The 144,179-nt window shown below is 41.9% G+C and overlaps 2 protein-coding genes and 1 long non-coding RNA gene across 10 annotated transcripts; 1 reads left to right on the forward strand and 2 right to left on the reverse strand.

The window, feature by feature from the left end:
* Positions 1-2,468: 2,468 nt before the first annotated feature.
* VPS13C (vacuolar protein sorting 13 homolog C) lies at positions 2,469-90,502 on the reverse strand. Of its 6 annotated transcripts, none has more exons than XM_064668342.1 (86): positions 90,381-90,502; positions 88,916-88,959; positions 87,906-87,948; positions 87,078-87,173; positions 86,204-86,305; positions 83,786-83,848; positions 82,199-82,264; positions 80,623-80,732; positions 79,758-79,817; positions 79,099-79,158; positions 78,189-78,269; positions 76,437-76,494; positions 76,074-76,201; positions 75,183-75,289; positions 74,387-74,558; positions 73,874-73,936; positions 72,616-72,751; positions 71,948-72,042; positions 71,188-71,330; positions 69,623-69,815; positions 69,370-69,484; positions 68,920-69,056; positions 68,107-68,233; positions 67,386-67,503; positions 66,917-67,046; positions 66,548-66,626; positions 65,697-65,836; positions 64,963-65,116; positions 64,467-64,543; positions 64,224-64,283; positions 62,588-62,738; positions 61,158-61,274; positions 60,100-60,203; positions 59,632-59,799; positions 58,537-58,841; positions 58,107-58,254; positions 57,265-57,373; positions 56,696-56,829; positions 56,230-56,386; positions 55,431-55,510; positions 55,158-55,217; positions 54,181-54,346; positions 53,096-53,212; positions 52,468-52,571; positions 51,875-52,042; positions 51,169-51,473; positions 50,649-50,793; positions 49,498-49,642; positions 48,496-48,626; positions 47,378-47,547; positions 46,612-46,850; positions 45,179-45,408; positions 44,769-44,861; positions 43,494-43,859; positions 41,633-41,722; positions 41,093-41,248; positions 39,792-40,056; positions 38,819-38,976; positions 38,188-38,309; positions 37,253-37,547; positions 35,478-35,867; positions 34,716-34,820; positions 33,799-33,963; positions 33,319-33,447; positions 31,889-32,022; positions 31,385-31,511; positions 29,473-29,708; positions 29,013-29,163; positions 27,862-28,002; positions 26,681-26,762; positions 26,487-26,556; positions 25,561-25,672; positions 24,524-24,637; positions 22,976-23,112; positions 22,648-22,729; positions 22,060-22,173; positions 21,734-21,809; positions 21,013-21,176; positions 19,757-19,802; positions 18,663-18,786; positions 17,902-18,016; positions 11,373-11,464; positions 10,318-10,441; positions 9,973-10,059; positions 7,011-7,114; positions 2,469-2,679 (listed from the first exon to the last, which is right to left on the reverse strand). In XM_064668342.1, exons 1-85 carry the CDS (start codon positions 90,478-90,480, stop codon positions 7,016-7,018), a joined length of 11,271 nt encoding a protein of 3,756 aa, XP_064524412.1. In that variant the 5' UTR covers positions 90,481-90,502; the 3' UTR covers positions 2,469-2,679; positions 7,011-7,015. The 6 variants fall into 6 exon arrangements, with proteins under 6 accessions (XP_064524412.1, XP_064524411.1, XP_064524410.1 ...); XM_064668341.1 differs by lacking the exon at positions 2,469-2,679 and adding an exon at positions 5,435-6,600; XM_064668340.1 differs by lacking the exon at positions 2,469-2,679 and having other exon boundaries at positions 5,435-7,114.
* Positions 90,423-113,776, forward strand: LOC135420668 (uncharacterized). 3 transcript variants are annotated; one of them, XR_010433665.1, is made up of 5 exons: positions 90,423-90,509; positions 92,519-92,602; positions 99,228-99,368; positions 109,382-109,610; positions 111,296-113,776. It is a non-coding gene; the product is annotated as an uncharacterized LOC135420668 (long non-coding RNA). The 3 variants fall into 3 exon arrangements; XR_010433663.1 differs by lacking the exon at positions 111,296-113,776 and having other exon boundaries at positions 109,382-110,993; XR_010433664.1 differs by lacking the exons at positions 90,423-90,509; positions 111,296-113,776 and adding an exon at positions 90,968-91,333 and having other exon boundaries at positions 109,382-110,993.
* A 7,109-nt stretch (positions 113,777-120,885) lies between these two features.
* LOC135420666 (C2 calcium-dependent domain-containing protein 4C-like) lies at positions 120,886-123,020 on the reverse strand. Its single transcript, XM_064668350.1, has 2 exons — positions 122,596-123,020; positions 120,886-122,309 (listed from the first exon to the last, which is right to left on the reverse strand). The coding sequence occupies exons 1-2, from the start codon at positions 123,003-123,005 to the stop codon at positions 120,956-120,958; spliced, it is 1,764 nt and encodes a 587-aa protein (XP_064524420.1). The 5' UTR covers positions 123,006-123,020; the 3' UTR covers positions 120,886-120,955.
* Positions 123,021-144,179: the final 21,159 nt, after the last annotated feature.

A 144,179-nucleotide genomic window follows, 5' to 3' on the forward strand; every position in this document is an offset into this window, starting at 1 on the left:
ACAGAAATTACTGGAAGGAAATGAGAGGCCATCCAGAATTTGTTACTCAGGTTATCTAAAGTGTGTCAGTGCTACCACAGCCAGCTCAGTTTGCTCTTCATGCCAGTGGAAGCCTTAAATGTTTTAAAACATTTAATTCCTCTACAATGAAAATTGTCTTTTCACCCATATCACCTCCCAGGAAGATTTTGTCTCATTGAATGCTTTTGACAGTAAAAATATGTGGTCAAATTATTAAACATTTAGGTAGTCTTGCTTCCTGTTTTAGGTATTTCTTTCCATAAATTGGGAAGGGAATCTTTAGAAAGCAGAAGCAATAGCAGTATGAACACCTGAGGAAAAGTCACACACACAGGAAAGATTTTACTCTAAAACATCACTCACTAAAGAAATCTGAACACACAGAAATCCACACCAAGTCCTCCAACACTCTGTACAAGTAAGAACTAACATGTGAATGATCATCACAGGGTGTTACAAGTAAGAACTAACATGTGAATGATCATCACAGGGTGTTTTTCCAACACTTCTGAATCGTCAGGCTTGGATCTCCAGTTTGCCAAGCCTCTGATTTCCAGCTCTATGCTCAGCACTGACCATATGAAGGAGATGATTTTAAACGGAGTATCCAGGCAGGAGGAGGGTGGGCAGGGAAGACAACAGCAGTAAAATACAAAGATTCATTCCCCCACCTTGTGGGTAACCACTGAAACAACAATTTACAGGAGCATCTCTTCATTTGCAACCTACACACATTCATCTATCAAATGTCACACACATTTCTGCTGCACTACAGTGAGTCAAACTTAAAAAAACCTTTGCAATTAACTCAGAGATGATTCAAGTAATATGCTCTGGTTTATTTTTTTAATTCCACAACAATTTAGAGAATATCTGCTCTTTTGGTGTTTGTCATAATCAGTTACTCAAGGCTGGTGTGCTCTGGTGAAGTGTGAAGAAGGTCTTAACAGTGTAATAAAATAAAAAAGTTAGCTGTTAAACTGTTAAAAGTTTCTCATCATACTAAACTTGCATTTTCTCTTGGTTTTTGATTATATACCTTTGTGCTGCTTTTACTGGTAATTAATTAACCTGCAACAATTCTATGGCATCAGCTGCAGAAATGTTTCTGGATTCCTTACAGTCAAATGTCAGAGGTCTGGAAAAGTCAAGGATACATTTCTTTCCAGCAGGGAAAAGGAAAGCCCAGTCAGAGGTGAGGATGACAAACGGCAGAGGAAGCTTTACAAGCACAACACAGTCCTCATGCATCAACTAAGCCAAGGGCAGATCCAGGGCCACATTTATCAGGACCTGCAGAGCTCAGTGATTTACCTATAGAGCCTTGATTACATGGGAGAGGAAAGCAAGTCTTACCTGCTGGGGCCATGTCTGAAATCCCTGGAAGCTCACTGCATTACAGGATATGAGCAGATTCCACATTTGTCAAGTCTTTGCTTTGGACAAGTGTTTTGCAGACTGACCATCCCTGCTGTGCTCACCCCTGACAGCAGCAGTGCAGGAGCAGTGTGGGCACACACAGATCAGCACAGGAACTGCAGGGGTGGTATTTTACCAACACAGAGCATTCCCAGTGTTCCAGCTGCTGACTCCAGGAAAGGGTCTGGGAAAGGCTCTGCCTCGCTGACTGAAATCCAAACAAAAATTTCTCTCCCTTGTTAAAATCCAGCACAGTTACTGTGTTCAAGTCCTGCAAGTTACCTTCAGAACCAGATGAGACATTTTCCCAGTTACTGATGTAAAGGGAATTTGTAGCAGGATACCAACTTAGCTTTTTACTGAGTTTTTTTTTACCTCTTTTTTTGACCATTTTATAGATTTGTCACCATCTTGCTTTCACCTTCCCTCGCTCCCAACCTACCACAGAAATATTAGGGGGTTCCTCCCCTCTCCCTTGCCTCCCCTGGCCCCAGTGCAATTTGAAGATTATATCAGAATAGATGATGAAAAATCTCACTCCATAATAAATAACAAAGAATATAAAATATTTTTAACTATTTTTTACTTGTTGACCTACAGGAGGGGTTAGGATAGAACGAACTGAATCAAGTTTTAAATTCCCACTTTCAATAGGTCAACTTTTTCCTTTCTAGAATTATTTCTCCTTTCATACTTCAGCTCTTCTCTCTCACACAGCTGAGGTGACTGGACTAAGCTTCCAGCACAGCTGCTGACAAACATCTTAAAAAATTCCAAACAGGAGCAAATGGCAGCACAGAGATAATAAATGCTGAAGTCTGGAGATCTGTGTATTTGCATCACTGTTACTTAGTGATTATTCAAATGAGATCCAGAATCCAAGGGAGGGAATTGCATTAGGATCATTAGTTTACTAAAGAATATTCATTTACCTGGATCTTATTTTAAAATTTTATTTTACAACTAGATGTCTAATCAACCTCCCTCCCCTTCAATGTGGCACCACGTGTTTAAGTGGGAACTGCCCTCTCCCTCCAAAGCCTACCTTTGTCCAGGAAACTTTATAATAAAGAGATTAAAGCTTTGATTTTTCCAGTGGAACTTGAAGTTGTGTATGTTGATTCTCAAATCCCTCCACTTGTTTCTTATACTAAAACTCCTCTTGAAGTGGTCAGTCCACTGGCATCTATTCCACATTAAGTCTCCACACTCAGGTTTCACTACATGTGACTTCATAAGCTGTTGAAAGAATTATTTTGTCAAACAGATGCTGGTTTCAAAAGGTTTCACAAGTCAGTTTACACTTTTAAAATTCCATCCTTTTTATTTTATTTTTAAATACTCTGAGTGACCCAAGATACCCTTACATAAACAATCCTTATTGTCAACCCAAACCCAAAATTAGGATATATACCTACTGTAATCACTGTGTTACTACACTACAACAAAGCTTATTTACTGCCAGCAATGAAATAAAAACACTGGTACCTTGATTGTGAAGCTGAATTACCTAATTGATCTCCTCTTTCAACTTCACAATTAATACCCTCTAAAACTATTTATTCTCTTACTCCCTATTCTGTGCCCACAATAAACCAAACAATCTTCCACACTCTGCAAATTGTGAGAAAATGGTTCAGTGTGATGGTGAAAGGTGTGAAGCTGTTTTGATGCACAGACTTTTAAGCTGTCACAGGAAACACAGAACCTCATCTTTTGGGTGTTCCCCTTTGGTTTTGGGGGGAGAGGGAGGCATTTCAGATTCTTCATTGTGACAGAAGCCCCTGAAGCTGGGCTTGGAGGAGCTCTCCTGGCAGTGCACAGGTCCCCTTTGACTCAGGCTGCCAGCATCTCCAAGGATGGATATTCCACAATCTGAGGGGTCTCAGGGGGTTGGGGGGTGGGGGTGGCTGGTCGTGGTACTTGTCTCCTTAAAATTTCACTTCAGTAGTTTTAAGTGGGTGGCTTTTTGTAATTCTGTAGAAAATGACTGGTGGTTGTCAACAAACACAGGGCCATTTTAAGAGGAAAAAATCTAAATAAAATCCAATGATAATTCCCATTGAAAGAGATCCTAAAAATCCCCTTAAACAGTTCACAGTGAAATGGACCAAGCTCATGTAAGGAATTAGTAAAGAAGTCGACTGCATTTTCAAAATACAACATTTCAGCATGTGAAGATTTATTTTTCTCCAGATTGGGCAGAACTCCAATGAAAATTATCAAAATAAAAAGCTCCTTAAAAAAAGCCCACAATGAAGTGGAATTGATAGCACCATCCTGTGAAGAACCATATCCATTAACTATTTCAGAAGGTCTCATGTCATTGTCTTTATTTCAAAGCATTAAATGGTTCTAAAAACATAAACAAAATCATACTAACATGTTTTTCAATGAACAGTTTGATTTTATTACAATTTTTCTGCTAGTGTCCTTTTAAATGGTTACAGGGGACAGATCTACATTGAGGAAGGATAGAATGCTCTTCACCTACAGAGTGAAAGTTTCAGACTGGGAATGTTTCAGAAAGGAGGCTAAAGTTTTCAGCTCAAGCTGAAAAAAGAGCCTGAGAAAAAAGTCCCAAGGACTAAACATTCATCCATGCCTTGTAAAAAGAAATGTTTCTGAAGAGCTGGAGAAATCTGTGATGATCCAGAAAGCAAGGGAGCAGCTGAAGCAAAGCAAGGACCAGGTCTGACCTATATGCTTGGAGTTCTAATCAACACTAATTTTACTGTGTTGATGTTCAGTAAAACATGGTTTTTGAGACAGCAAAAAACTTCTGGGAGCTCATGGTAAGGCAGGAAGATCTCAACAGTTTGGCCAACTTGGTGTGCTCAGTAATACTGAAAAACTCCAGAGCTTCATGGAAGCCCAAAATCTGAAAGGTGTGGAAAAACACTTTGTTGCCAGACAGAAAAAAAAAAAAAAAAGAAAGAAAGAAAGAAGAAGAAAAAAAGGTAAAATCTTTGAAAAAGCTCTTCACTTTGCATCATAGCACCTGGCTGAAATTCATCACTCAAGACTGACTGCAAATGTACTCTTACCCTCTTACCCCTACAGATCATCTCCACAGGATTTGATTCTGCAGTTGTTCTTATGCTGGACATCCAGCTAAGGAGTAGACAAGAGACTCTCCCTGTCCTTTAACTCCCTCAGCCAGCACTTCAAGAAAATATACCAGCTTAAGGAAAAGAATGGACAAGGAACAGGGGGGAAAGTTGCCCAAGTCAGAGAGCAAAGCCTCGGTAGAGCCAAGAGTGCTTGCAGCTGGAGAGGAGGCAGCTGGGCCAAAAGCTGCTTCAAAACCAGAAGCAAAGGCAGAAAGACACGTGGTAACATGGAATGGGACACGTGAGGAAAGCACTGGAAACCTACTGGTCCCAAACATCCACCTTCATTCAAGCAAGAAATGGGATTGCCCTCTCATGTCCTCGTGAGTGCTCGATCCACGTGGTAAAGGAGGTCACTCCTCACTTCAGCTGGGGGTCACTCACCAGCTCAAGCTCAGGTGGCAACCCACACTGCAAAGAATGCTTTTCAAAACAAAACTACTGCTTCTTCAGACTGCTTTACATAGGAAGTGACTTCTCTGTACCTAATCACAGAAAGTCAGAAAAGAAAAATATCTACTGGTTGCAATTCAAGCCAGAAAGTTGACCAAAAAAACTGAATGGAGCAGAAGACTGGAGTCAGAAATGTGTCTTCAGAACTGTTTTAAGCTCCAATTCTCCACCTAAAAATAGGCACGTGGTACTGTCTAGACATGCACAGAGTAAAGTGGAATCTATTTTCAAGTGTGAGTTAAGAGGCAGCACACATCCAAGTGTCCCTGAGATGCCAGAAAACAAGATGCAGGAAATGCTGAGCTGTACAAAGCTCTCCTGCAGTACACTGGGACTCCAGCTATTTTTTCATGGTGTCAGTGACATGTGGCAAATCAACAGCATTTAACACACTTGAGAAGCAACAACACTTCAAACCAGAGCACAAATACTTGCATATAAAAATTTATTGTCTTTCTTTTATACATGGGCTTAAAATACATACAACCCAGACAGGTAATTTATTTAATGTTCGAGCAGAGCTTTGTAGAAAACAGGTGATAGCACAGAATTAAAGGCTGTACCACATTTTCTCCCATGTAGCAAACTGGATTAATAGCCATGTGCATACAACAGCAATAAAATCATGTCTGCAGTGCTCCCTAAAAGTTCTGTGTTCGGCAGCTGAAAAATGCCTTCAGCTTTCTAATTTTGGTGAGCTCACAGGCACAGGTGAAAAGTGCATTTATAGAATCCACCAGCCCTTAAATATAAAGACAGTTTGAAAATCCAGGCCTGGTTCTTCTGTTTAGTCCACTTACTGAACAGATCTATGCAAAAATATTGTCATTTTTATTCATCAAGTTCATATATATATATAGCTATTATCTAGCACAAATGAAATTAAAAAACACCAGAAATTATTCTTCCCAAGTGAAGAAAGGGTAAATTTTCATGAGTAACTATTCACAAAGACACTGATAATCTTATTCAAGAGACTGGCAGCAGGAGTTCTTAGTTCACTGATCACTGAACTCAAAACCTGCCTGACTCTGTTACTTCAGTTTGTGCCTCGTGTTAAGAGTGGAACTTGTCTCAGTGAAGCTCCTGGGATTATTCACACCATTAAGAACCAGGCATGGACTTGGTGTTTAAATATTGTGCTGAACTGAATGCTAACAGTCCTCAGGAAGAGAAACTGCAACAAAAATGTTGTGTCAGAAGTGGGTTTTAACTTAATGAGATCCTTTCTTCCAGTGGGGCGACCACACATTGGAATAAGGAAGTTAATTACTTTGATTTGAGCTTTGACATCCAATGGTAAACTCAGTGTGCTGCTCCTCCTGGAGAAGTCTGTAAGCTACAGTGATACAACCCAAACCATGTACATGCACATGACAGGTGAAGAATATTTCCATTTTTAAAGTGCATCTTTTCATTTACAGTGTGACAACATTCCCAAGTAAGCATTTCCAGACCACAAGAGCCTATTTCTTTCATATATACTCATTCTTATGTTGTCCCAATGCAGCATTTTCTAATACTAAACAGACAGGGATGAAATTATAGTAGGGAAATTGTGCACACTTCTTTCTTAATTTAAGGAGAATGCTGCCTAAAATAGAAGGATTTTTTAATTAGTTTCAGTCATTAACAGAAGTACTTCATTTTGCAAAACACTAGAACCACAAGCACTACAACCTGTCTGTAAACCATAAACTTATAGTGCAAATAAGATAACCACTTTATTGCAGAATCCATTTCCCTGACATAAAAGAAGGGCAGAAAATGAAACTTCAGAGTGGAAAAACATTTTATCAAACATCGTACATTTTGCACTTAAATGCACATTTTAGAATAAGGAAATCCACTGTTTCCCACAGAAACTGAAGTATTAATGGTTGTTAACTCTGAAAGAAGACCTCAGGCATTTTATCTTTATTTTTTGCCCAGTGCTTCCATGTTGCTTCTAATCAATTTTAGGGAGACAATTGCACCCCAAAGGTCAGACCCCACAAATCCTACCATTATCAAGACATTTGTGGTTTCTTCAACTGCAACGAGGCTCTTTTCACCAGCTTCTGCTGATTTCTTGTTGCCTGAGCTTCCTGAATGGCACCACAAATCCACTGTAAAACAACGAGAAACAGAAAATTAAAGCACAACCTGAGGTTTCCTTCCAGAAGATGCTACTAAAACAGCTAATTCAAGAAGTATTAAAATCTACAAACACACAGGCTAGTTAAAGTTACTTAAAGAGAAATAAATTAAGAAAAAGCTTCAGTGATATTGTCAATCCACTCTGGATTTTCTAGTAACATTAATGATGTTATTCACAATTAGGTAAACCCTGCTCAGGCAGCACCCCAAGACAAGTGATCTCCTTTCAAACAGGTACACAACTGACATTTCCAATAATTATCTGCTCTGGAGGCTTTCCAAGGCAGGCCATTCAAACAGCAGGCAGGAGCCCCTGTCCAGTGAGCCCACTGGGAACTCCAGCCTGTCCCAGTAACAGCCCCAGTGTGAACCAGCAGTCAACCTTTCAACAGCCATTCCACCTCAGGAATATCCTCTAACACACATCTAAAGGATGCATTCCTTCTGCCTTGGCTGAATTTTCAGTATTATGGGATCAAAGGCCTTAAATAAATATACTGACCAATGACTGCAACCTCCTGGCCCCATTAATTGGCACAGGTCAGCTTTTGACATGCTCTGTTCCTCTTGCTGCACATTATTTTTAGCAAAAGTTTGAATGCCATAAGAATAAGGCCTTTTGAGGAAAACATTGTATCAGATCAAATGGATCAATGTTTTTTGGTTCTAAAATGGATAGAAAACTACTGAGAGCCTCCAACTCCTGCATTTAGTCTGAGGCAAAGAGCTCCAGAAGAGGACTCTGTTCAGGCCAAACAAGGATGAGGTTTGCATTGTCTGTAAACCTCAGAGAATAATTCACAACAATTAAAAGAGGTTATAAACGACAGGAGGCACTTTTGATATTTCCAATGAAAACCACTTTCAAACTGGATAGTTAGTTGAAATCCAGAAAGGGATGAATTAAAATAGAACCTAACAATAGTTCTATAATTAGAAACAACTTAAAGCAGTGCAACTAAACCAGTCATTTTTATTGAATTCCTGAATAAAAATAATTAGTTAAAAACCCCACATCTCAACTGCCTAACATTAAACACATTGTGTATTATGCATAAAATGTGTATACACAATATTAACATATCTCTAGTCTGAGAAAATGAATGTCAGTGTAACCTGTAAATGCCAAGGGGGGGAACCCAAACCAAACCATGCCCTGGGGTAGCTCAGATGGTCACTCTGATTTCACCTGAGTAATTCCAGAATTTACCAAAAGCTGAAGTGTTTGAAAGGCTCGTGAGGGCTTTTTTTTATCCATAATTTCAACAAAAGTAAAACTCATTTATACAACAATGAATATTCAAGATTAAGTTAAGCTGGATGGACAAACAACACACATAATTTCAAACAGTTATGAGTTCCTGAAAACTCCTGGAGGCTGGGAAAAGATTCAGAGCACTGAAGAAGGACAAACATCCACCCCTTGTCTGTTCTTTGGGGGAGACAGAACAAGAAGCTGCAGAGATGTTTAACATGCTGTTGAAGACATTTATTTCATGTGCATATCAAGGACAGCACTCTCCAGAGAAGGGACAGTTATTTCTGAAGCAAACTCTTCCTATCAATGGCATCAGTGTTAAAAAAGGAGATGCAAGATCAAGGGTAATACTGATAAACTCAAGAAACAGAAATTCACAGAGGGAAAATGGGTAGTGCTGCACCTGGGAACACAAAACTCCATTTTCAATGCACAGATACCAGCATAAACACAGGAAAAGGAATGTGCAGTTAGGAAATAACACCAAAAAAGGGAATCAAAGACAAGGAAGTGTCCTTCTAGTGTGGCTCATGTGTTTTGTACAGTGCTCCAGCTCTGGCCAGGTCACTGAGACACAGACAAGCTAAAAGGATTTAAATTAGTTGGCTCCAAGTGTGATTTGGAAAACACGCCGTAAGAAAAAGCTGAAGGAACTTTTTCAGACAAGACACAGTAAAGAAATAATATATAGAGTCTTCCAGTAGATAAAGTACCTCAAAATTACAGCCATTTTTTTCCTTCCCAGTCTAACCCATCCTTTTAGAAGGCTTGATCAATTCAACAGCAGTGATCTGGCCCTGATTCTGATTCCAGCTGCTGACTTGCCACTTACTGGAGCTACAATTTCAGTTGTACTTCCAAGATACTGTGGATCCAACTGATCTCACTTCTGGTATCAAGGAGAATTCCTCTTACATCACCTGATACAATACCACAGTAGGACACAGGGTTTCCAAGGTAAATTCTTCTCTTGTTGAAGTACCCTGGAGTTTATATAAACTGATAGATCAGCTTGAATGAGTTACCTACGAGATCCAACAGCCCCAGAACAAGAGCTCATGAACAGATCAGCCTCCCCAGCACCAACAGGAACAAACAGTTAGAGATAAAGGGTAGAAAAATCAGGTGTGGGGAGGGAGGAATCTAATTAAGCCTTTTCACACAAGGTCCATTTACTGGCTTAGTCCAGTGATCTTGGAATAATGAGGACACAGCAGAACTCAGAGGAAGGTTGAATCCTAGAGACTACAGGGAATCTAATACAACCTAGTACTTCAGATACTGGAAATTCCTTCAGATATTAAATTCCTTTAATGAGCTTTAACATACAAACCCTAAGACTATGCAACTTCCCCCTTAAATTATTATTGCATAAACCCTCCTGAACGCTTTGGCCTATCTTGCTTCATCATTCTCCTGGTTCAACTCCTTTTTCAACACGAAACTATGAGAAATGGTTCTATAAGGGGTCTCTGAACATTGCCATCTTTTTACATGCTGAGTTTAACAGCTGTTAACAACATCATAAGGAAAGAAGAAGAATGGGGGCAAAAAAAAAAAAGAATATACCCTTGCTGTCGCTTCGTCCTGAAGCTGAACTGCCTTTACACATTCATGACCTGTACTGTCCTTTCTGTGGAACATCCTTTGATCCTGCTGCAGAGGGGAACAAAAAAGTGCTTCAGATGACTCACAAAACAAGAATGCAGAATCTGATACTTAAATGGCCTGAATGTCAACTTCAGGTTAGATTTAAACACGGTCTCTGTCCAACCCAATTTGTACTTTCAAGAAATTTTACATAAATCCCGTCATACAGTCCCTTAGTTAGAAGTTAGAACCATAAATAAGTTAAGAGCATGTTTGGATGTTTAACTACTGTTAAATAGAAGGCATTTTAAGTGCTTTTCTTACCAAAACAGTTAATTTTACAATATTTCCTGCATAGGAAGGGCAGCGTGTAAATTCTTCAAATAAGTGATCCCACTCTATTGTTAAATGGCCCAAGATTTCCACTTCTTTCACATAAATCACTCTCCTGTTCAGAAAAACAAAAAAGGTAATGCTCAATTTCTCCCTGGGACTAGAACTTAGCTGGAAAAGCAAAATAAAACATTTGCTTAAGAAGGCATTGTCTATGATGATTTAAAGTATCCACTCCCAGTGGACCTGTATTTCCTTAATACATTCTCAGACAAGCACTTTGTCTTTAAAACTTGATGATTCTTGTGGGGCCCTTCCAGCTCAGCATATTCTGTGATTCTGTGATATATCTGGAGGTGCAAACAACTAAATCACCCAACTCTCCTTCACTGACACTGCTGCAGCAGGAATTTTGAGGTGTCCTTGTAAAACACATATGGGGATATCTCCATGGGCTTACTGTGGATGAGCCTATCTCATACATCCAGGGAAGGTGGAAACTGGTGACATATGGGATGTGGAGATCATAATCCTTTTCCATCATCCAAATGTATTTAAGTAGTTTTGAGTACCCCAACTGTGTAGCCAAAACTGGTAACAGTCTGAATTTTAAAAATTGTCTGATGAGTTAAATATTGATTTTCATGCTGCTACAAAAGCTTAAAAGTTCATTTAGAATATCCTGTAATTAACAAGATTGTAAACATGTGCATTATCAAACTGTTGGTTTGACTGTTAACACTTACCACAAGGTAATTTGAAAAATTAAAAGCAAAGAGAAAAAAAAGAGTATTTCCATCCCAGTATGATGAAAGGATCACTGATCTCAGAGTAAACTGTTTTCCCAAATTAGTATCCAGCATTGGCACCATAACTAAATTACATTTTCCATAAAGGAAACAGAATAAAATATTTTAAAAATCAAGAAAGAAGTAGATAAGGAAAGTACATATGCAGAGAACAGCAATCAGTTTAGACTCAGCCAGATGTCTAATCCCCGAGTTGAAATCATGCCAAGCCCTTAGAAAGCCTTCAAAACTTAATACCTGTTGGTAACAATCAGATTTGCTCTTCTGCCCCTTGGAAGTGCACAGTGGTATCGATACATCTCTTTTTCCAGCTTTTTGATGTGCAGTTTCTGAAACAGAAACAATTTTGAGGTCGTACAAAGAAAACTCAAAGTGGTGCCTTCAATTCCAAAGCCTTTCAAAAAGTTACCTCACTGAAGCAGGTGTTTAAAGGCAGGCTCAGTGTGAGTCACTGAGAGGTCTGATTGTTCCACTCCCAGGTGGAACTCTGACACTGCAAGAACAGACTACTTCTTCAGCTTTAATTTCCCTTCTGTGTTAATAACTGTTTTGCAATGTTCATTCTGCTGCACCTCGTGCTGCAGACTTGATTCCAGAGGGAAAATCCTGCAATGGTGCCTTTAAAAGGAGGCAGCACATGACCCAGATTCTTAGAAAGAAACTATCAAGATGCAAACTCTCAGTGCACCTCAAGCTCAGGTTCTGAAGCACTGGACAGATGTGCCTATTCCACAGCCAAAATAGGAGGGTAGGCAGAAATGCAGATTAAATTACTCATCATGTTTTGGTTAGGCAACTACAACTCAAGTGACAAACTGACTACAGAAAAAGGTTTGAAATAAAGTACTGAAGTACCCCTAGGATATTTTTTGTCTATTATTTTTTGCTTATTAACATTTTTTTTCATATTTCTTTTTCTGTTCATGCAGTTTAACTGAAGTATGTTTCTGAGCACATGTCAGCAGGTCTACAATCCATCAACATAGACCAGCACAGAACAGTCTCACAGTCATCCCTCCATCAGACTCACAATAATACTGGATTAAAGGCAACAAGATTCACACAGAGACACATGAATGTATTTGTGGGAAAGGAATATACACCAAAACATCACGTAGAGAAAGACAAAAGTCTGAAATCAATAATAATAAAAGCCAAAGTGAGTATGAGAAGAAATCTGTGCCAACTACTGGTTCTCCTCACGTGCAAAAAATCCTTACAAAACACACATTCCACTTGTAAATAATGTTTAATTAGTAAAAATTGGCAAGGTAGTTACATAGGCATACTATCAAAGCATGTTAGCTTTGTACCCTCCCAGTCAGTACAACCCCCTTTTTTATCATACAATATGTTTTCATGAGAAATGTGCAGCTCCTGTGTAGGAAGGTGAGGGCACACAAGGAAGAAAGCCTGGATGCAGAAGGCTTGCACTTCAGATCAACACCTGGCAAGTGCCTGCAACTGGATGCCCCAAAATGGGTTTGATATTCTTCAGAGCAAGGTAAGATGACTTTCAGTTCATTTTACAGCTGTTCCTGTGGAATTCAGCCTCTGTATAACAGTAATATCCTCAGGTCGTTTCTGACAAATTAGGAAGGACAAATCAAAGAGGGAGGACTAAAAACTGAGTATGTTTTTAGTTATTTCTTGTAAACATAAATTCCTTCTGTATTTCCACAGTTGGACCCATAAAACTGGTAAGATGACAACAGGAGTTCCACTTGACTCCACATTTCTCTGTGGTCAACCATACAGGCTAAGAACTCTATGTAGTTTAAGTAACCAAAATTGAAAGATCAGCCTACATAAGATTCAATTAAAAGAGGGTTCAACATTTATTTATATCTGCATTTTATTTTCATATATTTACAAGTTCAACAAATGTCTTAAAGTATCATCATATATCACAAACAGCCCAAAAATCCTTTAAGCCTAAAAGAGGATGAATATTCAAGACTGAAATCAACAGCATAGTGTTTGCCTGGACTTGCTCTCTAGTGATGTGAAATTTTGAAATACATTTTAATTCAGCATTTTTCAGCAATCAAAACCACAGAGTTGACACCTTCTATAAAAAAATATCCCTTTCTGACCATCTTAAAAATTTCTGAAACTGTACAATGCACATGAAAGGGAAAAAAAAATGCCAGCAAGACTCCTTATCTCAAAGTGTCTTCAAGACATTAGAACAAAGATGGCAAGACATTACTAAAATGAAAATATGAACTCCCATTTTACACCTGACCCACAGTTGTTTCAAAAACAAGTGAAAAATTTAAGAAATAGAAAACCCACCAGCATGTGAAGACTGGAACTCAAAGGCTGCAATCTATATTCTGAACCCTTCTGTTGAAGATGAAGAAATTAGATATGCCACATATTTAAACAGATTTATTCATAAGCATGTTTCTCTATTCAGGCTCAAAGCTTTGGAGAGCAAGCCTGTTTCTCATCACTTCAGAAACAATCCCGGTAGTATTTTTAGATTTTCCATGCAATATGTTACTAAAGGAAGAGTTCCCTCTGGGGGCTGTGCCTGCAAGATGCAGTATTTCCCAGAGCTATTCCCAATCCACCTGATAGATGCCAGCACAATGGTGGGGCCATTCTGGAAAAAGGGGGCTGCACTTGATGGAAATCACTCCAGGATCTGCACACTCTTAAAATTCAGACATCTTTCTCAAAAGCTGTTCTTTTTATGAGCACACCAGAGCACTTTGAAGAAGTTAAGTCATTCTTATTTTACATGGCAGTGAAAGAACCGGTGCACATTTCCCCAGCAGAACAGGGAGGCAACCAGAAATAGAATCTGCAGCTCCCTGCATAGGCTGTGCTGCTCTCTGCCACACAACAGCCTCACCACCCTGCCTCAATTATTCATGAGGTGTTCTGCATTCTTTATAAAGCTTTAACTGGGAAATGAAACAAAGTCCTGCCACAGGCAGTGAATAATGGATGAGTGCATCGTGTCAGCCCTGCAGAGCTGGGGAGAGGAGCCTCCTCCCACAGCAAGGCCAAAGCCCACCAGGACAAAGGCCTCACTGCAGCACCTCCCCTCAGCTGCAAACACTCCTCACACAGGGATTAAAGCTCAGGAGAACTGGAGAACAGTTCTCCTAGAAGTGCCCTGTTTGTCCTCTGAGTTCTGCACCTCTGCTGTGCATCCGTGTTTAACCAACCACAGGGTCCTTTAACCAACCACAGGGTCCTTTAACCAACCACAGTGTCCTTTAACCAACCAGAGTCCTTTAACCAACCACAGGGCCCTTTAACCAACCACAGCCTCCTTTAACCAACCACAGCCTCCTTTAACCAACCACAGCCTCCTTTAACCAACCACAGAGTCCTTTAACCAACCACAGAGTCCTTTAACCAACCACAGGGTCCTTTAACCAACCACAGGGTCCTTTAACCAACCACAGGGTCCTTTAACCAACCACAGGGTTCTTTAACCAACCACAGGGTCCTTTAACCAACCACAGGGTCCTTTAACCAACCACAGGGTCCTTTAACCAACCACAGTGCCCTTTACCCAACCACAGAGTCCTTTAACCAACCACAGTGTCCTTTAACCAACCACAGGGTCCTTTAACCAACCACAGGGTCCTTTAACCAACCACAGGGTCCTTTAACCAACCACAGTGTCCTTTAACCAACCACAGGGTCCTTTAACCAACCACAGAGTCCTTTAACCAACCACAGGGTCCTTTAACCAACCACAGGGTCCTTTAACCAACCACAGCCTCCTTTAACCAACCACAGCCTCCTTTAACCAACCACAGGGTCCTTTACCCAACCACAGCCTCCTTTAACCAACCACAGGGTCCTTTACCCAACCACAGGGTCCTTTAACCAACCACAGGGTCCTTTAACCAACCACAGGGTCCTTTACCCAACCACAGTGCCCTTTACCCAACCAGAGGGTCCTTTACCCAACCACAGTGCCCTTTACCCAACCACAGCCTCGTGCTCGGTCCCTCTCACGCGCCCGCCGGGTGCCCAGTGTGACCTGCCAGGCCCTGCACGGGCTGAGCACATCCCTCCCCAGCCCAGATCCATCACATCCAGCACTCCTGGGAAAAGGAGCTGGGGACACAACTTTACCCATCTACTCCACCTGGCTCCTGTCCTCGTTCTGTGCCTTAAAACCCACTTACCAGTGGAAAAAAGTAACTTGTCTTTTAAGAAGCTCCTCCCAAGACAAGCTCTAATGCCTACCAGTGCCTGTATTTCACACACAACTATTGAAATTAAACATTTTTTCATCCAAGCACTGGACTGAGGCATCCACTGCTTCAGGTAACCTTGCAAGGTTTCAGCCTTGGGAGCACATGTTGATTTTAAAGGGACATATGCATTAGATGTAGTTAAAACAGATGAGAGGGTGGGGATTCTGGTTAAACTACTTGTAACATAAGATCAAAACTGCATCCAAAAATAAACAGCACTTGTACCTATTGTGATTAAACTCATAAATGCACATAAAACTGACTTTCTGACCCATCTTTCTGTTAAATACCCTATTTCCTGTGAAGACACTGTCCCCTCTTGCTTCTAATTTACATTAGAAAACAAAACCTTCCCAACACTCACCTCTAGCATAATAATCAATTAAAGTAATTAAATAATTTAAATAATTAATTAAAAAAAACCCCTCTGTATTCAACAAAGTGACTTCTTGAAAGAAACAAACTATATTTAGGGAACTATACAGTTAGTATCCTGGTTAGTATACAATTCCAATCTGCACCATTTAGATCTAAGAAATATATAAATACTAGATGTGCAGGAAGTGCATAATATCCAGTTTTCAGTGTTAATTGTGCCACCTTTTCCTTTTTTCTAGATGTAAAAAATACACTGAAAAAAATAAAAAAAAAAACCTCAAGAAGACAAAATGTGACCTGCTCAGTATATCACAACTTAATTACACTTAATCAGTTAAAAAAAAAAATCACTAAATGTTTTTTTTTTAAACAATTTTGAATTGACCACTAAATACTAAAAGGGCATTGGCAGCAGAGATGTTTCTGTTCAACATTGTTTCCCATCTGACAGGCAAAAAATTTGCTCTGACAACAACTTGTTAAGCTCAGCTTGCTCATTTCTAAGATGCTGTATTAGTAATGAAATCTATGGCACCACTTAATTTAGCAATAGATATATAGATATATATTGATTTTTTAAAATATATCTCTGTGTATGTGTGCGTGTAAGCTCATGTTAACAGCTGAAAGTTTACACTTATTTCATTATGGTGAACAGCAAATCCCCCAAAGAGTCCGTGAATGAAACCCAGAGTGCACTGAGCTGCTGCATGTTTTAATTGAGAAATGTTCATAAAGAAGTAGCAATAGTACCTTGAAGGCCTAGTGGCTGATAGGATGGAAAGCTGACAGGCCCACAGCACAGCACAGAAACCACAGGTACAAGTTTTCTCAGCATTTATATGCAAACAGTATTTCTAGATCATGGAATCAGAAGCACTTTCACAGCAGTGAATTCCATTCGATGTCACTATTTTACATTTTGCACAAAATGTTGCCTTCTGCCTCATTCCACAGCCCTGGCTCTACCAGAATGCTAATAAATAAATAAATGAACTCAGGATCTAACCTCCCACAGGTTTTTTTTCCAAGTGCCTTCTGTTGTTGCTGTTCATAAGGAGCTAAGCATCCTTAGAAAAACAAATATACAGGAAACAAACCCTCCCCGTCTCTCCCATCTTACTCACTCATCTACTCTTACTGAAGATGGTAATTCAAGTTTGTTTTCTTAGTCTGGACAACATGAAACACTGCTTTATTCAACTGCTACACAGAAAAGATATGAATGAAGGGGAGAGGACATATTAAATGCAATCATGCCCTTAATTCAAATATTTAAGGCAGATAAAAGACCATGACAGAAATAGAGAAGAAATATGGAAAATGTTTACTCCATTAGTCCAGTTCTTGCTGCGTGTGCCAGGAGAGAAGGAGAAAGAAAAGAAACATTAGAAATACAGCAGGAAATTAAGATTAAAAGACCACCTAAAAGCAAGTAGCAAATATGCAAGTTTTGGTCTTAATATGTGAATGTAGACAGTTATTTTACTCTTTTAGCAACAAAATAAGCATTTTAAGGTAAGTTTTAAGAGCATGAAGCCTGAAATACAAATGAACCAGATTCTGACTATCCAGGACTGGAAAACTAATGTTATTGCTGCTCCATATGTCAGCCCCATCCATCTGAGGGAGCAGGCTGAGTGTCCACACAACGCCTGGAGCTATGACAGATTGCTATTGTGAACAGCATGAGGAAAGACCAAAAAGTGGTATTTTGAGAATTCATGCAGTTTTTTCAACTGCTGATACGACCAAACCATTCAGGCTCTATTAATCTTTTTTAAAAGTTGCTTAGTTTGTAAACCAACCTCAGCTTTGTGATTATGCCAAAAATTAGAACTGAGTATCAGAACGTTTTTGTTTCCAGATATTCAAATCTTAATCCGAATAATTCTTCATCCCACTACCCCCTTCCAGAGCATGAGATAAGTGATTACAGACCATAAAACAGCAAAGCTGCAGTTTCCTTTCTGCATTCAGCTTACTCCAAGCACTGGGCTTTCTCTGCTGTCCAGGTCTGCCTTATGGAACAGGCTGGGGCCAATTTTTCCTACAGTTAATGACTGCCACACATCCCTGGCAGCTTGGTTACAACTTCTCTTTAGGGAACCTTGAGGGTTAGAGAGTTTTAGCTGGATTTACAACACAAGCCATACCTCAAACAAATCATAGCCCTCAGCTTCCACCCTGTCGTAGGGCCGGATGATGCCGTCCTCCCGGATGAGCCGTGGGGGACGCAGGTTGGACACTTCTTCAGTGGATTCTGCCACCCTGCCATGGACAGTGCAACAGTATTCTGGTCAACTGAACACATTTCTGAGTTTCCCCAATATATCCCCTGCCACATAGCCCACTGACAGCCCCTGGGTACCCTCTGGATGCAAAGACACGCTGCTAATAATAAATCAAAAGTAGCATCAGCCAATTGAACAGCTACAGAACAGTTTGGAGAAGGTTACTCCCAACTACAGATAATTTACTGAGGGTTCTCAAGTATATTAAACACACTACCCAAAAGTCCCCTTAAAACACAAGAAGCTCCTGCTGACCAAATTTCTAACTGGGAATTTTTACTCCGAAAATTTCAATGGTCTGATATTTTACAGTAAGTTTAAATGCCATTTAGGTATTTGCACTCAATAATACACAAAAGTGAAATTTACACAAGATCTTTAAATTACTTTCCCATCAGGGGAGGGAGTAAAAGGAGAAAAGTGATTAGTTATTGTCTACCTGAACTACAGCACTGAAGCAGCAATTTCAGGATCATTATACAGGCTACAAGACATTTCTCAACCTCACAAATCTTCCTGCACATTGTACTTAACACCAGTAATTGTTTGGCACTACTGGACCAGTTTACCCCCTGGTACCCAACATCAGGGGAGTACTTCAACCCTGCCCCTTGGCCCTGTACCTCTGGATGCCCTGGAAGGTGCTGCTGGCCATGTCCACGATGCCTCCGGTCGGCCGGGCCACCACTCCCACCAGCCCCTTCCCAATCCCTTTGAAGAATCCAGCTGCCCCTTCTTTTTTAGCCCCTTTAAAAGAAAGGGAACAAAGAAAAGAAATAGTTTTAGTGACCTTGAAGACATTAAGCACACAATTAAGCCATTGCTGCTCCAGGCTGCACGAGGAGTGGTTTGTACTGGAACAGCCCACAGCCACTGATTCCATACGATCCACCTGGACAAAAAGCTGTCCATGGAAAGTCACACGTTGCTTCCTGGTCTGTTCAGACACATCACTGTTCACTAAATACCTCCCCAGGCTCCAAAGGCAGCAGAACTGAGATGCTCACAAGATTCTCCCTCTCACCCTTTCAGTCTGGACTGTAGGCCAAGAGATCAGTTCTTACAGGTTGACAGTAACAAATACTCTGAGGACAGTCAGATGCACAAATATAATGGAAGATAACTGCTCCTATATGAAAATTCCATGTCTCTGGTGATACATAACTATGGAAGAGCCAAAAGAGGGTTTAGAAAGCATGTGTGTTCATCCACCAATGAGACAAGGACTACACACCCAAGTATCACCCAAAAGCTGTAAAATACAACACTGACTCCCAACACTGAAATCTCTGCGACTTGGAGATTAGTAAGAGGCATTTTATCCTGGATAATTTTCATTATCTACCATACTGATGAAGTAACAGGAATAAATACTGATTTAAGTCATAAAACCAAATTTGCTTTTTAAGATTTTTCCAACTTTTGGAGTCCCAAAAAATTTTAATTTATTTTATTATTTTTAGTATCTTTATTCTGGCTTTAAACAATAAATTGGGTACTACAGCAGCCCTAACAAAATACATCATGATCACAAACCATTCCTTGACTCATACAAAGGTTGAAAAGGTGGTAAGTCAATAATAAAGATATTTGAGGAAATCATAATTAGAAATATAAATCTTGCTATGCCTTAGCATCACTACACTTAGATTGACATTTCTTAAAATTACAAAATAAATTGTAAAGGACTGCAGTGCAGTGCAGCCCTAGTGCTTACCTTCCACTGGTTTAGTGATTATGCCTGTCACACCTCCAACAACACCCTAAAACAAAGAAGAGAATAAAGTTCCCACTTAGGAACTGGAATGCTGTAAGTCCAACTGGCCAACCAGTTGTCTCACATACTTCATTTTAAAACTTTATAAAGTTCAGGATCAGAAACACTGTCTGTTTGGGGTTTTGGCTTTGTTTCTTTCTTTGACTTTATATTTTTAAGAAAATTATAACTGAGGGAAAGCAGAGAGGGGGAAAACCTGAACCAGTTGAAGAAACATTTATGCTGGCAGGACTAATAAATCTGTTGTATGGTAATCAGCAGCCTTGCAACAATTAAGTAATTATTTCCCTTTCACTACTAAGAGGAAGTTGCCAGAATTCCCAGTCATGAGTAAGTGACACCAATTAGGGCAAGGTAAATTAACAGCAAATAACTCTCCACAAGACTGGAAAGGTCAAGTCGTTGAAAGACACCAAGGCAGATGAATGAAAATGCCCTGAGGTGACTTCCAATATCTTAGAAACAGTATCAGAATCAACTCCACAATGTTTACTATTTAATAATTACTTAGAGATAAGTTGACTGTTTTTATTTGGAATTGAGTGTGATGGAAATTATTACAAGACTTAATTTGCAGTCATAAAATACAGACCTCTCAGTCATTGTTTATGTGAGGTTTTTCTCACAGAGAGAAATAGAAGTGATCTTTCAGCAACCAGAAAAGGTTCCCAATTTCAGATAACCAAAAAATACAGTGGTTGCACAGCTTCTCTTTCAGAAAAAAAATATCTCCAACCTAATGTAGTACTTACTTTTATACATATTCTACTTGCTTCATGCTCCCATTCCTTAAAGTCAAGAAAATGCAGCAGTTTTGTACGACCTCAGCATAGAGAAAGTCATTTCTGCTACAATTCACAGCCAGCTGACTGGAATGACAGAATTGACTGCAAGGTCAGGTAAGGGCCCAGGTACCTTAATTACCTCACACATTGGTTGCACACAACTAACTTTATTTATATAATTCACAGGAGCACTCGGTGTCACTTCCTACACTTTGCCTTTCCCAGACCCCAACCTCAGTTCCCCTGACCAGAAACATGAGCTCAAACACTGCCCTGAGGCTGCTCTAAAGCACTGCCTGTTTGCCTCCTGTTCAGCTCCTGAGCTGACAGAGAAGGCAGCAGACCTCCTTGCATGTATTTTCCAGCTTGGATTACAGGTTGGCCCATCACCCCCCCTCTCCAAGCTCATACCCGTAACAAGCCTTTTCCTCCCTTGGCCAGGCTCTCCCCAAAGTCCTTTGGCTGCCGACCCATCTCCTCTCTCCTTTTCTGCTGGAATTCCTCATCCAGAGTAATGGCAGCCAGGCCTTTGCCAACAGTGCCAGTGATCCTGGACACCACCCCTGCTGCACCACCTGAGGGAACAGGGCACACAGAAAGAGCTCCTGCACAGCTTAACAGCAGACAGCACACAACAAGTTCACAGCAAATCCCCTTCATAGTTTAGATATGATGAATTTACACAGAGCAAATCCCACAGGTTGTCCATGAGAAGACTCCAGGATATGCTCTGAAGTCCATATACCCAGAAAAAGGGAACTCTTACATCAGTTCACTGCATGTTATATAACATATTGAATGAAATAATATTTTCTCTAATTACTGTAAGACACAGCTGAATAAAAACCTAAGGTAACTGTAACAGTAGCTGGTCTTAAAAACACTTCTCAGGCTCCTCCAGACATTTTAGGTCCATTAGAATTCTGTTTCTTATTCATCCACAGCATGTTACTAATTCAGTTACATATTCAATGTTTCTCAGTTTGGTTGCTCAGCCTACAAAGCAGACATTTACATGGTCTCAGGTAAATTAGGTGTGAATGATCCACATCACAAATACTGACCACAGTGTGACAAACTTAAATACTCATCAGGGAATACCATGGAGGTATTTTTCAAAGCAGTAACATACCCACTGTGTGGCCAAGGAGACTCCTAACACCAATCACAAAGCCTTCAGCAAATTCTTCAGGTCCTTGAACAGCACCCTAAAAATGAAGTTTATTAGAAACAGCAAAAACTATGCCTTGATTCATCTGTTTCAAGAATAACTAGCCACTCCTTTACACTGATGCAAGTAAGGCCACATGATTATGTTATTTCTTTAAAATTAACATTAAAAAAATTACTTTCTTACCTGTTCAGGGTGTGGAGTACAGTGACAACAAAACTACAACCCTACCAGTATATTCTATTAGCCTGCTATAAATACTCAGTTAAAGAATCAGGGAGTCATACCTGGAATGGCTCATAAAAGAAAGCTTCCACTCCCTCAGACAAGCCTCTGATTAAGCCAAATGGATTTCCAAGAACATCTAATCCAAGCACAAGGACATACATCTGTTTCAGGAACTAAATAGTGGGGGGAGGAAAAAAAGGCAAACCCCAATTTATGAGCTGTTGTTACGCACAGTTCACAGCAGAACCCAAAGCTGGTACATTTTTTGATTTACCACCCAAGGAAGGTGTTAGAATACTCAAGTGTTCCTACTGGAATGAAGATAGGCTTAGGCAAATGATGTATTATATGTACAGACAACTAATATTACTGAACTATTACATTTACTTTTACTATTACTATTACAACTATTACTGAAGAAAGGCAAACATAAAAAGAACAGAAGGAATAATTTAAAAAATTTTAAAACACATATAAGGACACTTCTGTGTTCACATTTTCATAATTGTGTCACCAGATCCCTACTCCAGCACCATGAAATAAAAAATTAGCAGCTTTCAGAGGTATTCACCTTTTCTTTCCTATTTTCTACATTCTCTAAAGCACATACTCAAAATTTTACAAAAGGCTTGACTAAATCAACTTACTTGTTCACTGTAATGTCTAACAACTCTCTTCATCAGTTGATCTCTCTTGTAGAACTGGTATTTAATTTCAAAGAAAGCAAGTCTGAAAGACAAGTAATCACACATTAGTTACAGATACCCTTCCTCCTTCAATTCCTTCAGATAATCCTGAAGCCCAGTTCTCTTAAAAAGGATCCCAAACCCATTATCCCTCCATTCCTCCCTTTCCCTTAAGGCTGTATAAACTTACACCTGAGTCAGTCAGCAAAGTTGACCATGCATCCAATCATTAAGTGTAGAGTAGCTTTAGTCAAATATTTTAAAAAATCCAGCAATTTTATTATCTTACTTGAAAATAACATCATCCACGTCTGTCAGAGTGGCTCCAATGCTTTTCAACAGCAAATTCAGGGAATGGATGGCTATCATGTCTTCCCCCTTATCTGATGCTTCCCCACCAGAAGCCAGAGACAAACTCAAATGCAACTGGCAAGATAAAATTAGTAAAACAAGACAAATCAAGACCAAAACAAAAACCCCAAACCACAGCAGACAGATTGTGTGGTGCATATGCAAAAAAATCAGTGGTGAAAGAGTGGTAAGTGTATTCTGACTCTCTGACGAAATGTGCAATTTCAACAAACATGCTTGTGCTCACATTGGTATTAATTTGATAATATAGGTACCTATTTATATTTAACATAGGTATGTAGTCACATTCCCATGCAGAGGAGTGTCCAATTGCCCGAGAACTTTAATTTTACACAGTAAACCTCTGTGTAAACCATGAGTTAAAAATTAAATTGATTTACTTAAGTAAAATTTAAATTGATTTACTTTACTAGTTTGTGTGTATTTTTGCAACTAGTCACTCTTTGGAGGAAACATGAGCTTTGAACTGTCTTTGACACTGTAAAATACAACATTTTTTTAGTTTGGTAAGACAAAAATACTCACACACTTTTCTTAAGAGTGGAAAGGGCAACAGAAAACTATTTTCCTCTTCCCTTGTTCATCACCATAACCAATATTGTCCCTTCTAGTCACTCACCAGAGGGCACAGCAGTTAACCTGTATGATTTAACTGCTCCAAGATTCCCAATTTTCACAGCCTTCCCACTATCCAGTGGTTTCAAATACCAAGATAAGTCTACTGAAGATAGGTGAAAAAAACTAGGAGAGAAAAAGAAGCCCCTTCCTGTACTTAACAAGCAGCTTGTCTGACATTTCAAATAAAGATGCAAAAGAAACTTAGAAGTTCTTACTGTTTCTTCAACAGCTTTAGCCAGACTGGGCAGAGGATAATGTTTAAATACCACAAATGTCTTGTTGCTCCCAATGTTTTCCCTGGCTCCACCATTCTCTTCTAAGTTTGTAAGTACAGTCATATGAGAAAAAAAATCCAAGAATCTAACAGCATCCTAACAGACACCTAATGAAATAACTAAAAACCTGAAATTAGGGTTTATGTCAGAAAAGGAAAGGAAGTAAATTTTTCCCTCTAAATTCTTACTCAATCTGATAGGCTGAGAGGAGAATTCTGCTAATTCAGGATAATGTCTAATTACTGATGATCTTTCTTCTCTTCCTTCAAAAAATCTCACTGCTTCAAGAAAGACATGAAGACAAGCCCATGGAAGTGTATTTTGTAACAGTTTCTGATACATTACTTGGATACCTTCAGGCCAATATCTTATCTGGCTTTCACTATCACATTGACTCTCCCACTTCATGATGGTTAAGAGTCTCTTTGTACTCATGGGTGACAAAGCAAATTTTCCAACAAAGTATTAAATTCTAGAGGACAAAACCCCCACCAGGGATGTATTTACTATAAGGAATTAAGAGATGATTAATATCAGGTGTTGTGTTAACCAAAAATCTCTCTATAGCATACCTTAATTGGAGAAATATGGAAATGTTCAAAGAAGCTGAGCATTGACAGGTCTGTCAGGGAAGACTCCATCAGCTCAGTGTTAAGTGCATCCACATCCTGCTGAATTAATTTAGACTGGGTTTGTCATTTAAAAATGAAAAGGAAAAAAAAAAGGGAAGTTAATCTCATCAGCATATACATAATGTAATTAATCATATATCTAAATATATGTCATATATAGAGAGAGTAGAAATAACAATCATAGTCAAATACAGTTAACTACTTAAATATAACTGTATTAATGTATTTCTTGTATCCAGGGTAAACAAAAAAACCCCCAAACCAACGACAAAAAACCCACACCACAACCCCACAAAAACAAAAAAAACCCCTCCCCACATACACAACAATTCAACAATTTCTGGGTCATTTTTTCATTTTCTATTATCCTGATATTCACTTAAATTCCTCAGTCATTCAAGGTATCAATTCCATAGGTTCTTCATGGTATTTTTTATTTCCTCACAAAATTACAATTTTTATACAGAACATCTGAAAATATAATTCCTAAGAAAAAGAAACTTGTAAGAAAGACTCTTCTATGTCCAGCAGAACAAAATGGGACCTGAGGGTCCACCTATATAAGATTTTATTTAGAGCTGTGAAAAATCTATTCCTTCTACTCTCTAAAGACAAGACACTGTAGACCAACAGACAAATACAAGCCCACTCTGTAAAATCTGCCCTTATTTCTCATACACCCTTAACACTCTGTAGTCACAATTAAAACCTTTGTGTCATCCATTAATGAAACATTAAAAGAGCAGAAAACAGCTACACATACTCAAACTCAGTTACTCAAACTTGTCATTCAGTCATGGGCACAGCCAGTGTTTAACAGAAATACCAATACTAATTGAAAACCATCTTATTATGTCCCTTAATTCACATTTGTGAAATGCAATATTCCCTTATTTAAATGGAAATTTTCAGGAAATTGCAACCCTAAAACCAGGAAGGCCCTGTTCCAGCAAAAATCAATTTTTCTCATACATTACCCTTTGTCTTTCAGCTTCGGGGTCTGTAGATGGAGTGAAAAGTTCACTAAGTGCTCCTAAAAATCCCTGATCAATTTTCAGAGCCATTTCCTGGATAAGAACCATGAAGTACCTAAAATAAGAACACCAAACATGTGTATACTTGGAGAATTTTAACTGAAATATCACCTGCTTGCTCTACAGAACCGAAGCTTTGCAAGATTCACAATCTACAGTATCAACTGTCAGTGTGCACTCAGAAATGCTTATTGACCACACAAACCTGTACTGCTGTAGGTTATTCAACCCTAATACTATCAAAATTTACCTCAAAACCACCACCTAATAATTCCTACATTCCCACATTACAGTTCCAGGTCCTTCATGGATAACATAACCTGAACAACACTTTTCTTCCTCTTATCCAAGTGCCTCTCTTCAAGTCATATTATTGAACATCTATTTTATTAAAATTCACCGTCCTCAAATATTACACCCACACTGGCTGGGTAGAGATATTTGCATTAGAAACCATCAGTATAATGTTTTTGTCTCATTTTTAGTGCAAAAACTCCAGACACAGACATATTCACTGAAGAACATTTTACACTGTTCTGAGACACATTAAGTCATTTGTTGTTAGAGCACCAAACACCCAGCACTGTACAAACAGGCAGACACACAACCCTGGTACTGTAGTACCAGATGGACATCATTCTGATTACTAAAGAATTTGCATAACAGCCCCATCATGTGGTCAGCCCCTATTTTCTAAAAACAAGTTCCTTTCAGAACAATGTTCTTTCACAGGACATTTAAAAATCCAGCCAAAAGTCAAGAGTTGTTTGCATAGGAGAACATAAACTGTAGAGCAAAGTTCCCTTCTAAAATAGATTTAAAATATATTAAATCCCTACAATTGTGTTACACCACGCTGTTAAACTCACTTGAATTGCAGCACTTTGCTGTATTCGTTGAATCTAGTGATGACACTGATGTCAATGAAGGGTTTTGGTTCTAAACAGAACAAAAAAAAGTTAAGGATATGCCAAAACCAAATTGCCAAGTTGCTACTTGGCTGAATAAATCTGATATTGCCATCTATCAAATTCATAATAAATCTGACAAGGCTTTCCCTTACCTGAATCCAAAGCAATCGACTTGGGAGGGAGTACAGGGTGGAACACAACAGGAAACATGGATCCTGGTAACTGATTATCAACCTAAAACATTATGGCACCATTACAGGAATATTTTAGTGACACCATAAACACAATTCCCATTTTAGAAGGCTTGAGAAACTTGAGACTGTATTCAAGAAGAATGCCATCCTTATTTGGGGGGAAGGAGGGCAGAGTGAAAGGACTGCTCTGATTTTATTGTGGAATGGTATCCATTAGTTATAAAAGGTCAGATGGTGGGAAGTGTTGTACAAGGGATGCTTCCAGAGGGTCACACCCATGGAGACTCCCAGGGCTGCACTGAGGGCACACACTGACTGGAACAGTGAAAACTGCCTTCAGCCAAAAGCAAAACCAAGCTGCTGCTCTGAGCACCACATGCACCAGCTGTGGAGATACTGCTGCACAGACATGGATAAAACCAAAGCCCTCATGTGCCTGCTGTCAGAGACTGAAATGGTTAATGATTTATGCATTCCAGGATTGCCAAGGGACTTTTGCAGGCTTCTGCAGGACTTTGGCATTACACCTCTGATGGCCCATCAAAGCCCATCCCTCCCCCTCTGCCAATCTTGAAAGGCAGGAAAAACCCTTTGGTCAGGCCCCTCACGGGAACTCAGCACAGCCCCAGGAGATGTTGGGGGCTCCTGGCATGGCCTGGGACACTAACCATGGATATAATAACTCATCACTTCTTGGAGTGTGGGGGCTTCCCTCCTTCACCCCCAATGGACCAAGGCCACCACTTCAACTCACAGACATGGAAGCTGCAACTCCCAAGTGCCATCGCTGGACCCCGTGGGCGGTGACTATAGACAGCCTTCCACTCTCAGCTTTGCTCTCCCTTACTCTCCTTACCCTTATCCTGGCTTTCCTTTCTCTCCCTTATGCATTTTCCCCCCAGGGGTTACCCCTATGATAGATGATATAGATGACAACACCCAAAATGCTGACATACCTGTTCAAACAAAAGTGTTAAAATGAACCCTGCCTAGATATGTTTTCACACACTGATTATTCAGTGTCGTTTCACTCTAATCCACCCCAAGGGAACTATTGATAAGAACCTGGGTTACCCCCCCTTTTTTCTGGGGTGGGTTGTAACAGCTGCCCAGTGCACAGGCAGGAGGGAGGGTGGTACCTGCAGCCAGTAGAGCTGGGCCCGTAGGCTCCTCTGGTGAGGGGACTGTTTGAATTCCACCTGAATTCCCGACAGGAAGTTCCGGCGGATGCTGCACCTGACTGGGAGACGCATTTCCATGGGAAACTTACTGAAGTTCACCTGGAAAGGTAAGAAAGCAGAGCTAATGCAGACAGAGATAATCAAATGTTCTGTTCCTGTAAACAGAGCAGCAAATAAAACCTGTGGGTTTCCTTATTTCCTGATCTGATCACATGGCTACTGAATTACTCCACACATTCTCTGCATGGAAAGGAACAAAAACCCAAAAGTCAGTCTGATAAAGACATTAAATTGTAGCTTTAGTTGCCCCAAACAGAAACCTCTGTGCCACCTTAGTAACTATTTCTTCCTGAGTTCTATATTACACTGGATAATTACAGATATTCACACACAGCTCATTACTTTCCCAGCTGATGCTTTTAACCTGATCCTGAAATACGAAGAAAGAAAAAGCTCTCCTTTATTTGGAGACAAATATAATGACAGATACAAGGTTTGATACCATGTACTATAAATGCACCACTGCCATGTGCAAAACCTCAGTGTTCACAGCTGAGGGGACATGCATGTTTTGCAAATGAAAGGATGATACAGAAAACAAGGCTGATTCTGGTACCATAAAATGCCTGTGTTGAACTCCACCTTTCAAATACATTAAGTTTATGCATGGAACACAGGTATGGACAACTAATGCCTGAGAGAGCTCAGGTAAGTGAATTAATTTCCAGATTCTGAACACCACAGGCTCCTTTACCATCTCAAGCAATGGAAACTGCAGCTTACTAAGAAGATAAAACTAAGGTTTCTACAAAGAATTTAAGGTAACTCAATGTGAATATTAGATTTACAACTAACATGCACAATACCACACAAAACCAAAATTCTTGGAGATTTTTACTTCATACTACAAGTCTGGATAATGCCTCAATATTGCCTCAGTATCACCACAGTACAGAAACATTGTACTGTGTAAAATGTGTAACTATTCAATTAAAAAGATTGCTTTCTGGTTCTATTTCTCCTAAAACAGCATCTATCCTTACTTAGCAAAGCAGAAATCTGTTTTAGCTGTTGCACATGTTCTGCAAACACTTCAACTCCAAACATACCTCAGTGTTGCTGTCCAGTTTATGCCAACCAGGACCTTGGAAAGCTGTTTTTGAGAGATATTTCTGATAGGCTTGTTCCAACAGGTTTATTTGCTTTTGATTAAATGGTTTCCACTTGTGCCTTGGTTTCCTTTCCCAAACAACACCAGAACTGCAAGACAAATAACAAGGTTAACAATTTGAGGCCTTATACCTCCCTTGTGCATGCAAACAATGTAAAATATTCTAATTTTTCAGGATCAAAAAAATTATTTCTCTAATATAAGCTAAAAAAGGAGGCAGTTAAATCCTATTGGCTCTAATTTCACAACAGGGGTAAAGGCAAAAACCTTATCTTTAATTAAAAAGGTTCCACCTAATTAAATTTGAAATATGTCCCTTTCAACTCTAGTATAAAAATTATAATAAGCTGTCAAATTTTGATTTTTCAAAGGAGTATTTAGACTTCCCCGTGCAGTACCTAGTAATTCCTATGTAAGAGATTTCTTTTTTATTTTCATTGTTAACTAGAGAAAGTCCAAGGCCATGGATGGAGAGGTTTATTTCTTGGTCAGGTTGCTCCAGCTCCTCTGCTTGTCGTGCTTTAGAGACCAAAGCAACGTCATCTGTGAAGAGCAGCACCCGCTGCCGCCCGTCCAGGAAGGACACCCAGTGGATCTGAGTGTTGGCATTGTAAGGGAACTGCCCACAGTCATCCTGCATTGGGGCAAAAAAGGATATTAATGAGTAAATCCATGCTGCTGCTGTATGTTCCAAGCAAGTTGACAGACACACACAAACCAGAACTCAGCGTTCCCCTTGTTTGTTTGCTTTACTGCCTCGTGAGGATTCGGCTGCACCTCGAATCCAAACACTGACAACAAGCTGGAGGTTGGGATATTCCAGTTTGGAATTTAAGTGTTACTTTTCACAACAAAAATGGCTAAAATTAATTGCAAAAATCTTCTGGCTTTCCACCCTAAAAATTCAGGGCACTTTGGCTTTAAGTATTTGCTATTCTTTATTTCCTTGTGAGTTATCACAAACATCAGTGACATGAAGTTAATAAAGATGAATCACTAATTATACAAAGAATTACTAGAGCTAACAACAAAAGCTATCAACTAAAACATAAGGCCATAGCACTAGTATGTAATAAAGGAAAGGAGGGTTTTTTTCCCCTTTTGTAAACTAAACATTCCAGCAATATTTGTGGTTTAGAATAATACTGGAAATCATTAGGAAACAAAGGCCTTCACAGCAACACAAAAGGTAATGGGAAAGAAAGCAATAAATTACAAACCACAAAACAGCAAAACCAGACAACTATTAGGATCTCTGCACTTCAAATGCAGATATTCCTTATTTTTTAATTTGTGAGGCAAAATTAAGATAATTGAAGCCCTTTTCTCAAAAGCCCCAAATAATCATAAATGTAAACATAATTATACAGTAAGGAAATCAGTTTCAAAGTCAAAACATTTTAAATGTAAAAAATTTGACCCAAAAAAGTGTTTATACAGTAAAGCTGACTGGATTTGGTTAACTGAGTTCAGTTGAGTGAAATTAAACCCATTCCCAGCAAAAATGAAACAAGAACTCACTTTCCTGTCCCTCCTTTTAGCTACTAATCCTTTTTAATTTTCTTAACTGTGCCCAGTCAACAGAAAAACCACCTCTGAAGAATTCAGATTTTAGTGTAAGGTGCAAGCAGGCAGCTATTTAGAGACACGCCCATAGGACTTCATTTAGCCCACATTCCAGTGAAGTGAGAAAAACCTTCCTCCATGAATGTTTGCTTCCCATTCTCCAACAAAACACTTGCTCTGTCTTATCCCAGAATTACCTCTGCTTACAGTTCCACTCTCCCTGTTTCTCTCAGTCATTTTCCATCTTGGTCATTATTATTATTTTGCCCCCACTTCACACGTTTTCCTGTTTTAGTTCTGCCTGAGTTACAAACATGGAAATAGTTCTCAGTGAGCAATTCAGAATTCTCTGCTCCATACAAGCATTTCCCACAGGAAGTGAGAGTCACAACAGTGGGGGTTTTCTCCATCTTTAGGGAAATACTTAAGGCAAATGCAGCACTGCTGGAAAACTGGTGAATTATTCATCCTTTCTACTCTTTAGATACTTCCACAGCTCCTACACTTGATGCTCCTTCTTCCATATTCACAAAAACCAGAGCAAATGCAAGCTGCAGTTTGTGTCTGATCCTCTGAATATATTAATCTAAACATCCAAAATCTTGCTGCTTGACAGGAGGCTCAAAGGTCTCTTACAGGACAAGACAGATGTGAAGTTACTGAGGAAGCTTTCTGCCAGGTAGTTTTAACCTTGTAACAGTCCTAGCTTGGTTCAGCATTTACTTCTCCCCTTCTGAAGTTTACCTTCAGTAGGTCATGTTCACCAAAATTTTGGCAGTAGCCCCAAGTCAATTTTCTTGGTTTGGTTGGATCTGTCCAGGCAAACAGGCACACTTGCCTTGGTTTCAACTCCATTTCCTCTTGTAATCCACTGCAGGGTAAAAGCAAAGCAGCAAAATAACAGCATTCACTGGTTAGGAGCAGTGGTGGAAGGGGAGCAAGCAAATCACAGGGCTAAATCCTCCCCCCCTCCACCTCCTGGGGTGAGGTGGCAAGGAGCCAGGCCATCCACTCCAAACAAGGCCAGCTGGAGGTTCACCAGCTCTTGGGGAACCAGGATTTATACTCCCACTGTATTCTCTCCACTTTCTCAAACTGTGAGGAAGACAAAATACTTCATAAAAAGAATATGAGAAAGAAAAGGGGTTTTCATCTCTTTTTCAAGGTCCCATAATGGTAAAAGAGAACTCCTTTCCTCCCCAAGGGTGCCCCCTGGTTAAACAATCAGTGGTGAGCAGTGTCCTGTACCTCTGTCTGTATCTGAGGGAGTCCCACGGGGTGTGGTTCACAATCAGGGCTGGGGCAGCTCCCTCGTGGTAATCAGAGAAGCTTATGAGAGTAGAGTGCTCCGAAACATTCACGTCCACCAGCAAGCCCCCATTCTGCAGAAGGAGTTAGACAAAGTCCAGTATTTGTTCCATACATAAATTCAATTTAGAACAGACTAAACTGCTGGTTTTAGATCAGTCTTTCACTGGCCTCTTACAAATGAAATAAGGAAATGTCCCCTGCATTACCTAGTAACAGTAAGCTCAAACACATTGGTTGCTGACTTTAGGCAGGTATCAGTAGCATCCACAAACTCCTTGTTGATTTAATTGAAAAAATATATTAAAATTAAAGATTTTTATTCAAATAACTTCATTTGGCCAAGTTCAGTAAAAAGTAAAGGTGATAATTCCCTTCACTTTCTGTTACAAAACTTAGTCACATTTAAAACTGCAGGTTCCTGCATACTCCTCAAAAATGTGAAGGTCTAGACAAACTTCAGTGTAAGTTTGTAAAGTACAACAAATATACCAAAGGAACATTAACAAAAAGAGCAGAAAAGTTCTGTTCATTAAACCTCTAAACATTTCATCCTGAGTCTTTCTCCTAATGGCTTCCCAGTATATATAGAAGATATTTCTGAAGCATGTACAGCACCACTTTTCTCGTGTGCTTATACAAAGGAGGTACTTCATGCTTTCCCTTTGGGATTGTCTCTTCAGACACCTTTCTCAAAATGCTCCTCTAGCAAGATAAATTGATTTTTCTGCTACATTATAAGATCTGGAGAAGAGGTGGGAAGGGACACATCCACCTTTGAAAAAGATGTTTCAGGAAACTGGAGAGCTGGATTATCCTCACAATCACTTGCATTTCAGTTAGTTATGATGAGCAATACATCCAAAGCCTTGTCTGAACATGCTACATTTATATACACATTCTGTAATGCTAGGCTAGGGGGAGTTCTGAAATCAGGAAGATTCAGCTGTTTGACTCATAAATTAGTTTGCCCACAAACTGTGTGTGTGTCCAACATGCAGTGGATTACCAAGAAAACAAAAAATACAATCCATTTTAGGATAACTATTTAAACAAACTGAAGGCACCCAAGACATTCCCTCTGCAAAACCCCAGATGTCAGAGGTGTAATCTAAGCATTTTACCATTCTACCATTTGAACTTAATAGCAACAGAGTTGTTCATCTTCTTATAGGGTTAACACAAGTAAATCACCCTGACTACACAGCTACAAAAACATCAACAACTCTGCAAACTTGATTCACCACCTTTTTTATGCCTCAGAACTGAAGGGCAGTGTATACACAGTTTAATCTGGATGATTTTGGTGAGTCATGTTACCAGCTGGCTAAAATGGAGTTTAAGAAGGGAGCACACAAAGGCAGCCTCACCAATTCTTCCAGTCTCAGCAGACTCCCGTTATCCTGGGCGTTAAACAGGAATGGTCTGGATGGGCTCTCATAGCCAACTACTCTGACACAAAGTTCACCAGAGGAGTTTTCAGGCCAGAATGGAAGACACTGTGAAACAAGAAATACATGTGACTTTAACAGTTCCTGTATGTTCAGTACAGTGAGCCAGCAGGAAAACAAACAGGCTGGTGACTATTTCACATGCCTTAGTCCTTACCCAAGTATCTCCTGATGAACACCTCAGCTACATTTACTAAGTTCCCCAAACTGAAGGACTTCATTAATGTACCAACACATGCAACCTGTGCTGCTCAAGTCCCCCTGAGATGTGAGGTACCCATGTCATCCATCACAAGTGACAGCTCCCAGGAGAGAACTGCTCCTTCCTCAAGTGACACCTAGAGACCAGTTGTTTGTCTACAACAACATCCAAAGGGAAAACCACGAAACATTCATTACCTCTGAAGCTGAGATATAATTCCATTTATTAGTTGGAAGAGAGCCATTAGGACCAATTTCTCCAACTTCAAGTTCCAAAGAAGATTTGTTTGCTATTGTGTAGAATGGAGTGAAGGTAACTATCCTGGTCAGGTTAAAACTGCTCATTTTGATGCTGACTCCAACCTGTCAAACAAGGACAATTTGAGCAAACAACCAACAGCAAGCTCAGAAGAAAAGTCAGGATGGAAAAAAAGGAAAAGCCAACACTCTAATTACAAAACCTGGCACACAACACTCCTGGCTCTGAACACCTGAAATAAAAGAACCAATGACATGGAGTAAAGTCAGCAAATTATGCAACACAATTAACAAAATAGTCACGTAACATTTTGTAGCTGTAGCACTTTGTAGCTGTAGCATTTTGTAGCTGTAGCATTTTGTAGTTGTAGCATTTGTGAAGAAAACCCAACAGGAATCCTCTAGAGTAAATAAAGACAACCTAAAATGACCATTACCATCAGAAAACAAAGCTAAAGAATATATGTAAACACAACTCCCCACATATCTTCATTCTGCTTAGTTGTGGAAATGTAGTCTTGGATAAAGACTGAAGATCTAAACACTTGCAGTTATGAATTATGCTGTGAACTCTTCTCTCCATTATGCACATTCACCATTGTGTTTTCAAACAGCCCAGAACTGCACATTTGTTATATAAACCACAATTAGGAATTCAACTGCAACTTCTGTTGGTGAAACTACTTGTTGACAGGTGCAGACCTGAACAGCTGGGGCATAAATGTTATTACCCTAAATGTTAAATGTTTCCATGCCTTAAAAGCAGTGGAAGAAGTGAAACGAAGGCCTTAATGAGGGAAAGAGTCAAGGCAAAAGAACCCCAAGAGAGCTTCCTAAAACACAGAAGGATATCTTACCAGGTAGTCCATGCTATTGGCTGAACACCTCACACATCCATAGCTTCCTACAGTATCAAGGGAAAAGCTGCTGGACCAAGTGCTGGTTGAAATACAGAGCTGGATCTACAGATAAAAAACAACAACATGCAAAGTAATTCAATAAATTCACTGTAATCCTACAGTTTGTGCATTATGGAGTGCAATCATATCACATGGAGCAGTATAAAGACAACACATCAGTGCTTTCAAAACCTTCTGTAAGTTAAGATAACCTTAGAAAGTAGTATCATTATTCATATTCTGATTAGTCCGTGCCTGAGTTCTGGAGAAGATGTTACAGTACAAGGTAGAAAAATAGAGGAGCACTCATTGTCTGCTCATGGCAGCACACACATACATGGCAAAAAGCCTACATTTTGGGGTGCTTCACAAACTTGAAGAGGTGGGAGGAATAAACAGTGTTTCTTCAACCAGTTTTTCAACTACTGTTGGGTAAGAAGAGTTATTTAAAAGGAATGAAGGGCCACTTCTGAAAAAATCTTCTACTGCAGTACTCTTTACTTGACCATGCAACATCACACCAAAACAAAAAAAATCAAAACTAAAGAAATGTGTTTAACACAAAACAGAGTATTTACAGTGTGCATTTTAAATGTCAAAGTACCAAAGAAAGCAACTGCCAAATGAGAGTCTTTAGACTTAAAAACGACATAAAAATATTCTTTATATGAAATATCTGTGTGTTTCCCCCCTCAGAGCAAGACTTTAAAATCAGCATACCTTATTTTTACTAAAAATGTTTTTCTTTTTAAACGAGAACAAAACAATGTCTCTGTAGTCTGCTGGATGCTTCACGTGAGTGTCTTCAGCTCGGTACTGGAGAACACGGGAGGTCTTGTTGATGATCCAGTAGGGGCTGAAGACGGACAGGACGAGGCGGCTGCCGACCCTCCTGGTGTGGATGTGCACGTCCACCGTCAGGGACGCGGCACAGTGGGACGTGAAGCACACGGGGAAAAACTCAGGCATCCCATCATGGATTTTAAGATGCCCATTCCAGTCTTTGCCTTGATACTTTAACAGCACAAGCTCCATTATTTCTCCACTGATTCTGGAATGGAAGACGTCTGCGGCGCTCCCTTCAGTTAATTCCCGGGCTTCTGCTGTTCCCTGGAGCAAAAGCAGAAGAGGCAAATTAAGATTTTAATATATAAAATTAAGGCATTCAAAACCCAGCATTTTATTCTCTTGCAGGATGCAAATTTCAGATATCTCAGTACAATGTGTCCTAATCTCCCATCACTTTTATTTGGGACTGATCCTCTGAATAATGTGAGATCCATTGCACTTTTCTTGCAGGACAGCAATAAATTCTTAATTAATTCTTAGTTCTGGGTTTCAGGAAGGCAAACTAGTTCCAGTTTATTCCCTGTCTCCACTCACTCCCTTCTCTCACCCTCCCTCCTCCATGATTTCCAAAGGATTTTGGCAATGAGTTCTTACCCAATGCTTACTCTCCTGGGTGTAACACTGAGCAGGACAGTGCTGCAGATGTACAGCCAGGGCTTTTCCCACTGAAGATCACCCAAGGCAGAAAGCCAGCAGCTCTGCCACACTATTTAGCAGCACCACTTTGCTCAGGCAGTAGCATCCCATAACAACAGCTTTCCTAATTTTTCCTAATAAACAGTGTATTTTACTGTCTGAAATAGTGGCCAGGCTTCATTAGTCTAGGGATGTGAAGACAACAAGCACAGACCCATCTAGAGGTACAGTGACTTGAATTACTACTACAGAGATTTGAATTATTACTTTCTGGCTCCTCAGCCAAGGTAATTGCACTCTGTCCTACGTGCTGTGACTCCAAGTACTGAAGGACACTGAAGGTAAGGAAAAGTGGGAATAGTGCCATTAGGATGTTGCACAGAAGTGGAAACAAGATCTAAATGAATGCCACAGCCAGTCCTGCAAACAGGACAGACCAGAACAAACAAGGGTGGTGGTTCCAAATCCTCACATCTGTTGTATTTGCTAATATCACTCAGATTTCATGAAGAAATATTAGATACTGAAAATACTGCATGGAGAGGGAAATGGTCTGTGTAGCATCCTGCAAAAATTCTTCCAGTTTGTGCAAGGATGACCCCACAATAATCATCAGTAAAGAATCAGTGTCAGAATGGAGAGAAGCTGCATTTTCTATATGAAGAAAAGCTCTAGCAATTGTAGATCCTCTGTCTTATGCCTCTTCTTGAGAAGCAAAAGACATCTTGCAAAACACAAACAGTATCTCAGAAGAACGTAAAAGAAAAAGACCAATCCAGTACAGGATTCATATTTAAGGAGCAAGGCAGAGTTGGCCAGGTACATCCAAATTCCAAAAAATGAATCCCCAGAAGTCCCAGAATCAATCCATGATGTGCCTCATTCATTTACAATATAAAATACAAAACCTGACTTTCATTATCTTACACGCTACATTCATCTGCACTTCTAAGTAAATACAGTCGTAAAATTGAGTAAAGGATTTACAAATAAACCCTAAAATAACTTACCTCCAGTAAATATCTCAAGGAGTATGGCAGAAGATTCCTCACAGTGAGTGTGGGGTACAGGTGGATAATGTAGGCTGGATCCCACTCCTCCTCATACGGTGAAATAAAACTGAGTTCATCAGGTACAGCTGTTGAGCTGATGATCAGAGGCAGGAAATTGGTCTCCATGGCTGGGCACTGTAACAAGCACTTCACTTCAGTGCTCCTGTGCAGCTCCTCCCTCCAGGCAATGTAAGTGGTGGACTCTCTGAACTGCCCCTCGAACACCCCCGTGGGCTGCACATACAGCTGACACCTGCAGGAAGGGGGCAGGAAGTGGGACACAACAGATTTGTATTGACAGACAACTTCACCCACTTTGAAGTCATTGCTAACACTCTACAGCACACTCACTACCCAATCACACAGTCACAGAATCAATCAGGTTGGAAAAGACCTCTGAGATCATGGAGTCCAACCTTTGACCCAACCCCACCTTGTCACCCAGATCATGGCACTCAGTGCCACATCCAGGCTCTTCTCAAACACCTCCAGGGACGGTGACTCCACCACCTCCCTGGGCAGCCCATTCCAATGTTTAATAACTCTCTCTGAAGAACTTGTTCCTGATGTCCAAGTTAAACCAGCCCTGGTGCAGTTAAGACCGTGCCCTCTTGTCCCACTGCTGGTTCCTGGGAGCAGAGCCCGACCCCACCCGGCTCCCCCCTCCTGGCAGGGAGTTGTAGGGAGAAGGTCTCCCCTGAGCCTCCTCCTCTCCAGGCTCAACAACCCCAGCTCCCTCAGCTGCTCCTCACACCACTTGGGAAAAGGTTTTGGATTTTGGGGTTTTATCCTGGTCAGGAAGACTTCCAAGTGCAAATTCAAGCTCCCCCAGCAATGCTGTATTTGTGCATCAGACTCCCAGAGAGCAGCCCTTCAGAGCAAGGAAAGTTTACCTGTAGGAATGCAAAGGAACATGGAATTCTTCCTCTGGCCTGGATATGCCAATTGCCTCCAGCACCTTGGAGCCTTTAGCCAGTTTATAGATCATAAATGGGATGGAGAAATGGTTCTTGATCTGGAATCAAAATGCAGAATTTTCATTGCATTTCTGTGGTACAGATTTCTAAAGGAAAAAGGATGAATAACAGGAGGGAAAAACAGCAATAGCAGATTTAACCAAACTCTCTAGAAAACAGACTTTATGTGTCTTAAAACAAAATAATTATGAAGGAGACAATACACAAGCATATGAAAAAAACTCTTCATTTTAAGTCCCACAAAATGAAAAACATGTTTAAAATGCCAAATTGTATAAAAAGTATCCTCAGTGTTGAGGATATTAGAAAGCCAAAAGGAAAAGGAAAAAAACGGATTTTCCATTTATCAGGAACACACACACACATACAGAACACAGATCAAAATTCATTTAACAAATAATTGGCCTTTAAGGAACTTCTTGGAAAAGTTACTAAAAAAAAAATCTCAAAAAAAAAGTTACTCAAAAAGATCTCAAAAAAGGCATTAAGGAAGAAAGGCCAAGTCACTCATTGAAGAGCAGTGCCTGGGTTTTGGGCTGGTTTGTACCTGCAGAGGGGACCGTACAGTGATGACCTTGTTCCCTTCTGTGGCATCAATCTGGACAATGATGGAGTCTGAGTGGCCAGCAAGGCTCCTGACGTTGTACAGCCGTCGGCCTGGCTTGGCTATGGGAACACTCAGTGCTTCTTTATATCCCTGCAGCTCTGATCCACACAAACAGACCAAAATCTCAGTCAGGCAAAACAAATCACACTACCATTTCCTATCTGAGCAGTTCCCAACAGTTCAACAGAACCCAACAGTTCCCAACAGCAACAGCCAGGATCAAAGTTCTCTCTGGCAAAAGCATCTGAAATGGTACTTGAGTACCACTGAAGGAAAGCTTTAAGGTCCAAATACTCCTCAAGACTGTAACTTCAGATCATGATTTATACATAGCCCAGGAAATACCCCAAGCAGTAAACACAGGTACTTGTTGGGTGAGTTAATGAAATGCAACACAGAACATGGTCTTTGTATCAAGGCCAAGTACCTTCAGATGGGATGGGATGGAAAGGAAAAAACTCAGGAGATTATGTATTAGTAGCTGTTGTATCCCATTCTCTTTAGAGTGTTTTCTGGCAAAGCTAAAAACCAGAAACATAACTGCTCTTGAGTAGCTGGGTAACTACAGGAAGCCAAGTAGTAGTAAGGGTAGGGGAAATGAAGCTCCTGTTGAACAGGAGCTGGAATGCACAGGTCTGTGTCACAGTGTCTAACATGGTCTACCCATGACTCCACTAGAATGTTGTCCATTTCTCCAAAAGGGGAAGAAAAATTATTGTGCTTTTTACTCTCTGAAAAACTGAAGAAAAGGAATTTTACAAGTTTTTAACAAGTCCAGTAGCTGTTTTGTGGGGTTTTTTAACTGGCATCAGTACTGCAAAGTGGTTCCAACCCCATGTACTCGACATGCATTTCCACCTCCTGATTGAACCCTGTGACCCCGTGGTCCCACACCCAGCTCCCCAGCACAGACCGAAATTCAAGGAGAAGACGGAGCTCTCCTGGCGGAACAGCGCTGACAACCTCCCTCGCTGGGGAGCTTCCAAGGCAGAGTATTCCAGCTCCATGCTCTGCCCAACTTCTATATCATTCAGCTTTTCTTTGCCAGTGGAACCAACTATCCGGAAACTGGAGCTGGGAAGCACTTTGAGAGAAACACCCAGGGCATTTTTCACTATGAAAGGGGCTGTCTCTTTAAAGGAATAGTCAAACGTGGATGCAGTTGCCTCTGAAAATGCCTGGAATTAACAACAAATAAAAAAATGTCACACATAAATAAATATAAGATATCCAGAAAGGCAGTTCCCAGCAACTATCATTTTACAGAGGGGCAAAATTATATATAGCAAGACCTATGTTTTGTAGAGCAGTATTTCAGGGAAATGAAGGTTACTTCCAGAGAATTTAATTTTATTCTGTGGTTTGCAGCACATGTTGATGCTACAATAAGCATTCCTGCTCCTCACTGGGCATTTTTCCAGTTCTTGGGTTGTAAGAGAAACATAAGATCTGGGACAGAGAAGTCACAAGGACATGGAACATGTACATACTTCATATTCAATCACAACTTATGCTTACAAACGTTTGTTTGGTTCCACAGAAGCCACGGGAACTGACTGCCAAGAGAGACTTACAGTATTAGCAAGTACTTACAGAACTGCTACAAAACTGGTTTTAATTTAGAATTAAAAAATAAATAGGCATAAGTCACATTTTGTAAAAACAGTTTAATTTAGTAACCAAAATTCCTTCACCCCCTAAAAAAAAAGGAGGGAAAAGCAGTCTAGATCATTCATAAGCACACCTACTATCACAAGAAAAATAGGGGGAAGAAGTATTTTTAACACACTGGACAATCTACTCCTATAGTTTCAAGGCCAATCCTAAAATGCACACTTTTCTTAGTATTCAATAAAGGAGAAAAACTGGAAAGGAAGGTAAATTTCTCCTTTAATATTTCAGAAAGAGCATTGTAGCAAATAGTTGTGTTTATTGGAGCATTTCATTTTCATTTGGCCTGCATGTATGACCCTTCCTTAAGTCCTGCATAAGCACATTTGTTGCTCTAACACAGAAGTTGCTTCTTTGAAAAGCTTAGCACCACCTTTTTGCCAACCCTAAAGGACTAATCCCAGTAAAACTCCTCAGCCCTTCTAGGTAACATCTGGCAGAGCTGCAGAACAGCCACTGACTTGTGACTGGCAGCCAATAAACTTCTCTAAAAAAGAAAAAATCAGAACTTCCTACAGAACCAGATAATTCAGTTAGAACTACCTTGGCCAGGTTACTGAAAACAGCCAGACAACACTTGGATATTGTGATGTTCATTGTATCCTTGGAGGAGATGTTAATGAGAGTTTGTGGCTCAGGAAGGACAATGAAATCATCCCCAGGCATCAGACTTCTCTCTTGGACAGGGTTAGTCTTCATCTGAAAGAGAAGTTTCCTTAGGCCTTTATGAACACACAAGTTACTTTCTCCTGTGTTAAAACAGGAAAAAACTTGACCTACACTTGACAATTTCACCAAAAAAGTACAACTTGTAAAGCTCAGATGCCTTAAACAAATATGGATATTTTATACCAACACTGAAGGCAAGTTATTTTCTTTTTGTCCATGCATTGGACAATTAACATTATTCAGAAAAACCTTAAGATGTCTAAAGATTGATTTTTTTTCCCCAAGTGAAACTGCACATCCCCCTCAAATCAACAACATTCAAAAGGTCAATGTTCTGCCACATAAAACTTTAAAGAAATTAAAAAATAGCTGCCTATTCAAACCATTTCACATAGTTTCAAGTAGTTTACATACCTCCAGTTTTAAATTCCATTGCTTCTTTCCTCCTTCAATTCGTTCAATAAGTGGTTCCCACACTGCATAAGTTTCATTGTAATAATGAATCTAAAGATATAACCAAAATTAAACAAAAACAAAGGACCAGGTTCCTTCCAATAGAAATTATTATGTAAAACATTAATAAGAAAATAATTAAATTTGGAGGTTCTAGCATTAACTTTTAATGGCTTAAAAATTAATACACAGAAATGCAACATATCATAAATTTTTCCCCAGTAAGATCATTTTCGAAGAGTTCGTTTTCTGGTTGCTTTGAGAGCAACCACACATCCTGGTAACACTGTATCTTTTTTACACCTTCAATTAACATTATCAAGTCTCCATCCTCTCCTACCCTGTTTGAGAGAACGACTTGGAGGCCAGAAACTTCAGAGCCACGAGTACTTCACTGCACTGTGAAATAACAGTTAGTCTGAGCAAAATAGTCTCAGTCTGGCCCACTGGAACCATTCCTCTAACTCAGAGCAAACATCTGGATTTCAATGCCCTTCAATCACCTCAAATCTGAATAGAAGTTGTGGACTCAACAGTTCTGGATGTTCCCAAGTGCTGGGTCCTGCCCTTGGGCCATGACAACCCCCTGCAGTGCTACAGGCTGGGCCAGAGTGGTTGGAGAGCAGCCAGGCTGGGAATTCGGATGGACAGGAAGCTGAACATGAGCCAGAGTGTGCCCAGGGGGACAAGAGGGCCAATGGATCCTGCCCTGGATCAGGAACAGGGTGGCCAACAGGGCCAGGGAAGTGATTCTTTCCCTGGACTCAGCACTGGTGAGGCCACCCCTGGAGTGCTGTGTCCAGCTCTGGGCCCTCAGCTCAGGAAGGACATGGAGGGGCTGGAGCAGGGCCAGGGAAGAGCAACAAGGCTGGGGAAGGGACTGGAGCACAAGTGCTGTGAGGAGAGGCTGAGGGAGCTGGGGCTGTTCAGCCTGGAGAAGAGGAGGCTCAGGGGAGACCTCCTCACTCTCTGCAACAACCTGAAAGGAGGTCGTAGTCAGGTGGAGGTGGGCTCTGCTCCCAGGCAACTATCAGTAAGACAAGAGGGCACGGTCTTAAGCTGTGCCAGGGGAAGTTTAGGTTGGATATTAGAAAGAATTTCTTTCCAGAGAGGGTAATCAGCATTGGAATGGGCTGCCCAGGGAAGTGGGGGATTCTCCATCCCTGGAGGTTTTTAAGATAAGACTGGATGTGGCATCAGTGCCATGGGCTGGGAACCACGGCGGGGTTGGATCAAGGGTTGGACTTGATGATCTCGGAGGTCCCTTCCAACCCAGCTGATTGTATGATTCTGTTCTTGGATATATATTTGGTAGACTGACCAAATATAATTCAGGTGGAGCTGAACTATTGCACAGAACAGCTCCACACGTGGCTGTATGGAATTTTACCATGCTGCCTCCATAAATGGAGATTGTACCGTCTTGGAATGGGATCTCCCTTTGAGAACAGAGAGTAATTTCTATTGTAACATTGAACACAGTGCTACAGAAACAAAAAAAGGTGGGCAGTAATATGAATATTCAAGTAAGCCAAGCTCAATGTTCATATAGCAAAACTTGAACATGAAAAAATAGTAGAGAAACAGAGAGGGTCAGATGATTCCACGTAGCCACTGCCATTAAAATCTACTATTAATTGCAAACTTCCTGTAAAAACCATGTTATGCTTGGTCACACCTGCCTGACTGCTAAAGAATTCCTAAGAGCATTACAATTTAAACCTATTACTAATTTAGCACAGACAAAGTGTACTAAAAAGTTACTTGAACATCAGGAGACACGCAGAAGTGTTTTAAACTGCTAACAACTGATCCCACGCACCTCCAGCGACGTGTCAGCAGTGACCTCCATCAGCGAGGACCAGTTTTTAAGGACACCTGAAAATGCAGATTCCACCAACAACAAAGGGACAGTGCGATGGCCCAGGCCACACTCCAGGGTCATCTGAACTGATTTCACCACAATGTCGAACTTCTCCTGTTTCACAATTTGTTCCCGGTCCTTATAAGTTTCTGTTGCTTCTGTGGCTACATCGACCCCGAGGAACCAAGCGTTGCACTCGTCTATGGGCTTCACTTGCCACAGGTTCTCAGAAACTTCAGCTGCTCCTCTAGAATCCTCCTCTGCTGCCTTGGGTTTTATGGCAGCCATAATGGTAATGACAGTATTCAAAATTATGGGCGAGATCTTGAACAAAGAAAAAAAAATCTTTTATTAAAGTACAAAATCTACTATAAATGGAAATAGCAAATGTTACAGGCCCTCGTAAGAGATGCAACTTAAATTCCAAGGAACAGAATCCATTCATGGACCTCCTCTTGTTTTCCTCTCCTGCAAAATGTCCCAATTCCTCCCTCACAATCCCACAGGACCAAGAACAAAATTCTCAGATTGGAATTTCCCTTTTGCCAATATGTGGTACTCCCATAGCAGCAGCCAATATCCACCTTTTCCCACCATGCTGAAAAGCTTTCCTTTGTTTTTCAGATCCCTGAGGTGTTCACAAAAGCCTGTGGGCAGAGTTCTGTACCCCACCACTCCAACTGGCAGCACAGTACAACTGTCAAAGGATTTCTGCCTCAGGAACAAGGGACTTACAGTTAAAGGTTCTTCATATCACAAATGCCTATTTGGGAACTTTTTACAGGAGAATCAGCAACTCACATCCAGAAATACCTTCACCAGAGACACAATTATTAGCTTACCTGTTAAGAACAAGGTATTTCACATTGTGTACCATTCTGGAAATCATGTTAACAGCCTTATATCATCCATGTACCTGGGGGTGTGTGCATTCTTGTAAGACTAACTGAAGACAAAAATAGTGGTGGTGGCAGCAGGGGGAAAGGTTATTTCATAACTTGGGAAGAAAGTGGTAGGAGGAATCCCAGAATCTGAAGTATTTAAATGAGTCCTTTTTGGTGAAGGGACTGTCAGCACAAGGAACACATAATGGCTTTTTCCAACATGGAGCAGCTCTAAAAATGTTTATTTCTAGAATTAAACTAACGGGGAAAATGCAAGTTTTAACCACCAAAAACCAAGCTACAGTTTGAGAAGCAGCTGTTCTTCCAAAGACAGTTTTAATAATCTTACCTTAATAGTAAGTTCTTCTATTGTTACTGCCACAGTCTGTAATCCTGAGACATGCACCATATTTTCCATGACCAAAGAACATGGTCGTAACACCTGAGTGAAAAAACATCACTTGATTATTAAGGTGACTCCTGGAATCCAAACATTTCAAAAGGTCTTGTACTTTTTTCATTCCATAGGCCCAGGGCATGCTGACCCCATAAAGTAATGACACATTTCAGAGCAACAGCATTTTTTCATGCACTGCCACACATTCCAGCATCCCAGTTTGCACAACAGCAATTTTGTACTGAAGACTAAAAGTCACTGAAATAAAAACTTTTGACCTAATGCTTAAAAAATGCTTAAAAAACAGACAAAACCCAACACACAGACTGATAGTGCAGTCAAAAAAACAGTGGTTTTCTTACAGTAGTAACATTCTTGTCTTGTTTTTCTTTGAGAAAGGCACAGGCCAACACTTTGAAGCCATTTACTTGAGCAGTCATCCTCTGTGCATCCCTTCCAGATGTCAGAGAAAAGTCACATTGGAAGGAAACTTTTAAGGCAGGAGCATCAGCATTGGTCAAATTAGCAACAAATACAACTTCTGGGTCCAGAATCACAGCTTTTACTGTCATATTTGGCCGTACAGGTATTTCTGTGAAAATAAATTTTAAAAAAACACCCTTGAATATAAAAGGTTTGAAAGCATTACCATGTACATAATACTGAAACCATGCCTGGAAATTGCTACCCAGTTATAGAGGTACAAATTTAACAAATAATGTCTCAGTTTTTACAGGAATACACTGCTGAAACTCAATATCACAGTGATCAGAAATGAGCAGCAAACTGGTCAGAACTTCAGCTCTGAAAAATTGCTCAGTGCTGTAGAAGGACAGGATTAACTCTGCACACTGTAGTCAGTCTAAGCCCTGCCTCTACAAAGGCAAGCTGGAAATAGTTATTTTCTGGCTCAGCACTTAAAGTGACTCACTTCTTTGAGTGAACACTTACAAATCAAAACCAAATTATCAATACAGAATTTCTTGTCTGAATATGTTTGGTCTCCAAACAGAGGGAGAGAATCATATATTCTCTCAGCTAAAAGCAGGACGCTTTACCCTAGTGATGGATCAATCCCTTTGGTTCTCAGTGAGAGGTGGGAGCCTCCTGCACACCAAACTAATCACAGGGGTTACTCCTGCCTAACACTTGCTGGAAATATCAGAATATCAGAGCTCTGCCATGGAACAGGAGCAGAGCTCTGTTTGAGGCTCAGGGCACTACAGGAAAAGCAAAGGAAGCTGGACATGGTGGGTTGCAGCCACCAACACGTTTGGGTAGTCCTGAACATTCCTTGCAAGTGCCATTTTCCTGGAGTATCATCCCTCCTCCACCACAGGACTTGGGCACATCTCCAACAGGGGAAGAGGAGAGCAAGTGAACTGCTTGCTCTCCTCTCACCAGGGCAGTTCATCAAACCTCAGGGTCACTCCTGGTGCTCTGCCAAGGTCCCCAAAAGAAAGGGAGGGCTGTTGGGAACCAGCCAGACAACACACTCCACAGGTGAGGTCTCACCACAGCTCAGACAAGCCCAGCAATCACTTCAAACCAACAAAATACTCTCAGAAATGGTCTTTCTTGCCCTTGTTTCATCATGCTTTACCTCCAGTCTTCAACCAGAAAGAGGAAATCAATATACACTGTCAGTGGCCAATTCCCACATTTTGAAGAATAAATTCATTTCTCAAGTCTGATACCAAGACAGCATCTTGAAAACTTTTGGAGGAATTGTTTTCAGTGTGAAGTCTTGCAAAGGAGGGGAACGGGGGTGGAGGTGGAAATTGGTTTTACAGACCTGTTTCTGGCTTGGATTTCCCAGAAGCAACTTGCTTTAATTGGAACTGTGCAGATCTTTCAGTTGAGGATGCTGGCATCGAGTTAATGAAAAAATCTGCTACTGTCAACAAAAACTCCATACTGGCACATATGTACAGCTTGTCAAGGACTGCAACAACTCCAGTTCCATTTTTATCCTGCTTATACCTTATATCTATCATAGAACTGTCATGTGTGTCATCTTTCTTGTCTATCATTCTGGAAAACAAGTTTAATAAGAAACATTTCAAACATGGATCTAGAAAAACAAGGATACATAAGCAGTGCCATTTTTTCTCCCCATAGTGTTTATAAATAAGAATTACTCTACAAGCAATCAGTGTTTCTTCCAGAAATAAGAGGGTATAGACTTTTTTAACAGAGGAGTAATTTCAATTTCAAATTAGTGCACTACACTTTTGGAAGTGGCACATAAGAATCACAGAGGAGTTTCAGTGCACAGAACTCTGGCTGAGGCTGGGTACTCTCTACTCAGCTCTTCTACACCATTTACTGGAATCTGCAAGACTCCAATATTTTTTTTTGTTTGGATAACATGGGAAATCAACATATAAAAGCAGAAACTTGCTTACCATGACTAAAATTACATCATTCATTGCCCAAGCACACAGCATGACAGGCCCCAACTGCCAGCACTGCTGGGTTTCGTCAATCCCACGAGAAGTGAGGGACAGGAGAAGGGACCAGTCCTCCTCAGGAGCTGGAGGCTTTCCATTCAAACTTACCTCGCAGTCACGTTCTGAATTCCCTCTCGGAGATCATCCAAGGTACAGGCCTTGAGTTTAACTTGAATGTCCATGGAGCCATCTGAGAACATGTCCCCAGCGGATGCCATGAGGTGCAGGCGCAGTTCCCCGAGGCGCAGCCTGTCGCTGTGCACGGGGAGCAGAGAGCTCTGCCCAGGGAAAGGGGAGGGCAGTTAGCACAGAGCAGAGCAATGAGCACGTTCCCCTTGCTGCATTTTGAGCCCTGAATGAAGGATCTGATCAGCCTGGTGCTGTCATCAGCCCTCCAACCATACAAATCAGTCCCAGAAACTCACTGAGGAAACAGAAAAAGCACACTGGGCTGCAGTGAAGTTGTTTCTTCACCACAGTGCTGGCAGTTGTTGAGAATGTCTGACTGCAGGATAACCCATCTGAACTCTAGATTCCCTCCCAGAGGACCCCTCCACTCTCATCACACTAACTCATTTACAACACCTCAGCAATAAGTGGAAACCATACGAAGGCAAAATTAGAATAAAATCCCATTCCAGTGTCTTTCTTCCCTGTGATGCTCATTGCACAAGAGCTGCTTTAAAATTATACACAACTAACAGTCACTATATACAAAGACATACAAAGTAAGCACCTTCACAGAGTGTATTAAGTCATAAAAACAAGGCCCCATTTCACATCTTTCTCTTCTGTTTTGAGCACAGAAAAGATGCCCAGGATTGTTCACACCTGGGGATATGCAAGAGGAAAGTATGGGGCATATACACCTTGGATCTGCTTGCTAACTGTACAGGCACCATGCACAGCACTAGCACCATCTGAGCTAGCAATTCCTGCTCTTCAGACTGTCATGTTTACTTTGGATAACTGGAATCAAAGCTTGAATGACCAAATCAAATGCTGGGTGGGTTTGGTTGGTTGGTTTAGTAATACTTTTCAGTGTGATTTTTGGAAATGCACATACATTCTTCAACTTAAGGACATTCTCTGCCCAAGAAACCTCAAAGCTCCACAAGGAAAGCATTACAAAGCCAACACAGCTGATGCAGCTTTGGTTTGCTGTCCTGAGTTTTGTCCATGGGAGATGCCCACCCCACCTGTATGGTAAAGGTTTGGTCACAAACCTGATTCTTATCACTGTTGTAGAGAATTACGGAAAGGGACTCAAAATTGAAGTCAAATTTAAGTGCTGTATAACATTCCACAGAAGACTGAGCTGTAGAAACACTCTTTTGTTCAGAAGCAAGAAGAGGACCTGGTAGTGAAAAGAAGACATTTTTACATTTCTTTAGAACACTGGGTTTGGGGTATTTTTGCTGTTGGTTTGGGGGTTCTTTTGTTGGTTGTTTTGGTGTTTGGTTTTTTTTAAGTAAGATCACAAAGTCACAAGAAGAGGAAACACTCTAAACCCAAAGACTACTCAAAACAATTTACACTTTTAATTCCTCAACATCATTTTGTTCTAGTCCTACTCTGTCTTACCTAGCACAGAGTGGTTTAAGAACCTTTAAGAAGCTGCCATTAGTTTTCTGCAGTTCTGCATTCACTTTAATGAAGAACTACACAAAGCACCAAGTCTGCTCAAGAGGTTTGCACTACTCTTCCTTCCTGTTTCTTTCCATAGTATAGCAACTCAACTATTAGTTAGACAGCAATTTCTGTTAAGTTTGTTAAGTTCTTAACATAAGAATGTTAAGTTTGGGGCAAAAATAGGTTTTGGCAAAGTGTTAGCAATATTTCATCCAGAGATATGCAGTTTACATTAACACACTGTCTGAACACTCCTGTTATCCTCAGTTGTTATAACTGTGCATTAACATTGTGGGGTAGATGATTTGGCATTTTTCTTTTTTAACCACCTGCACCTGAGAAGAGCCATTGATATGGACTGAAGAACACCACCCTACAGAAGAAGAATCACAAAAACACGCTAAAAGCTTCTGACCATCAAGAGCTCACACTCCATGTATGTGCACACATCCCTATTCATAAGTGTTCATGTACACAGTACAAATGCAAGTGAAAAGAATTCATATGCACACATTTAAGTGCTTCAGATAAATGTGAGGTTTGGATTTACAAGTAGTCCTCTGCCTGAACATCCTCAGCCTTTGAACTGAACATACCAGATTCATGGGGAACTTTCCCTTTTTTAGGTATCTGCATGAACTCAACGTTCTCTTGCACAGCAGTTGGTTGGGAAGAAGCTCCCCCAAGGTTTTCAAGCAAAATTTTCATGATAACAGTCAGATCATCTTCACTGAGTGCAATCTGTAAAGTGATAAACCAAAAACTTCAGTTTGGGTGACAGAAATAATTGGCCCATTTTTCCTATAGAATGTTACTTGTTATGAACAGGAGTTACAAGAAACAACACTCCATATGATAACCCCTTTCCAGTCTTGTAAAGGATCTTTGCCTGCTAAAAATGTGAGTCATTGATGAACATATGCACTTCTAACAATTCAGTAATCCCAAAACAGCACCAGATAACATTAAAGCCAAGGCTTGCATTGTCTACACTAAAGCAACTGTCCTTCAGTAGGCCTTCAAGGAGTTAATGAATGTGAATCCAATAATAAAATTACAGAATTGTGCAAAAACCAAGTACTAATAAGTGACAAAATGCAGTCACTTAGGCCATAATACAGTGTTAGAAGTATTTTTGCCACATTTGGTTATTTTTGGTTATCTCTGTGCTTCACCAGTGCTATATTTGGCCATAGCACAGACACAGGAATGACACAGGGCTCTGGAACCTGTGTCACTTTGCTGTCATTTTGTGTCAATCAGTTTGCTCTTACCCATTTAAATCCATATGGGTAATGTAGGAAAAGAAAAAGCGAAGCCCTCCCTCTGCAAAGATTTCAACCATACTTTTAAATTGTTGTGAATTAGATACCCCTCCCATTTCTATAAATCTAAGAAACACTCAAATAATCTGAATGTTGCAGGTGAAATTTGAAGCATTAAATCTAGTTTTTAAAAGCTAACTCAACAGGCAAGCTCAATGATTTTACTGACTACTGACTCAAGGGATAGCTCCAATAGCAAAATAAAACTAGGTTTTATTCCATTTGCACACAGCTACACCAAAACTATTCATTATACAATACCAAAGCTCCAACAGATCTATAAACTGGACAATAAAGCTGGAAGTCTTTTAACATTCCTAGAGGACACACACTGAAATGAGTTTACAAGCTCCTTAACTAAGCTGGGTACTATTCTGAGAAGATGTAACTTTTGATGTGGCTCTGATGTGGCATGGTATTACCTGCATTGGCTTCAGGTCTCCTTTGATACCAATTGTTGGGCATTTATGATACCATGCTGCTGCTAAATTTCTCTGGACCAGTAAAGTCAAACTCACAGGACACAAAATTTCAGAGTCTGGTTGAGAATCTGTGGAAATGATGCACCTAACAAAAGACAGGGAAATCAGCAGAGGAAAAATATTCAGCAGTTGCAGAATCCCAAATAATATCATAGCAATCTAGCAGAATATGGGCATAATTATTAATTTAAAAATAAGTATGTGTGCTCACATGTGCTTACACCCAGGGATGTACTTTAGATGAACTCAGTTACTGTCCTATCATTCCTTTCTCTGCAAGAATTTCAGAGATTGTGTTCCTCTAAAAACACTCCTAAACTTGGCTTGGGGAGGTTTTTGGTTGGTGTTAGTATGTTTTCATTGCCTATCATCTTTAAGTAATAGAAAAATGCTGCAGATGGAACACAAACACGTTTCCTTTACGAACACTTTTCAACTGAGAGGAGAACTCCACGTGTACCTCGATAATTTCAAATGGGTCAGCTGCACATCCATGCTGTCAATGACTGGAGGAAGAGGAGACTCATCTGAAGACACCAGCTTGAATTCATTCTGAACTCTGATTAAGCCAAGATCAGCCACCAAAGCGTTATATGAGGCTGGAGATTCAGGAATAACTATAACTGGAGCTTTCAGGTTGACATCCATGGAGAGGCGGAAGCTCTTCCTGGCAAAGTCCTTCATGCTGGAAGCTGCCATTTCTGCTGCCTGGGCAGTCACTGCAGTCAGGGCTTCCTGGGCTGTCTGGAAGTTGTTCAGGAAGTTCTGTGGAGAAGAAGTGGAAAAAAGTAAGAGTTCCATGAAAACAAGCCTCTCAAAAAAAGGTAAAATGTAAAATTAAGAAAAATAGTCCAGCTGTGGTATAAATATGAAACTCCTCATTTAACCACACAGGTTTCAAAAGACAAAAAGGTTCAAATCATGCACAAGCTAAGACATTGCTTGATTATTTTTTAAGATACTATTAAAGCTCTCAACCCCATTCATTATTTTTTTTGTCATCCTTCTCCTTATTTGTCACTCTTCTAAAAAACACTTCTTCAGCAAAATACTTCTAGGTGCCTGTACACCAGCTCAGCACAAGGGAGAGGTCAAAAAGACCTGGTTACAGTTCATTTCATTAAAAACTTCTAAAGTCAAGAAGAGAACTTGAACTAATGCCTTACCAAGAGAGACATGAAGAACTTGTGGAGGTAAATGATCTGGATGCAGCCCACTTTCAGAGACATTTTGCCATCCACCCTTGACATGTCAGTGTAGGCTTCCCCTGCAGTGGCATCTGGGTAAAGGGACACGTGAAACCTGAACACTTCATCTCCCATGATGGACACAGCCTGCAAGATCAAGTCCACACAGTTAATATTTCCAGGCAGTCATCTGAAACAAGAAATATTTCCCCAAAAGAAGAGCAACTGCAACTTCTCAGCAGTACTTGGACACAGCCAGTGCCAGGCAAAAAGGAAACAATCACCGATTTTACTGAATGTCTCTTCTCACTTGCTTATCCATAGCCCATTTTATATTTAACTCAGAATTAAATATATCAGTGCAAATGTGATTAAAAAGAGCTAAATATTAAATGGAAGAATATTTTGCTTCCCTGAGATAAAGGAAATTAAGCAATAAAATTTTGCTTAATATTTGGTACATTACATCACACTTAGGATTCCATAACACAGCAAATAAAATACAGTGCTGTCATTAAATCACTGAAAGAACTGGGTCTTTTTGTTTGTTTACAATTTGCACAACACATCACCTTTTTATGGACTGTTTTTGGATCAACATTTGTAATTACAATGTCCTCAAGCCTGGAGAACACTTTAATCTTTTTAGGCTTCATAGCTACAGATGCATCCATTCCTGATTTGAGACAAAAGAAAGAAACAATAAATGCACTTCACCAAATTTCCACATAAACACTTCTGCTAAAAAAAAAAATCCCATTAATTATTACTGAATATAAAGAATAACAATAGCTCAGAATCCAGCCTTCTACTGTGTAACCAATGCTAAGCCTGAGGCAGCAGTGAGGACATGAGTACATATGACAAATCTGTCAACACAAATTGACCCTAAGACTGAAGTAAAAATTCCCAACACTGTTGAGGATTTTGTTATTAAAAAATGCAAGTTTGTGTTATTTATTACATAGTGCCTCCATTTCTTTTAATTTTACTCCACTATTTAAAAAAATCACCTTCTTTTTCTGAGTCAAACATTGCCTTTCCTCGCAGGTCATTTCATACAATCAAAATATATCCTAACACACATTACAAAGACATATGCAGTGCACACAGGCCTTTCAGAAGTGAATGGAAGGAAACCACATATTTCATGTAATATTTAAATAAACTTCAGCTCCTATTTAAATCAAACCCCCTTACCTTGTATTCTGATGTCTGCAATCCTACAGGTCTGATCACACACTGTGATACCAAATGCATTGAGCTTTGCAGTGAGTTTTAATTCACAGATATCATCGTGGGCTGCACCACCACACACTGCACAGGAAACACAAGAGACACACAAGAACCTCACTATAAGTCCACTGTTTAAAACAAATATTATTTGTCTGTACACATAGGAACTATTCAAAAAGCAACCTGCAGTTGTTCCCAAAAAGTTAAGATAATCGTTGGTTAGGATATGAACTAAGTCTTTTATTAACACAGTTTTCTTCTGGCACATGAACAGCCACCAACACAGGCAAAAAGCCACCAAGATGCCATCTTTTCTCCTCACTAATACCCAGTTTTCACACAGCAGGATGCTGAATAGAGTGTACACTGCAGTATTTGAAACCCCACCTCACAGGAGAAATGTGCCCTTCTGTATCAAGGAGCAAGGCCAGCTTAGGCATATTGGCTGGAAAAGGTTCCTGCAGAACCACAAATTGTAACAGCCAACCACTGGAAACTCAATCCCAACAGTTTTAGGATTAGAAAACCTTGAATTTCACAAACAACACTACAAACACAAGAATCAAGCACACAGGACCTGACAAAACATTAAGGAGCTTCCATGCAAACACTCCTACTATTTCAAGGTTACAAACACCAGGGATCAAAACAAACACACCACCCTTCAGTTCAGAACTCCTCTTTGCTTCCCCAGAAGGAAGTTTATTTTCAGCAATGAAAGCACCCTTTGGAGCCTTCAGATTGGAAAGACACTGAATCTTTGGCAAGGCTGCACATTGCAACTGTCCTTGATTCCAATTTAATAATAAAAATCAGATCACCACCTAGGGAAAAGTTACAGTGAGTAAGGAGAATTTGTAAAATTAAGCAACAGCAAAAATATCTGGCTTTTTTTTTTAAATAAGATTATTTTCTCCCCACTTATGGTTGTTCCTGCTTTTTTCTTCCACCACACAGACTGCAATGCTGCCACCTGAAATGTATCCTTTGAGAGTGAAGGTGGGATGCTGCCAAACAACACAAGAACAACCTTTCTAATACCACATTACCTGGTCTCAGAGCACTCCCTTTTTCCTCTTCTTTTGTTTGAGGCTTGTGGTCTGATGATTTCTCAGCACTGGGAAGAGCACCTGATGGAACACTGAAGGTGAGAAAACTCAAGATGGAAAGTAAAGCCTCTGTGTGAAGTACAATATCCAAAGATGAAAAGATGACCTAAAATGAGGGCAGGGAAACAAAGTAATATTCTTTTTAGTAGCAGTTTATTGCATAACAACTCAGTTACTGCCACAGAATCGAGAAAAAAGTGTCTTGCTCAATTTGACAAGTTTCTGACCCTTCCATTTCCTTCAATTTACCACCAAAAAAGCTCCAGAACAGCTGAGGGAGCTATGGAAGAGAAGCTTAAAAACAGCTACAGGGGAACTGAGCCAATCTAAAAACTGATGCTTCAGGTGGTTCTGTTTTTCCAGTGTTCTTAGTTCAGTTCTGCTGCATTTCAGTGTGGGCTGCTGAGCACTTTGGCTGACAACTTCAGAACCATGTGTGCAGATATTTTAGTAGATATGATACAACAACAGCAAAACCAAACAAAAAAACCCAAAATAAAACAAAATCCAAAACACACACACAAAAAAACCCCTAAAAAATAAAAAGAAAAAAGAAAAAAAAGAAAACCCCCAAACCCACCCCCCTCAAGATTCAAAATTTGCAATCAGAACAGAAAGTACATGAGCAGCAACTGCTCTTACCAGTATTATTTAGTAAAACCTGGTATCAGGTAGCCAACTCTCCCCAGCCCAAAGCAGCCCTTGGTAAATGCTGGTTTTACAGCTTCTTGTTTAAAAAAAATAATACAATAAATACTTCTGTAAAAAAAAAAGTTTTTTTTTCCACCTGGATTTCCCTTTGAAGTAGTTAAATATAAATCAGTAGGTTTTAATGATGAGAGTCAAGGCTTTGGTTTTCAGTTGTTACCATTTGAGAAGCTTAAAAAAAAAAAAAATTAAACCCACCCAGCACTTACATTGATGTTTTGCTTGGTGCTTTTGTAAGTTGTAACAAAGTCTGGCCCATCAGGATCAGCCTAAAGGGAAAGAAAAGAAAAAGGACACAGTCAGTCTCTATTGAGTTAACCAATAATTAATAATAAATGAAATAAAAGAATGAAATTAAATGCTAAGTTGGAAAACAGGTATTTGGGAGAAAGTCTGTTTTAGTTTTAGATACAAATCCTACAAGGTAAGCATGGAAGCCTTATTTTAGTCCCCATGTAATTTTACTGAAAATGTATTGAAACCTTAATGTATTCCATTTTCAGAAGATGTTCATCTGTCTCACTTGAAGAATTAATAATGCAAAGAGGATCTCCTTTTGAGTCTGCAAATAAAGAAATAAAAATGTAAAATATCTCCACTCACAAGCTTTACTCCACCTATGGAATATCTCCACGCTAATTCTCAATTATATACTAATTATATACTATTCTTGCTGAAAGAGTGAAGGTAAACAGCTGTTTTCACTGGGAAGCTGCACATTAGCATTACCTTGTGAAATGCTATATTCTCTTTATTTTAAATTAAAGTAGTAATAATTAACTTATCTTGGTCCTGAAAAAAGATTCAAAATTGGAAAGTTCTTTGCATTCCTGTAATTAGTTTTGCACTCCTATCTTCAGGTTTTTACATTCCAAACCTTACTTTTCTACTTTGAACACACAGCTATTTCAGTTATTACTTCACTATCAGTTTTAATCGTTACCTGACCAATCAAGGTCACTCTGCATTGCCAGAACTGGTCACAAAGCACAGATTCAGCAGCTCAAACCCCACTGAACAGTCACAACACTTGTCAGGAATGACCACTGCTACTCAAAGTAGGCAACTCCCTCAAACACATTAACTCAAACTAACAACAGCAGTAAAACTTGGTGTCAGGAAAAGCACATTAATTCCATCTAAATGACACTGAACAGCCCCAGTCAGTGAATCTGCCTTTTTTCCCCCCTTAATTATTGATTTGGAGGATGTTATTCTCTTGCTACAAAAGCTGATTGCACACGCTCTACTGACTGTGCACCAGTTTTCTGGCAGACTTACCCTTTATTTCAGTGCATCTCATGACAATTTTTTTCAGATATGCTGCTGCAGTCAATTCATGATTTCTGACTTTGGTTTCAGTTCCAAGCTGCAGCACAGTCAGAATATGTAATGGGTATCTCTCCTTCTGAACCTGCTTCATCAAGGTTATTACAACCTGCAACATGGAAAGGGAAGCAAGTTCAGGGTGTCAGTGGGGCTGTCCAGACATGGCAGCAGTTACAAGCAGGCAGTATCTCCTCAGCTAAACTTCAACAGTAACATTAATCTAGATATTTTGCATTTTTACAAAGAGACCCTACAAGACCAGTTTGCTAAAGATTTCCCTTGGACCCACCTCTGTTCCTCTTGTTTTCTTTTTGTCGTTAAGTTAAACTGTTAAAAAGGACTTTACAGCCCACTGCTTCCAAGAACCAGACTTGAGTACTGGGTTCAGGAACAATAATTTGTACAGATGGGCACATACCTCTTTGATTTCAAAATTAAGCAGCACATTGATTACATCTTCATTCAGTGGCTCTTTTCTCTTTTCAGACAGCATTCCTTCTGGACCACTCTTACCCTGAACCAAAACTGATCTCTCCATTTCTTTGGTTTTACCTGAAACATTCAATAAACTGGTTACCTTCTGGAATTGCCAGGGTTTGTTTAGCTCAAGAAACACATCCAACTCTCATCCATTCAGATGCTTACATTCACCTAGGGTAAGCTGGCAACATGTCCCCAAGCAGAGCCTTGAACTTCAGAGCACGAAAAGGAAACAGAAACATGTTCTGGCAACAAGACAACTCTGCCATCTCAATACCTTGCTAGTTCCTTGACAATTCAGCCAACACAACTACCACAGTCTATCTGTAATGTTTCCAGTTTTTTGAAGTATCCAAGTATGAGCATTGTCCTTGCAGAATTAAAAAGAAGAGTTTCTCACTTACACACCTCTGAGATCTAAACTTGTTTTCCAGATAATAAATGCTTTTCCTTACTCCTGACAGCTAACACACTTAGTATTCATGACAAACAAATTCCAGCTCTGACCTTCCTTTTGCAGGACTGATTTTGCATCAGTTTGTTTTTCTTCTGCTTCACCAAGGTTTTCTGTCAACACTCTGAGAAAGACATTCAAATCCTCTTGACTTAACACAACCTGAAAAGTTGCAGATCACAGTTCTCAGGAAAAAGACATTGCTCCTTAAACTTATCACCTGCTAACAAAGCAGAACAACATTTCCTGACAAGAAGAGTGCCTTTTTGTACAAGTATTTTGTCAGCAGAATCATCCCTTGAATAACACAATTAAATTCTTTCAACCACTTCTTGCTACAGTATTAGGAGATTAAAGGTTCTGACTTCCACAGCTGTATCCATATACATTGCACCCTTTAACATACCTATGTTTTTAATACTTTCCTGTCAATGACCTGCTACTTAATATTTCAATTCCAGTTTCATCCAAGATGTACCAGTTATTGTCCTTCACAGCACATAAAATGCCACAGAAAACAACTATCTTGAGTCTTTCAGGGGTGATGGGAAGGTGTAAAGCTGGAGATACTAAGGCAAATACTTGCATTAATTTAAATTTAGTTGGTCCTGTCTCATGGCAAGGAATAAACAAGACTCCTTCACATCCCCTTCTGTTTTCTCTTTTCAGTCCTCTTTCTTTTTCTCTCAGTTTATTAAATGCACTCAGCAGTTTGGCTGTTCTGTAGGATGCTTTCAAGCCTCTACATTTATATAGGTGGGGTCAAATCCTGTTACATCACTAAAACTCACTCCACATCTACTAAAAATTTGAAGCTTATTGCCCCTTTGAGTCCAGAAATAACATAAGGATTAGTCCCACATTAAGTATTTCACCACCTTTTCACAAGACTTACATTCATTGTGTCCAGATACCCCGTGATCTCCAGCACAGGCAGTTTGTGAAACCAAGCTGCAGAGAGATTTCTTTTCACAGACAGGCTTAAATTAATAGGGTGAAGTATCTGAATATCTGGATGTGACAAATCTGTCTCCACAGTGGTCCTTGAAACACAAGGGGGGAAGGAAAACAAAACACACAGCTGGGAAGTTAGAAGTTCAGTCATATGTTACATTTACAAAGTCAAATCTCAGCCTCAGATGAGATAGTTTCCTGAGCAGAGCAGTTTCTTATTTTGTTATTGAATTGTCCTTAAGGTAAGAGCATTTTAACACCAATTATTTGACACTATCATCAACCACAGTTTGTAAGCAAGTAAATTAATATCCTATAAAATATTAATATTAGCAATTAGCGAGGGCATTATTTAGTGAAGTGCACTGTACCTGGACAGCTTCAGCTTTGTCAGCTGCACATCCATTTTGTCAATGACTGGAGGCAGGGAACTGCCTTCTGGAGCCACCAGGCTGAACTGGTTCTGCACCCTGATCAAGCCCAGGTCTATCACTATGGCCTTGGGGGACACTGAGGACTGGGGGATGACAAGAACTGGGGCTTTCAGGTGAATGTCCATGGCCAGGCGGAAACTCCTCTGGGCCAGGTCCTTCACACTGGTGGCAGCCTTCTCTGCAGCCTGGGCTGTGGCAGCACTCAGAGCCTCCTTGGCTGTCTGGAAGTTGTTCAAGAAGGTCTAGAAAAAGCAATTGAAGAGAAAGTAGAAATGTCTGTAAACAGTTTTTTAATCTAGGTTACTTTCTTGTTTTACAACATGCACCATGAGCAACACCAGCCACAACCATGCTGCCTTACTGGGGGGAATTCTCCTTGGGGAAAGACAACTCAGTGCCCTCTGTCATGGCCTCTAACAGAGAATCAAAACAGCACTAACCAGTGCAACTCACTTATTTTAAACTCATCTTGACTGTTTCTTCCTTCCTAAGCTACAAATTTCTTAGCTCATTAGCTTTTAGGGACACTTAATTTTTAAAGGCCCTCTTGCCCTCAGTGAATACTAATTCCTACTAAAGACAGTACTGAAGGAGGGAAAGCTCACTGGTGCTGTACTGAAAAAGCCAACATTAGGGTTCTTCAACGTACAGATACTTAAACTGATGATTCTGCAGGTGTCATCACATCTAACCCTGCAGAAACATTTGCCTCTAATGCTGCCTCAGACACCTTTGCAATGAGCTCAGGACTTTGCCAGGGTGGCGAGGGCAGCAAACACAGAACCCCCACGCTCCCTTAGCAGCACCAAGCTTTCCTCTGCTTCCAGAGCTGAGGGTGGGAAGGGACCCACCTGCATTTGTTTTTTTGAAACTGAAACCAGTGCCAGCTCACTGAGCAAAGATTTTTAACAGTACACATGGAAAATTAAGCCCATCACTTCTCTTTCAGAAACTGAAACTGCCACTTGTACTGAGGACACAAACACTGGAGACCAGTCTGAGAACACTGCAGAGACAAAGGAAAAGACTTACCAGAAGAGCCATGAGGAATTTGTGAAGGAACACTATCTGAATACAGCCCACTCTCAGAGATACAGAACCATCCACTTTTGACATGTCAGTGTAGGCTTCTCCCTCAGTGGCATGTGGATTTAATGTCAGATTGAAGCTGAAAACTTCATCTCCTACTATAGACACGGCCTAGGAAGAGAGAAACAGCACCTACCAGCCATCAGCAGCTTCTAAACAGGTCCTTAACACACAGAACTAAACAAATCATCAGCCTATCAGATGTGCAAGTTAGATTACTACTTCTTGAAATCCTTTAAACATCCATTTTTGTAATATGAAGATTATTCTTTACTACGTATCTTATTTGAAAAGACCTATTAATAACAAATTGAATATTTTAGAAAGAGTGGAATATGTATTACATTTCACTTTTATACACATAAAACTAACCAAGAATCAAGTAAAACTTAAAATCTTGTAGTTGAGTACTTTTTTATGAAGGGTCCTTGAATCAACATCAGTGACAACTATGTCTTTAAGTCTGGCAAAGAATACAGTGTGACTTGGCTGAAGGCAAAGAGATGAGTCAAGACCTGTAAAGTATAAAAATAGAAACAGTAGTGTTGCATAGCAAAAGTGACACTTATTTTCAGGGTGGGGTCACATGATACCAGCAGAGGAAGTGAGAAAAGTTACTAAGCTCTGAAAATGTGACCATCCTACAGCTTTGACCAAAGCAAAACAGGAAACATTTGTAACACAGATACTGTCTCAATATCAGCCATCTCTGGAAAAAACTGAGCTACTTCTCATAGAAATACATTCACACAATAACCCACTTCTTAATAACCAAGCTCCTGAGTGATTTTATTGAGATTTTCTATCAGAATAAATGTTACTATATGGTACTTGAATACAATACTTTCACGTAAAAAAATCTTGTGTGAATATTTCCTATGATTTATAGATAGGCACAAGCAAAAGACTTGATGAACTGCACTCCATAATCTTGTATATCACACATTCTTAAATATCCACAACAAGAGAGAGTTTTGGCAGCTGTTAGGATGGCAGTTACAGCCAAACTTAGAAGTGAGCTCCCCCTCCCCATCCTGTCCCCCACAAAGAATTACTGATAGTCCTTCTCAGGGTAAAAAGGAATCAAGAAAACAAAACCAAAACATGAAACCCAAACAAATCCCAGGGGTTAAAACCCAAAGAAAACAATTTTTAGGGTTTGTTATCCTAAATAATTCAGGTACACCAGAAAAATATCCAAAGCTTAGGACAATGTGAAAAGCCACCCATAATCTAACTCCTTCAAAGCACAAACTTAATTATCTGAATAATAATGTATCACATTTTTCTAGCTTATGATGGACAAGACTAACTTTGAAAACAGACTACAAACCATGTTTGTAAAGATAACAATAAAAAAAAGGCAGATGCTGCCAATTTACACCTTGATTATCTTTAAGTCCAGTTATTAATAGTTGCTTTGAAACTAAACTACCAGAACAGTTACTACTAACAAAAAAATTTCATACCTTGTATCTTGATCTCTGCAATGTTCTTTTTCTCATCACAAATATTTAAACAGAAGGCATCCAGCTTGGCAAAGACCTTGAAGTCAAACACATCCTTATCCTTGGAAGGTCTAGCCACTAGAAATGAGAGAAAGTGGGATTTTCAAGGTACTTATAAGTCATATTTGCACTTGAACTCCTGAGAGGATTTGAGGGTTGTTTTGGTCTAGGGGCTTTTTGCCATTCATATGACTTATTTGGTTTCTTTCAGTATCTTGACTAAGTCTGCAACATCCCATCTTAGAGCAACAAGTCTTCCTCTGGAGGCATCTCTACTGCTAAAACACATCAGCATTCACTCATCATTCTGTGTCTGATATTACTCCCATCTAGCAGTGGCTCTCTATTGGAACAATTTTACCTTTTTTAAACCAAGGGTAATTGCTGGGTTAAGAGGAAATAAACTGCACAGCATCCTGATTTTTAACATTAAGCCTCAACAGGCTCACTGCAGTGCTGGGATTTTTTCAGGCTATCTAACAGTTCCTGTTGCAGGATCTTTGAGTAGGAAGTTTATTCAAACTTCAAGCTTATAAGAAATATCAAAACTTGGCAGCCTATTTCAGGGAGGCAGCACCCAGGCTTTGGGAGAGCAAGGATAGAGGCTGGGGAGAGTAAGGTGAATTCACACAGAAGTGACAAAAACTATCTATGGGGAAAGACCAGAAGCCATCAGACCTCATTGATGTGGTTATGCACCTTCACTAACCACAAGGGGTAAAGTGTTAAACCAAGAGCTCAAATATTTATGTGCTTAAACTGCCCACAGCAGCAGCTTGTTTTGTAGAGTCAAACCCAGATCATTTAAACTTATAAGTAATTCTGAACATTCTCCACTACACACCTCATTTCCAGCTCACCTGATGCTCAAGTTTTGCCCTTAATATTAAAGGCAGTGCAGCTGCTCTCATTTGAGCCTGTTTAGAAATAAATTCTTTTTTTTTTTTTTTGTTTCAGTACTACAGGACCAGCATGATTTTCATTAGCCTAGCAAAGGACTTGGCTAGTTGTTTGAAAGTATCTTTAAATTGCCCAGATCAATAGCATAACATTTATCCTATTTATCTCCTTTATTTTACCAGGAACACCAAGATTATGTTGTTGTTTGAATCCTGTAAGCTGGCAGGAATCTCATTTACTTAAATTCAAGTCCATTTGTGAAAAGGCTATGAAACACATGAATAAAAATCTCACCTGAAAATGCTATTTATGATCCTAAAAATTCTTTCAGTCATTGGTTTTTTGAAATCAGTCCTCCAGCCTGGTGAGCCACAGACACATGAGCTTTCATCTTCATCTCACACTACAAAGTTAATTCTGTTTCTCTGGATTTGACTGTTTTGCCAGCATGCAACACTTTTAGAACCATCATTTGGACAATCCCACTGTACCTTTTTTCAATCTAGTGTCATCCTCTTGCTTTTCTTTCAGTGGTGTGTCTCCCCTGCTCTCACTCCCTGATGGACTGACAGTTGTCAGAAAACTGAGAGCAGACAGAAGGGCCTCTGTGTGCAGCAGGAGGTTCAAGGATGAAAAAGTTACCTGTTGAAAACAGGAGACTCCAGATGTCAAAACAACAACTTACAAGTGTAAGAGGTGGGCAGAGGTGCCAAAGCACCCAGTGCAACATAACAATCTCCTGGGAACAGCAAAGCTGCACATGTTACCAGCAACACAAAGGAACAAGCCTTCTGTAAAGCAGAGAGGTGGGAAGCTTAGAAAAAACCCAGCAAGAAGCCAGCAGCTGTCCCTGCTGAGCTCTCACCTCCTGAGTGCAAAAGCAGAGGGATATGACACTGGTTTGGTCAAACAGCACTGGATTGCTCCTGCAGGAACAGCCCCACTGCAATGGGCTGACAGGCACTGGCTACACAGACATTCCTCAACAAATCCACTAAGGCAGTCCAAAAGGTCAACAAGTGCCTGCTGTGCAGTTTAATAAAACTTAATAAAAGTGATCCACTTGGATGGGCTTGAAATTGGAAATAGAGGCCAAATGTAATTATTCTAGGCACAGAAGGCCCATTGAAGAGTTGCAAGGCAACAGCAACACCTGCCAATGCATACAAAATTGAGTTCTCTGAACATCAGCACTGCCCCAGAGCATGAAAACAGTCAGCTCACAGCACTGCAGTGGCAGAACTGTCATCCCCTGCTGGGGCTTCAGGAATTCCTTTTTGGCAAAAACATTCCAGTATTAACTAAACTTCACAGATGAAATCTATAGATGCTCTAAAACCATTAGGTGATAAGTGAAATATTTCAGTCTTCACACCAAAACATGGCAGGCAAAATAATGCCAAGTTACAAAGAGGGGGAAGCATCTATCACAGAAAACACAGTCCTTTGTACTTTATTTTCAGAATTCTTCAAGACACTCTTTGTCCTTAGACTGAAATCTCTGACTCAAAAGTACAACAGTCAGAACTTGAGAAGTTAGGTACTTATTTTCTAAAAACACTTCCCTATATTGCAATAATTCTTAAGAGAGCAAAGCCTCATTCTAGAGTCTACAACACAAGTGATGGAGAGGGACATGCAGGATTTGTGAGAAGCTCCCAAGCCATATTTCAGAGTGAAGAATCAGAACACAGTACCCTCTGCCCTCACCCCTGGATGGAAAATCACTCATAAATGGATTTAGACATTGAATTTAGCCAACAGAGTGGTGATTTTGTGGCAGATTATAATATATACAGATTATCTGCCAGGAAGGGGAAAGACTCCTTGTCTCCACTACAGTTTCCTATTCTGGGCATGTGAACTTCATGATCTCTGATGCAAGAGAAGATGTTTTCTTACAGCAGTTTGAATTCACCCACATGATCTAGTGACAAGTGTTCCATCACAGTTCAACAGACCAACATATTGCTCTTCAGTGGTACAAAAGCTTTCTAGTGCATTTGAACTCTAAATCTGCTGCAAGGCTGGGAGGGGCAGGAAAACAGGAAAGGCAAAAAACTTATTCAAGCCATTCTAGACAAGCAAACCAAAAGAAAATAAGCAATAAAATCCGCAAACACTCACTTGAATCATCTGTTCAGTGTTGTCAAAAGCTGTCTGAAACTGTGGCCCATTTCTGTCAGCCTGAAAATGATGATTTGCATGAAGGTTAATATTAATTCCAACCAGGTACTGGTTGGTACCTTCTTCAGAAGGTACAAAACAATCCAACTACCTCTGAATAGTAGGTTTAAGACTATACATAGACTACATATTAAAAATATGTAGAGGTGACTTAAAAATCATTTTAAAAAGCTTTATGTATACCTTGATATATTCCACCTTCAGAAGGTCCAAGCCAGGTTTATCTGAGGAACTGATGAGATGAATAGGTGTTTTTTTACCTGAAACACACCACAGGAAATAAACAACAATTAGGGTCATTTCTGCTCTTTCAGAAAACCAAAGAATTTGTGCCTTGGAGGTAACAATTTTACCAAATACTGTTTGGTAAAATACTCTGCACCACCACATATGAATCACTGGTTTCTCTTTGTTAAGTGCAAACTGGTGAATCTGTACCCCTTCTCCACCCAGAGACTGAGCTCTGAGCTATTTATTTATCCAATAAGCATTTGGTGAGAGTCCAGAGCTTATCAGCTGTATCATGGACAAGCACTGCCAATGGACAGCTGAATATTGAATATTGTAAGCCAAAAACTAGACCAACATTTGCATTTCAGTGAGCACAACAGACAGAAGAGTCACAGCTTCACATAACTCATATATATAAACACACACACACACTTCCATTCCTTATTACCTCCTATTTCATAGTAATCCAAGCTTATTTTCTTTAAATAAGATACAGCTGCTAAATTATAGGTTCTGACAGTAGCTTCTGTCCCCAGATGCATTACATCAAACACAAGCACTGTTTCCTCAGTTTTCTTCTGCTTGGTGAGTTCTACTAAAACCTGGATGAGCCAGAAATACACAGTTACACCATCTTCTCACATGCAGTATTCTCACCATTTAAACCAACAATGAAAAGAAGTTCAAAGTTAATGCTTTCCCTGCTTTGTTGTTATTTTTATTACAGACTTAAGAGCATAAAAACAGAACGAGAAGTGATTGTGTAATGGTGACAGATATAAACATAGAAGATATTTTGAGATTTGTTCTTTCCAAGTGACCTGCTTCAGTCTGACTTTGGTTCTTCCAGTGCAGATTTCCCACCCCTACCCCCTAATTATGACTTGGTGCTATTTTTCTCTACCAAAAATACTCCAACTCTTCTTTTTTTTTAATACATAATTCATCTGTGTGTATGTATTATGTTTTATTTATATGCATCACATATATATAAGAAATAACTCATATACATACCACATATAAATTGCCCACACATAGAAATATTATGTATATACTTGTATATTTTCTGTTTGGTGGTTATGTGTTTGCATCCACTAATCTGGACAACACTGGTAAATGAATACTGGATTTTTTTAAAAAATATTCTTCATGTAGAAGGTGAAAATAGAATTCCAGACATACCTCTTTAATTTCAAACTTCAGCTGAAGGTCTGTCAGTTCCTCCTGAGCAGGCTCTTCACTTCTTATTTCTTCTCCTTTAATTAGTGACCTATCAGTTGGTTCAGAGCTTTCCTCAAAATCAAAATACTCTTCTTCAGAGTCTACAGAAGTGAAATTACTTCCTTGGTAAACTTTTTCCAGAACAGGGGTAAATATCCCACCCTCTCTTTCCCATTCCAGTAGGATTTCTAACTGCATGAGCAGTTTAAATCTAACCTGACAAAGTAGAGTGTATCTGTACTGCTCTCCTACCCACTGGGTGAAGGGTGAATGAAATTAAAGCCTTTCAGAACAAAAATTAAGGACAGCACTGGGGTCCAGATGCATCATCAGACATTCAGGGACACATATAAGGAAAATCAGTTACAAAGGAAGCTCCAGGAAAACTCTGTGCAAGGTTCCACTACAGGAAAGTTCTTTCCTAGAACAGTCATGGAAATGAATGCTCAAATCCACTGTGTCAATACAGTAATTTCCCATTTGTTATTCTAGTTCTGCCTTTTCAAAAAAAGGAGAGTTTTGCTAATGCAACACAGTCAGAAGAACCAAATACAGCTGGAATTCATAGTTCACTTTCACTTGAAGAGGTTGCTTATGCATAATATTAATTAATTACTAAAAATGAGGTGCCTTTGTTTTCTAGAAAAAGCAAGTTTATTATTCTGAGGTAACATCAGCATCTTAAATCTCCTTATGCACTTGAAGTTAGACATGACCAATCATACCCATCTTTACTGTTCCATGTTTTAACACCAATAACATGAAAATATGAGCTATTCTACCTGTACAAAGGCACATCTGTAGCTCCTTACCTGACACCATCTCTGCCAACAACTGGGGTGTCCTAAGTAAGCCTTTACTGACAACAGGGATTGCAGGAATAGCTGGTACCTGGGAGGAGGGAAAAGAGAAAAATCCAACCCCTGAGTCTGAAGTTTGTACAACGTGGTATGTCCACATTTTCCACTGATGGTGCATGTCCCACCTTGGCTCCCCCATATTCTTTGGAAAGGTCAGTTTTGCCAACCCTTGAAACCAGCAGGACAATGCCAAAGGCTGCACAGGCCTGGTTTGAGTGAGCCCAGCATGTTCTGGTGGTAAGTCACAGTGAAGATACTTTGCTTAGCAATGTCTTTCTATTTTTATTTTTTTTTCAGTTTTCCTTGTTGTAGTCAGCTTACCTTTGTGCTTGGAGCTGACACAGATGATTTCTGAGGCAAGGGAATGCTGTCAATCAGATCAAAAATTGCCTTGATCTTCTGGTCAGACAGTCTGACATGCACCAAAGGAAGGCCTCCCGACACTTTAAACCTTTTTTTGAAAAACAAAGGGATCAAACTCCAAGACAAAATGCACATACCAATTCTTGAATTAAATCTTACCAATATGGATACTCAGATATAAAGATCACATCACAGTGATTCTGCACTAAAACAGGTCTGGAACTTAGTTTAAGCAGTAATTAGTAACCAGCAAAGGATCCAGGGAGCTAACTGACCAAAAAAGGGGTTGTAAACAGTAGTAAGCTATTCCTATTTCTCAGTTAATACCTTCCAATTATAAAGTGTAACTGAACCTTTAGGGAAACCAGAGTTTTCTTTTCTGTAAGTACACAGTAATTAAAAACAAGCTTTCTCATTAATATATTACTTTGGCATCCTGGTATCTCTTTCCACCATGGATTTTGCCAACTGGACATGAATATCCATAGGCTGCAAAACGTGCAACGTTGAGGGGTGTTGGAAACGAGCCTTCTTCCAGTCTTCACCTGCAAATGGGCAGGAAATTCACATGAAGAACCATCACCTCAGAACTGCTTTAATTAGGGTATCATTAATTAATCAAATGGCATCACTAGGATGGTAAAAAAACCCCACTCACCAACCAGAGAAACCTAAAACCATTTAGGTCAAGTATTTCAAAAGCTTTTAGTCTACTTTGTTAACACTATTGCTTTAGCAGCCTCAAGCCCATTTCCCCACTAAAAGATGTATCTAAATATTGAACTCCCCAAAAAGATGGATAAATAGCTAAATTGATAGACAAATCACAAAACAGTAACCTAGCATTCTGTTGATTGCACAACCTCCAGGCAAATTTGAGCTGTATTTTTCCTGCACATGATGGAAAACATAAGAGTTCTGTGCAGTGACATTCACTGATGGCATCAGAGGAAGGAGGTGATGCACAAGTCCAAACAAAAAAGAGCAGCTGTTTGAAGAGAAACCAACCAAATTGTCACACTTATTAGAACCTATCTTTTCATTACCTACTTGTTTTGGTTTGTCTTTTTTCTCTAAAAACATATTTATTACAGGTTGGAAGCCTTCAGCAATCTTTTGAATAAACAACAACTACGTTGTTTTGTTACCTGTTCTTCCAAAAAGAAGCTGCACATTTTTTATTTCCACGTCAAACTTGTCATAAGCTTTGTCCATAATCTCCTCCAGAGATGAAAAATTAGAAGTTTCACTGCTGCCTTGATTTATGCTGTTCAGCTAAACACAAAGAACAAGATAAAATTAAGTCCAAACCTTACTGACATGTCCTGTTCATTCTAGTGAAAATGAAAAATATGATTCACAGGAGTTGATTGACATTTGGACTCTTACACAGAAAAAATCATTTCACACTTCACTTATTCTTGATAAGTAATTTTTTTTGTTACTTCTATCAATCCACTGAATTAAACTTGTGCAAAATGAATTTTTTTAATCAGTTTACCATTTTACTGGTGGAATATAAGTAAAATAAATAATCAGTCAGCTAAATCAAGTTAAATTATTGCAATCTTTCAATTTTATAGAAACAAGGGAATCAACATTCAAACTTCAAGAGAAAAATTAAATTCTCTTTTATTAATAAAAGGTTACCATTTTACAAACCAAAGGAAACAAAAGTTCATGTGTTTTGCTGAAGAAATGAAAGATATGAAATGATGAGCATGTTTAAAACATGAACATGCTTCCTGGGGAGGATTAACTAGTGCAAGTCAAAGACAACAGCTCTGAACATTGATCAAATTGCTGACCCAAATGTACTTGGTAAAAAATACATCAAGTTAAAAACACATTCAAACAGAGCATCTTTGCCTTCTGAAAGCAAGACAGTTTCAGGTGACAGCTATGTTAAAAGAAAAGAATATTTGCTTCTTCTGAGCCTATAGGAAAGGTCATCTCCATACCTGAAATGTACCAAAGTCCAAAATGAGCAAATCTGAATTCTCCTGGTAGAAACCCGTCTGGGGAACCACAAGGTAGGAAGGTTTCAGGTTAATCTTCAAGTCAAGGACTTTTCTCATTTCAATGATATGAACTAACCCTGAAATCAAAAGGAAAGGACATTGAAATTCAAATCCTCTTCACAGGTGAAACAATTGTGCCAGTCAACATATCAAAAGATGTTATTTATGTGAAAGCACCTGGAGTCCAGACTGACTTCTGCAGCACTTACTGATTTCTCACCAAACTCAGTGCTCCTTCCCACAAAACATCCACTGATTCTCCAAGAAACCAACTCAAGGGAAAATCCCAATCATACTATTTGGCCAGTGATCAAAGCATTTAGGTATTCACACTGAAACTTTTTAACACCTTCAAGGGTTCACCTTGGGTGAGATGTGTTATTATCTTACCTGTAGCAGTTCTTTCCTTGATTTCTTCCAGCTTCATTAACGTGGCTGTCGTTAATCTTTCCAGGTCCATTCCCTTACTTGTCTGGAAGAATTCTACCATTGCATTTATTGTTCTCTTTGGAAAAAAAAAAAAAGGACAAGAATCAGCAATATATATAGAGGTCACTCAAGTAAAACCTCAAAAATAGAGCAAAGAGAGTACTGGCAGAGAAAGAGGAATCCGACATAACTCAGGGCTTTGGTTGCTACTCACTGCATCATATTTGATTTCCACAGGCTGGGATTCAATGGAAAGGCTCTGGTCAGCTGGGCTGTCCTCTGGGTTAGTGTTAAACTCAATCTGAAGCAGAGAAGACTTGCTGTCCCCTATGGAGGCCACGAGAGATGGCACAATGTTGTCCTGTCTCAGGCCTGTAACATACCAGTTTTCAAGCTTTGCTTCAACCCTAAAGAAGATGAATAGTAAAAAATACTTAATTGGAATACTAAATACATCTAGGAAAGACCAGCAAGATGAGAAAGCCTTAATTAAAGCTCAGCATGACTAACATGTGACAGGTTTACAAAATTACATTATTAAATTGGAAAAATAAGTAGAAGACAAGGTGTTCACAGCAACACAGGGGTGTTACTTCCTCCTAATCTTCTGTTACCTGCCAAGTGGATTAAGTAGAACTTTCAGGTCATGTTTATTAAGAAAATCAGTTGCAAGAGAAGAGAAAGGCAGAATATTTATGTTACATAAATAAAAAGAGCAGGAACGTTGTAGGAATGTTAACTCTGATGCATTGCCATAAATATCAGTTACAGACTTGTTTTGGTTATTCTGTACTGACAGCTGCCCTGACAACAGGGTTAAGTGTCTGCAGAAAAAGTCTTTGAAGGAAGTCACTGAACACCACCAAACCACACAAACTTCATTCATCCTCAGAAGCACCTATTAGATACTAAACAGATTTTCAGGTCCTGGGTCTCCACCCTTGAAACCCCTGACTTTGGGAGGCAACACAGTTTGGGCACAATCAGTGCCACGAGCCTGCCTCTGTTGAAATAACTTAATTATATTTTTCTCTGAAGCCTAACATTAATAAGAGTATGTGTTCTCCTGTTTCACTCGTGCCAACTAAATTTTATAGCATGCATTATGTAAAAGAATTTCAAAGCTCTCCTTGGTTTTCTTCAGCATTCAGGCTGCACTTGTAATATTCACCACAATGGCTTTTAGCAAAAATGTTTCAAGAGTGAGCAGCTGGGCTGGTGATTTATGCATAAAGTCAGAAGTGAAGGAACTGCAAATGAAACCATAAAAAGTGCCCAGACTCATTTTCCAGCCACTGAAAATCTTATTGACTGTCCAATAATTCATTTACTGACTATCCGATAATTTGTGTCCAATATTTCAGGTGTGCCCTCTCTTACAACAGGAAGCTCTCAGGTTCTTACCTGAACACAGACACAGTTTTTCATTTCTTTGGTAGTAAGCAACACATGCAGTAGGTTGGCTGGAGTGTGTTGGCCACACCATTTCACACTGCTTAGCTGTCACTTCCCAAAAGTCATATTCAGCACTCTGACACTTAGATTCAAGAGAGAGTTTGCTATTGTTCATGATAACTAACAAACAATCTTCCCCTCTTCACTCTGTTCCATGTTATTCACCAAATTATATGATTTACAGCAGAGTGAAATTACAGAATGCCCAGAAAATTAAAAATCAATATACAACATAATGCACTAACCAAGAAAAAGAATTAAGCAGCTGGGTTGGGGGTGGGGGGCAGAGATGTCTCTACAAAAATAAAATAGCAATCCAATTACTTGATGGCCTGTGCTCCTGGGCGCTGGGATATTTTGGTGCTCAGATCAATTATCTGCACTTTAAGAGTTTCTGCCACATTCTGGTCTTCTTTGATTGTAAGAGAAGTGCTTAACAGCTTCAGTGTCACAACATGGGCAACATACTGGTGAGAAGAACAGAGGAAATGGAAATTAGTCATCTCAGTGAGAATAATTTTCAGAACTCATTTCAACAAATCACTGAAATGTGTTTTTTTAAGTTATTCCAGGCACCTAAGATTAGAAACATAGCTCTGTGTAGGATTCAGAGCTCAATCCTGACTTGATTCAACTCTTATCAGTCATTTCTTTAACATAAAACAGGGTAGTTCAACAAATGCAGAGCAAATCCAGTCTGTCTCTCTTCAGGCTTGAGGAACATGTTTTTAAACTGTGAAGCAAGCACAGCTAAACCACCTTTAGCTGAGAACTAGCTAGATAACCAAAATCATTATACTCCCATTAAATAACTACTTTTTAGAAGACATGGCATGTATGCCTGTGCTGTTCTTGCTGCTGAATGTCACGTCTTGATCTTGCCAGGAAAGGATTTTGCCTTCCCAACATAGGTACCATTTTAGGACTCTGTCAATCAGCAACTTCAGAAGAATCAAATAATATTTCCTATCTGAATTTGAAGCCTGCGTTTTTCTTCAGGATACTCAGGGAGGTGAAAGCAGCTTTACACTTAATTTGTTGGGTGGTTTGTTTGTTTAACCCATGCCCATAACAAGTTGCTCACCTGCTTTGGTAAGGAAAGGTTGTGGGAGCTGTCACTGTATCCAATAGCAGTGAAAAGCTTGGCTTTCTCCTCTGGTGTCATTAGTTCATCAATAGCTAAAACCAAAAGCCCACACAATTTGCACTTTATAAATAACAATAAGCACTTTTCCCCACATTAGTTTTCTACTGTACTTAAGTTCTGCTGATCCATTTCATGGATTCTTCATACTGCACTAAGTCCAGATTGTAAAATAATTCCCACAGCAGTGTCCATATACAGTGTTACATACGTAGCTCAGAAATCAATAGAGTTTTTAATCACGTGAGTTCCCAGAATTCCCAATTATGAAAATGGCTTTGAGGAGTTTTATTAGAACAAATCTCTGATCCTGACAGCATATCACCAGAAAAAGAGTATTCCAATTGCTGCTAATGATCTCTATAGCTGTGCCATACTCTTCTCCTCACCAAGACTCTGAGGCCAAAAGCATTGGCCATTTCAGAGGTTGCCTTATTTGCCAGCTCAGTATTCAGTGAGTAGTCCTGTAAAATAATCAGTACTGCACTGTTTATGCCACACTCCCTCCTTCTCTATAGTAGGAAGCAAACCATAATATAACTTTCTTCTTAATGTGTATAAAAACTGGGAGTCTCTCTAAACATTAGTGCATTACAATCTACACCTACTTTCAGGAACAGGGGATTCTTCGTCTTCTTTTTTCCTAGATTCTCTTCTACCCCAGAAACCACCAAACCATCCTCCACTTTTCTTTTCTACTTCAGTGCTTTTCTTCTTCAGTAGTTTTTGTCCTGATCTTATTGTCTGCAAACCAGAGATTAAAACACATTGGACAAAATATGGAGTTAATGGTATTACTATGGACTGAAGCAGCCCCACGAGAAATAAAGAGCACTTTGACCCATTAGACAGGGGCAAAAAGAGGATCACAGTGGGAGGCAGGTCTATGTGTGTGTGTATGTGCACAGACAAACACAAGCATGTGTTACTTTAAACTTTGGGCAGCTTTTTCTCCAAGTTTCACTGCCATTTAGACTACAGAAGGCAGAAACTACACGAAAAGACAGCATTTAGGAGGATACAAAAAGTAATTACATTGCTTAAATCTGGTAGTAACAAACCTGAGGCCTGACCCTGTACCATTTAAAATTTTTGAAATTTTAAATTTTTTCAGTTCTAAATTTTTAAAATTTAAAGTATTTCAAATTTTTAATTTGTGCTCAAGCTTTTACTTCACATTTCAAAAGCGAAATTCTGACCACAAACATCTCAAAAAAAAAGAACCATCATTCCTATTTTTTCATCTTAATTTTACACACATTCCAGATGTGTAGCCAAACACTGAGGTTACACTGGCATGGACAGTAAATCCACGATGCAATTACAGAGGTTAATTTTCATGTTAGGGGGGTAACTACCATTAGCATGTTCTCACAAGAGGACTATTCTGAGCTGCTACATGGTTTTGATTTTACCTGCAGATACAACACTTTTCACAGTGTTATGTCATGAATCTCCTTGATAAGTGTCACAAATGACTTCAAAAATCAAATGCAGTTAGAGACTTCATATACCTCCTAATGACTGTCTCTGAGTTGCCTTTTAATTAGACTGGCTGTCCCCTAAAAACAGAATATCTGAAGGAGTAAGTAGGAAGGAAATAATGCAGAGCTAGTCTTGAATTACCAAAAGTCAAAGGAATCATTAAATCAGGATCCTTCCACAACTGCCTGAATGGTACAATGTGGGGAACAGGAACACTGTGCACACACTGGTAGGTTTTTGGAACTGGTTTCCAGTTTGGAAACTTGCTTTCCCACCTACCTGTCCTATCACACACATCAGCACAATTATTTTAAGATACTATCATGACAAAACCATCCTATTTGAACTGTTACAATATGTCTCAAACAAAAATTCTCTTACCTCAACTTGTGCTTGTTGCCTTGCTAAGATTATATTGAAGACATCAAGTTGTCTTTCTAGGTCCTGCAAAAATGGATGATGAGATCATTTGCCTCTAAAACACATTTAGGAAAGGCTCTTCACCACAAATTCTCTAAGAGCTCCTTCGTATTTACACTCCAGTTTCTTTCTAGATCTGCTCATTTCTTTCTAGGGTATATCCCCCCCCAAAGTTCACTACAAGATGAAATCTGATGTTACACAGTCCAATTTTTTTTTATCAGATTACTCTTGCACTTTATTAAATGCATCCAAGCTTCTTAATCCTCCACCAAAGAGGTTTTATTTTAAATGACACTTTACTAGTATTTTAATTTTCTTTCCACAGCAGCTTACACTGAACTTCAGATTACAATGGTATTTCCACAGACCTCTTGTACCCCTGTAAAACCATCACCCCGGATTACTGAATTTTCAAGAATTATTTCACAATGGGACCAAAACATACTTTCTCCAAAGAGAGAAAACTCATACCTGAATTTGCCTCTGAGTTTCTTCTGACAGTTTACTCTGTGTCAGCTTGTTCTTGTAGGTGTTTTTGTAACTCTTCAGAAGCTGCCTGTGTTGTTTGATGTTACTCCACGACCACATCCGAGTGTGTCTTCTGATGTGAACTTCAAGAACACTGTCACCTGCGTATTTCCACCTACAGTAATCCCAAATTTGTGAACAACTTCCTATTCCTTTTGTGCATTACAACTTACAAGAGGTAGTTTATTAATATGCAAACTTTGTTTACAACTTGTGATTTGAGTAACTTGGCTTATAAAAATTTTAATGGTTTCAACATCACTTTGACAAACAGACTGAGGGCTTACATTTAATGCCTGAAGAACTACAAATCTTCATTCTTTATAGATTTCTGCAGGTTTGCAAACTTGGGGTGTAACAGCTTTAAATACACTTAAGAACTTTGATAATCAGCATCAGTTAACACTTAGAAAAAAGTCAAGAAAATGCATATCAGTTCAAAACTTTAAAAACCACAGCTGACAGACATGTTTCCCTTGTACCACATTGGCTAATTTTTTTCTTTAGTCTTTCTAAAATTACATTCCAGCCTCTAATAGAGAGCATTGGCATGTTGTTCACATTTTGGGGACTTCTGCTTAGCAAGTGAGACTTTCATCACCTGGCTCTCAGGGCTAAGCAAAGCTCTGTGAAAGTTAAAATGCTATAGGTGATCTAGTTTCAAACCTGATTTTAACCCCAGAGGAGAATGGAGAGGCTGGAGGGGGCTCCAAGGAAGGCAGGACTGTTGCCATCTTACCATTGCCCGGCGTGTTTGTGGAGAGGGACGCTGGGCCGGAACCGCCGGTACGGGGCGTTGCGCACCATGGAGTCCACGGACTCCAGCAGGTCGATCATGCTCAGGTACTGAACAGGAGGAAACAGGGCTCTCAGCAGGGGTCAGGTTTGGTGTAACACTGCCTAAACAACCACCATGGTCTCCAGCATTCCTCAAACTCCACAGAAATGCAGTTCCATTAGTATGGAACAGCAGGAAAACTGCACCTGCTGCTCTCCAAGGACACCACCACACAAACTTCTGGGTCTCAGGCTTTCTCCAGCCAACCACACTCATTTGGCAATGCACAGTTCCCCTAATTTTAGAACTGCCTTTGCATTAGTTCACCTTACTAGTACTGTTCTGCACTCAATATAAACTTTGACATGAGTAAGAGCTAATAAGCTCCTGGCAACTGACTGTAAATTCTCTCTGAATAAATGACAACACTGACACTGCTGGGGAGACACCTAAATTAGTTCCTTGGTACTTCAGCAGGCTGTGCTGCCAAAGCCAGCACACTCCATTCATTCCCAGCCTTGCTTGTATTTTCCCATCTCTGCAGTTAGAACACTGGCTTGTGGTTTAATAAGATAAGGGCTCCTCATGATTCCATTCCCTGTGTGAAAGGAAGGGCTGAATACAGATCAGGTGGTCCCCACAGGGTCCCCAGAGAAAGAAGAGTGTCAGGATTTAGCACCAGGAAATTGTTACACAGAGGGAAAATGACCTTTCCCACAGGTACTGCTAAACAGCTCGGACATTCTACTTGCATTTAAGCACAAAATTCCCCAAGAAGAATGTTTTCCAGGGAAAAAACCCTACAGTTCATCACAAACTGCAATGGGGATAACAAACACCAAACCAACTTACCTGTGGCTTAGTGAATTCAATGACAATTCTCTGTACTTCCACATTACAATCAATCTTGGGAGTTTTCAGTTCTACTTCTGCATATGGGTTGATATACAGTCTTGCAGAGGCTGACACTGGTCTAAAAACTTAAAGATTAAAAAAAATTGAGATGGATTTCATATTTCAAGTATGGGAAGCAATAGATCAACCACTTTGTACTGATAATGTGTGTGCTCAAGACCCACAGAAGGAGGATGCAATTCTTACCAACAATGAGGATAACCCAGAACTATCAACAAGCACACAGGCACCATCAGGTGAGGCTGTTGCACCCCAACACACTCAGGACAGTTTATATTCACCCATCCCCAGTTTACTTACTGTACTGGTAATCTTCTGGCTGGTTACCACCACATGGAATTCCTCTTTTCAGCTGGTCCTGCAAAGGAACATGACACTGTCTAGCAATTGCTCAGGAGCTTTACTTGTTTACAGCTCTCTTAAGCTTTGAGTACACACGTATTTTACAAGGGCCTCCTCCCCCTAAATGGGAAATCTAATATAGCACAAGCACTTCAGAGTGAAGGGTTTAAATACACCAGGTTAAAAAAGAATTTTAAGCTTCTTGTATGAAGTGGAACATCAGCACAGTTTTTATTCGACTTTAAATCTTGCAATAAATATGTGTTAATGTAGAAACACAGTTCATGTGTGCACTCATGAAAGCATAAAAGATCAAGCATTAGTTTTTAAACCCCTTGTAAGTAGCAGGGGCATCTATTCACATTCTACCCTTCCTCATGTTTAACACATAAGGAGGCCACTTGAGCCTATTCTGCAAGTATGAGAGGAATTAAAAGACAGAAAGAAGTCAGGAACATAACTGAACAGCCAAGAAGCCTGAGGAACATCATGCTGAAACTAAGACTTGATTCCAAATGAGGTCTGCCTGATGCTGTAATTTTTAGGCAATTTCTTGAGAATGCTTTATTCATGCCCAAATACATTTCAGAATTGCAGTGGCACAACCAGCCCAAGCAGGAAGCCTGCTTTTAGGAAGGCAAACATACCAGCTATTACATGAAGGCAGATGCAGTGCTTGTTCCCCTTCATATTTTAGGAAAACCATCAACATTGAGCTGTTTTGACCAGGAAAATATTTACTAACAGCAAATTTCTTCAACCTAATTCTTTTCCCAGTTCTTTATTTAAAAACTGGTCTGTATTTTATAAAAGGTACATTTTCTCATTAGAAGTATTTATATTTCAACCTATTTCCCACCTGCTGATCTATATTAATACAAGTTAAACTTCTATGAGATTAAGGATAAAGAGCTAATCTCACCACCAACCATATACTCATGTTATTTGAATCTGAGGACTGTTCTACAAAAGTAGCAGATTGCTACAGATTACACAGCTTATTCTTACTACAACATGGACCAATTAGCTACTATGATAAATCTGATTTGCTGATGATGCTGATAAAATTAAGACCAAAGCAGCCTGTCTGGATGAAAGACCTTGCTCTGCAGGAAACAAGCTGCACTAAAGATTACACACAAAATGCATGCAGGCATTTAACACAACATTACTAAAAAAGACATATTATTTGCTATCTGCTCAGTTCCTCAGTTGTTTGAAAAATCTGAAGTAAAAAGGACTGAAGTGTGAGAGAATCAAAGAGAAAACATCCACAGATAGGTAATGTTGAAGTAACTTGGCTATTATTAAACAACTGGCTGTTTTTTATTAAACAACTGGATAGTTTTAAGCACTTCACAGTTCTGATTCAACCTTCCCTGTCAGAACCAAGCTCACCAGGTTAAGTGCAGATTTTGCTAAGGGCAAAATGAAACAAAAACAAAGATATCTGTAAAAGATGAGCACAAGAGAAAAAAGTAAACACACACTATCGTACAAGGACACAGAGAACACCTCTATAAACACAATGGCTCAAAAACTTACCATTTCTAAATAGGGGTTGACAACAAATGAGGTTCACAAACAACTATTAGCTGTGGATTAACATATGACCCTGAGTACAGCTGACCAAAGAGTGAGGAGTGGGGTAGAACTCAGTCTGGAATACTCCAAGAGCAGCAGAATTCCAGTTCTGCTGCAGGATCTTACCAGGATCTGCTCCCGGGAGCCATGGTAGTACATTGTGCTGTGGACATTCCAATAGGCACTGAGGCTGTCCAGGCACAGCAGCTGCACAGGACAGAAAACAGGCAACACGTTCAACCTGGATTCAACTGTCCCACAGCTTGGCTTTCCATTTGGGGAAACAGAAAACAAAGGGAAGCAGACTGGACAGCAAAGCCACCATTAGCATCCAGATGCATTTAATCCTACAACATGATTTTGAAATGAAAACTGAACTGCTGAAAAGCAAGTTCCTAAAGCACAAGTTCCTAAAGCACAAGTTCCTAAAGCACAAGTTCCTAAAGCACAAGTTCCTAAAGCACAAGTTCCTGAAGCACAAGTTCCTGAAGCACAAGTTCATGCACATCTGTTAAACACGGCTCTGGATTTCAGGGGAGCGGGAGCACAAAACTGATGCTCGGCATAATGAAGAACCCAGGACTATTAAACCCCTCTTATATGGTTCCTGTAATTCCTCAGGTCTCTGCACACTCCTTTCAACACAGGCTGGGGGATGGTTGGAGGGGTTGGGCAGGGAGAGCAGAGACTGCTCAGCTGCCACAATCCCAATTACCTCAGGAATACAAACTGGGGTGGGAAATGGCAATTTGGCAACCTACTGAAATCCCAGTTTCCATGCAGACTTGCTGTGTAATACACCTAATGAGGGGATCAGCATTCACACTCAAGGGAAACTATTTAAACCATGGAGTTGAAAGTTATGCCTTAATAAAGCCAGTTATTTGTGCTCTACTTCTGCTTAAACACACAACAAAATAAACAGGAGAATTCATAAAGCAAACTACTTTTCCAACTTTTTTTAGAACCCCGGATGACTACTCTATAGATCAGGTGATTTCTTCACTTGTGCAGGATAAAAACCAAAATACATTACCTTGTATATTATTTTTGCAGCCTCATTCAGAATAGAAGGTTTCCAGTTCTCGTTTGTTGTCTAAAAGTTCAAAGTGATAGAAGTAATTTTGTGCATCTTAGTTACACACTTGTGGGTTCACCCTACACTTTCAAGCAAAAAATGCATCATTTGGGTGCTACATGATCACAAATGCCAGTTTCTCTAGACTGCATACACACAAGTCAAAATAGTATAAAAATTTGAGTATATTCTGATATTCAGCTCCTTATCCTATCCATAAAATCAGTAACAATTAAGGCAAACAGAGGTTAGCTGAAATTTTCTCTCCCCATTTCTCACAAGGCCTGGCAAAATACCACATTCTTCATCATCACAATGTGATGTTTGCCCTAATTTATTAGGCCTGGAAATAACCTGCCCTATGAAAGGAAGATATTCAGCTTTAAGGATTACTGGGGTCATTAGAACAAATCACAGGTCTGGGAAGGTGTGATGTCCCTCCATCCTCCTCCCTCTGCTTGCTCACACTGCAGGTACTATTTGCACGAATAACAGACTGTCTTGGCTGCCAGCTGTTTGCATCCTGTCACTGCATCTTCTTAATATGTTACTTCTCCTTTCTGCTGCTCCAAGGACAAGTGAGTTGTGAACACAAGAACGGGCATTCACACAATTACCAGCAAACTGAGCTCGCCCAGCGTCATCCCCAGGGAGATCGGACACTGCGGGTCTGTGAGCTGCAAAAACAGAACAACAGACATTTAATTCTCTTGCTGCAAACAGTTGGGTCATTTAAAGTTGATTGAAATCCTGAGCTGTTATGAGAGCCTTCCTTTGCTTAGTTATTCTGGCTGAAACATTCTTGGAATGCCCTAAGAGGGGCCTAAACCAACCTGGCTGCAGTGTAAAGACTTAGGCCTTCAGTTCAACTGAAAATTTCCTTTTGGCTTTTAACATCTTCAAATAGGAAAGAACTAAGAACTACAGGGCACCACACCTCAGTCAGCTATATCATTTTATGACAGCCAGTCCTCCAACCTTTTTAAATGTAATGCCTCTGAAAACAGTCCCCAGAAAGGTTTGAGAAACACTATTATCCAATGCTATTCTTTTACGTTCAATTATCTCATCACAAACTGCCTCATCATTTTCCTAAAGGAAGCTGGAACCAGACTGGAATAATATCTGTTCAGTTCATATAAACATTCTCATTTGTCACTTAAGTGCTGCCTTCAGGCTCATCCACAAACCCACCAGTTTCTGCCTTCTGGATTCCACTCAGGGCACTGAAAAGCTCTACATCAACTGCACACTGAGATGTGAGAACAGCCACATCCACTTTTGGTGAGCAAGACAGCACTGGACAAGGGGAAAGGGACAATATCTGTTTCACATATTCATATTTCTGGCATTTAGTCATGTCTGGGGTGCTTTACTTGAAGAGGTGCAAAAGAAATCAACTTTTTCAAGGTGACAGAGAACAGTTTCTCTCTATGGAATAGACAATTGGGGGGATGAAGGAAGTATGGTCTAGTTACTTACATCATCTTCATATTTAACATGAATGCCCGTGATTTTGACTTGCACATTTTTTATAACTTGAGTTGCAAGCTTTTCTAAGAAAGTATCCTTCTTCTCCTCCTTTGGTTTGTCTAAAAATAGAATTTTTAAAAAACAGCATTCAGTGTAGTAATTGCATCTTGGATTTAACCACACCAACAACTACACCAATGTAATGTTTCCTCTAGTTTAAGTTTTCCCTTAGTGAGATTACATATTTGCTTTTTTTTTCCTTTTCTGCATATTCATATTCTGAAGATGTGTTGTCAGCTGCCTGTGTCCAACACAACCATAAGAAAACAGACATTTAGGTTTCAGTCAAAACAGTTTAGCTCACAGCAAGTTGTGGATTAATATATTTCTCCCCACTCCTTTCAAGGTAAAAGGTTTTCTAAGTCCCTCAGTGATTAACTGGGGGTTTCAACAAGCAAATAGATAAGACAGTGTAATTTAGCACAAAATACCCTTGAATAACCAGATGAGGATGAGACTTGCAACAATAAGAGACAAGTCCCTTAAAGCCTTTCATACAACACTGCCAGAGAAAATTAAAAAGCTGGGACATCATAAAGGAAAACCAACAGTTCCTCTGAAATATTCCATTTCCTCTTCACTGGACTTTCACTGTGAGCATTTAAGTGAGGTCCATATCAGAGCTGGCTATGGCACACAGGGATGCTGGGATTCCTGCTGCACGAGGCAGGGCAGCAGGAACTGCACACCCACAGCAGCCCACCAGGGACAAATGGGCACGTGCCAAAACAAGGAGTAATAATCTAGTGACATGACTCTAAATTGTTCTCTCAGGCTGAGTGTCTGAACACTTCCCCTGTACCATGGCTGGATGAGCAGCTTGTTCTCCAGCTGGCCTGACAGGCTGCACTGAACAGAGCCCTCCTTACAAAGTGCCTGCTCCAGGGAATGCCACTAATGAGCCTGCCAAGCCTGTACATTTTTGTTGGAAATGCTATAGATGGCTCAAGCTGAAGAAATAGCCATGGCTATCCAAGCACCTTTGTCAACATGCAATGCACTCTGCACCACAGCAATCTGACTTTGGACATCTTGCTACAATAAGGGGATAATTTCTTTTAAAGCTTTAAGAGAGGCTCAAGAAATCCATTTAAAAACAAAAAGACTTTGCTATTGAGTGTGATATAACACAATTTGAGTGTTTGATTTCAACTGAAAAAAATTAGTCAGGAACTCAGAAGAAACCAAAACATTGTATCACTTTCACATGCAACTCACATTTCCTCCTGTTAATTATTTTTTCACACTCCCACTCTCTATTAGTAGATATCAAAACAATACTAATTAAAAAATAAAAAAAAGCCAGAACTACCGAAAAAGAGAGAATCAAGGACTCTCTTCAGCCTCACTGAATCCAGAGAATGGACAGACAGCAAAAAAAGAGCTCTCTCCAATTTATGTCCTCTCTTTCAAACAGCAGAAAAAAAGGTATCACTGCACGGATAGCCAAGACTATGCAAAACTAATACAAAGAGAAAGCAAAAAGAAGGAAGTCTTAAAGTTAAAAGCCATAACTGTTACCCACCTTTTGAGTGGTCATGACCTTTAAAGGGTCTCTTAAAATGCTTTTTGTACTTTTTACGCTTACGTCCTTTGCCAGTGCAAGCAATTTTTTGGGAAAAGGATAAAATTCAAGTTAGTAAAGCAGAAATGTAAGAAAGCATAAGAAAACATGGAAGAGAAGTTTAGCTTGTCTTAAAGCATAAAGTCTTAGCAAGGTCTCATTAAAAGCTTTAAGAAATTCAGATCTGTTAAGGAAGTAGCTACTTCTTACAGCATAAGATATAAATCTACAAGAAGCTTCTACCACATAAGGGCATAACTTCCAAGCTGAGATATTTGAAATATATGTGGAAACCCAAAGAGAACTTTTCAATATGATCCTCATGCTAATCAGTATGGTCTGAAATTAACCTGAAAGAACAATCCAGTAACTGCAAACCAGGCAGACAGAAATGATGACTAAAACTCTACACGACGTTAAACTCCCTTGTTTGCACACAAATGATGACCCACACTACCACAACTTTCAATAATTAAATAATGCTCGTGCTTTTGCCCAGTTCTAAAGCAAACCAGTTTGGTGAGTTGACTGTTTCTTCCCCCTCTCTGGGGGAAAGGCCCTGGGCAGCAGTGCTGCCTGTGCTTATCTGCAGGAGGCTGCAGCACAGGAGGGTGGATCCCACTGAAGAGAAGGCAGCAAGTGTAACTGTACCTACTGGGGGAACAACTCCTGCCATTTGCAGGCCTGTTCAAACAGAGGAGAAATTGCCTGCTAAGATTTCACCCTGTCTTGCAGGTAAGGTGATCACTCTACAACTATAAAAAGTAAAACCTATGGCAAATAGAAATGTTTCCTTTGGATGGTTCCTTTTAACATTACAAGTAATACCCTATAAATGGTATTTTAAGAGGACAGCTTCCTTCACTTACTATGAATTTGTAGGTCTCAGGCTTTCACTGCCATGTATGACAAAACTAAGGCAATGTGATTGTCCTCTTGATCACCCACACCATTACCATAGGCAAACTAAATGTGGGTTTTTAAGCTCATTCTAAACCTGTGCTAAGATAAAAACCCAGTAAGTAATTTTGGCTAAGTCTAAATTCCTGAAAATTTGGTTAGAGAAATTAAAAATACAGCAGGTACAACACAACCACAGTTCCTCTGAATTTCAGTGGAAGCTGTTTCCTTGAGAGCAATCCAAATCCACAGAACCAGGGGAGAGCATGGCAATGCCTTCAATCTGCTGTGGTTCAGTTTGTCTGTCCATGGTTTCAAGACAGCCTGAACTTCCTTTATCTTAAGCCCAGACACATTAAGACAGGGTAATTACTCTCTACTTTACAAACAGCTAAAGATAGTCTTGTAAAACTACAGCAGAATATTGCCAGCATTCTTGAGCTCCATCAGCTGACTGATGGAAATCTCTTTAAGTGGTCTTTCAAGCATCTTGAACAGCTACTCTATTAAAGAGGACCAGTCATTGCAAGACTCCACTTTTCTAGAACCACCAATATGTGGAGGTTTACAAACAAGTCTTGTTTTCTCATTGCTCCGTTTGGCTGCTTTGGAGGGGGGTGCAAAAGGTAACTAACCATGCATACCCACCAGGCTTGGTGTCCTTGTAAACCAGACTCTCCAGCCCATACAGGGAATCTTGGGAGTGAGTGCCTTGGTCCACATGGCAGCAAATAACAAAAAGGGCATTTGGTTTAAAAGAATGTTAAGTTCACAAAACCTTTCTGACACGTTAGTATTTCCATTACAGTATGTGACAGCCAAAGCCACTTCAGAACATCTGCTTTCCAAGATTACCTACACAGGAAAATCATGCAATTTTCATTTTTTCTTATAGCCAGCAAAAGACAAGACCTGCAAGCTCTGGTCTCCATATGAGGCTTGATACAGACAGGGATTGTTTCTTAAAAAAGAAAATAGTTTCATCAGATCGTGTCAGCAGTTTCCACTTCCCCATCACACTGTGCTGCCCCCACAGTGGCATGATCATTTTGCTCAATATTTGAATAGCATGTCAAAAGAAAATATCCCCAGAACTATTTATACTAAGAGACTCTTAAATCCAAGTACTGAATCAAGATTCTAAACACATTACTATAAATTGAGTACTAAGCAGAAAAGAAAATACAGCTGAGAATTCATGAACCCTGACAACTTTCTGTTCCATATATTTCCTAGATTTTCAGCAGTATTGTGTGGTCTTAAAAGCCTACAGAGAGCTGAGTTCTTAGAATTTTATGGTTCAGTAGGGCAATTTTATGGTTCAGTATGGTACAGTAGGTTTCTGTACCCAGCAAAGGCAAAGGACCTGCTCAAGCAAGATCTACACAGGTCCTCCTGAGTACAATATTCCAGCACAACACCAGAACACAAACAGCTATCACTGAAATACAATCACACAGTCACAGAACATCTCCAGCTGGAGTTCAAAATAATCCAATTTAAATGTTCCTCCGGCTTTTCCTTCTCAAGGCTGAAACTTTAAAACTGCAAAACATGACTAAATCTAATTCCTGTTCTTTACATAAGGAGTTCAGCTACTGAGGCACCATTTTCTGTACGTTGATTTTTTCCAAAAGCCTTACAAACCCACAGGTGCACAGACTCACTCCATTATATGAAGTTCCAGAAATGGAATTATCTGGAATTAACCTAATAGTGCCCATTAGGTTAAATTCATCTTGGTATATTATCCCTTCATCCCATTGCTTCTGGTGCCAAGAACCTGGGCTGAAGTCCTGCTGCTTTACAAGTACTACATAACTGAGGTTAAACCTCCACCAACATTCCTTTGCCCCAGGAGGAAGGAATGGCTGCAAAATTCTTTCACTGGAGCTGTCTCAGCTCTCATTCCATTTCTGGCATAATAAAGACAAGAAATAAGGCAAAGCTGCTTTCTTCACTGCAAACAGATTGTCAGATTGCTGTCTGAAGGAACTGCAAATGTACCTCTCAAACTAGCAGAGCAGGAAAGAAGGCAGTAGGCTCTCCTATAACTGGAAAATTAAACAAGCAAAGAGATTACACCCAAGTGTTTTTTCCAAGTGTTTGAAGCATCATCTCATTTTCAGTAACTTTTCCAAGACCTGCACTATTACAGCTACCCTGGAAGTGCATCCTAAGAACCATTATACCAGCCAACAAACAGGTCTCACTTCAGGCAAAAACTTCAGTGAGAACTTCCTCCTCCAACACATGTAGCTACCTGTCCTTGGTTCTGAGCTTGGGTTCTGTCCAAACAAGCCTAATTTATATCATAATTTTATGAAAGGTATTTGTTACAACAATATAAGCAAACAACAGCAAAACGAACAAACAAAACCCACCACCATAAATCAGGCTAACTAGACTTAAATATCCATTATTTTAACCTATAATTAAACCTCTAACATTTTTTATGACCTAGAGCTAAATTTTAAGTTTCCTATGTTCATGCTCAATTGTTTCCTCGTCTCATGAATTATTTCCTGCTCCAGAGTCTCAATTCCCAAACCAGTCCAAACCCAGTACCTCAGAAAAGGACAGCAGAAACTGAAATGAAAGCACTACTGCAGCAAAGCTTCACAAGCCTCACCATTCCCAGATAGATTCCTTTCAGCAAAGAACAACTACCCCATGCACCTCTAAAACACACAGTTAAACATCTGTTATTGAGGATCTAAACCAAGATAACAACATTAGCCTCATGCAATGCAGTTTCTATAGTCAGTCCTGTTCCCTTAGAGGTTTAAGGGGGAAAAAAAAAGAAGGAAAAGGATAAAAAAAGACATCCTACACTATCAAATTCCCGTTTCCCATGGAATCTGACTGGATAAATAAATGTTAAACAAACAAATAACACTTTCTTCAAGCTTTAGAGGAAACAGGCTTTTCAAAGCACTGTAGTAAGATTACCTAGACACTTGAAAAAACAAGATTTATGAAGTCAATCCCAAATCAGAACTTTTCTTTCATAGCACAGCTTAAGTCCTCAAATTCCACTGGAGATTTGCATCATCAACTCAGTACCTTTTTCTGCTGCTTTCTGCAAGGCTTCTTCAATTCTTGCCAGTTCCTTTTGTTTATTATCCTGCAAGTATTTTTCTTCCTTCTCTGCATCATATTTAACACCTGTAAGTCAAGTTGGGACAGCTTTAACCCTAATTCCCAAGTCATATAAATGCATTATCAAGCAGCACATACCATATACATCACATTGCAAAACACCTTGTTTGAAGCAAAGCCTGTTCCAGGTTTTGTTGCTGAATGCTGCTTTCAGCCTCCAAAATTGTTATTTTTGACACAGTAAGACACAACAGGATGATACCAACCATTCAGCATTACTTCACAGGAGAATTTATCTGTGGAAATTAAACCCCTAGGTGTGGTCTGTGGCAATATAGCCACAGGTTTGTAAGTTCTACTACACATATATTTGATATTGTATAAATTTGCAAGTTTGCTCAAACATACCAGAGGTTCTGATTTCAGAGAAAACTAATCAAGTTCTCTGATCCTCTTCCCTCTCCCTAAAAACAATACTAATGGAATTACTACTTGCAACTCTTGCCAGTTAGAAGCAGATAAACTATATCATGCAACAGCCAAAGCTCTAAACCATGCCAGAAAACTAGATTCAGGATAAACACATTTTAGAGGAAACTTGGCTGTTGAGTTGAACTTGGAATGGATACAATCAAGGATCTCCATAAAAGCAACAGGTGCTGTTTTCTCCCACCCTTGTCTACTAACTTGTCAACATTTGTCTAGAACCTTCCCTGAGGGAACTGAATGTAGAAGTGGCAGCTCACACGAGCTACTTGCTGTTCTATACCCAGTTACATGGCACCCTGAGAGATTTTTCTTTCCCATTATTTAACTGCTGTAAGAAGAGTTCACATACTTGCTCCAGGAACTATCAGAAGGTATAAGCCTTCTAGAGTTGCAACAACTGCCTCTCCATAGAGATTCTTCCAAGGAATCTTCAGAGTAAGTTTATCTAAACAAAGCAGATAAAATCACATCAAAACAAAAATCTACTGTGCTTAGTCCAAACAAGCCCTCAGGAACTGAAGAGGATTAGCCCTATATCCTGATGTCCTGAATATCTTGGAAAGTAAAACATGTGGGCCTGAACATTTTATAAAGCCCCTGAAGTGATAAAACATACGCAGAGGAAACATAAGCCACAGTTTTGAGCAAAAAGTTGCAGTTTGAGTCAGAATACTTCATATCAAAACCTGAGATCATGACTGGAGTTCAATTCACTGGGATGAACATGATTTTCCCAGGGAAGTAGAAGAAAAAATGCAACATATACACACATTGTTTCATGTGAAAAAGCAATGCTGACCACCAGAGAAAGGAAAATTTTAAAAAACATCTAACTAAGAGTTCCTAAACCTTTGGCATATCTGCCAGTTTTGGGAATCTTACTTAAATTCCTCACAGTCCTAATCACTCCTTTAAAGAGTCATGTCTGTACTAAACAGCTCCCTTGATCACCCAGGAAGAACCTCTCAGACATGTTTTTCATACCAACCTGTAAAGTTACACAAACAGGGTTTGCCAGATAACATCCATGGTAGACACACTGAATTTCTGTGCTACTTTCAGGAGTGAGCACAGCTACACTTCAGAAAGCTTCATCAAAGAAATTGAGGGGCAGGACTGACCTTAAAGCCTGTGTTAAAATTTCCATTTCAATACTTGCATCAGAACTAAAACTTACCTATCTGACCAACTTTTATTCTAAAAGGTACATCCAGTTCACTCTGTAAATAAAAAAAGATTTTAAAGATAAGCTTGTGTCTACATACAGAAATGAAAAGTTACTTCTTTTCTGGCGGAAAATCTTAAGAGGAAAACAAAAATAATCCAGACAGCAGCAGACATGCAAATTAGGGGGAAAAAATAAAGTTGGATCATATCACATTCCTTTAATCCCTTCTTTTTCAAGAAGGTGTAGGCTAATTCTCTAAAAATGGTGTAAAATCCTGACCTTCCCTTAGTTACTTTTGCATAGAAATCTAACACACTGCAAATGTAAAGGCACCGGAAACATCCCTTGTTTGAAGTTCCTGCATTTGTCTTGGCACACTCTCAGCTCTGGTCAGACACACTAGTGACTTTGCATTTCTCTGACTCAGAACTGCTGGAATCTTAATCAACCCCCAGAAGAAGGAATGGCTGTACAAAGTAGGCAACACTTCCTTCCTTTTTTTATCTACCACCTTATGAAGGTATTTGTAGAGGGTTTTTTAAAGTACAACAAAGTTATCAGGAATGGATGAAATGGGCAAGTAAAAGTGAAACTTCAGAACAGTGAAGGGAAACCAATGATTAGGTCACACAAAGATCCAATGTGTTTTCAATGCACAGGAGAGTAACAGTTCTCTTTAGTGAAGCTTGGAGCACAATAAATATTGGAGTGAGATTCCCTCAGCAATGCAGGTGTTCATTAGCTCAATTAAAGAACATGAAAATCAGCCAAGTCATTTGTTTTTCCAGACAACAACATGGGTACTTAATGCAAGCTACTTCTTGTTTTTCAACCACAGCTTCTGTTTTTCTCTGTTCCAGTAACATGAAAAAAATTAGAAGCAGTGAACCAAGAACTTACTTTCAGTAACCAGTAAAAAAGGACACTGTGTATGCTTTTGTGATGTTATAGCAAACAATATTTTATCCTACAACTTAGTCCTCAGACCCATAAAAACAATTTTTAAAGTTATTACTTACTAATGCATTCTCCTTGATCTGTAAATTGTCAAGTGCCACATTACCTGTTTAGAAAAAATAAAAACAGAACATGGGACTTACAGTATTATGTAAGTTGGAACAAGGAACACAACTACAACCCTCCCAAGTATACATAAATAAAATACTGCTTATCGTAGTTACAGAATAGCACAAAAAATGTGGAATTTGTAACAGTCACTAAACACTGATAATAGACAAATTTTCAGGTGGAAGAGATGACAAAAATATCACCAACTTAGATGTCTGCATGTTTCCACTCTATTAAATACACCCACAATAATAAAGAGTTGTTCTTACTATCCACATAGTCGTGAATGATCGCTACAGTTCTATCATTGTAGGGCAGACTTGGAAAATTGTACCTTGTTTTTCATGATTTTACATACCAGAAAAAGCATGAATCACAGAGCCACAAAAACACATGCCTGTTTACACAAACACATTAACTTTTCCTGACGTAGGCAACATAATTGGATTTCCATAGGAAACACAGGCACAGAATTATACCCGTGGAGAGCACATGTAATATACCTCTTAGTGCTTAAATGCTAGATTCCTTAGAGCTATAATCCATTTTAAATATAGGTATTAATATTGCACAAATGTTAAAACACTTGCAATACATGGTAAGAGCGTAAATAAGGTCACGAGAAAAGCCTCATCCCTTGCGCACGGGAGGCGCCTGAGCCAAGCCAGCTCCTCCAGGCAGCACTTGGGCTGGTTTTTACATGGCTACAGAGTAGCGAGCTGAAATGCTCGATACAGTCACTGGAACAGCCGCTCCCGTTCCTGCGCTGTCCCGGTGCTCCACACGCGGTATTTGCACAGACGCGGCCCCCGAGCCCCCCACGGGCTGCACCGACCCCCGGGCGCGGAGCGGAGCGCCCACGGCCCCGGCAGCACCCTCGTGCTTCCACCCAGCACGGCGGGAAAGAGAAAACGGGGGGGTTATCGCTGTGCAAGGTTCCCTCCCTCAGAGCTCCGGGGCCGAGCGCCCCACAGCCCGACCGAGGCGGGGGGCAGAGTCCGCGGGCTCACAGCGACCGCCCGCCCCTCACGGGGGAACAAACAAACACCGACCGCCCCTCACGGGGGAACAAACACCGACTGCCCCTCCGGGAGGGCCACGGACCCACCGCCCCTCACGGGGAAACAAACACCGACCGCCCCGCTGGGAGGGCCGCGGACCCACCGCCCCTCACAGGAGAACAACACACCGACTGCCCCTCACGGGGTAACACGCACCGAGCGCCCCTCTGGGAGGGGCACGGACCCACACACCGCCCGTCCCTCACCACGGCCCGCGGCCCCGCACCTCGCCCTCTCCTCACAGGGGGCCGCAAACCCACCGCCCGCCCCTCGGAGCGGACGGCGGCCCCGCGGCCCGCGAACCCCTCACGGGGGAACCGCGGCCATCGAGACGCGGCGGGAAGGGGCTCCTTACCGCCCCATATGCCCAGCTTGAGCTGGGACTTGTTCAGGTTCTCCACATAGTCGCCCAGGAAGCGGTTCAGCAGATCCGCCACCACCGACTCCAGGACCATGGCGGAGGCGGCCCCTCAGCCGGCGGGAGGTGAGCGGAGCGCGGGGAGGGGGCGGCGGGCGCGGCGTGACCCAGCGCGGCGCGCCCCCCGCAGTCAGGTGACGGGGCGGGGCGGGCCCAGCGCCTGCCGGGCTGGCGGGGCGGGGGAGCCGGAGCGCTGCCGGTGCCGGGGAGCCGGAGCTCTGCTGGTGCCGGTGCCGGGCACGGACGGAGCCGCGGGCCCGGGCTGGGCTGTGGCGGCGGGGCGGGCAGGGCCGGGCGGCGGCGAGAGGCGCCCCCTTGCGGCGCAGGGCCGGCGCCGTCACAGCCGCGGCGAATCCTCCGCGTGAGGGAGGAGCGGCCGCGGCCCCGTCCCGGCCCCGTCCCGGCCCTGTCCCCGGCTCCGTCCCGACCCTGTCCCCGGCCCCGTCCCGGCCCCGTCCCGGCCCTGTCCCCGCACCGCGCTCGGCTCCGCGCCCGCGGCCACCGTCCTGTGTCACCGACACCGTCCTGTGTCACCGACACCGTCCTGCCCCGTTCCCGGCCCTCACCCGCGGGCACCGTCCTGTCCCCGGCTCCTCGGCAGCCCTGGGCTGTAGCCGGGCCACCTCACCCCCCAGGCCCCCTCAGGTACCGCCTGTGCGGGGCCGATGCAGGGTGAACCCTCTGTTCCCCTGGGATTGACGGGACGTGGCTTGTGACTACGGCTCCTAAAAAAAAAAAATATTTCTTGTTTTAAAACTATTAATTAGCTATTAAAACTGCTAATCTAGCAGTTCAGGTGACACACAAACTCACAGAGGAAGGGAACGCAAGTGAGAAAAAAATCACAAACCCCAGCTTTCTGAGAGTTAATAGCACTTTAGACAAAACAGGTAAGAGCTACTCTGTGTCATGAACCTGCAGGTCAACCCTGGAACAAGGTTTTAAATCTCAGGGAACTTAAACTGGTTCTGTAAAGTCATTCTGAACTCCTAGGCACAGCACTTTGTAGCTCAAAATGGCACATTCTATCTAAAAATGTGTTCCAGAGAAAGGAAATCAATTATTAGTGATAGGATTCAACCTCAAAGGTATAAGAAAATACATCAAGACCACATGAATATGATCAGGGTAAGACATATACTGGTTTAAACAGTGCACAAATATACTGTGGAGCTTGGTGCAAGAGGATGTTACAGAACCACAAATACTTGAGGGAAAGAATGTAAATAAGCTGACAATGGACAGGTCCACCAGCGACTGTTCTCTGGTTCTGTCACAGCCTGTATGTCAGACTTACAAGCTCCCTCTTGCTACGGTTGAGCTCTGCACAGAGCTGTGCTAGGATCTCCTTTGACTTTATAGTGATCACCTCACCCAAATAATGATGTGTCGAATGCATTTTTGGCTTGTTACACTGTATGTGATAAACCACAGAGTCCAGTCCAAGCAGCACAAGAGGATTTATCACCTTTTCTCCCACTGTAAGAGACAAATGGCACACCTGGACCCCATTACTATAACATATGTACATGCCTGCCTTTCCTGCAAGCAGTTTTTAACACCAAAGATTCAAGGGATAAGTCAGACCCTTATGCCACAAAGGCCAAAGTTCAGGCCTGCAGCAGCTGTTAAACACAATGGTCTGGGTCAGATTTGACTGGGGAAGGTGACAGTGCTGGAGGAGCAGCACAGAAATGCTCGGGAGGTTCAGCAGTGAAAGGTCTCTCCTTGTGCTCTTCCATAAGCAGACCCAGTAACTGCCATGATGGATCAGTGCACACTGGAAGCCTTTTTCTCCCATGTACTGTGGCAGTTCTTGCACAAGGACTGTTAAATACCTTATTAATAGTTGCAGTATTGCCCCAACATACCTGAGCATAAAAGTTCTTCACCAATCAATTGATTTCTGCGTATTCTAATATTTGAAGTAGAGGACAGAGTTTTAATAAAATATTACTGGATTCTCATTTTGTGTCTATTTAGCTTCAGATAAGCTAATTGCTCTTTAGGTAAACTATAGAAACCACATAAATTCCATTTTATATTCAATTTATTTGTTTCCTTGTTTTGTGCAGTGTTGGCTGTTCAAAGCTATTCCCATCCTAAGGAAGTGACAAGTCAGGAAATTGTGAATACAGCTCCTGCTGCCCTTCTATTAGGTAATAAATTTTCATTTGTGATTTTTTTTAAGTGAAATTTTGAAAGACTTATCTTCTGTATATACAAAGCCCAGCTGAATCACTACAGTTTGAGCAAAAGTACTGGCTGACCAGTGGCAGTTCATGCTCTTAGTGCATGTAAGTTTGAGAACAACCATGCATATCAGTGGTATTACATTTTCTCTGTAACAATTATACAATACAGCCAGGATGATATATCCATTTTCTACTTCCCTTTTCATGATGATCATAATTTCTGCACAGCTAAAAAAACAGAGAAAGGTTAATCACAACTATAAAGGGTGTTGAAAACCACAAGAAAATAGCTTGTGTGTGGTTAAATAATATCCTGATTGACTAAAGTGTTTACCTGAAGAACTTAAAGAACTCTGTGAATTTTTAAAATTGTCTTAAAATTTGAGGAACTGGTCTCAAGTTGTGCCAGGGGAGGGTTAGGTGGGATATTAAGAAAAATTTCTTCACCAAAGGGTTATCAAGCATTGGAAGAGGCTGCCCAGGGGAGTGGCAGGGTCCCCATCCCTGCAGGCACTCAAAAGACCTGTAGATGTGGCTCTTGGGACATGGTTTAGTGGTGGCCTGGGCAGGGTGAAAGGTTGGACTCCATGATCTTAAAGGTCCTTTCCAACCTAAATGATTCTATCCTTTCCTAGCAAACACAGGGGATCAAAAATTGCTCCTGGAGTAATGGGATTCAACCTGGAAAAGAACCCCAGCTAGCCACATTTGTGTCAGATACCCTGTTTCAGTAAATCCTACATAGATTTCAGAAAACAAAAGGAGAATGGAATGGAATTAAGAGTGGAAAACCTGTGAATGTGGCAGCTTTAATATATATTACTTGAAAATAAAGATACATATTTTTGCACCTCTGTTACCAGATAACCCTTTGTTAGTCTGCCTGAGCCTTCCTTGCTCCTTAAAAATGACATTAATGCTCTGTCTGTTGGCAGATACCATTCCTTGTGTGTTCTCAATGAAAAAGATAAACAGTCCAAAATGGAGTGGGGGAGGGAAACCACCCCAAAAACCCCTCATACACAGATACATGACGTAGGAGTTCTGTATCCAGGAGAACAGACACAGACAAACAGAAATATTGGTGTTTGCTTACGTTTCATTGAATACACAGATAAGGTTCATTCTCCCTAGGGAAAAACCCCTGCATTCTACTCATTTTTTCTAAATACCAGCATTGAATCGACATGACTGGTTTGATAAATTTGAATAGAATCCTTAGTTTTACTCAGCTGAAAGTCATCAAAAACTTGTTCTGGTTGATGTGTGGAGGCTCCTTGTATATTATTGTAGCACTTGGTTAAACAAGAGGATTTGATGATTCCATCACTGGATACTAATTTACTAAATAGAAATTATAGGTACAACACTATAACACTGTGGGTTTGCTATTTATGTGGCAAGATTTGATCACACCTCTTAGGGGAAACCTCTACCAAAAATTGAAACCTAAAAAAAGACAGGAAATCTGCACTGGAAGTATCAGTTAAAGCTTCAGTTGCATGACCAGAATTACAGACTGCAGCAGCAAACACTTGTTTAGTGTTGCCTGTTGCACCATCTTACATGCAGAAATAAATCCCAGTCACAGCAGTTCTAGTGCCAGCCTGGGCTGGGGACATGGACTGGTGGCTCAATAGCCAAGCTTTCTTCTCCTGTTTGACTGTTTTAATGTTATAAACTCTCCAGCCAGCTGAGTGTTGGCAAGGGAACAGATGGCAAGTTTTACCAGTGTGCCTCCCTAAACAGAAGGGGGAAATCAGCCAGGTAATGTTGCATCAACTCTCATCACCAAGTCTACAGAGGGGAGAGGACTTTGGGATGAGTTTGGACAACTTCTGAAAACCTCCAAACTCTGGTTGTGCCACAGGCTCTCTGAGCAGCCAGTGCCTTATTGACTCTGATTATGGGGGGTGTTTTATTGTCTCCAGCTATCGAGGATTTCCCTTCCTGCAACTTTTCATTGCTACAGTCTTGGAGGTAACTATATATTTAAGGCACATATTTTTGGACCTGACAGATGGAAGAGATCAATATGCATGATATTGCCTTTCCTAAAGCAAAGTTTAGTATTTGCAGAAATAACAGTATTTGATATGGGGTTTAATCTTATTTACCTTTTGATTTAAAAATTTTATAGTAACTTCATTTTTCACTGTTTTTAAGCTTGTTTCTAAGTAATATATAGGAGATTTCAGTGCTGAATGCACTTGTAGAAAATAAGCAAAACCAAAAGGAGTTTAAGCAGTTATGTCAAATACTCAAATAAACTCCCACATTACATTGCTAGAAGAATAGTTAAAATAACTGCTATTACTTAGAAAACTGCTAAGTAACAATAATTCTCAGAAAGTTTTGCAACACTGTTATATTAGCAGTAAAACCAACAGATTAAGATATATTAAGATGTCTGACAGACATAAAAAATGCCAACACACAGCAATCTGCTTTCCCTTTTCCCTGCTGACAGCTGGAGAGCCTCAGCTCCCAGAGGAGAAGTGACATCTGCAAAAAGCTCTGACACTCTTTCACTGTGTGTCCTCTCTCTGATTTAACAATAAAGCATAAAAGACTTGCCATGCACAAATATGTAAGAACTAAATGATGTGCAAATGGAAGCCTGTCTTCTTCATCAAAATAACCTCAATCATCTGCAGAAACCCCAGTTTTGTTTCTCAGGGGAATTTTAAGCCAAATATGTTGTCTAAATCCTGACACAATGATTACATTTTTCCCCTATAAAAATGCCACATCTGTTTCTAAATAAATAAATAAATAAATGTGCAACCTTTCCCATTATCCTCTAACCTTGCATGAAATTATCCCCTCTGGCTACTATGAACAATTTCTCAGAGAAATCTACATGGAAAAAAAAAAACAAACCCACACAAATTCCCACTGACTGTTCTTTGTTAAAAGCCTAGACCCAAAGCTTTTTATAGCTTTCATGTGATTAGAAAAAACAAGGACAGCACAGTGTAGATACCACATGGTGAGAAATAATGCTGTATCCATGGATGAGGGTAACTCCATAGACAATGGGACTATGCCAGGTGGTTTTCAAGGGAGTACTGCACCTTATCTGCACCTAAGAGATTTATTAATTAGAATCTGCATTTCTGCATGAAATCTCTGTGCCAGGAGGCTTAGTCTGTCTTATCAGGATGGATCACATCCATCTCATACCAGCTGAGATTTGGAATATAAATTACATTGCTCTATTTTGTCCTCAGTAAAAGAATCTTCAAAAAACATCTCAGTTCTATCATAAGTAGAATCTAACTCGATTTTTCACGAGGGCTTTATTTGACAGTGTTTCTGAGAATCACAGCTTTCTGATTCAGTGATGTGCTGTGAAGATGAAAGAGCCACTAACTATGTAAGAAAATTAGTTGAAATAAAAATGTGCTTATTTTAATGAGTACATTGCCTTTAATTGGGGAAGGAATCAATAACTGTCTAGTCTGGAGCAAAGACATGTGATTTTAAATTACAAGTGTAATTTCATTCACTGGATAAGAATTGGAACTTAGTAATTGTGAAAGCACTCACAAACATCTATTAATCCAAAGCCAAGCCATTTCACTTCCTAAAAATTTCAGTTCTTTGCACTTGGACATTGGAACAGTCCTCCAGCAAAACCCACTGAGACATAAATGATAGAACTGTTAGAGATACGTTTTCTGAGGGGCTTTTCTGGAAAAGTGATGACTGATATTGAAGAAATGGGATGCTGAAAGGCAGCACAATCACTTATTTATTGCCAGCCACAGTTTGATTTGGAAATAGTTAAGAACAGCAGGAGGTTGCACAGTTACTGTTTACTAACAGATGGAGTGAATTCCCAGATGTGGAGGTCAGTCTTTAGCACAGTAAGGAAAAATTCCAAATGTCCTACTTACTGTGAGCTTAAAAAAAAAAAAAGGAGTTTCTTCCTTCTCATGGCAATCCCTCATACTCCAGACCTCACTGAACTACACAGTGCTGCCTGTAGTTAAAATAATAACCAAAAAAGGAACAGGAAGTGCAAAATGTCACAGGAAACACTCTGAAAAAAAAGATCTCTGAATAAAGGTGGGCTACCTGCTTCAAGGATAAATGGTAAACAGCAGGTATTATTCCAAAGAGCTGTTGTCTTCAGGTGTCTCCTCTAGGCCATGCTTCTCTCTCCTGGCAATGTATGTACATTGCAGAACAAAACCACCACCAGGTGGGACTCTTTGGTCTCCTCTGTAAGTCTAAAATTATAAACTCGGTTACAAAGTTGACTGTGTGTTAAAAATTACTCCCAGCACTTCATGAGAAACAGTATTCTTGTCAGCAATTTTTTGGCTCAAACCTCTTGGTGCTTATCAAAAAGCATAAGAGGAAAAAAACCCCAACCATTAATTGGAATTGTGAGAAGGGGAGAAACCAAACACAATGTATAAACTTTTATACCTTCCCATTGTCCAAATAAACAAACAAAGCCGAAAAAAGCCCATTTCTTGTATGGTCCTGAATTGTCAGTGGCAGCTGAGCTTTGCAGCATTTGCAACACTTCACAAAACAGCTTTTAGGACACATGAAATTGTCTGTAGTATAATGTCTGGAGAGGTAATGAGAAATTAGCCTTTCCTATAAAGTAGGACTGTTTATATCTGGATGGCATGAACTTGATAGCCACGGTCACAATATTATCAGAGGTAGAAGTACAATAGGGAAACACCTAAAATAATATTCAAGGGACCTCAATTTGTCATAAACTATACCACAGTCTGAAATGATTGCCTTGTGTGGCTCTGCTCCTTCCACTGGAAACCCCACATTTGCTTTCTGTGCGTATTTCATCACATGTAATGGAGGAAAACGTCCAAATTTGGAAATTCTGGCTTTTTCTTAATTTGTTGCACAGTATGAATTACACTTATCACACAGAAATGTATGTGCAGTGTATAGTTAACGGGAGTCACAGGCTTCTGGGGCAAAGTGCTTGCTATTAACTCAGAACTAAAAGAGAGTAGTCCCACCATGAGGATCTACTGTTTCACTCTACTCTGACCATTGGCTTAGATGTATCAATAATGATATATCAGTATTTATAAATCAATATTGTTTTATAAAGTCAGAAGCAGACTCCAGAAGAACTAGAAGTAGACACTAAGTAAAAAAAAAATTGTTATTGCCAGTAGAAACGAATTGAATTATTTACATTTTGAACTTCGTTCTAAAAGGCTCTTCAAAAATCAACATGACAACAGAAAATAAGTGATTGCTACGGTTCTTTGTTAGCAATAATCCAATTACCTTCACAAAAAAGCCTTGGAGATGAATGCAATACTGAACTGCTCTTCCTTCCACACCCACCATTGTAATTAGATTTGTAACAGTTGGTTTCCCTCTGTCCCAGGCTGCAAGGACCCACCTTTCCCCGAGGGAGAGTTTTTCTCCTTGCACACAGGAGTGTGCTGACATCACCTCTGTACAGTTTGGAGAGGTGAGAAGGCTGCTGGATTTGCTAAAGGAAGGCTTTTCCCACAGGAATGGAGCAGGAAAAGAGCCCCGATTCCTAAGCAGTGAACATTACAGTCACCCTAAGGGAAGAGCTGGTATTAAACACTAGGAGCAACAGCAAAAAGTCAGATGTGATAATACAGTTCACAGTCAGACTGCTGGGTGGTTAAAGAGGTTACTGGAGGATTTTGCTTTTCCACACACAATTCAATTCAGCAAAGCTGTTTGTAATACAATATATTGATTGTATCCCTTTTTGTAATGATGCAAAGAACTTCTTTAATCCTATTATTTTATTATGTTCACTAATCAAATAGAAATTGAAACTGAGGTACCTGTTTGTTAGAAGTTCCCAAAAAATCTCAAAAATGTAGTCTGTTATGACTTGTTCCTGAAAATAATCTTAGCCTAGCCATTATGACAGGCTTAAAAAAAGACTGTTTCATTGAAAGCTTGTCTGTTCTTGAAGGCAGAGGGGATTTATAGACATATCAAGAAGATTCTGCATTTGATATTTTTCAGTGTATAAAGGGGCACAATTTCACCCAAATGTCTTCAAAAATCTGCAAGCAGAAGCCAACACCAAAAAATAAAAAAAAAAACAACCCAAAGTGTTAGTTGCACAAGTTACACAACATAATAAATTCTCAGGTCATTCTGCATGAAAAGGGGAGGGATATGACCTGATGGCCCATATTTCTATGTGTTGATCTGGTTCTAAAGGGCAAGAAAGGACAGGCCAGCAAGAGGGAAAGAGTGGGGTGGGGAAAAAAAGGAAAAAGAAGAGAGAGATTTCCATGCAAGGAAAAGGAAGGTTTCCCTACCTGTTGTTCCTGGTGCTTGAACCTTTGGCAGTAAAAGCAAGACAGAGTTAGAAGCCTGCAGAAAATGCCAACCTCAATCTAGATTGTAGCAGCTTGTTACATCAGCCACTTCAACAAGTTGGGACACAGGTGCAACACAGGAGGAATCCTAAAATAAATTATAACACTATTAGTACCAATGGTGTATTTGACAGGTTTATTTTTGTGTTTCTTCTATTATGGCAAATTCATGCTTTTTAATGCTAATGTGTTCTTTTTTTCTTTACCCTTAGCACTGAAGCTGACCCAGGGTTCCTCTTGCACACTGCTGGAGTTCTTCAAGAGATACAAAATGCACAGTTCAAAGCTGAACCTGTGAGTGTCCCCAGAGGGTCACCATTCTCCAGACCCTGCAAGGCCATATTCAAGAGCAGGTAAGCTGCTACTTTTGGAGACACATCTTTCCACACACCTCAGCAAGAGTGCCAAGACAGCCTGAGGGTTCCTGTAACCTCTCATTACAGAAGAATATTTTTATACTCCCACTTAATTGTTGAAACTATTCACGTGAGAACAAACTTTCAAGTACTGTTTTTCAACTTTATCTAATTCCAGAGTTCATCATATTTCAGTTGAAGGTAAGTACACTTGCCATTCCAACTTTATTGTTTTCTGTGTTTGATCTGGGTGTTCATTATACCAGGATTCTCACACAAGAAGTATGTACACAGCTGAGTGTGAGTAGCAAGTTATCAGTTATTCCACAAGCAAGGCACTTGAAGGTTAAGTCACAACATATATTTCAATATTGTACTTGAACTCAAATACTCCATATCTACCCTTTAATTCTGCATTTTGTAGTTCTTCTCAACTGATAGATACTGAGCAGCTCAAGCCTGATTTTAAGAGCAAAGTCTGCCTCAACTTTCACTCTTATATTTGGCCTTCCCCTTTTCTCTAAAACTTGGTATTCCTTGGCTTTTTCTAACACTCAGATACTTAAGTTGTATCTGAGTTGTAGCCTTTTTCCCACAGGTAGTGCAACACTCCAGCACTGCCACCACCCAGAGAGAAGAATCATGAGAATGTTTATACTGCTTGAGTGAAACCCTGACTTCATTCCCCTTGGAAACCTTAACAGTGATAGTTCATAACATTGTTGTACATGTCGAGTTTGACACTCAGATTGTGCTAAACCCCTGGTTTTCAGGGCTGTAATACAACTGTGCCAGATCAGAAAGCTGTGTTACTGTGTCCTGGTCACCTTTCCAGCAGAGGGACTCCTTGTTTGTCACAGCTCTCCTGTGCCACTTCCTTCTCCTCATTCTTCATTATGGTGTGAGTAAAATGCTTTCCATCAAAACAGAGAGAAGAATCAAGTTCTTTGGCAATGTCCAATTCAGGCTGAGTTTTGACAGTTCTAGCTGTATTCTAGGCTTCCCAACCTCTTAGGTAGAGAGGGAATTGTCCCCACAGCCTCTTCCATGCTGCTTGGGAAGCAGGAAGGGCAACCTGGCCTAGACTGTGTGTTAACTACTTGTAGAAAATATTGGGAAACACAAACCCTTCATTTGCAGCATCTTCCACAATCCTAAACACCAGCATTCAATATTAAAGCTGTTCACAGACTTAGCCTGGTTCCAGAAGCTTGCCTTTCCCAGGAAACATTACCCTCTGAACAGTCAGCATATGTGACTTGGGAAGGCTGAAGCTTCTGGATACCAATTGCATTTTAAGTTGCTGTACATATTGTAAGCTGTCCCTTATCAGGAGGAAGCCATTTAATAATACCTAATAAAAATAATAGCATAGCAACTACCTTTTACATGTCATTGGGTTTTTGAGGTGAAAGGTTGTACTTGACAGATGAGAAAGAAATTAAGAGCCTCTGCTTACCATGCTTCTGCATCTGCATTTTTGACAGCAGTGAGCCACATGTGCTTTTTGTCTGCTGTTACTGTAACAGAGGCACTCTGTTAAATAACAGACCTGTCCATGAATTAGGCACTCACATGCTGTGCTGCAGGAGTCTGTACAAATCAGATTATCTGAATGACAAATCTCTTGGTTTATGCATTTTAAGAATTCAAAGTGGCAATCCTGAAGTACAGACACACATCAGATGTGTTACCTTACACATTACACCAAATCCTAGTCACATAACTGGCTTCCCTGCGTGGGCACAGGGATCCATCTGAATTCCACTGCCAGATCAGAAACCTCTCATTTCAAACCTTTCTTTATTTTTATCTCAGTTTTAAAATCCTTTAAAATACCAAACTAAATGTTTTCAATCCAGCTGAAACCTCTAAACAGCAACCTCCAGCACATCTTGGAGCCTGCCTGTCCATGCTGCCCTTATTCAACTTACTCACCTTTATATAATCCTAAATTCTGCCCTGGTTAGATACCCAGTTGTTTTGTGCCAACATTGAACACTTCTCCTGCAGACAGGCTGTGTCATTTCAATTTTTATTTTCTTCCTCTAAAATGCACAGGATAAGATCTACGTGGAATTAAAATTAGATACTCACTTGTTTCAAAAGCATATTCCCCATTAACTGAGAAGCAATTAGTAAGAATGGAGCAGCCAGTGCTCACTTTAACATCAAGGACTGCCAAACATGGAAGATATCTCCTGATCCTCTGGAAGAAGCTGAGTCAGCATGGGGATGCAGAGTGATTTCTGCCCTGTGGGGCCTGTGAATCTCAGAGTTAGTTGCTGTGGGAAAATTCCACGGGGTAAAACTGGGAGCTTTTTATGTACAAAATATGGAGCCAGTGAGCTGAATGTAGCTTTGCTGAGCTGAATTTTGATGGCACAATTTTGATGTGCTTCTGAAACTTGTCACCAGCACAAAAGGAGCCCGCCTCCAGTCTCTAACAGAGTTCAGGAAGATACTTCCACTACTCTAAAATTCATATGAACACCTGCATACACTTCTGACATTAAAATGGTCAAATCTGAAGGCAATGCTACTTCTTTTGAGATCAAGAAAAATATTTGAAGTCAGTGGAATAATACTGATTGCCATGACACAGCAACTTGGCCCATAAGCACATCGAATGTTATCGGCTTTGACAACACACAGTTTTGAGAAAAGCCATTTTAAATTATAACACTCTCCAAGGCAGAGCTGTCCAGAAGTAAACAAAGCTGTTCCTTGACACTCAAGAATTTAAGGCAGCAGACACTGAAGTGTCCTGCCACCCAGATCCTTGAACTCTGCCTGGCATTTGTCAACGTGGGCATGGTCTGACAGAATTAACATCACCCCATTTCTGATCTCATTACAACGAGACAATCTGCAGGATCAGATGCACTTCTTGCCCAATGCCCTCAGTCAGCTGCTTTTACCACTGAGGTAAAAGTTATGCAGGAAGGAAAACACTGAGCAGATGGGTGTGTTTACACAGCAGTTAAACTGTGTGTGCAGAAGCACCACTTACAATATTTCTGGGAAGCAGTGTAGTCAGGAAAGGATAAAAGCATATTAGAATTAATAATGACATCAGGCAGGTCAATCATATATGAGTTTTTCAGGCTGTGATTGGAATTTTTTTCCCAATTTTTGTCTTCCATAGCCAATGCCAAGAAGCTGCATAAAAATTTCTTGACTTACAAAGTATTTTGAAAAGCTGTAGTTTTTACTGAATATGTGAAAACCACTAAGAATATGTAACCATAGAACATTAGACCAAGATTTAAATAGATCAAACTCCAAAATACAACCCAGTTATGTAAGTAAAGACAAGAGATGGCAACTTAGAAAGACACATTTACAAAATTTTAGATTTTTCTGTTTATGAAAGAAAATGAGTGTTCAGATTACTCAGAAACTGGAAAACATCAGTGAACACAGAAGAGTTATCTTGAAAAATACATTTGGCACATAAGTTATTATATGCTCTCAGATGAACTGAAAAAAAAAAAAAGAAGAATGTTTCCAGTTCCCTAACCTAAAATAGATAGATGGGCCCTTTCTGAGACTTTGCAGCACAGAGTGATGAAGACCAGCTCTGAACAGGACTTAAGTTTTAAGATTTCCCACTTCAGTCACTTTGTGACTGGATCACAAAGATTGTGCACAATTGACTTGACTGTCAGCCAGTGCACCAGATCAGACACTCCTGGTTTGTAGGGACAGCCCACAATTAGCTGAAAAGCAAACCTCAGCTCATAATGCTGCTGTTTAAATGGAGACCCAAAAGGAGTGATCTGGAAGTTGGCCATATTGCCCCACAGTCCTAAGGCTGGCCCACAAATGAACATTGCTGCAAACCCTTGGCAAGCTTTGTGCTCCTGTAGAGGCAAGGAATAACTAAGGAGGGGAAACAATGGCTCTACAAATGCACTGAAATGTTCAGGAAGCAGGAAATGGCAAAGGGCCTGTTTAGGTCTTTGTGGTTCCTTAAGAACAGCTGAAGAGGCTTTATCCTCCCTTCCAGGCAATCCTGGCACTGGCAATCCCAGGGGGCTGAAGTCCTGTTCCAGAGAGGCCTTTACCAGAAGGAAACAACCCCTCTACCAACCACCTGATGCCAAATTAACAAACAGCAATCCTTCTCTGCTGGGCACACACATGGATTACACACTGCAGAACTTTATGACTTCATAAACTACTGAACTAAGTCAATATATTGGTAACACACCATCTAATCTCAACTGTCATTTTGGTTTGATTATAATGTTGTTCATGTTAAGTTTACAGCAGTTGAGCCCATGTGATGTGCCTCTGTGATGCTAATATTTACCTTTATCATTTAAAATAATAAAATATGAAAAAGCACACAGAACTAGATTGTACCTTCATATTTAACAGCCCCTTGCAAGTCTCTCATGCAATACAAGTCAGGACTTGTAAAAACAAAGGCCATGATGAGAATAGGTCACCCCTTGTCAAAAAAGATGTATTAAAATGTATCCACTAACGTGATCAGAGGACAGGTGAGCATATTTTACAGGAGAACAGTAGAAGAGCTTGGCTAGCAAACTGAAGGATATTAGGATACAGGTTAGTTCTTACAGCTCCTTTTTTGGGGAAGTTAATTCCAAAACCAGAGCTTATACTCATCTCTATTTTTGTAATTTAGATGTTACTATTTTGGAGGATATTAGTTCATCTTAAAAGAAACCAAACCACAAGACTTAGCAATTTTTATAACATAAAACTAGAGTTTGAAATATTGGGCATAGTCTCTTCTTACATACTCATCAATCCTTAACAAGTTTGTGATATCCTGTGGTTGCCTCTCCTACACTGTGAGCTCAGATTTGCCCCTAAATTGCGGCCCTTAACCATGAAAACTTCCTGTTCTCTGCTCCATGAGGAATGCTGGATGTGCACTTTCCTGGAAGATACCTATAAATAACACCTTTTCTAATGCAAACAGAAACCCTCCAGTACCAAGGTGAGGGTTTTTTAGGTCCTGATAAATAGGGCTCTCTCAATATTAGACAACTGAGAGAATTAATTCTTCTCTTCACTAATGATGCTCCAAAGTGGTTCCTGTGCAGTCTTACCCAATCCAAGCTCTGGGTTCTTGGCTGGACAAAATAAGGAAGATCAAAGTTTCAGACAGAGGAAAGATTGTTGAGATGGGGAACATCACTTCCTGCAAAGGCATAAATCCCTGAGTTAAAAACAGGGAATCAAGGATGGCAACTCAGCAGCTCTGAGGGTGAGCCTGTACCAGGGAATAGGGGAGGCACATGGTCATCCCCCTGCTCCTGTCAGGGCCCTGCAGCTCTCCTTGGCCTGGGAACGAGTTGCTCTCAGCTATGTGCAGAAGGCAACAAACACCTGCTCTGTCCCTTGAGGGTGTGGATGCCCTGCTTGCCCTACAAATTACTGATATCCACCTCAAAGGCACAAACTACTGACATCCAGCTCCAGTGACAAGAAGCGTCCAGCAACCTAATAACCAGCTTCATGAGTGTGCACTCAGTTGCCAAAAATGACAGAGAAGAATGAGGGCACCTCCAGCATTCCAAAGCTCCCAGCATGGCCAGGCTGCCTGACAAGAAGTCTTTCCCCAAATGATGGTTCCTACTCCACATCCAAGCAAGGGAAAACCCTGTTGGTGCTTTGTTCCATGCAGACAGATTGCCTCCAGATGGGAAAAGCAAGATCTCTTCACTTGTAGCAAATGTTGAGGGGTAAAAAAACAAAACAAAACCTACAAAACCAAAACAAACCACAAAGCAAACATCTGATCACCATTCCCATCTACCTCTGTCTGAGTATCAAGCTTTGGGGCCTCCCAGTTCATCAGGGCCACTGCCAGGAAGGTCCCCCATCCTCAGAGCACATGGAAGCACAGCCCAGGAATCCCACTGGTGCTCAACAGCCACAAGGTCAGACTGAGAGCTGCTGGTTTTGAAGCATTTTACAACTTTTCAAAGAGGAGCATTCTGATTTTCTTGCTTTGCATGCAAAGCTCCTTAATTTACCTGTGTGACTGTGGAAAGTTTGTTGCATTTATCCACAAGCCAAAAGGAAGTAGGGATTAATCCTGAATGTCAGACAGAGTCTGAATCCCCACCTAAACCAACACAAACTAACTGCCCTATAATCTCTCAGTAAATTAGTTTTGCCTTTTTGTGGCAGGAGGAAATGCCAGTAAGCTTAGAAACAGGAAGCCAAAAATAGGGCCACAACACAAATATATCATTTGTTTAACGTAGTAAGGAGTAAGATTAAAGAAATACTGGCAGCCATAAGGTGATCATTTTTCCTTCACTTTCTTCCACAATTTAGATTTGAGAAATCCTTAATTAATGAATGTTATCTGCAGACATTCATTGCTAACCAACAGTGTTCATCAGGTTTTCTCTAAGTGACTACCTGGGCTGCCTCCCACCATCCCCTGCACAACCATTTCCCTCTCTCAAGATCCTTCAGAAATAACTAGGGAAACTTCTGCTCCAGGAAAGTTCTGGATGCTTCCTGCAGTGGTAGCAATCCTGGTACAGTTAATGTTATTTTTTTAAAATTGCTTTTTTCAAAACATAGCTTTCAGAAAACACACAGTAAAAAGACAAATTCTATTCACCTGGGATATTTTATCCTCAAAACCAATAAACTGGTTCTGCTGCTTGAGAAACTGCTGCTATTGTTTGTTTTCTTACCTTGACCAGTGCAGCTACAGTCCCTCCCAAATCTCCAGTGCTTTACCTCTTCTCCTTTACTCTCTTCCCTCTTCTGTCTTCTCAGAGCCCAGCTCTGGGGGCTGTTTTCCTGCTGACTCCTTGGCCAGCAGGGCTGCTCCCCCCCAGCCACCACCGTCCTTACCCACCCTGCAGAGGCTGCCATGTCCTGCCAGCTGCCCGAGGTGACCCCTCCCTCCTCCAGGCCTCCACTCCTCCTTCTGATCCCTCCATTGAGCTCTGGCAGGAGGATCAATGAAAGCACAAAAAGTACCAGCCCCGTGCTGGGGCCAGAGCAGCCTCGATGGGCAAAGTCTGACTCCACTTGCATGCCTGAGCTAATCAGCCTTAATTGCTCTTTAGGGTTCATGCACACACAGCTTGATCAGAAACAAGACAAATTTTTAATTTACTCCCTAAGATACTGTCTGTGGTTAACATTCAGGCTGGGAAACATGAGACCAAACACTTGTAACTTGACAAAGTTACAGATATGACTGAAATCCAGCTCCAGTGACAAGAAGTGTCAAGCAACCTAAATAACCAGCTTTCTGAGCTCCAACTGTAATCAGCTTCCTACTGTTTGTGGTACCTCTGCATTACCTGTGCTTCTCTAGAGCCATTTTTCAAGAAAAGTTATAAAAATAGTCTGTTTTTGTAGGTTATTTTTACCCAGCTCTTTAGAGCATTATAGGTTCACTTGGTGAAAGGATGTTAAATTAGCTTCACAAATATTTAGTCAAGCTGCAGCAGAACTTTCCTCCTCTCTTTCTGGACAGAGCTAATAGCTGTGCCTCCTGGTTACTGTAGTTACACCTTACTGGAAAAGCATCCAGGCTCTTGGCCCTTTGGCTTTAAGACTTCCTTCCCAGAGCTCTGGGTCAACTAAAATGCTAACTAGAGCTGTTCAGAGAGTAAATCTGCTCTAGCCAGGCTATTTCACTGCCTTTGGGAAAGGTGGATTTGGCTTTTGATGGGTTTGAGGTGAAGTGTTTGCATTAGGTTTCTGGGGAATTTGAGTGGGAGTTTTTTGGAGCTGGTGCTTTGGTTATGGTGTGTTTGTTTTTTACAGAACACTATCTGAGAGTGCTGAAATAATAACTCTGCAAAGCCCATGTTTATTGTAGTATATTCACTGAAATGAAAGGTCACAGAGTTTATGTAGCGAGACATAGAGCTATCCCTTTTACTCCTGTGGTGTAAATTTTGTTAAATAAAACCCCATAAATTCTGCTAATAAAAACCAAATCAGAAGAGGTTTAAGCCCTGCATGTTGTTCCTCAAAGAGGCTTTCCCGCAAATACGGTGGGTTTTTTTAATTCTAGCAATGACCACTCAAAGGACAGTCATTAAGTTATGGTTTAGGTTGTACATATCAAGTTTCTCCTCTTGTTCAGGCTTGATTAATTGTTAAATTAGTGTGACAGAGAATGAGCTCCCTCCTCCAGGAGTGGTATTTCAGCCTTTGGGCAGTGTTTCGCTGCAGTGCAGTGCCAGCCCTGTGAGCCTGAAGATGTGCCAGGCTTGGAAATAAAAGGAACCTTGTTCTGCTTCAACCTCAGCCTTGTCCAGCATCATGCAGTGACACTTGGAGGTCTTTCAAGAATGTGTGTCACAGGCCCTGCTAGAGCAGATATGGAAAACTGTTTAACAACTCCACAGCTCTGGGCTGTAAGAAATCCAGTCCCATGCAGGCACATTCAGAAAGTTATCACTGAATAGTGAAAGGACATTGGAAAACATCTCTTTCTAAAGATACAGGTGAAATGTATGTTGTGGTCATTTTTTTCCACCAGTAAATTAAAGTGAAGAATATAATAGAAGAAGTCCTAAAGATGAAATTGGCTTTAGGAGAGCACCAAGGAAGGAGGGGAATGTAAGCAGTATCCAAGAGACACAACACACTTGCTAAGCTGTTTTAGTTACCCTGCTTCACTAAGCCTGCCTGACCACAGCTGTTCCTCCTTGTCACTCCAGAAGCTACAGGCAACCACTCCTAAATGGATCACAGGGGGCTGAAGACCCTCTTTGCTAAATTGCAGCCATAAGAGTCCAACTTCATGGCCAACACATCACCTGCTGCAGATATGTACCTGGAAATGACTGAGATAGGCAACTAAAATACTGATGGCTTAATACAGGAAAAAGTGATAAAATAGGTACAAAAACCTCTTCCATATCAGAAATAGCACAGAACTCCTCAGGCTGGAAAACACATCAGATAATAGAACAGACTTATAAAATAGTGGGTGACACAAAGACAGTGAATAGAGAACAACTGTTCAGTGTTTCTTCCAATGCAAGACCTGCAGATTATTAAATGACAATATCAGCAAGTTCAAAGGAAGGAGAGACACTTCTTTTCTCATAAGGCACAGCTCAAGTATGAAACACTTTGCTACAGGAGTGAATGTTTACATCAATTCCAAAACTCTGCAACAAATTCTTGGAGGAGAAACCTGTCAGTCCCTATTAAACACAGAGACAGGGGCTGCAGAGCAGAAAGCCCCAAAGCAGCCTCAGCTCTGCAGTCTGGGCTGTGCCACCTGAGCTGCTCCCACACTGCTCCTTTGCCAGCCCCTATTGCAATATCCTGCCTCAAGACAGCACTGCACTGGAGGAGCTTTGGGTTTCCCCAGCTCTGTGGCCATCCCTGTTTCCTGCTGTTTTCCTGCAGGGCCATAAAGCTGCCAGCAGCACCTGTGGGCCGTGCAGGGGGCAGTGCTGGGAGCAGAGCACGGCCCTACAGTGCCCTTGGGTTCCTTGCCTGTGGTTTGAGCCCACCACATCTAGGGGGACAGAGAGACAAGCTTCTCCCTGCTGCTGTTTATTTGCAGTAACTTGCTCAAACGTGGACTTTCCCCACTGAAACGTAACAGCATGAATATGCAAATAGTAAATCCCTGTCAAAAAGTAATTTAGCAAGAGCCAGGTCCCTTATCTGTGCTCCTCAGTCCCATTGTGACTTATCACAGTTGACATTTCAGCAGGGCTGTAGTGGCAGATCCCAATTTGAACATTCATGAGGGGAAGATGCAACAGCCCAGCTTTGATGTCAATAGAGTGTCAGTCTCTGTCGACTGAACTTAATTGCAGGAACTGCATTAATAGTCAACATAAGCCATCTGTTTAAACATGTGTGTTTTGAAAAGGACTGCCATGTACAATAAACATGCTCAACTGTAATGACTCACATATCTGTTTATGTGAAATGAGGATTCAACAATTTCCCTCACAAAAACACTACATTACAGGTTAAAAGCAGTTTTATATCAAGTTAATTTGTTTTTGTGGCAGGTCGACCGATCTGACAGCTTTGAGGCAGCCTGGCAAGTTTGTTCACCACAGAGCTGATGAACCACACTGGGCAACCTTCCCTCAGGAACCTGTTTGGTAACTCAGAGCTGCACCAAGGAAGAGCAGCAGCTCAGGGAATGAAGGGGCTGACAGCACATAGGTACAGTTGCAAAGTGTCCTTCAAAACATTTGTCCAGGGTGCACATGGAGAGCAGATACTGAATCCCAGGTGAGAGGCCACAGGTAATTCCAAAACAAACCAGGGGAGCCTGGGGGTACCAGCAGTCTGGATTTAGGCAATAGCTGTAACCACTGTGGGCTCAAGAATGGGGTAAACATTCATCTTGGTTATACATTCATCTGATCTTCAACCCCTGATCTTGCACAAGGGAGAGCTGTTACCCTCTCCTGTGCAGGCCAAAGCCACTTCAAGTGGCTGGCACACACCTGAGCAGTCATGTACCAACGAGGGGAAAGTCAGAAGTGTGTAACCTCCTGTGTTATCTGTCAGACTGAGGCAAAAAACAGGCTTTCCTTCCTTTGTTCTTCCTTAAAAGTAACAGCTAATACGCACTTACAAGAGAGAAACAACCTGCCATCAGCTATCACTGGTGCTGCCATTTCTGAGTAAGCTTTGTTACATCAATCACTGCAATGCACTGGTGCCTGGACTTACTCAGCAGCAGCATAAATTATGGATCTGCTTTCATCCACACTGAGCAGGGATGCAGAGTCTGGCCCTGTGCTTCCCTCTCACGTGTACAGGGGAGAATCCTGTTGCATTTATCAGCCATTAATATGCACAACATTTATTAGTGCCTGTAGAGAGAGGCTCAGGAACTGGAGGGGTAGTGGAGGAAGAGGGGAGAGGGAGGAAAAAAACCTCATATGGTCAAAGCACATCGTGAAGCAGCAGCTCCAGCACCTTTCCTCTCCTGGACAGTGAGCCTGACATCACCATGGCCTTGTCTTTTGGTTTTTCCTTTCCCCTAGAACCATTTTAAACTCATGGGAAATATAAGGAGGTCTCTTTTATACCCTAAACTTTTCTATTGTTCCCATGAGGTGTGATGCTTCATTAAATTAGGAGGTCAATAATTGTATTTTAAGACACTCTTTAATATTAGCAGTTTCTTCATTAAATGTTTTCTGCTTCATACACCTGAGCTAGTGCTGCTCAGTCAGTGGGTTTTGTTACTGTTTGTATTTCTGTGACATTGAAGTGAAGCTGGTGTAGAAGAAACCTCTAGAACTAAAGTTCTGTGTGATGTGCTGGATCATTCCTTTCCTTTGGCATCCTATTACCTCTCCTTCTTTTGTAGTTTACAGACATTCTGACAGCACAGGCCTGTGTTAGTTTAACCACAAATATACAGCTAACAAGATATATATATATTTATAGAGAGAGAGAGAGAGAGAGATGACATATGACAAGCACCTACCACTACTCAGTGTATAAGAGCACCACTAACAAGCCAAGTGTTGCCAGCTCTTCCCAAATCAGAGAATTATTACCACATTTTCAACATCAGTCAGTGTGAGACATGTAGGTGACAGTTCAGTAGCTTTGCAGAGCCCAAAACTTTCCTGTCATTAAATATGAATTAAACTGGAGTTGATCCCCAGTTTTCCTTGTGATGTATTCACTAGAATATGATCTTTTTCTTGTCAGCTGTTTTACCTTGTCTCACTATTTTACTTGGAGATGTTTCATGTTTTGTTTCAGGGTCCAACTCTCTCTCCAATAATACACCCAGATTTCTGTCGTTGCTGTTATTATACCCACATTTTTGGGGGGACAACTATGGCACATACTTGCTACTTTCACTTTTTCTTATTCCTCATAATCGGTACAAGATGAGAGATGAAAATAGGATCATTTTCAGGTTACTCACCTGGATTTATCCACTTAAGTCTAGATACAGAGATGTCAACTTGAGGTGACCGTGGTGATGGCTCTAGGCCTGGTGTGTTCCAGACCATGGTAAGTAAGACTTTTCTCTTCTGTTGTATCCTGGGCAAAAGCTCCTCTTCAGACTTCATTGTATCACGTGTGAAATAATATATGTTTATCTAGTAAATTGCTTTGTAAGGAGGGTTCAGGGTCACTCTTCAGAAACACATTAAACAACTCCTGTCTTCACTTCTGAACTGCTCTCAGTCAGGGCTGTGCATCTGCAATTACCTTAAGAAAGAAACTGAACTGAGAAAGTGCTGAAGAAAAGAAACCAAAAAGCCAAAAACCAAACTTTTCTGTTCTTGCATCTGACAGGCAAGAACCTGATTACAGAACCCTCAAATGAAACATAAAACATACTGACCTATTTAACAGGCTCCAGCTACAGAAGAGCTCAAAATTAAGACCTTTCTCTAAGTTGTTTCTTAAGGCCTTAGTGCAAATTAAATTCAATAACAAGAATCATGAACAGCACCATGGTTACAAGGAGAACTCTTCATTCTCTGCTATAATGGAATAAAGAAAATAAGGAAAAGAGATGAAAAAAAGGGATTTACACCCCTCAGCCTTTCAAAGGACAGTCAGTTTTGACTGCTTTATATTAAAAAAAAAATCCAACTCCTCATTCCATTCTTTTTATACATCAGCATTTTTATACTCTTTCTTGCTTTGGAACTGGTTATATTCTATTCAGACAGCACTAGTTTCTAAATGCAGATGAGACATGGCTTAATTATTTTTATATATCCCATGTTAACTATGGTATGTTTTCATCACATGCTGCAAATCTTTTCATCCTTTGACTCGACATCCTTTAGTCCTGCAGCCTGTGCAGTCGAAACTCTTGTCAGTGCAAGTGTAATGAGCAGAGAAAGGGATCCTGCCTGAATCCCACGGTGTGCACTGGTAAGTTATCAAAAGGCAGCCCTTCAGCCCTGCCAAATTATGTTCATCAGCTGACTTCAAGCAGGAGCTGCCAGCCTTGGAGCTGCTGGGGTTCAGAGGATCCAGCAGGAGCAATCCACCTCTTTTATCTGTGCAACTAAAACACAAAAGAAGCTGTAGCATCAAAGATGAGTGCTCAGGCTCTGGATCTGGGAACAGCTCAGAGCTCCTGAAGGCAGAGCCCAGGCAGACACGTGCCTATGGCAGGAGCAGCTCCCTGCTTGGGCAGCAAGTGGCTCAGGAGGGAAAAAACCAAACCAAAAGGAACCCCAAAGCACCAGACATTGGGTGCTGTGGCCCTGCCAGGGAGGGCTGCAGAGCCCAGGGGGAGCAGCTTCAGTACCAAAGGCTGTGGTACATCAGCCAGCCCTCAGATTTATTCAGGGTCTGCACGTGAGAACTCCTAATCCCAGAGATACACCATGGAAAACAGTCCATGGAGCAGTCTGCATGACCTGCTCAGTTCTGTGCAGGTCAGTGGGTCAGTGCTCTGTGCTGCCCAAAGCTCTGCTCCTGAGTGGGTTACAAGTGACATGAGTTCTAAACAGGGGAACTGTCAGAAACTACTCCTACAAATATGTTCCCTACTCAGCTTCAGTAGTTTGAATAATAAAACCTACTCAGTTCAGGTGCCAGAGGAATTGCTACTCATGTCCACCAGTTCAGCTGTCAGACTCATGAAACCATCCCAAGCCCAGCTGCAGATGCTCTGCACACCAGTTATCATTCAGTTAGTTTTCAGACACTGTTTTAAGCTTAGACACAGAAGCCCCAAATATTCCAATCCTTCTAGGAATGTATCTTTATGATCAGGGCCTTAGTTTCCTAAGAGATAAGCAAGAGTATTTGAGTATCTGGTAATAAATATACTACACTGTTCCTTTCTGGGGGCTCAGGGTGCTCCTGGTTTAAAACCTTTCTCACAATATTGAAGTTTTTCTTACCAGTAAATATGTAAGGTTTTTCAGGTTTTAAGTCTTGCTTAGTTTTCCAACACTTGCATTTTGTACTGATGACATTACACCTCACATGGGCATTACAAGTTTTTAGTGTGGCAGTCATGACATTCTTCTGAGATTCCCTTTCCATGGAGGATCAGACTACAGATATTTGTGGTACTTCTAAAAAAAAGCCAAAATGGGTGAGACATCCTATATACATTTCTGGTAATAGCAAAGCATATGAGCAAAGCACAGAAAAATCATCTCCTGTGTTTGGAAGGTGAAAGTGAATCAAAGGAAAAGGGAAGTGTGATCTGAGGAAGCAAAGATGGGGGAAATTCTACCCTTTGAAGATACTGAAAGTCAAGCTGACCATGGTCCTGAGCAGCTGGAGCTGCCCCTGCTTTGGGAAGAGGTCAGACAAGGTGATCTCTGGGTCCCTGCCAGCACCAACTATTCAGTGACTCTGAAGTGGACAAAAGTCACAGGCCAATGCCATAACAAGGACTGTTTTTCTTTAGGAGAAAGTAGTTCTTATCAAGAAAACGTGAAATGAGTCTTCAAAGAGTGTTTCTTTACAACACAAGCACTGAGTGGAAACATAAATAAGTGGAGCAGATGAGCTCCATGCTGGTAGCCCTAGTTCTGCATTTTGGTTTTCTACTTTATCAGGTTTTTTTCCAGTAACTTCCCTGGGAGTATGCTGCATTTTGACCTTTTAGAAGGTCCCACAGATTAAATCTCCCTTTGTTTCAGTTCATATTTGTGCAATTCTTGAGTATTCTGCTCCTGTGGGCCTCTCCACATTAAAACCTCGTCTTCTGCTGTGCCCACGTAGTAACTTCCAAGAGTGACAAGTCATTCCTGTCAGCTGGACATGTCAGTTGTCCCATAACTTCCACGCAGTCCCATTCCTGAAGCAACATTAAGTCATTCATTCCTAGCAGGATACCTTCACAGCAGATGGCTAAAGAAGGCCACGGGCACTTTTAGAACAAGACAAATATTCCAGCTGCTTCCCACACCTCCTGCTCTACATTTACTAGATGTGTCTGTTCCTTTCCAATAGATGCATTTAGGACAAGTCTTAGGAAACTCATATTGAATTAGATTTGTGCTTAAGCTTTATGCAGACTTGGACAATGTCCAGCTCTTCCCATGGGTTAAGAACAACTCTCCGTTTCATGAACTTTTCGTACAAACAATGGTTTTGTTTCCAATTCCTCTGGGTTGGGTCCATACCCCAGCAAAGCATCCTGCTATGAGACAGCTGGGTTAATAAGCAACAAGGCTGTAGAATCATTTTGTAACTTTTCTGAACAGAAGTCAGAAGTTTTATCTTAAAAATGCAAAATGATTTCTCAGGTGCACACCATCCTTTGTCAGGGGGACAGAGTTAAGTGGGGTTACAGAACCCCCCTTGGCAATGCCTGCACTCCCATCCCAGCCATCCTCCATCCCTGGTGGACAAACAAGGCAGGCAAACACCACTCAGTGCTTGACACAACTTTTCCTACCCATGAGAAATCACCTGAGGAGGCTTGGCTCTCCTCCTTCCCCCACAGCCCAACTGATCCAAGGCTGCACAGCTGAGTCACTGTCTTGGAGCAGCTTTGACAGCAGCTAATTAGGGATGTGAAAGTCTGAATTTACCACTTTTCCACCATTTGTGACGTTGCTTTTGCCAACACCCAGCATGAGCTGCTTGCCCTTAACAAGCTTCACTGGGTGATCCCCCCTTCTCCTCCCCTTCAGCTCCACAGCTCAGGGTCAGCTCTGGGAGCAGGTCCTGCTGAGCCTGATAACACCAGAGCTCTGTCCTGCTGTTCCTGTTCAGGCAGGGGCAGTGCTGGGGCCTCAGCCCAGCTGCAGTTCTGGCACCCAGCACTGCAAGAGCAGCTGGGCCCAGTGCCCAACTCCTGCAAAACCTAAAGGTTGGGATCTCAGCAGGAAGCAATTCTGGCAGGTGGGCACTGGGGTACCAGAGGGGATCCAGCAACACATCTTACAACCAGGGTGTTTTCTAGAGTCACAATTACCTAAATTAAATAATCTTGTGAAACCACAGAAACCTCAAAGACAAACTTAGGTTGGCCCTGGCATTTCAAGACATCTGTTACTGCTGTGATATTTGTTGGTATGGTAAGTTCACATTTATTGCTCACTGGAAACAGCCAATGGTTAGCACAGGAAGATTTGACAAAAAAAAACCCCACCCCACCAAAAACAGGACAAAGATTGGAGTTAAGTGGTTTCACCTTCTGGACCTGTGCACTTTTGTAAAGGGATGATAGAAATAGTCATGAATATTCATGCAATGCTGATCTAAGCTGTGTCATCTCATCCTTTGCCTCTGCACATGAGCAAATGAGCCCCTTTAATACAGACCTCTTCCCCGAGAGCTTTTCCCAGTGTCTTTCTCAGCCGTGATGTCCAGACAGGGAAGAGCTCTTCCCTACAGGCAGCTGAGGAACATGGTGAGACACAGCCACAGGAAACCCACAGCATGGAAGGATGCAAGCCTTGGAAATTAAACCTGTGTGACCTCCTGTAATTCACAGCAACAGTTTAAACAGGCTGTGACTTGCTTCTGTGTGTCCTTCCTCACCACAGCAAGTCATGAACACCCAGAACCTTGGCTGGTCCTCCCACTAAAAACAAGCAAGTCTAAGGTTTTTCAGACACTTTCTTTCACCTTGTGCTACTTTAAATGCTTCCTGCATGAAGCCACTGGAGAGGCTGAGCAATGCAAGTAGAAAAATCATTAAGATTGAACAGAACAGAGCAAGCTGGAAAAACGTGTTCAGTGCTTTCCTGTCTGGTACATGCAATGCTTGACAAGGTCAGGGTCTCACTGTACCACTCAGGGTAGCTAATTTTGCATCATCAGAACATTTGTAGCCAGAAATAGAAAAGTAACAGCAGAAGGAATAAGAAAATCAGAAGACAGAGCTGTGGGGTCACCTTTGGCTGTTAATTCTCTTCACTCCTGTTTGTTGGACCCATCCTCTCCTCTCTGACTGTGCTCAGTTCCCAGTACCTCCCCTCAGTTGCCATATACCACCAGGAACCTGGGCTGTAGCCATTTCTGTTCCTGACAGGAACAAAGAACTACTGGAAGCTCTTTTTCTCTCATTAGGACTCCTCAAATGCAAAGAACCAGCAGCATAAAACACGACTCACTTATCAATCCCAGTGGAGGCACGATGGGCTGTTACCCAGAGGAGAGTGTGCCCCTCTCCCCACCCTGCAGGCAGCATGAACACTGTGCCCAGCCCAGGCTGGGCCTGCTCTGGGGCATCTGCACCTCTCTTTTACATCCATCACCTTGATGCAAAGTAGTTTCCTTCACAGACACTCTGCAACAATAAACTTTGTTTTAGCTCTGCTGTGAGGACACATTGTTCGGCATCATTTTATCTTTTCTTCTAAGACTACTAATAATGATATTAGAGTACATTTCAGTCAGCAGCATTAGGTCTATACTGAAATGTTACCTCAATCTCCCCTGCATTGTTCTGTTGGGGCACACAGTAATTGATAGGCCCTAATTACACCATTCCTTTGGGGAGCGTAGGGCCACTGTTTGTTTTAATCAAACATCCTGCTGCCAGAAGCTATCGATAGATGTGACTCATTTCCTCTCCTACCCTGGCCAAAGATCGTGGCCCCAGAGTTCAGCCACCTCTCCAGGCTCTGGATCCCTCAGGTGGACACAGGACAAACGCCCATCCCTGAAGCTGCTGGAGAGATGGGATGGCCCAGCGAGCACAGGCTCTGTGGCACGGCCTCCCCGGGGTCCTGCAAGAGGCCCTTCTACACAATCCAATTTACACAGACCTCTCCAGGACAACTTCCCCAGCTTGGCAACCCACAGACAGGCTTTTTTTGCAGATTTATACATTCATCTAATTGTTCTTTCCTCAGTTCTCCGAGGAAACTCAGAGTTGCCCACAGCAATCACTGGCTAGACTGAAAAATAGTAGCATTTTTGCCCATGAGGCCCCCTCATATGTTCAGTCTTTCACCACAGTCACTGTGGCTGACTGAAAAGCCAAGCCCCAGCAGCAGAAGTTCCCTTTCCAAAAGCCCCCTCGGAGGAAGCACTTGGAAGCAGCATGTGCTGTGTCCAGCAGTGCCTCTCCAGAGCCTGAGAAATGGGAGCAGCTCAGAAAAAGTGGTGCAATCAATAGAATTCGATACTGCAGACACCATGCTGCCTAATCCCCAGTCTACAGGTCTGTCCTGTCAGGCTTTTTAGGTCACAGCTATTTGCTTCCCGTGGTATTATTTCTGAACCTCACCTGAAAAGCAGCAGTTACAGGAATTGCATCTTCCCCTCCCGTCCCTCAGCGTATCGCAACACGAACTGCACCGGAGACAACCTGAGGGGATTTCTGGAAAGAAAAACACAATACTTGCTTTGCAGTAACATTTCTTTTCCAGAATGGAAGAGGCTGGGTTTGAAAAGGCCAGCACAAGTAGTACTTCCAGAGCAGCTGAAACAAATAATATTTGCTTAGCAAAACGTGAGTCCGGGATCTTGGCACAAAGACCTTCTTTTCCTCAAACAACTGTCTGGGGTTTTATTTAAATTTAAATTAAGATGTGATCTTCCAACCTGTGAGCACCACTGAACGCAGCTGATTGCTACCCCAAAACAGGAGTTTTCCTTGAGAGAGTCACTTACGCTCCCACATTTTCATGGTATTTTAGAAGTTGAGAAAACTTCTGCAGATGGTATTTCTTAACTCTGAGGAGCCATTTGCTAATGCCAGGGGGTGGATTTTCTTCTTGCTGTTGACTCTAATCTGAAAGCATCGAGGCATCATGAGTTTTTCCAGGCTGGAGTATCCAGTTGCTGTTGTGTTTGCTTATGCAGGTGTTTTACGTAATTGCCCCAGCGAGGCTGACGCTCACGGGAGCAGCTGCAGCACCGGCAGCACTGCAGGAGTTCCCCACTTACAGCTCAGCTCACCTCAGAGCTCAGCAAAACAAGCCCTGTGCCCTCCAACAGCCAAGCAAATGGAAGTGTTCAAACTGCATTATGGCTTTGCACTGTTAGTGAGAACAACACCTGATGAGCAACAACCCAAAGCTCAAAGGGGATCAAATAACCCAACGTGTAAAAAGACACACTAAAGTGGGGTGGGACCCCACCAAAACTGTTTTTCATATAGTGGTACAGACAGACCTAGTCCTGAGTCTGACTAATGTACTAAACAGGTACTTCATTCAAAGTTCTTACGTGAAAGAAGAAAATTATCAAGAAAAACCTGGATTTAAATTATTCACCAGAGAAACATAGGCAAAGTCTATCAGTCCTTCCCAGGCTTAAACTCTGCCTTTGAATTGGGTCTGCAAGTCTTCTACTGCTTTGCTTTCTGTCACTCTCTAGCTTGCAGGCCTGTCATCAAACCTCTCAGAAATAAGTCATTGCTTAAAGAGCCTTAAAACCAGCTCAGTTTCCTTTCAACCAACCTGAGATATAGCCTTCACCTCTTTAAGTGCCTGATAGATAAGCCCAGCTGGAAACTTACTTTCCTATGACAGGAAGGGAGGACTTTCTTCAAGGACTTACCTCCTTCCCTGCCTGCTGCAGGATGAGGCTTCAGAAGCACGTTTCTCTGGTGGCAGTGACTCCAGCACGGCCACTGCTCTGCAGAAGAGAAGGCTCAGAGGAGATCTCGTTGACATGTATGAATATGTGTTGGGAGGGGGTGAAGAGCCAGGCTCTACTCTGCAGTGTCCAGTGACAGGACAAGAGGCATCGAGAACAAATTAATTCCATTTACAACATCCAGAGGCCCCTTCCCAGCTGAACATGCCCTCACCCTGTGCCCCTGCACTGCGGCACTGGCACAGCACACAGCGCAGGGCAGAGAGACACCCCCCATGCTGTCACTGCTTGTGATCCTCTGATGCAGGTCACTGTTCCCTTCTGGATCATCTCAGCCCCCCCTCTTTGTGGAGACCCTAAACCCCAAAATTAAAAATGTGCTGGTGGACGAGCAACAAGCCTGAAGAGGGAGCCTCTGCCTTCCTTTGGCAGCCCCCGGGCAACGACCAGCTGAGTAGGCTTCATTTTTTGCAGCATTACTGACTCTCCCTTGAAGTCACGTTTTTTAATTTCACTTCCCCCACTTCCTGTAGTTTATCCCTTACAGTCAGTTTGCCTGGACTCAGGAATGCAGGTGACAGTGGAGCATCTCCATCTGCTCAGTGTGCCAGCACCAGGATTCTGTTTTTAGAAGCACCTCACATGAGCTGGATCAAAGATTAGCAGTGGCATTTCTGAGCACTCATAGTCACAGTCAACACTCTTTGGGCTTTTTCTGCTATCAGAGTGAAAATATCCTTCCTGAGGTTCTTTGGTCTGAAGCAGAATCATTGGGCAAGGAACACCAGAATCTCCCCACGAACAGTCCCATGATGGCAGGCAATTAGACTCTTACCAGATAGGCCAGGGGGAGATTCTGCTAGAATCCTTGGGAAAGAGCTCTCAAGCTGTATGTTTGGGCACAAGCAAGGCTTTGTTTCTACAGCCTCACAGGGAACACAAAAGAAAGCCTTTCTTCTCTGTGCCTGTGTGGATTGCTCCTCCATTAAGGCTTATCTACCTCCACATAATGAACCTGCAACTTAATCGAGGGAGGCAGCAACAGGCCTGGGCTTTCAAGACAGAGTTTCTGTCTCCTCTAATTTTTTTTACTGGTTTATCTGTTTTACCCTGCTTTCAGTCCACCTCAAGAGAGGAAAAAAAAAAAAAGATTTAAAAAAAAAAAGGAAAAAGAAAAGGAAGGTGGTCTCTCCTTTGTGCTTCTCCTGGTGCTGTGCCAACTGTATGACAATGACTTAGGCAAGGTAGGCATCAAGTCATCAGCTGCAGCAGGAATTCAGTGCAGAGATCCCAAAGTGTCCTTTGCCCTTGCCTACTGATATCTTATCTGCTCCAGCTTCAGAAAGGATCCAATAGCTGAATTGCTGAGGGTTATAGCTCTAGGGTACATTCCTGACCAAAATTACCTGGCAACTTCATTCTGAGGGCTGGGAAATCAGCCATGGAAAGCCAAAGTAAATGAAGATGTCAAGCTGCTGCAGCAATCACCTGGCAGGAGCCTGTTCAGTGTTGATAGTGTAGGTCTGTATAAAGAAAGAGCCCTGCCTGCAGTGGCTTCTACCTGCTGCTCAGAAGCTGAGCTTGTTATCCTCAACACAAACTTACACAGGCTTTGGGAATCCAAATCCTCCACTCCTGCTGTAGAAGAGCTGATTCCCAAACTCCCTCTCCCTCTCTCCCCCTCCACAAATACAGGGCTCATTACAACATTAGTTTGTGTAAATGTGAGTGCTGACAGAAGGTCCATTGAACAGATGTTGTGTGCACACACTTCATACCTGCTTAGGGACCAGGATGGGTGAAAAACACTTCCACAGCCTGAAAGCCATAAACAAGAACAGCCTTGACTTGATAACTGCCTAATCCTTGATCCTAAAGGCCCTGCCCTCCCATCCTACTCTCCAGGCAGGTCTGCTCCACAGCCACCTTTCAATGCCAAATACCTGACAGAGTTTGAAGTGTTAAGCAGCAAAACAAGGCACAAGAGCACGATGGTAACACCAAACAAGGCAGTGCTTTTTACTTAGGACAAAACCCAACGTAAACTCAACCCAAAACTTTATTTAGTAGAAAAGTTTCAGAAGACAATTTCCGTTTCCATATTTGAAGCCTTACACTGACAACATACTCATTAAAGGCAGCTGCCGTTCTCCCAAGGTGTAGTCCCTTCTCATACTGCACCCTTTATTCGTGGCTTTCATCCTCATGGAGAGGCTGTGCAGCTCTTCCTCTGCAATGCCATCAAAAAAGAAGTCCTCGTTGAAGATGGGATTTCTGCTCCTCTTTATAACAGTGCTTCTCTGCTTCTGTGTTTTCCCTGGCACCAGGGAGAAGGAGATGCAGCAGTTGATGTGTTTGGGCTCCACGGAGTCCTCGTACAGGCCCTCGGCGCTGATGAGGCGGATGCGCAGCCGCTCGTTCTCGGAGCAGTACTCGGCCGACAGCCTCAGCAGCCCCCCCCTGTCCATCACCACCGTGCTCTCTCCCACCAGCCTCTCCCGACTGCGGGGCAGGTCCAGAGGAAAGAGGGGAGAGCAGGACGTGCTGAAGGCCCGCGTGGCGAGCAGCCCCTCCGAGGCCCTCCTGATGGCGCTGGGGCTGTTATCGGTGGAGCTGCTCTCCTCCGTAGAGAGGGAATTGTTCCTGGCCACGCTGGATTTGCTCTTGGCTTTCAGTGCTCGGCAGAGCAACCCCTCCTGACTCTGTGCTTTGGTCAGGGAGCAGGGTCTGGGAGGGGACCTGCTCAGAAGAGGAGAGCTGAAAGGAGAGGATTCGCTGGAGGAGGCAGTGTCGCTGTCACAGGCGCCCTGCCTGTGCAGAGAGAGCTGCTTGGGAGGCAGCCTCATCGAGGAAAAGCTGATGGCAATGGGATTAGAGGTGCTGCCCTTGCCACTGAAGGTGTTGGCTCTGGACCGAGGCAGCACCAGGCTGGGCAGGGCACCGCGGGGGTCACCGTGGAAGATGGACTCCTTCCTCCTGGTGTGGGGGCTCTCCAGCAAAGTGTAGAAGCCATAGGAAGTGGGGGCTCTGGGAAAGTGGGGCAGGGAAAGCGCTGCTTGGGACTGGGGGTCCGAGTTGGTGCTTTCGTCCTCCAGGGCTGTCATTTCCTCTTCAACACTTTCCACCTGGATGAGGTGTGGCAAAGAGCTGGGGCTATTGGCAGAGGTAAAAGCTGCATCTACTGAACTGTGATTCTGGTGGGAGCCAGTGCCCTTCATGGAGCCAGAGCCGGTCAGCCTGGGGGGAATGCAGAATTCGGGGATTTTGTCGGGGGTGAGCACGTTTGGAAAAGCAGCAGCCCCCAGTCGGGGTTTTTCTGACAGGTTTTGGCCATGTGGCAGTCCCAGGAAGGAAGAGCTAGGGAGATTTCCACTTTCATGTGATGCTCTGATCTTTTCCAGGAACCACATTGCTGTAGCTGAGCAGGAGGTCCTCAAAGGGGAAAAGCCCGATGGACAAATCCACCTGCAGACACACAGAGGCGAAAAAGAACGTGAACATTCTCCTTGGACAGACTACAGGGCACGGACAGGCGAGCAAGGCACCGAGGGCGCCATTCAAGGCAGGACTGGCACAAGCCTATTCGACCCACGGGTTCCAAACACCCCTGCCCAGCGCACCACTCCCAGCGCAGTCAAACGGCACAAGGACAGAACTGAACCGCTAAAGAGAGAAAACAGCACCGACTCTACCGGGGCAAACGTCCCTCTCTGGCCATGCCCCCCGCGCCCCTCCCCAGCCGAGCACGTACCTGGAGCAGTGCGAGCCCCCGCTCCGGGCAGCACCCCCGACTCGCTGCTCGCCGGGCTCGGGCACCTCCGGCAGCCGCCAACACCTCCGGCCGCCCCGAGCCGGCCCTTTTCTACAGGCACCGGGCACCTCCCACCCGGGGAGGGACGGGAACGGAGGGGGCTGCCCGAGGGAGGGCAGGGAAGAAGGGGGTGCCGGGCCGGCGGCCGCGCCTGCCGCTCTCCCGCGGGGAGAGGAGGAGGAGGGAAAGCACCGCTGCTGCCCCGCTGGACACGGTGTGGGCGCCGGAGTCGTGCCCAGGGCAGGGGGAGGGACTCGGACAAGGGCCTGTCTCGGGAAAGCGCCTTTAGGGCCGCCCCACGCCCCCGGGAGCCGCCTGCGGGAGGGGAAGGGGCTGCCCGGGCAGCGCATCACCCCCTGCTCCCGGCTCCCTCTCTGACTAAGGGCTGTTACAGAGGCGTCCCGAGATCAACTAACAAACCCGGGACAAAAGCAGCGTTGTTTGGTGCTTCTGTTCTTCTGGAGCTGCTGGCGGCTCTCCAGCACTGGAGCCGTACGAAGCGGGGATTGCGGTTTTCAAGCTCCTTTGTGAAGAACTTCGCTGCCCTTCCGCGTGTGAACGTGTGTCGCCCCCTCCTCATTACCCACAAAGAACACGAGACAATGGAGCCTTGACCCCGCGTCCTTACGAGCGATACTGAGCCACGGCAAAACCAGCAACGCAGGTGCAGTGAGGGGGAAAGCACGGCAGAAAATGCTCTGGCGTGTCAAAAACACAGACTTGTGTGACACTGAACGGGCACCGCACTGAGCCGGGGGGATCCAGCAACTTGCTCGGCACAGTTCTGCAATGCAGCACCGCCTGGACAGACCTGCAAACGCTATAATTATCCTGCCAGCTGCAAATAGCAACCTGAACTGCAGAGCCAGGAAGGCCTGACAAACTGGTTGGCCGAACGCTCAGCTGAAGGTTGTAACACAGGGGTAGCAGACAAATAATATTCTGCTTTCCTTTTGCCGGTGAAGAGCTAAAGTTCATGTTTACTGAGTGCTCAAAATAGATGAGATGTGCTCAGAGAAAACAAATCCGGGGGGTTACAGGGGCAGGGAACATTTTGAACCCGCTGAAAGGTTTAGCAGGGAACACACATGTTCTGGGTTTGAGCTCTGCCTCTCTCCTGCTTGTTTTACACCAGTTAAGCTTCACTTGCACAATAATCCTCTAGTGATTAAAATCAGAGGAAATTCTTCCTGCCATGATTTGTAAAAGGGTTCAGGACACCCCAGAGGTCCCAGTAATGCTGCAGTTGCTGGTGCTCTTGTAGTTTACTTAAAAGGACTTGCTTGATGTAAGTATGGTTCAAATAATCTCTAATCTAATTTAGAGGCTTCTGGAGAGGGTTTATGCTTTCTCCAGCTAATGAGACTTTTCAGCAGCATGGTAAGAGGAGTTATTGGAGACCCTGGGATGCTCTCCTTTGGGAAGCACCACAGAGCTGTTATCCATTCAGACCAGGCACTACAGCACTGTACATCCTGCAGCTTCCAAAGAGAAAGTGAGCTAGTTCCAATTTCCACACCTCTGCTTTGAATACCAAAGAAATATTTGACTCTAAACATGGAGAAAAATTAAGGAAATTGAGCTTTTTAGTGGGAACTTCATTGCCTCCAGTAACAGATGACAGAAGTAGTTCAGATACAGCAATCATGGCAGCTGGGCTCAGGTATGCTGAGTGCCCAGCTGGCATCGGGCAGTGGTGAAATAAAACAGCCACTCTGACAGAGGTGTTTGATTTCTGTTTAGTCTCTTTAGGCTCCCAAGGAAAAGCGCGAGGGCTCTTCAGTCCCCTGCTCGCAGTTGCCTGTCTCCCTCCAGTGCCTGCAGAGCGAGCAGGTGCCTTACACGGGGTGGTGTGTCCCGCCCTGCCTGAGCCGGCACCTCCCAGCCCTGGAACAGATCTGAGTGCCGGGAGTGCAGCAACACTTAAGCACTCGGTACATCCCCCCTGGAAACAGGCACTCAGATCTGCGAGTGTAGCTTCCTGTGTTCAAAGCTGTTTCTCTTTCCTTGATTAGCTTCAGAGCATAATTAAAATGTGCTGCCAACAAGGCTTCCTGTTGCTATAAAAAATGTGTCTGCAATAATCCACTTTTAAACCGGAAAAGATATAATTTGTGGCAAGGCTTTATTACCACCCCAGTACCAGTAACTGGTGAAAGCCTGGGATCTCGCCAGGGGCTGGAAAACCTGAGACTGAATGGAATCTCCTCCCAGAGCAACACAGAACAAAGTCAGGAGTTTTCCTTGGCATGTTACACTGATATTATTTCTCTCCTGCCTTCACTGGGCACAGTGGCCCCACTCAGGAAAGGTCCAAAACCTGTTTGAAACTCGCTGGTTCGAGGGCCTGGAAGTGCCAGGAGAACCCTTCCAGTGGTTTGTAGAGGGTAGAGAGGCAGGAGGGCTTCAAGAGCTGGCAGCCTTTTGGTGATGAGCACCAGGGGAGGTGAAACCCTCCCTATCCAGCCAAGAGGAGTGGAGAGAGAAAGAAAAACTTCCTGCCCTGCTGTGAAAGGAGGAGGCATCAAAGACAGGCATGGATGAGGCAGCACAGAAGAGTTTAAAGCAACAGCCATGGCTCAGTGCATCATATTACCTAAAATATGCAACATTTCCACAGGCCTCTGTGAGAACAAATAACCCAGTTCAGTTTTATTTTCCTAAAGAAAGCAGCAGTAACTCAGCTGCAGCTTCTTGAAAGAAAACCTCAATCAACTGAGAGGCACTGACTTTTTTCATTTTGATATCACTGCAAATGTACAGCACATTGATGCCTTCCTGTCACTGTGACAAATGTCAAAGCTATCTCTTAGCAGTCTGCTCTCCACTTCTGGCCTGAATCAAGTCATTCTGCATTTCTTGTTTAGTAACCCAAAATGGTAACAGAGGTTCAGCAAAACTCATCTGACAACCTGATCTTTCTCCTCTTATTTAGTACATTATAGTAGCTTATATTTTACCTCACCAGCAAAGGCAGGTTTCTGAACAGCTTTGCAAGTGTCCCTGCTCCTTTAAATGAACACCTGAAAGAACAAGTGCCCAAGAGCTGCTTGGCAGAAGGGCACAGGAGCTGTGGGGCCCTTCAGGCACTTGGGCACTTCAGGCAAAGTATCTCAAGTACCTCATGGCACAGCAGTGTGAGCTGTACAAATGTAAAGCTATGAACTAAAGAATTCATTCCTGCCAGCACATTGCATGGTCCTGTGGTGAGAAGCTGAGAATTGCCACGTAAAATCCAAGAAAGGTTTGCTGTCCCTGCTTCCACTGCTGCTGAAATCAGCAAAACAATCTCCTGGGCTGAAGTCTAGGTCTATACCTGAATCTAACCACATCTGGCTTTAAATGCCTTTCCATGTTTTATGGAAATACACCCAGTTCCAGGCAGTATCTACTTCATGTCTACTCAAATCTGAAAACCTTCACTATTTTGTCTGCATGATGTTAAATTTCTTTTCCCTGATGCTTTCACGTAACAGGGTAGAGAAGAATGGAACTGGAAAAATATTTTAAAGGCTACCAGGATCATGAAACACATCACAGAACAGATAATTAATTATCCACATTTCCTATGACTGGGGCAAAACAAGCTCCACTGCTCTGTTCAGGCAATTTCCTGAAAAGGCAAGGTTCTACACATGGACAACCAGGATAAAAACTCAGCAGCAGAGGGGATTTCCTGGCACCATCAGAGGGTTTAGAACACAGCCTGGGCAGTTTAGGAAAGCTGGTAAAAGGATCCTAAAGAAGAATGGAATTGGCTTGAGAAAGGAAGACAGAAGAAACAGAGATTATTTAATTGAAAAAAAAAATATGAGAGGCGGAAAGACTCTGCTTGTTCTGCTTGCTTCTGAAAAAAGGGGGGTGTTGAGCTGCCTTGCACAGCTCCAGCTCGGAAGGCACAAGTGACTCAGGGCTTGGCAAACTGCTGCCCCAGCAGGGACTTCCAGGGGTGGTTAAACTTAAAGGGGAAAAGGACTGAGGTGCTCAAAAGGACACTGCTGGTGGCCCTGGGTGTGCAAGGCCACTGCTCTGAAGGGTGACAGGAGAGTCTCTGATCTTCCTCCACTGAACTAATATTACCCTGCAGTTCAAGGATGTCTGCCCAGGAAGGTAATTTGACAGTTTTGTTGCTGGACACCTGCTCTGACAGGCCAGCCATGAGATCCCAGCCAGGTTATGCAGGTGCAGGCTGGGTGGGAGCAAACCTTGCAGCCAGACAGAAAGAACACATGTCCAAGGGACTGGGCATAAACTGCCTTGTTAGTGAATGTTTCACTAAAATTTTACAGGCCTGACCCTGGTGAAAGCCTAAAAATTCCCATGCCTTTTCCCAGGAATTGCAGCTCTGTATTGCAGACTCTGTGTTTCTTTCAAGATTCTGAGATATGGTGAAAGCAGACCCAGAATTGCCCCCAGAGTGTGGTGTTCAGGTCACTCTTCTGGTGTGGAAGATTAACTTGTTATTTGGGCAAACAGCCCCATTTTAGGGCAGGCCTCTCCCATTAGGCCCCACAAATACTTCTGAGGATTTTCTGAAGAAAAGTCCACCAAACTGCTCATGTCTTTCCACAGGGATGTGCTGTGTTAGGGCAGTAATGAGCATCTCATGGCTTTGCAGAGTTGCTGTGTTGTGACTTGTAGTAGGGTTAATGAAATATGAGAATTATCACTAATATTTCCCTCAGGGTAAAAATAAAAATGAAATCAGGCAGTACAACCTAATAACTTATAGACCAGAATATTTCAGCTGGAAGGGATCACCCAGTCCAACTGCCAGGCCAATTCAGGGCTGCCCAGAAGTTAAACACATGTTTTTAAGGGTCTTGTCCAAGTGCCTCTTGAAACACTGACAGGTTTCTGGCACTGGCCACCTCTCTAGGAAGTCTGTTCCAGTGTCTGACCACCCTCCTGGTAAAGAAATGCTTCCCAATGTCCAGTCTGAACCCCTCCTACACAGCTTTGAGCCATTCCCACCCCCTGTCACTGGACACTCCCCTTCCCCTCCTCAGGAAGCTGCAGAGAACATCCAGGTCACCCCTCAGCCTCCTTTTCTTGGAGCTACACAAACACAGTGTCCTCAGCTCCTCACCTGCATCCAATGCAGATTCCCTGCTCAGAACAAAGGCACAAATCAACACTTCATGCAACTGTCTCTGTGCTGGGAGCCTTGACAGCAGGACTCTTTCTGCACTTTGGCCTGATGCAGTCCCATTTGATGGGAGTTCTCGTGTACCCCAAAAGAATTCATTGCATATAAATTTGTATTGACACCTGCAAGGTGAATCACACCTGCTGAGAAAAACTATTATTCACTCTTCTTTTTGCTCAGGGTAAATTTAAATATGAAAGAGGAAAGCTAAATAAAATAAGGCTTGGGGTAAAAAACCCCCAAGTTTCCACAAAACTTCAAATCAATAAGGATTACTTCTACCAAGGTTAAAAAGTAAGATAAAAAGAAGGAGACAGATTTAGTTTCCTAATACAGAGTCCTGGCACTATGTCCATGGAAGGAACATATTTCAACCATTGATAAAATAAATTTACATCCATCTCAAAAGGTCAAATTTGAGAAAAGCTTTGGATCTATATGCTGATTTGTTTCATCATTTTATACATAATTTTATGTCTCAAAAGATGATTATATGAGTCAGCAAATGGATAATTATCTACTACTAGCACTTTAATCAGTGATTATAATGTCACTAGTTATTCTTTGGAAGAGGATTCACTAGAACTTCCCTCCTTGCTGTGTTCTTTGGAGACACAAGGCTAAACCTGTCCAGTTACAAACACCAACACTGAAAGTTTCCTCTCCAGCTGTGCTTTACCACACTCCTCTGGTCGTGTAGAAACTTGGAAAAGGAGATTTTGATTTCCAGAAGGACAGCAGGGTTGATCTGTGCACTGCAAACACTTACTGGCAGGTTTTATTGACCAAGCAGTTCTTAGTGCTCTTCCTCCTGCCCAGACACACCCACCACAGTCCTTCCCCAAAGAGCACAGAGCCAGAGCACCCTCAAACCCAGCAGAGAGGCAGGGGCTCTCTGTAATGCTCCCCAAACACCTGCCCCAGGAGTTGGTGGCTGGCTGCACCTGTCCTGCAGGTACAGTCTGTGAGGAGCTCAAAGCACCAGGTGACGTGGCTGTGTGGAAGCACCACCCTGCTGGGACAAACAAGGCTCCCCAGGGTGAGCCAGGCAGAGCCAAGGACAGCTCCAAGAGGGTGATTCACCTTGTCCAAACATGCTGCATCCTGATGGGGAGTGTTTAGCACTTGGGAAACGGGTGTGTTGGCAGACACACTGCCCTGCATTTCCCATGCCCTGAGCTACAGAGACCCAGGTGTCCCTGCAGGAGGAGTTCAGCCCTAGTAACAACAACTGCAGGGGCCTGCAGGGCACACTCTGCTCCTGAGGTGGGCTGGGAGAGCCCAGGAGCACGGCCCAGCTCCAAGGGGTTGTGCCTGGAGGCTCCTGGGTGCTCCTCCCTTGGCCCAGCTCCATTCCCAGGCAGGGGGAGGTAGGTGGGGAATTCTGCTGCAGGAGCTGCCAGGTAGGAAGATCCTGATGCTGCACATGGAAGGGTGTGTGAAGCACAAAGAACAGCAGCCTCCCTGACTTTCTCCTCTGCAGGTAACACACACTGAATCTCTAGTTGTTTATACCAGCTTTCACCCAGATTTTCTTTGACTTAAGGTTTGACTGGGAAATATTCCTGCTTAGCAGCAAGTTAAGACCACAAGCCAGTCCAGGCAGCTTCACCTGGTCCTTGCAAATTAAATATTAAAAAAGAAAACTCATGGATAACTGAATAATATCCTCTGAGTAATAAAACTGAGTGGAACATTTCTTCTACCTGAAGGTGGCACAGGCACACTGATGGGTTTGTTGGTCTCAGTATCTTGATAGGCAGGACATGCAGAGTTCCATCTTTCAGTGGAATACATTTCAGTGGAATCACTAACCACTAAGCACCTAATTAAGAAACAGATGTTGATTTTGATACACTGAAGTTCAACATTTGAAGCAAAGCTCAAAGCTGGACTCTTCATCTTTAGACAGTCCCCAGCATTTCTGTGTACAGGCAGACAGGTCTTTTTCTAAAATTCCAGCATTTCAGCAGCTAGACTGTAGCTTTTTGTCCACTAAGATGTTGTGTTTCTGCAGGAGTATTTTCTGGAATGAGAAAGTGTTCCACTTTTACTCTCCATTTAAAAAGCAGGGCCTACTGTGGCCCTGACCCTGCAAAGCCCCAAACAGGTGATCTATCATTACCTCCCTTATCTCAGAGCTCCTAATGCCCAAATAATATTTGCAGAACTAAAGTCATTTGAACTGTCAGTGGGGGGAGAAAAAAAATCCATCAGTGAAACTGATGCCAGTAGGGAGAACCTGATTCCAGGAATCAGTGTAAAGAGTCCTGCAGACCTCAGGGAACTTTGGGAAAAGGCTCAGGATTTTGTGGAGATGCTGGTTTTGGTCTTTGGGAGCAGAAAGGATGAAAATAGGCAGTGACAGTTTGGTTATTGTGAGGAAATGAATTGCCTGAAATTTCATTTAAAGGAAAATTAGAAGAGAAGTCACAGGACACTGTAATTATATCTTGTAGTATATAGTGTATATCCTGTAGAATATATCCAGAAGTAGCTCTGGAGGATTTTGTGGATCACACACTCTGCCCCCCACTGTTACATATCTGCCATTAATGGTTTACAACCAGAAATGTATAGCAAATTAGGTTAAAAGTACTTGGAGAACAACCCTGGCTCAGCAGCATGCAGGAAGAGTGTGAGAAAGACAAGGATTTTCTTTGACAAAATTCCTTCCAAGTCAGGAATCCATAGGCATGAGAAAACTAGCAGTTTAACTACTGCTCCCAAACACAGAGAGTTTCAACATATGGCCAGATATTACTACATAAAGGAAGATAATCTGAAGTTATTGCTGTCACACACATATTCCCACTGGAAAAGTGGAGACAGGCTCACGTGACCATAACAGATTCTCTGGCACTTTGTAAAAGTTGTTTCATGGTGAGGAGCTTTGCTTCAGTGGGAAGGACAACATTAAGCCCTTTATTGTTTCTCTATCTCCTCCTGTCATTCCCTGAGGGGAGTCTGGAGTTTGCATCCAGCCCCAGCCTCCCTCCCTCACCCCCCAGGGCCAGCAGGCTCCTGCTGGAGCCACAATGTGGAACACATGGCACTTGTGTTCTGGGAGTTCTGGGAACCTCCTCCACCCCAAACACTGCAGAGAAAACAGGCTGCAGTTTACTTGCAGCACATATTTCACTGGAGGCTTCACACTACCCAAAACCCGGGCAGAACCAAATACTTGAGCTGGTGACACACTCTTTTGCTACCCAAGCATGTCAAGTAAAAGATGTTTTTCTCTGTTTTCTAGCATTTACAAGTATCTTTTGCCACTTAATTTGTCCCAGTTAAAATAACAAATACAATAAAAGCTCTGGAAAATGCTTCTTCTGGCACCAGCCTTACAAGGAGCTGCATGGACAGGTGACTGAGAAGAAAGAAGGGACATGAGGGGACCTTTGCCAGGCATTCCAGCCCAGCTCTTCCTTCATGACCAGCAGCTCCATCCTCAGGGCTGAGTGTGAAACCAGGCAGGTGATCCAGCAGGGGCTGTGATTCCCTCCCACCTGAATAAGGGATAAAAGAGACTTCCTGGGCAGCAGTCTTGTGCTGTCCCTCACATGAATTGATGTGCAGATGATCAGTGGAGGGCAGGGCACAGCCCCTCCCCAGTGTCTCTGAATCAAAACACACCTGAAAGCTGCTGTGGGACAGAAAATCCCATCTCTGGCCTCCATCTCTTGTCTGTGCCCAGAGCAGTGTCTGCCTCAGCAGCACTCTCAGACAGTAGGGCCAGGATCAGAAAGCCATCAGCTTGCTCCTGCTGCTTTTAATTAAGCAGAACTCATCAGCAAACTGAAGGGCAGCAAATGGCCCAGGCACTAATAAGCCCAGTCCTCTGGCTTTGATTATTCCTGATATTGAGCTACAAAGCAGCAGCACCCTCACTCCCTGGGCTCTTTGCTCTTAATCATTATTTACTGTGAGCAGCACAAGTTGGGAAGAACAACTGATCTTAACTAATTAAAATATTATGCTTAGCACTTTAGTGCTCAGCAACTTTCCTCAAGCATGAGGAGTGTGAATCATAGACCCACAAATCATTTAGATGGGAAAAGACCTTGAAGATCAGTGAGTCCAAGAGCAGCTGAAGTGGCAATAAGGCCAGAGGAGCTTCAGCCCCCAAATATTTAACCCATATCATCCATTCAAAGATCAGCTTTTTTGGGCAGACAAAGTCATCAACAATTGCCCAACTTCACCTGTCAACAATTTGCTCTCCTGTAAGAATATAATTCAGTTCTGCTCTGCTTGTTGTTAAGTCAAAGCTCCTTAGAGGTCATGGGGACCCTGGGCTTGAGTCAGTTTTCTAAAGGAAAGCTGCAAAATAAATTAAAATTTTGCAGATTTTTTTCTTGTTTTTGAAGTATTGCCCTGCTTTCAGGAGCTGTTGTGGCAGGGATGTTGGTATAAGCCCTTCAAGGATGGTTTCAGAGCTACATGAGCTTATTGGGACTGTGCAGAAGTACATTTCCCTCAGTGAAAGGAGTGTCAAACAAGGGGGGAAAGCACTCTTGGGCTTGTGCTGTTATACTGAATGCTTTAATTTTAAATACTTTTGCAAAGTGTCTTCAGTGTGCTGTCCAGTGAAACTCTGGGACAGCATTTCATAAATCAGTTTAAGTTAACAGTAATTCCTGTCCTCCAGGCAAAAATCCAATATGGTTTATCTGTACAGTAAGAGAGCATGAAAAGAAAGAATTAACAGAGGATTGCTGTCAGTGAATGACTCACAGTAAGATGGAAGATTGATTTGATCACAGAAAATGGAAAGAAATTATACCTTTGGAGGAGGGTGTTGGTGAAAACTGAACATTAAAATACAGGACTCTGAGAAAGTTCCTTTATGAGGGAATTGCTGATATATTCTTGATGATTTGTTTGGTATTTCTTTTAAATCAACCTCTCACTGAAAATCTACAATATCAAGAACAGCAGTAAACTCCTTCTTCAGAGCTCCCAAATCAGACTTAATTTCTTTTTCATTTTTTTCTGTTTTTTTTTCCACACTGACCCTTTTATTGAACACAATTCCCATGGCACCCTTTTATTCTTCCATCTATACTGGTGCTATTCACAATATAAATCCACTTATCACAATCCTTCTCACTCCCTTTTCTATGCAACTGAAACTCCATCAAATGTTGGCCAAAGAATACTCATGTAGCAGACTTGGAACATTGCAGCTCATAATATCCTATTAAAACATTTAATAGATAGCATTGACTCACTCCAATCTTTGTAACCTTTTGTCCTCCTGTAGGTTACACAACTTCAGGATCTGATTTTTCTCCTCTCCTAGAACTCAAGCACCCATAAGTTTTCTGCCCTCTCCAAATTCTGCTTGTCTTACCACATCAATCCATTTCCTGACCCATTCTCGCAGATGTTTGCAGCAGAAGCAGCAGCCAAGTGAAGGTCAGGCCTTGGCTGTGTGTGGCTGACCCAGAGACCCCTCTCCCACCACCAGCAACACAGAGAGAACCTCCAGTTCCAGCTGTTCATGCAGGGCAAGGCTGAGCTCACACCAGTTTGGGGGAGGTACCTGGGCTTCCTCAGCCTCTGAGATGATCCCCCTGCAAACACTGCATCACCTTCTCCTGCTGCACCCTGAAAGGAGGTTGTGTTTCAGCTCTGCCTCTCCCAGAGAAGCTGGATCCCACTCACTGCTGGGACCCCTCCAGGCTAAATTCACTCACAGCCACTCCAGGCTCATCTGTCCTCCCACAGGCATTTTCCTGAACCTCACACAATTCTGTCCTTCCTTCCCTCCCCCAGGTGTCCACTCCAATGCCCTCCAGCAGGCAGTTCTCAGCCTCTCTGCAGGCACATCATGGGCTTTTCTTCTCTTGCTGACAATAGTCCTAGACAGAGACCTCACTGGTGCTTTTATAAAAGCAGGAATACTCCTTGGATCTGAGGGAAACAGATCTCCCAATACATGTCTTTGTCAGAACTGTTTATGGTGATCCCACGATGGACTTTACACTCAAGCCCCTCTCCACAATGACTCACGTTTTGGGGCAGAGGGTTTTGTTCTTGCTCCTGCTCAGACCAAGACCATACATTTTGCACCTCTGAATTTCTTCTGGTTTGTTTTACTTCAGACTTACATGAGAACAGTTCTTTTTCTCTTGTCTTTCAAGCTTTCACCCAAATCCTCTCTCACAGAGTGGTCAAAACAAAGGTTTTCTTTACTTTAGAAGGGAGAGGCAGAACATTTATTGTGGACATTAACAGAAACCCAAATAAACAATATTTTCTGGAGCGAGGCTGGAGAAAGCCCCATGGAAACAGTCCATTCACACACTTGGAACGAGCTGCCATCAGGACTTGGCAAATTAAGAGGGGTGTTCACATATCTGGGATGTTCACATACCTGATCCTTCAAAGGGCAGCTGTGAGCAGAGCCAAGGAGATGCATCTGGAGATGCAGAGAGAGCACATGAAAGGAGACTCAACTGCTCTGCAGGACTCTCTGAGCCCAGAGCTGCAGCTCACCTGACAAAATCCATGAAGTTATGACCCTGAGCCATGGCCCAGACGTGCCATCACCTCCCCACTGTTCTTGGCATCCACAGCCAGTTTCTGCAGACAGTGACCAGTCAATAGGAGAGCATTTCAAAACCAAAAAGATATCATAATTCACTACTCCTATTTACAGTCACTTCTCTCCTCTATAAAAATACTAATTTCCTGTGCCTAAACTATTTCTCTTGCTTTCCCATTGTCTGCCCCCCTTCTCTGCTTGAGTCATGATCTCACTCCTCATGGTTTGGTGGCTGGCTCTTGGATTGTTGGACTGCAATTAGACACACATACATGGTACCACCTGCTACATGCTTTTCAGGGGTTTGGGGGCTCTGAAACAGCTGTTGGTTTCAATTTTTGAAAATTCAGAGTGAAGGAGAAGAGGGATTTATTTTTTTTTTGCCAGATGTTTTTAATTCTTCTGCAGGATGTTAGAGCATGTAACAAACTCAGAAGAAAATTTAAGAGCACAGGTAATCATAATATTTTACTTAAATTTTGTCAGAGAAACAATAAACATGTAATGAGTTTATTACAGAGTCCCAAAAATGATAGAGGCCCATAACCACATCTATTTGTCTCTAGGGGTTTTTTGAACCTTCTTCTGATTTTAACAATATGCACAAAGCAAGCCAAACAACTGCAAGTTTTACAAACCAAAAAAACAGAATAAGAAATTATAAAGCAACCAACGCATCAAAAATCTGCCAAAAGGTAAGATGATAAAATCTCACTGCTCTGTCTTGAATACTACACTTAAAAGTGAGGGAGACAAAGATACACAATGCATAATTTACATGTTTTTTCAACTCACTGACTCCAAGTCACTCCTTGATAAATCAAGGATAGGGCACAACTTTCTCAAAAGCAATGATATATTCCAGCTTAATTTTAACATCTTTTGTCAAGTCAGATATAGAAAAGCAGACAAAAATCACAGCTTCCTTCTTCTGGATGTTGTGACAAACCCAGTTCTGAGCTACTGCAGGGGAAATGAATCCTGCTGTTGCAAAAGCAGAGCTGGCCATGCTCTCTGAAGTGATGGAGAGACGTTTGCTTGAGGTGTATGAACTGGGCTCCAGCAGCAGAATCTGCTCTGTACCCCAGCACAAAAACTCCACAAAAACCTGAGAGCTGTTCACTGTGCACATGGTTCCAACTAGAAAGTAGGAACAAAAAGCATCTTATTTTATGGCTTTTGTTTGGGTTTATTTTGGGCTGGTTTTCCCCTCAAACATTCTACATGAAGAAAAACCCCAGAACCGGTGACAAGCAAAGCTCCCCTGTTGGAAGGGCTGTACTTTAGCACTGGGCAGGAGGATACTCATCATTCCCTCACTGAACTGCTTGGCAGAAGCAGTGTCTGAGCACGCAAGAAACAGCTGCAAAACCTGTCCAAGGGCCAGAAAGGGATTTTGAGCTGTGGGACTGGTAGACACACTTGCCCTGTGGCCAAGTTCTTCTGAAGCAGCACAAATTTCCCTGCAGAGGTATAAAGCTGTAACACTCCCTCCACAGTCACTAATGCACAGCAAATCTAATGTCATGCTCTCCCTTTCCTTCGCCCCCTCCTTGTCTCATGTGTTTGCTGTCCCAAACTGGAACCAGTTGGGAGCTGCTTTCCCAGCTCTCCCTGCTGGTGCACATCTCCAGCCTTATCCAAAGGGAGAACACCTTGTGCTGGGCTGGGCCTGTACTGCAGGGCTGGGCCCCTTCCCTGCAGTGGCACAGCCTGGCTGGCACGGGGGGGGGTTTGACACCCAGGGACTCTGGTGGGGGTTTCTGCTCTGCCTCAGTAAGATCTGAGCAATGGAGCTCAGGGAAAAGTGCTTATGGTTGTTTTAAAAGGGCAAACACAAAGGATCACAGTGTGTAGTGATGGAGCTGCAAACGTATTTGTGCGCTCAGTGAGGTGAACAGACACTCAAGAGGTCTCTTGAAATGAGATTTTAAGCAGCACCTGAATTCTGTGGCTTGCACTCATAGCTCAGGAGCTTTTCCAGCCTGCACTGCCTCAGTCTATCAGCACAGGGAGTTACCTGCCTTCCTGCAAAGAGCCCCTCAGCAGCTGAGCTCTCCCTGGTTTCCAGCAGAACACACTGGTTTCAGGACACATCCAGTCAAACAACCAGCTATCTCCAACCCCTGCCCAGCTTCCAGTCAGGGACTCACCTCACCCACCCTCCTCCATCCCAGTACTGGGATGGGAACATCAGGACTTACTGAAAGGACACCACAATGTCCCTCACAAGCTTGGGTCACTTCAGGGGGAAATTACCAATTATTTTATTGATCAAGATGAAACAATTCATGTTTGTCACTTCGGTTTCCATTTCCATAATTCTGGTGCAGTACAGGATTGGCAACTTGGGATCCAGTTTCCTCACTAGGGCTAGTCCTTCACACATTCAGAGGTATCTTCATTTTATTCAAGCACTTACAAAGCCACTGTTCCATTTTCATTTGGCCCTCCTTTCCTGTTTTTCACTGGAAGAAGCATTTTTTCCCCATCTGGGTTGAGCTTGAAATCTGCCTTACAGTTTATCAACACTGTATTTTTGCTTTCTCAGATAGCTGAGAAGCAAGTCTCCTTGGAGGCCTGATGTGCACCCTGGGTCTGTAGGATGGGGAATGAAGCAATGTACCATTTAAGATGCTGTATGGAGGACACACCACCCATCTTACAACCAGGAAAGCAAGAGTGACCCCAGCCACGAGGCAGCTGTGCCCTGGATTGACCCCTTGCTGTCATTCTTAATTTTCTGACACTCATTAAAACACCCAGTTAAGACCTGGCATCTGCCCCTCCTGTCTGAGGGTGGCATTATCTCAGCCCTTGGTAACTGTTTTCCCTGGCCCCAGCAGTGCCTCACCACTGTGCTCAGCCAAGGCCCTGGTTGCTCTTATTTGCTCCCAACAGATTGCAGGCCCAGCCTGGGAGAGCTTTCAGCTGGCCAGAGGGAAATCTGCCTCACCCGAGTGCAAAGCATGAAAAGAGAGGAAAACAGGGGTGAACATCAAGTGTCGGATGATTTCATGTTGTAAATCTTAACACAGAAAGGCTGCTTACAGCTAGCATGCCCAATTACCTGGAGAGACTGGCTTTAGAAGGAAAGCCACACCAGATTACTGACTTCTGGGGCTGTAAACTGGTAAAGCAAATCCAGACCTCTATTTTCTGGCTTTTGGCAAATCCTACAAGGCCTACAAGAATCTGCCTCGCAGAAAGGAGATATAACCATTGCAAACATGCAACAGATGCTGCTCAGCCATGTCCAGCTCACAGGGTGTCAGTGATGTCCCTTTTACCCCCTCCCAGGCAGAGGGACAGATGTCCCTCTTGCTGTGTGTTAGGGCACAAATACCTGTGGCTACCAGGGTGGCACAGATGACTCCACAGAGGAGCTACAGCACTGCCCTGCACAGCCTTCCCCTCCTCCTCCCTCCCTGTTCACCTCCCTGGGCCTGTGTAACACAAGTGCACAAGGCTACATGAACTCAGCAAACTGAGTGGAAGGCAACCAGGGTGTCATAATATTCACAGAGTGGATTCCAGGTTCCTAAACCTGTAAATGAAATGCAGGTACAAGTGCTTTCCTCACGTCTGTTATTCCTGGGCTGCAGTAGGCAAAGATGAAAAAGTTCAGTTCAGGCAGGTAACAAGTAGAGAAATTTCTCACACTTTTAATAAATCACTGACTTCATAAAGACACTTAGGAAAAATATCTGGTTTTCCTTTCTCCTTCCTTCCTACCCCCAAACATGCCTGATACACAAGAAACTACACTCATGTTTGCCAAGGAAAGCTTGAGCTATCTGCAAAGCTTGCATGCCAACTTCTGAGGGCAAAGGCTGGCACTGCCAGTGAAAGCACACTCCAGAACTTGTCCTGTTGCTGCAGGAGAGACACTTCTTCCTCCCCAGGTGGTTAAGAAATATTCATGCTCATAAAATTGAAATGGTTTAAAATAACACTAAGTAAAACTCAAGTGGAACTGCTGGGGCAAATTCATGTTAAGATACGATTGAATTAAACACTTAAGGGCTACAAAACACTTCTGGGCAAGCTGTGTTTCTAATTTGTGTGGTATCTCTTAGTTCAGCACTGTTACATATCATTGAAGGAATGCCAAAATCATCCCTGAGGCAGGATGGTTACAATTAGTAGTGCTGTCTAGTACTGCTTGCTGCAATACTGCAGTGTCTAACTCCCTGAAGTTCTCCTGGCAGCCTCAGCAGCAGGGAAAGGAAAAGCCCAGCTCGTGTCACGAGGGTTGCAGTTCCCAGCTCTCCACAACCCGCCTGATAAAACAGGACAATTCATCCTTGATGGAGCTGTTGCTGCAGCCCCGTGCCAGCCATTTCTAAGATTCCCTAAATACTTGCACAGAGAGAGAGCTGATGTCTGGCAGGCCAGGGTTCAGATACTATCACATCTCACTGGCCTTAACTCAGCAACACCTCGAGTGCCTGCTCAGCCACAGAACAGGGCTCTGCCCCCTCACTCCACGGGATTCCTGGGAGCACAGCAGTGTTCCAGTGCTCACAGCAAACTGTGGGAATGCCCAGTCCCACCCCATCAGCTCCGAGAGGTGCAGGATGGATCAGCAAAGGACAGATTTGCCACAGAGGGGCACAGGACCTGAGCTATTGCAAAGTTGCAACAAGGGTCTCCTGGCCTTTCAGGTGGTGGGTTCCTTCAGAAAGCTGGTCCTTGCCCGAAGTGTTTTTCCCCCAAGAAAAAGGATGTCACTGTAGACCTTGCTGGTTTTACCTTTTCCTTACTGCCACAGTCACAGCTCTCGACTCTGCTGCTGTTCTGAGACATTCAATCCTGCTGCCAACTGAACCTGGGTGTAGGAAAAGAGCCTGTGGCACACAGGGCTTTGCCAGAGTGGCACAGAGAGGCAAAGCAAAGAAATCCTGGCAAACAGCAAAGGGATCTAAAGGTGCCAATAGTTATTTGCTCTGTCAGAAATACATTTAACAAAGTGGATTCTTTTTGAGCATTGTAACACAGATCAATTGACTCCACATGTAATTGTGTGGATGAGCTATCCCAGATACTGAGTGCTGTACATGGTGACACTTCAGTGCAATTCCTCAAAGTGCAATAGTGAGGGACAATTCATTTTTGCCCCTGACGTGGCAACATTCCTGCTAAATCCATCCATGGTTGTCTCACAGAGGGGGCTGCACCTAACCTGGTGTAAATAAACCTCTGTTGTGTTCATCCAGCTATCTGGAAGGAGTCTGGACTCCTACATGGAAATCTAGTTCAGTGGCCACAAAAGAATTCTGGGCAAGGGAAGATTATTCCACCCCACAAAGCCCAGAGGACAGAAGTGGTTGGATGTGTGCCATGGAGAAGCTTACTCATTGGGCTCAGCAACAATTGGAGACATTGTTACAGCTCCTTCTGGAGAGAATTGCCGAAAAGTAAAAGCAGCACTTATTAATGACTGATTATTCACAGACTGTCTCTGTCCCCCACTTCCTCCACCAGTTCAGAACAGGCTGTAGGTCCCCCCACAAAGGCTCACAGCAGCACCAGAGCATTCCCCCAGCTCTGATTCCTGGGACAATCCCCTGTATTTCCCCCTCTTGCCATCCCTGTCTGCAGACCCTGTAAGAGCCCACATCCTGCTGCTCTGCTGGAGCAGCTCATCCTCCTCCGTGGTTCTGCTGATCTTTCAGGCTGCATTTCACGTGGGCCTGAGCTCTTTGTCCATGAACACCCCTGGATGTGCCACCATTCATCAGAAGTTTTACCTGATGGTTGTTTTTTCAAAGCAGTATCTGTCTGATTTGTGAAGTGGCCAATGAGCAGTTGAACATGTTCTGTTTGGAGGGCACAGGTCATGCAAACCAACCTCCAGAGCTGGCTCCAGGCTTCTGATCAGCAGCAGCAAACTGAGCTGTGCTGCCCCAAGGATGAAGTGCCTGGTTACACCCAGAGCTGGCTTTTTCTGCCACAGGAAAGGGAACAGGATCCAGCAAAGGCTCACATGACCCATTTTTCCTGAAGTAGTTGCAGTTTCATGCATTCTTATCCCCTCTCCTGGCAGCAGGAGCTGCCAGTCTGGTTTTCAGGGCTCTGCCAGGGCCCATTCTTTCATCCCTATCACTGCCTCCTTTGCCTGTGCCTGGATCTGCCTCTGCCAAGCACCAAGAGCTCACCATCATTCAAAAGGAAAGGAAAATCCCACCCTCAACTCTGCCCATGCTTTCTACCTGTGCATATACATTCACCTCCCTAGAAACCATTCCTACATCAATAATCTTGCCTGCAAGGTTGCAATAGAGAATTATGTGCACTTTTCTATACAGCCTGTGCCACTTTCCACCTTGTCTGGATCTAAACTCTGAGTGAAACCTGCAGCATTATGGGAAAAGAAAAGAAAAAACCCAAACCCAAACACTTCTGCCCAAATTGCCAAGGTCACTACCACTAATTGGTCCTCTGTAGTAGATAAATGAGGTGGGCATGTGCATGTCCACACATGTGCACACACACCTACTGCATACAGAAGGTAGAGAACTTTTGTGCTTTATTTGAATGATCAAATTGTTGCAAGGGTACTTAAAAAAGTACAAACTCCAAAGCCAAATATGCACAATGCAAGGTGTAGAATGGCATGGAAGGCCTAAGTATGCACCAATTTCCCATTAGGATACTGCCCCAGTGAAGTCTCAGCTCATGATTCATGAATAAAAAGAGGTTTACTACACTTTAAAAAGCCCACAAAGCGTTCCCTGAGCGCAAAGCTGGAGTCATATAAGAGAAATTGGGCTGCTCACTTGCCTTGTGATACTTTTTTCTTAGCAACTGACCACAGAATGTGTCATAGATCATGTTCATACACAATATATTCCAGCAAGTAAAGCATCAGGGATTTATCCATAGAAAAGTTGCAGAGCTCTCATTCCCCTTTCCTGCAAGATGAGCAGGGAGAGCACATAACACAATGAAGACTAACCCAGCCTGGAAGGAATGCAAGTCTGTGCTGAAACAGAGAATTTCACTCTTGAGGTGATGAATACAATCAAAGAAGAGCAAACCATCTTGCATAATTCATTGCATCTGTGAGAAGAAATCCCTGGGCCTGTTTTCCAGAGCTGGGACAAGCTGTCTCAGGTCCAGCCTTGCAAAGCACTGGGTCAGCTCTGGGAAGGAAGGGGTGGCTTGGCAGAATTAGTAAAGCTGGTTAGGGAGTAAGGGAAAATTGCCAAATACACAAGTCCTCATTACAATTCACAGATTTAAAGACTCTACTGTTATAAGATCCTTAAAATGGAAGAGACTGGAGAACATTTTGCCCTGTTCCAGTGTGTCCTGTACATTCACTGCCCCAGGGCACCCCCCTCATCTGTATCACACAGGCTGCAGGGGAGTCATGGGAATGGCCCCTGCCAGGGATTCAGGTCCCCAGAAGGGGGTTGGTGGCAGCACAGGGCTGGGAGTGGGGCCTTCCAGGGAAATACAAGGGGCTGCTTGGAGCAGAGTGGGAGAAGGAGCAATGCCAGCCATCCTTGGTTTGCCACCACCCAGCAGAAGATGGGGCAACCCAACATAAATGAGGCCAAAATGTGCCCAAAAAGTTACAAAGGTGACTCATGGCTGAGCATAAAATTAGTGGAGGCACATTCTGCTTCTGTTCCCTCCAGACCTCAGGCAGGCCACAAGTACAGCCCTCATTAGTAACTGCTGATATAATTTCAGAAAGGCTGTTAAATCATTATTGACTTCAACAAGAGACCACAACAGTGAAGAGATTCATCAACGAAGTCACAGAAAAGGCAGGTTACTTTTGAAGCAGTCTAAGATAGGGATTCACAGGAAACAAAAGTGATGCACTGATCTGTTTTTTTATAAAAATATAAATTACACAGAATATTATGTTAATCATGTGCTGTCCATGATTTCATATGAAGAGGATGAATTTTTCATTTTACTGAAGGGAAAATCTAATTTGCTATTCCCAGGGCTAAAAAGCTGATTATATATGAGCTTGATAATCATGAACAGAAATGATTAATTACTTGGCTGAGACTGTTATTCTTACAGACCTGGTTTGATATGCACAAACAAGATGTGCTCTGATTAGAGCAGAAAGCAGAAATAGCAGCACTAGCACAAATGTCTCTAAAATGCCTCTGCAAACAGGAATGCCACAAGACCTAGACATCAGTGACATCCAGGCCACCCTGGTATGCACAGAACACACAGGTAGAGGCTGCTGGCTCAGCACTCACAGACAAGGGCTCCACTTGCACATTTACCCTTGAGATACATTATGCAGAAGTTATGAATTATGTATAATTATAGTCTCCCACTTAATGGCAGGAGTGGCTCTTTTCTTCCCACACAGACCTTGTAAAAGCTGATCTACTTCATCAGGTTTTTATAATGTTGCATTCTTCCCCCTTTTGGATGGCATTGGATAAACTGACTGAAGACTTGATTGTAGAAGACAGGCTACAAAGAACCTCCTGCCCTCTTCACAGGAATTTCATTTTGGACCCCAACTTACTGTCTAGTTCTATGCACACACTTGGTTTATGGAGCAAAATTCCACCCATATATTGCAACTCCTTCAGAGCTCTTAAGACTATTCAAAGCATTGCCACCAGCCATGAGGAAGAAGTTCCCTTATCTTCCACCCCCATTTTTTTCTCCTCAGAGTTTAGATGAGTATTTGTCAGCAATGCAGTAAAATACTGTTAAGCAAGAGCATGAGCTTAACACACAATAACCTATGTTTGTATGCACACTTGCTGCTTAACAAAAAGGAAAAGAAGGAATTCTTCTACTCCTCCTGTTTGAGCAGGCCTGAGGATTTGGTTCACATACTAAAAAACCAACCAAAAAGCAACCAAAAAACCAACCAAACAACAAACAAACAAAAAGCCAAAAAGCAACAAGATATCCAACAGGAATCCAAATGCCTAGGCAGATATTCAACCAGATTCCCAGGTATGCGAGAAGTTAGTTTAAACTAAGACCTGCAACCTGGTCTAGCAAGAGTAAGGACTCAGCAGCACTCCCCTCTGGCTGTGCAGAAAGGCAGAGCCTCTGCAGAGCACCCAAACCCCTGCCCACAGCTGGGTGCTGAGTTCCACCCGGGCACAGCACCCACTGCAGTTGTTGGGATCAGGGTACAAGGACAGGGCAGCAACAGGAACACCTCAGGAAGAACTGGACTGAGGAATCTGTGCAGCAGCTCCCCATCAGCTGAGATGATGGATCCCTTCCTGCACTCTGGCCCAGCACAGGCCTCAGCTCAGGAGCCACTGTCCCAAACCACGGCTCGTTTTCCTGTGACTTCACTGCCTGGCTCCCCAGCACAAATCAATAGCTGCAGCAGTGCTGGCTGCCTGAGGAGCTGGGGCCCTGCCATGGAAATCCCTGGGTGGCCATAAAGGCAGCCCAGCACTGGCAGGGGAAGCAGAGGAGGGAACAGAGCTCATCTAACAGCTCAGCCCCACAGAGCCCGGGCCGGGCTCAAGTAGCACTGAAGTAGCCACAGGGCCCCGAGCGGAGCCTCGGGGGGGTTTTCCTTGAGTGAAAAGTTTGCAAATAAAAATTGATTTGGAAGAGTTTCACTGCCTGTACACACAGAGTCCACCCTGCGGGCCCAGATGTGAGCATTTCATTAAACACACAGTAGAGGAGGCTCCCAATAAAGAATAGTTCCACTGATGCCAATTTTTCTTTGGCAAACCTCCAGCAGGAAATAATCCTGTGTCAACTATAGCTCTGTCCTCTGGTACCACACAGGCTCAGACAATGCATCTGTTGGATCCATTTAAATATGTCCAAGTCTGTGTTTCATTGTTT

The sequence above is a fragment of the Pseudopipra pipra genome, chromosome 12 (genome assembly GCF_036250125.1).
Source record: "Pseudopipra pipra isolate bDixPip1 chromosome 12, bDixPip1.hap1, whole genome shotgun sequence".
Classification (NCBI taxonomy): Eukaryota; Metazoa; Chordata; class Aves; order Passeriformes; family Pipridae; genus Pseudopipra; species Pseudopipra pipra.

What these genes read in the sequence shown, in the direction of transcription:
- VPS13C (XM_064668342.1), bottom strand. Translation starts at nt 90,480, where the DNA reads ATGGTCCTGGAGTCGGTGGTGGCGGATCTGCTGAACCGCTTCCTGGGC. An exon ending in TTACAAGGACACCAAGCCTG is followed by an intron (nt 82,265 to 83,785) that starts GTGGGTATGCAT and finishes GCACTGGCAAAG; the next exon opens with GACGTAAGCGTAAAAAGTAC. An exon ending in CTGCAAAAATAATATACAAG is followed by an intron (nt 78,270 to 79,098) that starts GTAATGTATTTT and finishes TGTCCTGTGCAG; the next exon opens with CTGCTGTGCCTGGACAGCCT.
- LOC135420666 (XM_064668350.1), bottom strand. Translation starts at nt 123,005, where the DNA reads ATGCGCTGCCCGGGCAGCCCCTTCCCCTCCCGCAGGCGGCTCCCGGGG. An exon ending in GGGGGCTCGCACTGCTCCAG is followed by an intron (nt 122,310 to 122,595) that starts GTACGTGCTCGG and finishes GTGTGTCTGCAG; the next exon opens with GTGGATTTGTCCATCGGGCT.